Below are 144,179 nucleotides of genomic sequence, written 5' to 3'. Positions count from 1 at the left end.
TTCTCCCTTCCTTGCCATTTTCCCGCTTTTCATTATCCCCTGCATTATTGAAACTTGTCCTTAAAATTTTGTATACGTGCTTGACCAAATCTACTAGGAATCACAAATAGATATCGTTAAATTTGAATTCTAAAGTCTGATCCTGGGTGACCTCTTTACTCTAAGCCATTTTTTTTCAATTATGCCAGATTGGGAGAGGGGGCAATATTTGTTTCCTCTAATTACACGAGTAATGTATTCTTTATAGAAAATGAGCAAAGCCTGGAAATGTATTTTTAAAAACAAAAAACAGAAAAACAACCCAGAATCTTAACACTCAGAGATAATCACTGGTATCACCCTGACATGTCCACCGCCCTGACTCTGGTCCCCGCTGCCATCATCCTGGACTATCACAGCAGCTTTCTGGGCCACCCTGTTTCACCTTGTCTTCCTGTCAGATCTCCTTCAAACAAGCCAAGCAGCTCCTGTCTCTTTTGCCTTCCTTTATAGAAATGTCTTTGCCCAGAGAGACATATGTGTCCCTCCCTAAGTTCCTTCAGGTCTCTGTTTAAATATCCCCTTATCAGAGAGACCATCCCTAACTAGCCCATCTTAAAACAGCACCCTACTCCCACCCTACTCAGCACTCTCTGTCCTCTCTCCTGCTTTATTTGACTTCTGAGGACTTGGTACTCTCTGATGTGTGTGCATGTGTGTGTGTTTATTTATTAGGTAATGGTCTGGCTTCTCCAGAGAGTGGACGCTCTATGCGAGCAGGAACTTGGTTTTTGTCTACTGCCATTTTCAGAGCATAGAACATAGTACCAGGCAAGTGGCCGGGCCTCCATAAATATTTGTTAAATAAATAAATAAGGGAATGAATAGATCTGTTGACATTTGTATCACAAGGACTTCTTTCAAAATGTGTTGCCATTTCAGTTCTCCTTGACTGGTTTCAAGCACGCCTTGAAATTGGGGCTTGATTTGCTCAGCCTTCAGAGTTAGGTGCTCCAACCTGCAAATGGGCCCATTTCCACACGGGCTATTACAAACAGAGTTGACCTTTTGTACATGTCTTAATGCAAACATTCATTGTTCTATGCATCTCACTGTCAGAAGCAAGGCTCAGTAGCTTTCCAACGGAAAGAATCAAAGTAATCGGCAATCAACATGGCAGTACCCAAAGTCTGGAAGATTTGCCTCTGGGTCATCAAGGGTGATAGTTTCTTTTCTACTCTTTTCATTTCTTTTCCAGAACTCCGGAGCGGCCCAGAGCTTTCATTCATCCTCGTGCACAATCCCAGCTCATAGCCACTTCATTTTAAAACTAATATTTAAAGCGAATATTCCCCACTGATAAAAACTATAATGATGATGATGATGACGATGATGATAGATGAAATTACGCTATTTATCCGACCATTTAAACCCCCCGATGGATGCAGCTTTTTCAGGCGGCAACACTACTGAACATCGCTTACTGTACAGTATGCCAGGTGCTAAGGGAAATAATAAAGGTTTGTGTTATAAAGTCATTACCTTGGCTGTGGCAAACACTCAATAAATATGTGTTGAGTGATTCATTATTGAGCCCTTTAGTTTCTGTATTCACACTCTGTTCAGTTCTCCTTCTGTTAATTTTTAGGCTAAATCCAAGGCATATTTTATAGAAACTTTTATTGCAAACCAATGAACATAACTATTGGCACAAATTAGGAATGAAAGAGAACCCAGATAATATAAGAAGTGTAGTAATATTTCATTTGAAAGCATAAAATAACTGGGAAAATGGTTCGCTCTCACCAGAAAGAACCTTTTGGGGTGGCAACCACCCAAGGGCGGTAAAAAGTTATCGGCTCCCCTTGTTCCGTCAAATTCTGTAATTCAGACTCAACTTACTTAGACCATGTGATAATTCAAACAAGCCTGAGTTGAATTGAATTCTTGCCTGACATATATTTTCATGAGTTTTGTGAGGAGACAAATGCTTTAAACAAGAGTTGAAGCGAATAGTTAACCTACTTAAGGGAACGTGGCAGACGGTGCTGGCTTCCTACCCAGTGCGCATTCTTTTATTCCTCGTTACTAACAGAGCCCAGATTCTGTTTAGGGCAGTGGTTCAGCCCAGGAAAAGCATTCACTTTCCCAGAATCTTTGCAGCTCCATGTGGTGGTATCACCCAGCATGGGACAACAAAATAAAGTGGAAGGGGATAAGGTTGTTTTCCTACCAGAGTCAGCCGGCAGGTGTCTTGGTATCTTTTGCCCTCACCTCTTCTCCCTTTTTCTCAGGCTCGAAGGTAAATGCACTCCCTGGAGGTCGAAGGAGTCACCTTGCAACCATGAGGTTGAAAACCACGTGCTCAGAATCGTGGGATAGGGAGCTAGAAAAAGCCTGTGCCCTCGGTGGCTTCTCTGAGTGGCTACACCAGCCCTGAACTACCACTTTAGCTGTAATTGAAGCCACCATACCTGGTTTCTGTTACATGCAGCCTAACCCAATCCTAACTGATGAAGAAAATTTCCGAAGGCCCCATGAACGTGCAATTTGAGACAGATACGACAGGTGCACCATCAATGATTTTTATTTTTTATCTGGTTGTATGTTTTAGCCTTTGCCACTCTATTAGCCTGGTTCCGAGCACTACAATGCACTGTTAAATTTTGTGTCTTAAAAATAATGTATAATTTTAAAATGTTTCACTGACAAAGCCCACGTTAGTATGATTGTAGAACTTTCATCTCAGAATTGAAGGATACTTTTTTAGTTATCTGTGAAAATCTCTGATGCAGGCAACCGAAGAAAGAGGCATATATCTTAGTGTGTATGATTTCATAGTCAGAGAAACCAGACTTGAACCCTGCCTCCACCCCCTACAAGCTTTATGACCCTGGACACATTACTTAACCTCTCTTCTTTCTGCCTGCCATCCCGTAAATCCTGTGCTACTACATTCATCCCAGGCTCTGCCACACCATGCTGAAATCACTAATTTACTTGCCTTTCTCCTTAACTGTACTGGGAACATTTTGAAATTAGGGACAGTGTCTTAAATGACTCTCTTCCCCCCAGTATCTAGCCTCGTGCCTGCCACCTAGAAGGATATTCAACAAGGAACTGGTGAATGCATAAGTAAACTACTCTGAAACCATAACTGACCCATCAGCTTTCCAAATATATTTCCCTACAAAGGGAGTATAGAAAACATAGACTTTGAAGATAGGAGAGATAGCTGGAAAGTGGCCATCATGAGCAGTCAGAAGGAATATCCCACCAGAAAGTATTACACCAACCCAGTGTGGTAATGGCATCTCGAATGCAAAGGCAGTGTGCCTTCTCAGTCTGTCTTTTACTGCTTCTTAGTGCAACACGTGGGAATTTCAGCAGCTACTCAATGGAATTCAAAGTCAGTTTGAAACAAAATTATCCCCTGGACCTAGAGTCCATCACATTCCTTAGACTTGGCTCCCTTCCTTCCCGTCTGTGGAGGACTCTCTGTACCTTGAACTGGATGGTGTGTAGGAGGGTAGAAGCCCCTTCTGCACACATGTAACTGCGGTGATACATCGTGGATCTGTGCTCTGTGTGCCCCTGGGCCTTCAGATGGCAAGTGGTGCAGGCGTCCTGGCCAAGTAAGCGGACGGCTTCTCTGAAACAAGAATCCACATGCTGCCATGAGTCAGAAAATCCACAACACAGATGGAACACCCACTTTATTTGAAAACAAATAAACAAAACCCCAAACTCCTCCAGGAACTGTGCAGGGGAGAGCCCTCCAATCAATGATACCCAAGGTTGTGATTGAGAGCTTTTTATATCAGGCACTCTGCAAATCACGTCCCGGGTCCTATTTCACGGCACCCTTAGGAGATGGGTGCTGCTCGTATCTCCATTCACAGATGAGGAAACTGAGGCCGAGGAAGACGAAGCAATCTGTCAGAGATTGTTCAGCTAGAGAATGATGTAACCTTTGGCCTGTGATGCCAAAGTCCATGCCTTTAAAAGCATTCTGATAAACTACCTCAGTGAGCTAATGTCTAATGGGAAACATACTCACCTATACGCATACACAGATGCATATCCACTCATATATACACAGGTACTCACATACACTCACATATTCACATACCCATGTTCATACACATGGACATACTCACACACACATACACACACACACACACACACACACACACAGAGCAGTCAGCCTAGGGCTACCCTTCACCTTCCCCCTTGCTCCACATAAAGGCCCTTGGAATTAGCCATGGACTCTTCCTTACAGGAAATACAATGTGTTTAAAGTTTCTGCAAAGAGCAGAGGCCTGAAACCACTTTTCAGAACAGGGCGTGATGCTCTTATGTGAGGCTTTTGAAATGATCAATTAGGATACCTTATTCTTGACCTCTTGAAAACACTTCTTGCTCCAAGGAAGTTACTTGCCTTTGGTTGGTTTTGTTAAAAGTCAAAAGGATGAATGCAGAGACCTGACCTTCTATTTCAGGCTTTAAAAAGAAAATCCCATCTCATCTTGTGGGATTTTTTTTCCCCCATCTTTTTGATACAAAGAAAACTGACTCTTTTTGTTACATATGATGTCACAAGACGGTGAGAAGATCATCCTCAGAGAGCTTCTATTTGAAGTGGTTCAATTAAAAGATGAGTTGCATTCTCAATACAGTTTTCCAGGTTCTGAGATATTTTCCACTTTTTTTTCTTTCCCACAGCCAACACAAGGAAAATGGCCTGTGGGTCAGGTAATGTAAGCAACAGACCACGAGGTGATTGCCAAAAATGTAACTACCCCATTGGCTCCAAGGGAAAATATTCATTAAAGTGACACATGTTAATAGTATTGAATTCAAAACACTTGTTTGGACATCCAGATGTCGGAAAGTGCCATATCCTGATTAGCTGAAATACTCTCAGTTCTTTCAGATCTTCCTTCCTTATTTTGATTGCAAGTCGAGTTTCAGGGAAATTCTTTCCCACTACTGTCTACTGATCACACCGCTCAAGCATTTCAAAATCTCACTTGTTTCCTATAAGAAGAAATGGAAAGCACAACCACAAATATTTGTGTAAATGTCACCATGTATTATTGGAAGCTTTGTTCAGGCAGTTGGAGAATTATTGCAACAAGTTCCCCTAACTGGACTCCTTTCAAACACTTCCTACACGGAACACGCACACCCGGACACACCCACAAGCTCAGTCCATCTCTCTCTCGGTTTTTCTAAAGTGGTAATTATTTTCACTTCTTTTCCTTTCTATCTGCAGCCTTCAGATAGACGGTACATGCTCATCACGAATAATTTCAAGCCAATAGGAAGAGTTAAGGCCAGAGAGCTGCTCTCTTCCACGAAGGCAGAAAACAAAATCCAGAGAAAGAGAGAAAAAGCACCCCTGGAAGACCGCCAGCCCATCATTCACCAAAAAGGAAGAGTGAGGCAGCAAGATTCAGCTTTAACTCTTTCCTGGAATGCTCTGAAGCAGCTGCCCAGAGTTTCATTTTTACTGAATTAGATCATAAATGGGACCCAGTTTGCTGTTCAGTCATTTGTCACCAAATAGCAAGAATGTGGTGTCCTAACATGGAAAGAATGTCATGCCCTAAACATTTATTTCTGGCCTCGTCTTTCCCAGCCTTGAGATCAAAACTTCAGCTAAAAGATAAGCATAGGTCATGGACCCCTTCCGCTCCCCACTCTTCACTTCCCCTGACGGATCGCACCCAGCTCGCCCAGCCTGGCACATCCGTCTCCTTCATATTTTCGCCTGGCTGGGGCTGCCATGACCTTTAACCTCAGTTATGTTTATCCAAGAAGTCTCCCTCGCATTTTCTCACACCCATTCATCCCCCTGCTAGAACCAGGATGCCTCTTGCTGGTTTCCCTTGTCTTGCAGGTGTTTCTAGGAAAACGATTCTGTCTTTCATTAACTGAATAAATAGTGGTCATTTCTTCAAGTCTATCACTCATGCATGGCTCTTTCTATATGTGGTGTCTGTCTATTGGGAGTATATGTGGGAGGGAAGAGGGATCCAGTGGATTTTCCAAGCCTGCAGGTGCTGGACCGGATTGTCCTTGGGCAATATTACAAAATGCTGGAATTGGCCTCACTTCCATAAGACCTGAGCAGGCAGGGTGATTCATCACATCAAAATTAACAGTTTCTGGTTCAATAGTCAAACGCTTTGGTCCCTGCATAGTCCATTCTGTATCAAGGGGTGTGTACTTTCTTATAAAGAGAAAAATCTAGATTGGCAGTTTCTCCACATTCTTTTAATACTGTGTCTGTCTTTCCATGCCCAGTACTAGAATTTGCCACATGGTGATACGGAATTCAGTGAATTTACTTGATATAAGATTTTTCCAAACTTAAAAAAAAAAAAAAAACAACGGGCAAAATCCTTAATGACGGAAAGGAAAACATTGGCCAAGCATTTGGATCCAAAGCAAGGGTTAATATTTGTATTTGTCTTCACATCTTAGTTGTGTGCATTGCTTTGCTCAAACTACTTGTGCAGATGTGTCACTTTATATAAGAGCCATGATAGCCAAATATAGAAATGCCCTTAGAAAGAGGTAGGTACAGGGCCTAGGATTCAACTGTCTAGGATCAAATCCCAACTACACTTCTTAATAATAGTGTGACTTTGGGCAAGTTATTGAACTTTCTAAACCTCAATTTCTGAAAAGCAGGGGATAATGATAGTACCTGACCTCCTAGGGTGACTGAAAGATTTCAATGAGATATTTCATATAAAGCTCTTAGCTCAGTACCTGGCACAAGAGAAAAGATTTATAAATGTTAATTACTATGAATGGTACTCTAGCAAATCCTATTTTAAGAAACCAATGGCAGCTTACTAGTTCATTCATTTATAACCTTCTAAGGAATCATTTTGTGAAGGAAAAACTGTTTTGCAAAGTGAAAAATTATGCTCTAATTAATTGTGGCCTACATATAGATGGGGTCAGGGGGTAAAAGATACTTACATCAATTTCATTAACAAGTTTTTTTTTTTACACACAAAGATATTTACACACAGAAACATATCTATGCCTATATTACATACCTACATAAGTATGGTGTGCATGTGTGTGTGTATATACATATATATTTCTTTTCCTTTCTCTGAATTAAATGTCAGTGCTCCACGAATTGGAGGAACTATTGAAGACACACACCAAGGTTTTCTTCTTCTCTAAGCATCCCAAGAGGAAAAAAATCACGTAATAGCCAACAGCTTCCTGTACTGCCACACCCCAGGCTCCTTTCAGAGAACAAGGTTTAGTGACTTATCTGTGTCATCAATGTACTCCATCTACAATCTCAGTCTGTAACTGCCTCAGCAGATCTGGTCATCGTAAGCACAAGCCTCCTAAGGTTACCAGCAGGGCTGTGCAGAGTTCCAGCCTCCCCTGAATGCTCAGAACATAAGTCCTCACTTGTGTTGACTTGAACTGATTCACATAGACCGGGACTTACTTCCTTACTGAGTAGCAGACCTTCAAAGGATTGAATGAGAGGCTCTCTCTCTCTCGTAGAGGCAGGAAAAACTAAGTGCTTTTGAGCACTTTTAAGCTCCTGGGTCATGCAATGTCTCCACAAACATCTTAACACCCTCCATTTCTCGATTCCACTCTATTCTAATTAACTTCTATCAAACTGTGTTCTAGGGGGGAGATTTTCTCTTTTCAAAAAAAAAAAAAATGGAGAAACCAAAACCATAGAAAGAACAACATGATATTTCACCTAATATACCTTAACCTCTTTGGCAGGATTATGGCGCAGCCATTCCGGATGATAAAGTTGCTATCCTGTTTGGGTCTTGCTTTTAATTTTTTTTTAATTTTTATTTTATATTGGAGTTTAGTTGATTAACAATGTTGTGTTAGTTTCAGGTGTACAGCAAAGTGATTCAGATTTACACATACATGTATCTATTCTTTTTCAAATTCTTTTCCCATTTAGGTTATCATAGAATACTGAGCAGAGTTCCCTGTGCTATGTAGTAGGTCCTTGTTGGTTATCAATTTTAAATATATTAATGTGTATATGTCAGTCCCAAACTCCTAATTTATCCCTCCCCCCACCTGTCCCCTTTGGTAACCATAAGTTTGTTTTTGAAGTCTGTGAGTCTGTTTCTGTTTTGTAAATAAGTTCATTTGTATCAGTTTGTAGATTCCACGAAGAAGTGATATCATATGGTATTTGTCTTTCTCTGTCTGACTTACTTCACTTAGTATGATAACCTCTAGGTCCATCCATGTTGCCTCAAATGGCATTATTTCATTCTTTTATATGGCAGAGTAGTATTCCACTGAATATATGCACCACATCTTCTTTATCCATTCATCTGTCGATGGATATTTAGGTTGCTTCCATGTCTTGGCTATTGTAAATGGTGCTGCTATGAACATAGATGTGCGTGTGTATTTTTGAATTAGTGTTTTCTCTGGATATATGCCCAGGAGTGGAATTGCTAGATCATATGGTAACTCTATTTTTAATTTTTTTTTTTATATACATTTATTTATTTATTTTTGGCTGTGTTGGGTCTTCGTTTCTGTACGAGGGCTTTCTCCAGCTGTGGCGAGCGGGGGCCACTCTTCATCGCGGTGCGCGGGCCTCTCACTGTCGCGGCCTCTCCTCTTGCGGAGCACAGGCTCCAGACGCGCAGGCTCAGCAGCTGTGGCTCACGGACCTAGTTGCTCCGCGGCATGTGGGATCATCCCAGACCAGGGCTCGAACCCGTGTCCCCTGCATTGGCAGGCAGATTCTCAACCACTGTGCCACCAGGGAAGCCCCCTAGTTTTAATTTTTTTAAGGAATGAGTCTTGCTTTTATTTTGTCATACTTTTAGCTTTTTGTTTGTTTGTTTAAACCTACAAAACTACAGCCACCATGTTGCTTCTCCTGTGACTTCCTCACACACCTAGTAATTCTCCTAACTTACCTGGGTCTAACTTTGACCACTCAGTTCACATTTTCTTATCAGAACATCTCCCCAGGGCTTCCCTGGTGGTGCAGTGGTTGGGAGTCTGCCTGCCAATGCAGGGGACACGGGTTCGAGCCCTGGGCTGGGAAGATCCCACATGCCGCAGAGCAACTAGGCCCGTGCGCCACAACTACTGAGCCTGCGCGTCTGGAGCCTGTGCTCCACAACAAGAGAGGCCACGATAGTGAGAGGCCTGCGCACCGCGATGAAGAGTGGCCCCCACTTGCCGCAACTAGAGAAAGCCCTCGTACAGAAACGAAGACCCAACACAGCCATAAATAAATAAATAAATAAATATTTTTTTAAAAAAACAAACAAAAGAAAACAAAACAAAACAAAAATCTCCCCAAGAAAAATCGCTCAAGATGAAATGGATAATAATTTTTAAAGTATTCATAAAGGATCTGTCATTGGGATTTAGGGGTGGAAATCAGTTTCAGTTGACATACATTATACACTCAAACCTGGGTAGATTCCGTCGCATCTGTGAGTATTCTGTCCAGGAACGACCCAAGTTGCCTTTAGGCAGGACTTGATGGGAGGATGACGAGAACTGTAGTAGTTGTCCTGCACCCTCCAATTCAGGATCCACTTCAGCTTCAGGAGAAAGAGGAGAGGATGCAAGAGGAATGGAAGGGAAAGAGAAGGGAGAGGAAGATGGGAGGAGAAGTAGCTCTCTCATCTGTACTAACAAACAAAATGAAAGATCCTGAAAGAACTGAAGCCCTGCCTACCTCCAACTTCAAATCCCATCCAAAGCAGTTCCCACCTGCACCCAAGATCATCCACTTTGCGTTACTGAGCACACTCACCCGTTGCCTGATCTGGCCGACATTGGCTAAAACAAAGAATGTTTCATTCCAAATATAAATTTGTTCATCCTTTGAATAAAATCGTTCTCATTCTTTAAGTTCAGTAGGTTACAATCACCTTCACGGTCTCTTTAGCTTTCCTTCCCATGGATGATGGCTCGGGTCTTAGAAATAACAACTAAAAGCCCTCAGGTCTTGTTATTTTGGCCCATAGCAACAGCAATCCCCTAGTTTGTTTAAGGGTGGGAAAGGCTTGGGAAAGGAGAAGAGAAAGCAGAAACCTGCTGGGCATTATTCTAATCAGGGTTCTCTGCTTGGCAGCAGGCACAGACCAGCTCCTGTTTTGCAGAGCAGCTCTCCCCAGGGTGCCAGAGAGAAGAATAGCAAGGCAGAGCAGGTGCCGGCCTTTCCCGGATCACCATGCAGGAGGGCTTTCATTTACTTTGGGGAGGAAAGTCAATGAACCCGCAGTACCTCCAAACCAGGCTGAGGGTAGCAACCTGAGAAAAAGCTCTGAGAAACAGAATCATCTTGGTCTAGAGACTAGAATGGCTGTTTAGTCAGCGGGCTGGGCTGAGAAATGTCTTTCCCTCCCTCAGCCAACCTACATGTTTGGAGGCATGTCTCCAAATGGATGACATCAAAGAGCAGAGATATGGACACGGAAATTGATATCCATCAAGCACAGTATAGCAGGCAATCAATGGCTCCACAGAGGACCTGGTTCTCCTCCGTGCCACAAAGGAGCAACCTGCGGTGAAATCTCCTTTCTCTAAGATGGGAAAAGAGCCTCATCGCATGAAAACACAGACTGAGGTTTTCAAGGCACTTTCCTTTTTCTTTTTGGTCAAAAAGTCTATTCTTGCTAGAAAGAGGAAACTACATCCTTTACTAAGGATCCTGAAAAGTAGTACGATGGCGTGGAATAAAGTGGAAAGAGCACATGGAATGGGAATCAGGAGACCCGGAGTCTTGTCCTCACCTCAGAAGACACATGATCCAACTGTTGCGGGAAGGGGAACCCCTTCCAGGGCCCGAGAGTGGGCTCTTGTCTAACACTCAGAAATGAATTGCATGAGGAGACACATGTGCTGACAAAGCAAAAGACTTTATGCCCGGGTGGAGAGCAGCTGAGTAAGGGAACCCAGGAGAACTGCTCTGCCATGTGGCTCGCAGTCTCAGGTTTTATGGTGATGGGGTTAGTTTCCGGGTTGCCCCTGGCTAATCATCTTGCTTGGCCCATATTCGGTCTGACTCGGGGTCCTTCCTGGTGGCGTGTGCTTCTCTCAGCCAAGATGGATTCCAGCGTGAAGGATTCTGAGAGGTTGGTAGGACATATTATGGGTTGACGTCTCCTCCCTCCTTTTGGCCCCTCCCAAGTTCTTCCAGTTAGTTTTACAAGACATATTTTGGGCTGGCATCTCCCCCCTCTTTTTTTTTTTTTTTTAATATTTATTTATTTATTTATTTGGTTGCCCTGGGTCTTAGTTGCAGCAGGCGGGCACCTTTAGTTGTGGCTCGAGGGTTCCGTAGTTGTGGCATGCAAACTCTCAGTTGAGACATACATGCGGGATCTAGTTCCCTGGCCAGGGATCGAACCTGGGCCCCCTGCAATGGGAGCTCAGAGTCTTAACCACTGCGTCACCAGGGAAGCCCCTTCTCCCTCTTTTTGATTCCTCCCAAATTCTCCGGGTTAGTTTTCGACCATAGCACTATGTTCCTTATCGGGACCTCCTGCTGCGAGACGGCTCACACAAGTGGTTACCATCGTGCCTGGCGAAGGCAGGCCGTTTTGGTCAACGGTTCCTTAAGACAACCTCAACAGGTCTCAGTTTTCTCATCAACAAAATATGAGGATTAGACTAAATTATCCCCAAGTCTCCTGCCATTGTGAAAGTCTGTGACTTATGAGACTTTGTTATCAGATATTGGTCCCTTCCTGCAATGGGGCTGTGCTGGACTTCACACTTGTATGAACAGATGTGGGTCCAAATTCTATGAAGTTTCTCTCCTTCATCTGTAGCAACAGTTAATGCGATAAAACAAACAAACAAATGGAAATGAAAATTTAATTAACTGCCATTAGTTAATAGCTGTTAGTCTGACTGAACTGTTCATGTTTTAACAAAATGATAGTCTGAGAGGAAAAAAATTAAGAATACCATATGCGTAAAATTGAACAGAATGCATTAAACAAATAAATCTCATAATTAATAGCATACAGAGGCAAATAATTAGTAAAATGTAGAATAAGGGTGGCAAGATTGCTAGCATTTGATATTAGATTTATGGGCAATGTGGAGAGAAGAAAGATATAAATGAATTAGAAAACATCTAGAAAATCTTGCGTACAAAGAAGCTATTAATTAGCTGTAGTAACTATGAGGGGTACCTGGTATAAAAACCAGTTTTGTGGACTTAATACCTTCTTATTGATAACCATATCATGGTTATACTATGATAGAGGATTAGAGAAAAAAATAGTCACTTTCCCTCCATCTGAGAAGCCAGGCCAAACTCAATGAGAGAGAAACCGTAGTGGTCCATTGGACTGCACAAAAATATAGGGTGGAAAGTTGCCCATTCGAAGCTCACCTCTTCCGACACCTGCCTTGTTCTCTGCTGCATCCCCAGAACTTATCACAATGCTGGCACATGGAGCAGACTCAGCAAAAATTATTGACTACATTTGCACACTAAACAAGACTGTAATCACCCCTTTATATTTTTCATCTTTATCAGTTATTCAAACACTGTGAATCAATCACTCCACTAGTTGCTGGCCATCAAATGTATTCTGAGCAGACGTGTTTCCTCTTTAGGGAGAGCTCACTCTAGCAAGGGAGATAGACGTTAACCAGATAACCACATAAAAATGTCACATGTAGTCATAAATGACAATATATACCATAAAGGAAGAGGTAGAGCAATGAGAAGAGAGGCCCCAACTTGGTCCTGGTCAAGGGTGAGAAGGCCTGTCCCAGAAGCTTCCTAGAACAATGACTTTGGACTAATATCTGAAAGAGGAGTAGCAGTCAATCAGGCAAAGATGGGGAAAGAGCAATTTAGACACAGGGAATAGCATGAGGTAGAACAAAATTTCTTTTAGAAGAAATTTTGAAAGAAAATCATGGTAGCCAGAGCACAGAAAGTGAGGAGAAGCAAGAAGAACAGGAGATGTTGGCAGCGGCTGCATCCTGCAGGTCCTTAGATGCCATATTAAGAATTACCATCTGAGGGGACTTCCTTGGTGGCGCAGTGGTTGAGAATCCGCCTGCCAATGCAGGGGACACAGGTTCGAGCCCTGGTCTGGGAAGATCCCACATGCCACGGAGCAACTGAGCCCGTGCACCACAACTACTGAAGCCCACATGCCTGTGCTCCACAACAAGAGAAGCCACGGCAATGAGAAGCCCACACACAGAAATGAAGAGTAGCCCCCGCTCGCCACAACTAGAGAAAGCTTCGCAGCAATGAAGACCCAATGCAGCCATAAATAAATAAATAAAACAAATAAATTTATAGGAAAAAAAAAAGAATTACCATCTGGAAGAGCCCATTACTGAGCAGATATTTGGCGTAGGGCACTCTTCTATGAGCTGAGCATACCAAGAAGGTAAGGCTCAATCCTTCTCCTCAAAAAAAAAGAACTCTAGTTCGTGAAAATAGGAATTTTTTTACATGATTTTTTTAAAACAGAAGGTAACAAGTAGTTTCTGCTGGGGACCCATAGAGTGGGTCCCAGGCATTCGAAGAATGGAGCGTTCACTCAACTGGGGAAGTTGGGAGAGCTCGGAAGCCATCCCAGAAGAGGAAGACCTTGACCCGGACAGTGAAAAGTGAGACCAATTCCATAGAGGTTCCAAGAACGAAGACCAGGGGGAGAAATGTGCAAAGATGCTTGGGGAGTCATCTGAAGATGCTTCTGACATGATCCACCTGATGGTGTAAAGTCAAATGAAGAGGAGCATCAGACAAATCATCATATACACACCTACACAAAATGTCTGTGTGACTGATTTCAACTGAGTTTTTTCCTGAATTCCATCAAAGCAGAGAGTAGATGACACACACCAATTTATTTGTTTTCAGTACGTATCCCACAAAGATTAATTCAGCAAGAACACAGTCTACATGTAAATTTTTCCATCTGCAACAGAAGGAAAATACATCTGCTCATAGCAACTTACCCAAGATTCAAAAGAATGAACCAGTGAAGGAAGGAAGTATACTTAGTCACTTGTATCATATCCCTTGGGATAAAATCAATGCTCATCCCTACACTTAACATATGTTGTTTGTCTTTGAAACCAGCTTTGGTAATTTTCTCACCACAATACCATGTTAATGAGTGTGTTTCTAGAAGATTTTAAGTACTTCACACACTTATTAACTTATTTTATCTTCACACCTACACTATGTGGTTAGTTCTGGTGTTTTCTCCATTTCACAGTTGACAAAACCACAGCACAGAGACTTAACCCAGGCTGCAGCTGATCAGGGCAGGAATTGGGACTTGAACCCAGGACATCTGACTCTAGAGCTACACTCTTACCTTTACATTATACTGCCTCCCTAATGTACGTAAGCTGGAGTAGGCAACATTTTTCTAGAAAGACAAGAAATATTTTCAGCTTTGCAGGCCATATACCTCCTCTGTCTCTATTTTTCCACTGTTGAAATGTGAAACCAGCCACAGATAATAGGTAAACAAGTGAGCATGGCTGGAGTGGGCTCATGGCAGGTTTGACCCACCCCTGACATAAGCCGTCATCGCAAATAAAAAGAGAATTGTTTTTCATATATGTACATAGTATGAAAGGGATTTTGCTTATTGGTGTTATCAGGCATCATTTGTACTTATTCCTTTATTTATTCAACAAATCTGAGGCCGTACTCTGTGCTAGGCACTTTTTTAGATACTAAAGAGACATGAGTGAACCAGATAGTTTCTGTTCTCCTGGAGCTACATTATGGTGGAAGAGACAGAAGACAATAAACAATAGAGATATGCTAGATGTCTAATAGAATATCAGAAAAACAAAGCAGGACATGGGGATAAAGACAGACCGTGGCTGGTACTGCAGAGAGCATGGTCAGAGAAAGTCTCTCTGATGGGGAGATGTGTGTAGAAGTGGTGCTTGAAGTCTAGGGGCTGGGGGAGATCACCCAGAAAGTATGTACAGTTTGAGAAGATAAGAGGTCCAAGGACTGAGCCCTGCAGTATTCCAACATTTTGAAGCTAATAGGTGAAGTTTCCAGCAAATACTGAGAAGCGGCGGCCAGTAGGGTAAGGGGAGCATGAGACAGTGATGTCAGGAAGCCAAGTTAGGGAGCATTTCGAGAAAGAGAGTGAAACCAGCTGTGACAAATGCTGCTAACACTTACATGGAAGAGGTCTAAGAGGTGCCCATCAGTTTGGGGGTGAGCATGTCCTTCGTGATTGACAAGAGCATTTTCAGAAGAGGGAAGAAAACTTGACTGGTGAAATTTCAAGAGCTAATGAAGGAAGGAAAGGAAGATTGTGAGTGGAAAAACTCCTGCTGGGAATTTTGCTCTAAGGAAAAGAACTAGAACGGGTGGATAACAGATAGTGTGGCATAGAGGAATGATGTTTATTTCTTAAGTAAGAAGACATAACACAAGATGATTTCATACTAATAGAAATAATATAGTAGAGAAGGAAAAATTGATGAAGTGAGACAAAGAATAAATATACCATGTTTGAAATTGATATCCATCTGTAGAAGGGGCATTAGTACACTTTAGGTGTTATTTATAATGTTGATCTCCACCTGGACAAGGTACATTAGGTACAATTTAGGTATCATTCCCATGTAACAGCTCAGTGGATGAAACATAGAAGCAGGATTGATATCCAACCAATACCTCCCAGTACAAACATAGAAGTTGTCTGTGGTCACTATCTCTTCTGATTGTTAGATGCAATTCCAGTTGGTAAATATTTTGATGATCATCCTTACTCAGAATTCTTCATGAGAGTCATAACTTTTACACATAATCATTGTATACATAATCAAAATTTCCTAAGAATCTTTGCTGTTCTATAGACATCAACAGCAAAACCATAAAAAACACATTAGGTTCAGAACACTAGGCATAGCTTAGTGATGTTCTGATTCTTGGTTGCTTTTAGCTAAAACACATCCCTTTCTCACTCTACTACATTGTGGGTAGTCATTCAGAATGGCTGGGTGTGAGCATTTTTAGAAATCTTAGGTCACTCCAAGTAGGATGATATCTCATACCCAAACCGCTGTGTTTGTGGGTTTGCTTAACTAATCTCTGGGTGATGTAGGCGCAGAGCAAATAAGCTTTTGCCCATGAAAGGACTGACTGAGAGCCTGAACGTGCCTAGCCACAGTGAGGATTTCTGCAGAGTTCATGATATTGGACCTGCTGGAAGAGCAGCCGTCACTCGCTGCATTCCTGAGATGCACAAATGCCTTTGGAGGAAAGGTAACTTGTTTGAAGGAAATTCTAGAATCATTTTCAAATTCCCAGGTCTAGAGACAAAATCAAAAATTAATTAGACAGCATCCTCATAATCCTGTGAAGAGCACATAGGAATAATGCCAAACTTCCTTTAAGATGTTTTCCATTCAGCATTTTCTCATTTCATTTTATGCAACAGAACGTATACAGATTTAGTGTAAGAAGGGGGGACATTGGAGTAGATTCCTGAGCTCTGTAAAGGCAGTCACCTTGACATTTGTGTATCCCACCAGATGGCACCAGGCAGGTGTTTGATGAATGGATGGATGAATGAATGAATGAATGATTGGATGGATGAGAAAACATACCTGAGGAATCATATGTGATCTCTCACACACTGATTCTGTGGTTTCTACCCCATGATTTATTCATCTTTCCCTTGTTTCTCAGACCTAAGTAATTGAAGTCCAATTTCTCAGGCCAGATTTAGTGAACAAAGCCTATAATTATATCTGAAATGTTTATAACCTACTACCAGAGATGTATTTGGGGTATTCTTATTGTGCTGCTGATTTTTTGTTTTGTTTCTTTTCCTTCTTTTTTAAAATAACAGATCTATACTTGCTTAGCCATCAGACCATTCATTCATTCAGCACACTGCTGTGATCTAGATAAGTATCCTAAATGCAGGCGATACCAAGTGAAAGAAAGCGCCAGACATCTCTGAACACATGGACTGCAGAATGAGGCCATGACAAAGCACAGGGTTATTTTAGTAACAGTTCACTTCTTCATCACCACCCTCTTTGATGTCGCTAACATTCATCTTTGAATCATCCAGGTCAAGTCATTGTCTGAATCCTGACTCCTACTTGTTCAACCTTGGAAATATCTCCTCTGTGCTCATCAGCAAAAGAACTGACCAGTAGCTGTAGCATCATTATACAACCCTCATGAGGGCAAGACCCAAGGCTCCTTCATTTTCTCCAGGCTTTACACTAAGACGATAACTGCATGCTGTCTTGGAAAGATTTCTGGTCCTGGTTGCTCATAAAGTCAGGACCTCTCAAAAGTTCAATTTCCTTGAATATAAAATAAGGTAATTGGAGCTAATCCTCTTAAGATCTCTTCTAAGATCCAATGACTGGGATTATTTAATACTAAAGAAATGTTCATTACTCAGCTAGAAGGAATCTGGCACCTAAAAGTATATTCTGAAGGAAGTGTAGTTTAATAGTGAAATTTGACCGCTGAAGTACCCTGAAGAATCAGGGACAGGCTTTTAGATACAAATATCCACTTTAACACAATGACATAAATTTAAGAGCTCTTAAAGAGTAGCAACTAAATCAAAAGGAAACTTGCACCCAATTTCCCAAGCCAGATACAAACAAGTACTTAAATCTGGTCAGAGACGTTTTGTTTTCATCTGATCTTCCTGTTCTGGGAAAGTCAAGGCAGAACGTTGTAGCCAATGAGGCCTGGACTCCTCAGAGCATAAAAACTTGCCCTCCTGGTCCTGCTCTAACAGAAAGGGCTGGTGACATCAGGCACCTCCCTGGCCCTCTTTTCTTCTCCATGAAATTAAAAGGTCAAACCCAGTGACTGCAAAAATCCCACACAATTCTATCGTAACATGGTTTTATGAAGCCTGTAACATTAACATGTCTATGTACTTCAGAAAATATCCTACTATTTCAGAAGTCCTATACGGCATCAGTTTAGCAACATGAGACACTCCATAACCCAGAAACCTGTCATTCTAATTTCAGCCTAAATGACAACAAACTCATAGTTTCCTGTACTCAAGGAAAATAAGGAGGCACAGATCAATTCATTTGGAAATTAAGCACCTATGTATGCATGGAACTTGCTAGACACTATATGGGACACAGATAAATATATCACAGACTCCGTGCTCAGGAAACACGAGAGATATATACAAGATACACACAATTCATTCATTCCTTTACAATTCTTTGGGCCCAACAGTAACAGTGCCAGACACTTCCTGTTCCAGGCTAAAAAACTGAAACTGATTTTGACAGACAGTGTTGTGGATATGCATCAGAGCAAGGCATGCCTTTGAGGAAAATTGTTTGGCCGCTGCTATCATTATGGTGTAAGTCGGAAAAGACAGATAAGAGACAGAGATAAGAGGTTGTTGCCAGAGAATCCTTGAGGCATAACGGTGTTTGTTACATAATTATTTATACTAAGTAGAAAGTAAGAAATCACGGCAAGGACTAATCATAGAGGTAGGTTGGAATAGTCCATAATCATTCAAATACATTTGACAGTGAAACTGCTGTGTTTGACACTACAATGGTAGATACATATCATTATAAATTTGTCCAAACCCGTGGAATGTACGATACTAGCATTGAACCCCAATATAAACTATGGGCTTCGTGTGATTATAATATGTCAAAGTAGGAGCATCAAATGTACCCAGTGTACCAGTCTGGCGGGAGATGTTGATAATAGGGGTGGCCGTGCATGTGTGGGTACAGGGGATCTACAGGAAACCTCTGTACCTTCGGCTCAGTTTTGCTATGAACCTAAAACTGCTCTAAAAATAATAAAGTCTATTAAAAAATACATTTGCCAGGAGTTTGTAATAACTTGAGGAAAATGCTTATTTTATTAAGTTAAATGAAAAACGTTATAAGATAAAAAAAGATATAAGTATACATATATACCCATATATGTATGGATGGATATGAATATATGTATACCTCTAAAATACACATGGAACAGTAGCTAAAATAAAGCATATACCTACTTCTAATTAGGGACATTATAGGTGATATTCTTTCTGCTGTTCTCTTTATTTTCCATAATTTCTACAATGAGTATATAATGATATTATAATTAGCAAGAGATAATATTTTTCAAAGATGTTCAGGTAAGAGGTGATGGTGACTTGTGCTCTAGTATCAGCAATGGGAATGGAAAAGCAGGAACTCGGTGACATTATGTGGAAGATTCACTTTGGAATCCAAAGACTCTTCAACTTCTTTCTCCATTTTGACCAATAACATCGATCGTCTCTGACACCAAACGTTTCAAATTCCATATGTGAGGAGCTATGTAGAATCGTGTTCAAGAGCACCAGCCCTGGAGTCAGAGAGCTTGGGTTTGAGTTCTGTTCTGCCACTGACTAGCTTGGTGATCTTGGGCAAGCCGCTCTCTAAGCCTCAGTTTCCCCATCTTTAAAATGGAATTAATAATACCAAGTTCCTAAGACTGGTGAAAGGATTCAATGAGGTCATACATTTAACCATTTAGTAAACTGCTTTACACATAGCAAGGACTCAGTAGAGGCTAATTACTATTTTTATGATTATTATTTGTCTTGTCCACCCTCTCAGTAAAGATCAAGAGGAAAGGGGAGCTAAGAAGTGAGTTTCCTCAGCCTCTGGATCTTTGGAGATACAGAGGCAGCAACAGGCACATGGAACCAGAAAAAACCACTCCCCGGCAGAGTGGCATTTGTGGGCACACCCCACAACTGAAGCCTGTCCCCAACATGGATCCAATTACCCTCTTCTCTTCTTGGCCAGAGTCTTGACTGGACTTTGACTCTATCACACCTCCTGAAACACGGTGATCGTGCTGCTCCCCACCTCACCAAACCATCCTTCTCCATTATAAACTAACTGTGATTTCCGTGTCCATATACATAGTACTGGCCCGCGACCCTTGGACCCTGTTACCACTCAGCCTGATACCACAAGGTATTACTAGCATGTGTGATGCTTGCCATGAAATGGCAGAGCTGCATCATTGCTTTAGAGAACTTCCAGAAGATGCCAAAAGGAAGCACAATGCCTTCCTCTTGGGACCATCTTTCGTGACAACGTGTGCTTCAGGAATTAAAATAGCAGCTTTGTTTATTGTAGACTAAAAACTCGCCAAAAGGAAGTAGTGCCTTTGTACTGTGACTTTCTGTGACTTTTCTGGATCATGAAATGTTCTTCATTACTCATGACTACAAAACAGAGGCATTTCTGTGGTTAGTGTTGAAGAATTATGCAGCTATCATCCAAAGTATATTATTGACCTTCATTTTCCCTAAGGAGCAAGTCCACTACTTTTCATCTGCTGTTTCAAATTCTTCTCTTCCACTATCTTATCCGTCCACCCTTGCTCCTCTCCACGTTAACATATATTGTAGAGACAGAAATATCACATACCCTATCAAATAGGATATCAAATAAGAACATAAATTCATGGAAAAGTGTTTAAATAGATGCTCATATTTGTATATAAACACATGTAGGCAAATATTCAGACTTCATATAGCTTTATGGCTAAATGCTGATTCTCTAAGTCAATAGATAAAGAAACTTATAGATAGAGAAAACAGAAAACCTATTGTTACTGTACCAATGGTACAGTAGCAGAGAGGCAGTTGTAGAGCCAAGAACAGAGTACAGGAGCCCTCTCTGCTTATTCTATTTAATTATATCTCCACATTATCCCTTTCAAAGCAAAGACAACACCCAACCTTTCTTGGAAATCATCACATTTTTCAGGCTATGTTTCTTTTGAAGTTGTTCGGAGACAATAACATCATTAAAATTTGAGGCAAGGGACAGACACAATGTCTATCTGGTTGCTATTAGTGTATTGGAGACGCCAAATGAAATGCTTCTTTCCATTTAGCAATGAGAGATGTTGATCAAACAATACCCAGCCAACCTCAAAATTGGATGTACCCAGACGACTGCACTCAAGCATTAGAATTTGAGGGTCTGTGGGTAAAACTTGACTAAGTGTGGTATTGACCTTAGGATAGCCATAGAGGACTTACTGTGCTAAGTAGCCCTACATATGTATGACAGAAAATTCGTACATTGTGTTTATGGCATGCTAGAGACAGCACTCCACATGACATTACCAAACTCAGGATCTAAAGCAACTTTGAGCCAATGCCCTAAAGCTTCAGAGTTCGTGGTCATCTTTTTATTTTACTTTTTATTTTTTAAAATTTTTATTGGAGGATAGTTGATTTACAATGTTGAGTTAGTTTCATATATACATACATATATTCACTCTTTTTTAAGATTCCTTTCCCACATAGGCCATTACAGAGTATTGAGTAGAGTTCCCTGTGCTATGCAGTAGGTCCTTATTAGTTATCAGAGTTCGTGGTAATCTATTGAATAATTCATCTCACAGCCACTCTTGTGCTCCATTTTGTAAACTGGAGAATATACTCCAGGCACGAAAATATGGGAAAACATTCAGATATGAATTACTGAAATAACTACAAGGAAATCTCACTGCACACACACAAGTTATGTTGACATGGAAGAATATCTCCCCATCAGTCTGAGTAAACTATTACATAACAGCTAAGCTATAATAAAATCCTGATTCCAAATCAAATAAGTCTCCCAGACTTCTAAAATGAGTCACCAACAGCTTTATAAACATACAAAATACTTGACAAGGAAGTCTCTGATAATTTTTTAGTAATTATGTCTGCAAATTGTTCTTTGCTGACATCACCATCAGAAATGGTTTCCCATAAGTTTGCATTGCCTCTTCACATCTGTTCATCAATCATTAATGCTTTGAATATTTCTATCATTATTAGGTAATTCACAGGGTTTACAGGATTCCACAGGACTCTTCTTGGTGGAATTTTTAATTAGTGGAATCAGTATGATCAAAGCTGGTATAATCATGGTCTCATGTTCCTTGCAGTGTTTTTTAGGGCAGCTTCACAATATTGACATACTTTTATCCTAAGATCAGATTTCACAAACAAAGATGACACAGCTTCTAAACATCTCAAAAAAATGCAAGGAAGAAAGAAAAGGGCAGGGTTGGAGGGGGGTCACTGAATTGACATATTTTGTGTTAAAAGACATTTCAAAACACTGGCGTCATCTCTCTTTGTGTTGGACGTGAGATTTAAAGTTCTGCTCTGACATGTGATTCACAAACCAGCCCTGAGCCAAATATGAGTGTCAGATACTGGGTTCCGCATACTGTATTGTCTGGCAGTGAAAACAGGAGAGAATCAGAGCTATGAAAAACAGCACTGCTGCTTTAGAATAAAGAAAAAGCAGTCACAGCCTGGGCACATGGATTTATCCTGGGAAGGAGGGCAACGTGGCAGAAAATTTCAGTCTAAGACCCAGGAAAGTACTTGGGAACAAGAGGACTCCTTGGTCTAAACTAGGCCATTATAATGGATGTGACCCAGAATAAACTAAGTCCTTGATCTCTCTGTAACTGTACTCATCCAGTGATAAACACTGGTTCCCTGGAAGCCTGAGAAAGTACAATATTTAGAGGAGTTCAAAATGTGTCTAAATGGAATTTGGATTTCTCCCTAGATGACCTGTGTGGCTGGCATGCCAGAAACTTGCCACTGGAATGCCACTGGAATGAAGATGGTTGAACAAGCAAAGGAATAAGCACAGTACTTCCTGTTGAAAACAAAATTGCTATCTTCATCAGGCCTGAAACCTTCAGTTTAATATTTAGAATAAACACATGGGAAAGATGTTTTCTATGGGAAAATGGAAGTTCTGAGGATAGGTTTTAGCTTAATACCAAAGAAAAGCTTTTTGTCATTAAAGTTATCCAACATAGTAATGGATTGACTAGCAAAGCAGTATTTCAGAACAAGAAGCACTCCAGGAGAAGTTGCATGTAAGTGTCATATAAGTGATTCATTCATTAACTGATTCATTTATGGCACAGTATTTATGGAGTGTCCATGAAGCATAAAGTGCTGATAATGCAGAGATTAATAAGATGTAGCCCCTGACGTCCAGGAGTTCATAGAAGAGTGGGTGAGCCACTCCCCAAAACAGAAAATTAAAACACAATATAGTCAGTGATGAGCTGATAATATGGCCCTGCTTTGGACCACACATAGGACCTCACTTTAGAAGGAGCTGGACAAATATATATCCTTCCACTGGGCCTCTGATGGGTTGTTTTTCTGTGCTTCCAAACAAACAAACCTTTTGATCCATTGATCGTGTTACTGGGAAAAAAAAAAAAAATGATGTCTAGAGGGAAGAGATATGGGAACATACGTATATGTATAACTGATTCACTTTGTTATAAAGCAGAAACTAACACAGCATTGTAAAGCAATTATACTTCAATAAAGATGTTAAAAAAAAAAATGTTGCCTAGCCCTTTAATTTAAAGAGAAGCAACAAGTTGGAATAATAGGAGAAGAGTAGAACAAGCCGTGCTGCCAAAAAAAGTGAATCAGTAGGGGGAAAAGATAAAGGAAAAAGAAAGTAACATTAGCAGACCCTTGGAAATCATGCTTTCTACGCAAAAAGCTTGTTCTCTCTCTTCCTCTGATCCAAGAAGTAAATATTTTCTCATCACTCTAATAACAAGATCCTTTTGACTTCAGAAACTTGCACTGATAGGGAAATTCACACACACACACATACACACACACACACACTCACACATACATACGAGCCTGTTTCAATAAGCTAACCGTAACAACGATTTAAAAAGTGAGTCATATAACCTATGCCAAGCATGTCTGAAATGAATTTTCAGATCTAAAGAATAGAAAAAATATTAACAGGAAAGAATTAATGCTGAAAAAGAATGAAGACCAACTACTTAATTTATACAAGATCCCTGGGATGAGGAAACCAAAAGATGAGAGCCATGAAGCATTGCCAATTATTTTGGAGAGCTATGAGGGACAGGAAAGGTGACAGAAGCCTGGAGAGAGAAAAATGTAGCTCTGCATCAGGCTCACCGTGGGTTCGCTGAATTAAGCAAGAAGTATTAACTTATTTCCTGTTCTGACAGCTGAGAACTTGACTGTCTGGGAAGGACATTGGGCAAGGTGAATCATGATGTCCTGGTGGGGATGACGAAGAAATGTGGACTGAAATGACCAGTTAGTTGGTGACTTTATAACTGTTCAAATGACTGTGACATATATGGGGTGACTACGGACAGCACTTAGCCTGGGAGGACGATTCTCACAGCAAGCCATAAATGCCCTGTCCAAGTTAACGCATTTATCACCAAATTAAATGACAATGCTGATAGTCAGCTGATGCCATAATTAGGTAACATGAAACTGAGAGGGATACCTGATTAGTTAGTTGTGAGAATTCTGTTCCAAAAGAAACTGGGTCGATCTGAAACGATGAGTCAACTAGCAAGGGCATAATAACTCTAAATAGAAAATTCTGTACCTGATCTAAAAAAATCCAGTTTCAAAAATGGAGAAATGTGGTTTAAGAAGAGAAAACTTGAGCATAACCAGGGTTACATCATGATAATACTGTCACTACTGAAAGTCAATGTGAAATTTCAGTAGTATTCAAAGTAGGATTGAGACAGTAGAACCAGGAGTAAGGGGAGAAATTGAAAATATGCAGATGTCAGTGCAACACAAAGAAGAACTTTCTGATCCCTAGGGCTGTTAAAAAGTGTAATGGGTTTCTAGAGGAGGGTCAGAGGGTATTGAAGATAATTTTCCTTTGTGACTACATACATCTGTGCTGTTCAATACAGTAGCCACGAACGACATGTGACTATTGAGTACTTGAAGTGTGGCTAGTCCAAATTAAGATGTGCTTTAATTGTAAAATACCCTGAACTTTCAAGACTTGGTATGAAAAAAAAAAGAATGTAAAATATCTCATTAATAACTTTATAATGATTACATGTTGAAGGCATAATGTTTTGGACCTATTGAGTTAAAACAATGTTAAAATTAATTTCACCTGTTTCTTTTTACTGTTTTAGTGTGATCATTAGAAAATTTAAAATTACATATGTGGCTTTATTTTTAGCTCACAGTCTATTGCTAGTGGACAGCACTGATGTATTAACAGTGGCTGGACAACCATGTAGAGGATGGAGGGAGTTTACACACTGCGTAAGGACTGGTCCCCATCTCTAAGTCCTTCAGACTCTGAATTTTATGCTGTAGGTTAAAGAACCACCAATAGAAACTGAAAAGTAGTTAAAACTTCACTGTTAAATTGCAAACGCTTTTTCTAGCAACAACCATTTGTTGACTTAAGAGTCCTGCTTAGGTTAAGACCATTTGTGGAAGAAGCTAAATGGCAGTGACTCATCACACAAGTGTCTTTGAATTCTTGGCATTTTCTAATGGGGCCATCACGTTGATCAACCATCATGTTGATAACTGTAGTCATAGAATCTTAGACTAACAAATCATGATCTTTTAAAATGGGCCTTTATAATCATCATATTCAAGAATTTTCTAATTTTTATTTCCTACAGCATCTTATAGATAGGATGTTTAGGAGTTTAAGTACATAAATGAAATAAAGAACTTCAGAAAAGAGCAAAATAACTCAGGCTGGAGTCTTTACTCTGTGCATTAAAGAAAATTGAGGGCAGTGAGTACAATCTATATTCATAAACTGCTGTATAATGGGTGCTCTTTGTGTTTCAAGCTTGAACTGTTTGTCTCCTTAACTAGACTATTATGACTTTGAAATCTGTATGCAAGTCCCTTCTATGAAGTATGAGCTTTGTACAAGAGATCTGGGAGGCACTAGCTAGATGCTTGCTGCATGTAGAGATTACAGCAAGCTCACTATTTTGGAGAGACTAGTTCATTTTCAGACAGGAGTGGAATTTCCCGATAAGCCCAGGAAGCAATATAGAAACTGATTTGATTTCAGATCAGTATACATTCTAACTGCCAACTTCCTCCTTCCAGAATCAATAAACCCTTCAAGGAGTTTTTAATCTAGCTAAGGAACTCATCATCATGGATTACAGGATATTAGAGCTGGAAGAGCTGACCCTGAAACCTACAACTCCTGACTCCAGTCCTGACTTCTTAAAGTTCACCTGTATCTTACTACCTAGGCATCGTGTATGATTGTAAGGCCTTAGCATTTTAAGGTAGGAGAGTAGTGCTGGTTAGTTTCAGTGATAAACCTAGACTTGAAATGCTCTGCTCTTCAGTGACCTTAGTCACTGATGATCTAAAAATTCTGACAAAATTTTAGAATCCCAAAGTTCTGCAGAGACTGCTTATGTAATTGCTATTCATCTTGTTTTATAGGTACTTGGCTTAATAGGAAGCTAACGATGGGCATTTAAAAGTCAAATGACAAGAGTCATTAAGAATAACCAAGAAGGATGATGTAAAGGCATCTCCATTTCAGGCTGGAGAGAGCACAGGAATTTTCTACCTCCTGGATCATAGATAAAAATAGCTGCTGTCTACTGGTGCCAGGTACTTTACATGATTCTCTCATTGACTCCTCACAGCCACTATATGAGATGGGTGCCATGTTATTCCATGTAATGCGTGAGGAATCCAAGGCAAGGAGAGGTTTTGTTACTTGTCAGATGTTACAGTCGGTCATGGGGGCTGGAACCGCATCCTACAGCTGACCTGATACCCAAGCCTGCTGTCTGTGCTGACTGGGGTTAGAGACTGCCCCTCCCACCAAGGAGCTGAGATCATCTCAGATGAGCCCCTGCTTGGATCTTAGTAAACTGTAAAGAGTTGTTTCCTCTGAGAGAACAGGAGCGAGGGAAGGGGAGCTGTCAAGACGCAGCTTGGACCCTCGGGGAACGCTATGCCTAGAAAGTTCTCAATGATAGAGGATCTTGCTCCGAAGAATCGCAGAGACCTCATGGCTCTAGCCCTCACTCAGTAAGGCAACTTAAAACAAACAGACAATCACCTAAAATTAAGGCTAAGAAATATTAGCAGCACAATATCAGTAACAGTTTACACCCTAAACCCCAAAGGAAAGAGGTGAACCAATATCTCATTTTTCCCATTGAAATTTGTCTCTTCTGTACCCTTAATCATTACATTGCTCCAGTGGAACCTTGTACAGATTAAAACCCCTTATGGACTTGCTACCCTTGTTTTCTGATCCAAATTCAGCCATAAAACAAAGGACTCTGGTCACAATCAGAGGGAAACAAAAATGCCTGTAAACTCATTACCAATTAACTATCAAGTCCTTATCCTGTAACAATGTTGGGTCAGAAATGTTATCTTTGGGTAAGAGAAACCAAGCAAAACACGATGGAGGCATTTCTCTCAGAGACCAGCAGGAAGTATTTCAGGAAGGTGGGATGACCCCTCGTGGTGTAAACAGGATGAAGGAGGACAGAGGAAGAAGACAGGGCAAACACTGAGTCCTCTCAGAAGAAAGTTTGAGAAAGAATGTGACATAGCTAAAGGGACCAAAGAACAACAGGAGCTGGGCTAAGGAAAGGTCAGGAGCAGAGAATCTCAGCCGTGCACTTCCCCTCGTTTCAATATCTGACCACATGTAGAAGTAAACAACAGCTGGGAAAGAAGGGAAAGAAAAAAAAGAAGAGACACATTATTCAGGTGCTATGAAGTGTGAGGGCAAGTCGGATACACAGGAAAGTGGCATCTGATGTCAACGAGAGGACAACACGTCAGTGGGAAGCCCTTCAAGCAAGAGGACAGCCAAGTGTCACATTAGAAAACATCTGTAGACAGTTACAAAGCCAAAAGGATGTTGACTATTTTGTGTGGAACCCAGTTGTAGGCACCACGATGGGAAAAGTGCCAGGAAAAGAAGCAGAAGGGAAGGAAGGAAAGTCCAGGAGGATAAATGGCAGAAAGGCTGAATGACCAGATGGTAGGAAGCAAAGAAAACATACACCCTGACTTTGAAGAGTTTATCTTTGCCCAGCCTTCATGACCTGGCTTATGGGCAACCAGCGGATAATTGGAGTTGTAAGAAATGCGAAGTTGTCTCCCATGGCTAAATCAGCCATTGGTTGAAAAGAGAGAAGGTGAGAGTGTGTGTTAGTCCACTCAAATTCATCTTCAGCAGTAAAATATTAACGCAAATCACAGGGTCTAGAAGAGGACAATTTGGATAAGAATAGAAACTTGCTTGAAAAGCAGGGCAGTCAATGACAAGTACAATGCAAGTGACAGATATTAATTATCTAATTCAACTGAGTTAAATGTTGTGTTTGCCCTCACCATTAAGGAAGAGCAATCGACCAATGAAGCCAGTTGGTAAAAAAAAGTACAACTTGGAAAAAGAAAACAACATATTTAATACTGTGTAAAAGGGAATGGCCTCATTAAGTGTGCATCAAAATGATGCATAATCAGTACCATTATTATTTATTAATAACAGCGGTATGGAACCCAATTTCACAGTGGCTGAGGTCAGCCTCAAATGGGTGACTCACACACATGGCTGATCTACATAAATAGCATGTGCTAAGATTACCATCTGGTATAACAATCTACATCACAAGACTCCACATTTCCTGTTACCCAGGGTAAGTAAATTTCAAGCATGAGGGAAAATTTTAGCAAGTTTCTCCAAGTACCTTTACTGAGAGACTAATGTGGCTTACACAGAGAGGAGGGGAAGGGAAATTATGAGGTAAAGGTTATTCTCTCTTTCATCTGCCCCCAACTTCCCCTTCCCAGGAGAAGAGAGACACCACCTTTGCTCTTCTGGCTCCTATCATTTAGAAAATCAAATTTGCCTAATTAATCTCTAACAAAGGCACTCCAGACATACCTTGAGACAAATATTTGAAATGTTAAAAACGGGCAGTGCATATTTGAAAAATCTTTTTCCCTTCCTTTCTTTTCCTATTCTTTTTTCTTTTTTTTTTCTTTTTTCTTGAATGAAGATATTAACGTGTATCATGGACCTATGCAAGGGAAGCTGTAGCCCCCAAAGATGACTTTGGTATTTTGTATTTCCAATAAAGACATCCACATCTGAAATTGTGCTCAGACGAAACAAATTTTGATTCATTTTAAAGATTTTCCTACTCGTAAAGATGTTATTACTGCTATAGCTAGAACTGCGTTGTTTTCTATCAGAGGCAAGTGAAGAAGCTCCTACTTTCACACCTACACACATGATGCCTCCTGGTGCATTATTACAATACCCATCTCTTTTTCTGAGAACCACCCCCAGGGTCTACCAGTCACAGAAGCCCTCAGAGGGACTTTTAGAGCTTGGGATAAGCCAGCATCTCTACTCCTGGTTTGATTCTTCAGATTCTCTTTTATTATTTAATTTTCTTTTTTTTTTTCTTCAAATTTTCACAAATTTGGAACTTTGCAATTCAGATTATAAAATTCAGATTATAATTCATCTCGGTAACAGAATTCTCTCCCTCGCTTTTTGCCATCTGTAAGAGACATTGTGTTATACAAATTAAAAGTATAAACAGAGATTTAATATAACCGTGAGGAAAAGCAAACAAATAGTTTACAGCAACCTTTGCTTGAGAGCAAGGACTATGCTTGTTATCAATAATAGAAATCCCTTTGCACAATACTTTATAGCAGGGATCAACAAGCTTTTTCCGTGCAAATCAGATAGTAAATATTTTAAGCCTTTGTGGGCCAAGAGGCAAAAGAGAGGATATTATGCTGGTATTTATATAACCAAAGAGAAGACAAATTTCCATAAAATCTTTATTGATGAAATTCAAAATGTAATAATAATAATTGGGTGCAATTCTATTGTAATACAGACCTACTAACAAGAAAAAAGGAATTCTTGGGTGTGGAGAGTGGTAACATTTTTCATAGCTGGGGTTCACAGTTAGCGGTCCCTATTAACAAATTGATACACACATTCATTGACACCATTCTTTGCTCACTGGCTCTGCAGAAACAGGCAACAGACTGAATCCGACCTATAGTGTGCCAACCTCAGCTTGTATTCTTGGGTGCTTTTCAAGCAAAGTGCTCTCACATCTACTATCGCATTTGTGCTTCACAATAATTCTATGAGAAATCTAGTTTGGTACATTATCCCCATATTATGGATGAAGTTCCCAAAACTTCCACAAGTAAAGTGGCTTCCTGAGGGAATACAGCTGGTAAATGCTGGAACCAGGACTTAAGCTTGTACCTCCTAACCTCTTACACATTCCAATTTAAGGCATATGCTAAGTCTTTGCTTCCTCTGATTTACCAAGGAAAATAGTCAAATTAAACTCTAATAATATTCCAAGATAACATTGATATTACCCAAAAGATTTTTGTAATTCCATTTTTGAGGTGTCTATCAGAATATCTTCAATGGTGGTCCATCTCTTTCCTTAGACAATAGATTTGGCTTTTGCGAAGAGCCCCAAATCATTTGATGCCAAGTCTCATAACATGAGCTCCATTTGAGACACAAAGTTTGGATATAATGTAATGAGACTTTTTCTCTGGATTGACCTCATAAAGCCAATTCTGAAGATAATGTTCAAGCAGAAACACCTACCTCTGCCTGAAAAAAGCAAAGGAATCTTCATTGGGTAAATGAATAGCCTCCCAGTTGACCAATCTTCATACAATTTTAGAATTAGAAGAGACTTTTGTGATATTTTTTTCTAATTTTTCTTATTTACAGAAGATGAAGAAGGAAACAGACTCAGAAAGATTTATTTGAAGAATAGCATTTATTTGAATTGTAAAATCTAATATTTGGTTTTAAAACCCCTCTCTCAGAAGTAATGACAGTTGAATGAATTTCTCTCCAGTATACATCTTATAAATAAAACTAGATATTACAGTTTAGTGACATTAAACTAGCAAGAATAAGATATCTACCCTAAAATGACTTGGAGTTTTGGCCTTTTTAGGGCAAGTTACTAGTTCAGATAACTTCTCAAAATCTCTGCCAGTCCTCAAACCCCATAATACTATGGAAAATTATATTGAGTCAAAGTCAAGTTTTGTAGGTAGTAGTAACCATTAATTGAATACTTCCTGTATGCCTTGCAGAGTACTGAGCTCTTGGCTCATATAATCTTCACAACACTCCTATATTGTAGTTAGTATTATCCCCATTTATAGATGAAGAAATTTGCTTAGAGAGATTTGCCTACTATTGTATTTATAGCTAGAGAAAGATATTGGATTCTAACCTTATCAGTTAGTTGGGGCTCAGTCAGAGAAGCAAAATCACCAGGAGCCATATATACTTGACCTTACATGATTATAGGAACTGGCTGAACCGTTTACATACAGTTGGGCTTGAAGTCAGAAGGGCAGGCTTTCAGGAAAGAAAAGAGGGACATGGAGTAAGGGAGAGCAAGGACAAACTACATCCATGAGGATAAGCTGGAATCTATTCGGATGAACTGGAGCCAATGCTAGCCTCTCACTGCCTCCAAGACTCCAACTCCAATGATGCATATAACCTGCACAAGAGCTGGTGCATTTTGCCACAAAACTGCATGCAAACCTGTCAGGTTCTCACTTCCAGCTTAATGAAACCATTGCTATATCCACTCTCTTGGAGACTAAGACCTCTAGACCAGCAGAGCAGGGACGGGTAGCAAAAATTCCACTAGTTTATCACTAAGGATGATAATAAGAGAAACCATTTGCATTTCCACCTCTTGATTCCTAGAATGTAAATCCTACCTATGGGAGAGAGAGTACCATATATTACTCACTGATTTAGAGAAGATAATGCATCTTGGAGGCTATTCCTTCAGTCTTCCATGCTGTGTACATCCGGTTGGCACTGAAACCAGTCTCAAAAGGTCATTCTACTCTTTTACTATCAGGCCACCTTCTTCAGAGTGGTAGGGAACCTAGTAAGACCAGTGAGTTACATGAGTGTGAGCCCACTGCTGCACTTAATTTCTTGTGAAATGAGGTCTTCTGTCAAAAGCAGTGTCGTATGGTGATCATGGCATCTGTAAGTCTGTAGAAGGTAGTATTGGCAGAAGCACTGAAGGAAGTTAAGGTAAATCTACTTCTAGAGTAAACATCTATTCCAATGAGAACAAAGTGCTGGTGCTGTCCCTTACGTGATAGAATTGGCCCAATGGAATCAACCTGCCACCAGGTGCCTGGTTAAGCCCATCAGGGAGTGGTGCCATATTGGGAGCTCATTGTCATTCTCTGCTGTTGGTAGGACATATCTTCAGCAGTGGCTGAAGCCAAATCAGCCTTAGTGAAGAGGAGTTTGTGTTGTTGAGTCCATTCGTAACCTCCATTCATACTTCTCTGCCCACTTTGTTCATAGAGCCAATTGGGCAAGGATAGGGTATCTACTGGTATCCATAAGACAGGCTATTTGTACACCTGATAATTGAGCCTTTTCTGTTTAGGTTGCCCTTTGATGCATATTCACAGAGGTCCACCCACAATCAGAGGATGCCTGATTGACACTCTTGGAGATAATGACCTGTGACCAGTAACTTCCCAAGACCTCTTTGTCACTAATTTTCCAATTGAGCCCCTTCCAAGTTCCTGACCATCTAGGCAAACCAATAGCCACAGCCCATGAATTGTTGTATAACCATATCTCTTACCTTCTCTCTTTCTAAGCAAGTGTACTTGAACAACCAAGTACACTGCTAGAAGTTCTTTTCCTTACCACTGCCTTTAGGGCCACCCCAGAGTAGGGCTATAGGGGTAGCACCAGCATATTGCCAAAAACTATCCATAAACCAGACCTAAATGATTCCTTCCTCAGTCAACTGATAATAGGGAACCCCCATGGGGCCATATGTTTGTTCGAGAAGGAAAAAGGCATATAGCAGAAAGATGTCCCATGAGCATCAGTACATTTGCACATGCAACTTACATTTGCCTTCAGGACCTGCTTTAACCTAATCTCATTTATACTGTTTCCATCTAACAATGGAATGCTTCCATGCACAATCAACGTTATGACCCAAATATGTGTGTCTCCATAACCCATGACCTTAACTACTATATGTACTGCTGTTGGAGTTCATAACAAACAAGAACCATTATATTTGGTACAGAAAGAAACGTCAGGTAACGATCGTTATTTACAACATCACCGCAGACATTTATTATGTTAACACTGATGATTTCCGATATAAAGCAGATATAATGGAAGAGCTAAACCCAAGCAACCCTGAGAAAATGATAATGGAGGATGCCTGATTTACACTCCTGGAGATAATGATCTCTGACCAGTAACTATACAGGAGAAAAGATCTCCAAAATTATATATAATTTAAACCCTAAATATCTTTTTAAGTAAATAGGTGCTTCTCAAACTTTTTCTGTTAATGATGCATTCCCATTGCAAAGGAACAAAGAATCCAACCTCTTCTTAACTCTTTAGTTTTCTTCTCAGGCTTTCTAAAATACAACATTATACAAACTAGGGTAATTACTCAAAAATATAACATTTTTCCACCATCAACCTTAAAATATTTTGCATCATATTTTGACAAATGTAATCAACCATACCTATCTGATATGCTTGATTGCCCTTTTAAGAGGTTCTAATTTGATTCAGACCGATCTGATTCCTGAATCTCTGAAGAAGGAGAAAGTAAAAGCAAAGAGAAGCATTTCCTTTGTAAAGCATGAGGGAAAAGAAGAACTTATCTGAGGAAACAGAGTGCAAACAGGACATTGTAAAAGCACAGTTTTGATGTTAATGTTACTACTTCACCCATCATGGACCAAAGGAAGATTCCATATAAGCTAAAACATGGTGCACCTATGAATAAAGGGATGTTAGGTATGTCGACATTTCACAAAGATGGACTGATTTTCTTCCAAAGAGCTCTCCATGTATTGCATTTACAGAGATTACAATATTAAAAGTAGAATGAGACACCCTTAGAAATTTGAGCAAGGATTTGCCTTCTAGTCTTTGGGTGACTTTGACTCTCCAGGCTTCACAATGGTGGCTGAGGCCAGCAACTCTTAGCACGACTACCTTGCTTTTGGCACCCTGGGAATTCTCTAGTTTTTCCTGGGGTGATTGTCCCACCCTGGTTACTCTTTGACATAAACGAGCAATGAAGTTGCAAATGCAGTCATTGTCAAGGCTTTAAAAAATAAGGGAAGTGGTGACAAGGATAATCCAAGAACTACAGTTACTGTCAAATGCAAGGATAATCTAAGAATTGCAGTTAAGCCAAAGAGCATTAATGCTTGGCTTTGGAACTGATCGTGAAATTTAGGAAGCCTTCTTGTTGAACTCTAACAAATACTAAAATGACTCTATGCCCTGGGGATATCCACCAACTCCTAGTTCTGGGAGGCCGGCCTGCACTTAACATTTTTCTTCAGTTGAGATCCAAAGTGGACAATCCACACAGATTAATAGAGAATTGATTTAAAACGCTGGGTGATGAGGAATGCCAGTGGGGTAAGGAGAGGGAAAAAGAGATGGAGCAAGAAGGAGACATAAAGCACATATAGGCAGGTGCACGGTGCCTCCAATCAGATCTGTAATTCTATCCCCCGTACTGAAGAAGATGCTTACAACAGTCATGGGTCACAACACAAGCTCCTTTATTCCCACGGCAAATAGCATTTGAAAATGATGGTCCGTGCAATTAAGGTTTGTTGGGAACTTCTTTTTTTCTTTTCACATATGGCAATATTTATCTTCAAAGTTTTCCTCTTTGGCTCACAGGCTCCTTTGTGAGGCAGCTGGTCTTGTGTAGCCTAATTGTGAGATGATATGTTGTGTGATTCAGTAGCATTGTTTATTTGTACAGTGGTTTGGTGGAATTTATAAACTGCATAATATTGTTCTAGACTGTTTTCTTTTTATTAAGGAGCCACATTTTCTCCAGCATTCATGACCGGGTCTGTAATTAGGTAGAGCGTTCAAGATATTTTCATCCCAACTTCCTCTGTTAATTAATGACATTAAACCAGAAACTCTTGCATTTAAATGAAAAGATGGGAGCAGAACATGGAAAGAGAACTCAAGTGATGAATCAAGTTGAAATCCATCTTTGTTTTGCATACAAGAGCTTGTTAACAATTACTCAGATGTAACTAATACAAGCTGTAAGTTGTGTCTAATTAGTCCTAGCTGTTCTCAGGAAAATCAAGACAAATCACGGAGTCTTTTAGAAAAGCTCCCTTTTGCTATTCTTTGTCTGTCCCTGAGAAACCCTCAGTAAATTGTCCCAGTGACTTGTCACACGTTCTTTAATGATGAAATATTTCCAGTACTGCCAGGCCTATAAAAAGTTCTAAGAGCAATTTTACTTTCCCATCTCGTTTCCTTCATTAAAAAGAAGCTGCATGTGGGTTTGTCTGTTTGTTTGTTTGTTTTTCCAATAAGAATATTTCTAAATAAAGTATGAATGGAATTTTCAAGGGACTTTGGAAGTGAAAAAAGGATAATTCCAGGATCTGAGATGGGCTGTGAAACCTGACAATGGTAAGATATGTTCAAGCTGAACAGAAAGGCTTGAGGCAGAATAGGGTGTCACAGGGGGAAACGGGGTTAGATGATCAGTCAAGCAGTTTCCAACATGGCATTGCTTTGGTGAATGAGTCACAGACCAGAGTCTGGCCCTTTGCCTTGTCAGTCCTATAACTGGAATTAATCGAGAATCTCAGATGTAGTCAGAATCTTGAGGAGAGATTCACACACTAAGTTCACAGGAGAGTAATGTGTAAACGCAAAGGTCAATTTACCAATTTCTTATGGGGGGATATCTATGTCAGGGTGCTGAATGCTTGCCCCTCCCATCTAAGACATCCCTTTCCATGTACTGAGTAGCCAGGAAGCTGGGTTATTCATCTGAATGTTGCTTGGTTGGCGTGGAACTGAAACCCATGGGTGGGGAATGCCTTGAGGATCATGTCATCTAAGCAAAGATAAGGTTCAATGAAATTCCCATCATCTCACAGGGAACAACACTCTACAGAGATCTATGTGTCCCAAATGCAGTCACTTCAGTCCACTCAATAAGACTTAACATAAATCATTAATTCTCTTGCCCCTTTTCTTCTGTGCTGCATGTCTTTAAAGGTGTTAAGATTGTTAACCAATTATTGAATGGCTGTTTCTGTGGACGCCAGAAGATATGCTGTCCACTTCCATTATATGCTTACTTAATTTCTTTGAATCTCTAAGACCATCCTTTTTTACCCCACCGCTAAGTCTCTTGGGGAACCCTTGCTTTCACTCCGATGTATCATCTTCAAACTTCAGGATTCAATCGTTCACGGAAGATATATTTATTTATCAGGAGCGTACTGAATAAAAGCTAAGTCCAGAGTGTTAAGTTGGGTACAGTTAAAGGCACAAAAAGAAGAGGAGATAAACCCTGCCATCGGGGAAACCTCAAATCCAATTAGGGAGATAAGCTATAGATAAATTCAGAAGAGCAACGCCATGCAGAACACAGCTTAGTACCAAACACACAGCGGAGTTCGAAGAAGGGAGAAAATAGGATGGTCCAGAGAAAGTTTAATGGAAGAAGTGGAATTGAGGAGGAAAATCCATAAATTCCATCCTAGGTTAAGACGGGCTTTCTCAGTCTAGGCACTAATGACATTGTTGTGGAGGCCTTTTCCATGCATTGTAGGGCGTCCAGCAGCATCCCTGGCCTCTATCCACCACACCAGTAATGTCCCCCTCTAAGTGTGACAACCAAAAATATCTCCAGACATTGTCATATATCCCCTGCGGGGAGGCGGGGCAAAATCACCCCTGTTGGAACGCCTGGCGTGAAGGTAGCCAGTCATCTAAGTGAATTATTCAATTGACCCTTAGAGATGGGGGACCAGTGCCCAGGAGAGAAGTTAGGGCTAAAGATTCAGAGCGGAGAGCTAGCATCACAAAGGTGTGAATCTATAATATCGGGGGAGCAGGAAGAGTGGGGAGAATCTAAGAGAAGAGGTGGGCCTGAGACTGGATCGAGCATAAAACACAACAGGAGTTAGGAAATTTACTTTTTGCACTTAAACTGATGTTTTGAAAACGCTTAAAACGTTCCTGCCATTATTCTGAATTGGTGAGTTTTTTTTTTTTTTTTGATATACGATTCTCCTTCGAAAAGACTCCAGGACTTCCCTGGTGGCGCAGTGGTTAAGAATCCGCCTGCCAATGCAGGGGACACGGGTTCGAGCCCTGGTCCAGGAAGATCCCACATGCCGCGGAGCAACTAAGCCCGTGCGCCACAACTACTGAGCCTGCGCTCTAGAGCCCCACGAGCCACAACTACTGAGCCCACGTGCCACAGCTACTGAAGCCTGCGCACCTAGAGCCCGTGCTCCTCAAGAAGAGAAGCCACCGCAATGAGAAGCCCAGGCACCGCAGCAGAGTAGACTGCAACTAGAGAAAGCCCGCGCGCAGCAACGCAGACCCAACACAGCCAAAAATAAATATATAAAATAAATAAATTTATTAAAAATAAAAAGAAAAGACCCCATATAAAGGGAGAGGTTGGCTACGTACAACTAATTATCTCAGAAGACATCTAAATACCCTATAGGAACAAATATGATTATAGGCCTGACACCAGAACAAGATGTTTTTCAGGACAGAGAGCTCCCTTTTTACTATATACGACTTTGCTTGAGAACTTGGCACCTAAACTGAGTGCCAAAATATATAATTAGGACAGAACACATTTCAAAATGACACTCAGCATAAACAACGTCATCACAATCCACCCTATAATCTCTTTCCAGGGCACTTTTTTCCAGGGCTGCACATGAGCAGAAGTCTTCAGCATCATGAATAGCCACTAGCTTTCCCAAAATGCCTGATGTCACAAGCCAACTTGGAGTAAGAAATTGTTATCTCGGCCCAACTTGTGACTTTGCTGGGGACCCTGGAGGGGAATCAAGGAGAGACCCACTGGCAAAGGGGCACGTGATACTCTAGTAGACCTGCCAATATTCCATGTCGCTTTCAGCAGGCTCATTGTCTCCCGGATTCATTTCGTAATCATTCTAGCAGGAAGTAAGAAGGCCCAGTGAGTCATGCAGAAATACATCCTTAAAAAAAAAAAAAAAAATATATCCAACTTGTTCAGATGTACACCGTTTTAAAATTGTGCTTGTTTTGAATTCACCAAAAAGCAGGTACTGTGGGGAAATATGGTTGGGTGTTGGGCAGAAGGGATCCATTAGCCTAGAAGGTGGTGAACAGGAGAATAAAGGGACATGGGAGAGAGCAGTCCCTTCAGAGAGGAACCTGGGATCTACCAGAGACCTTTACCAGCCTCGATGAGTTCGTTTCAATTCTTTTTATTTCACTCTTCGCCTGGACTCCAGCGCGTCAGGAGCAGCGGTGCAGAAACAATGCTGATTCAGAAAGGCTGTTTGCCAGAAACAGAAAGACAGAAAGGATGCAGTGTGGAGAGGGCAACCTGGACATGGCAAGGCCTGTTATCCCTGCACGCAGGGGAGATCATCAGAATCTCCTGAATCAAAAAAATCAGAGTGGAAAGCAGCCTTAAAAAAAAAAAAAAATTTTTTTTTTTTTTGAAGGGCTGACTTTCCTCTGATATCCAGAGTTTTCTGGTTAGGCTTCAACTGGAAATGCCACAGTGGGGTGATGGGGAGGAGGGCAGGGGAACTGTTCTCACACAACTCCTCTTTCCCCTCCACTCTCAGATAAAACCGTTTCGAGGCAATGATTCTCTTAAGCTATACGCAAATGTTAAGGATAATTTTTATTTTGTCAAAATGCATTCATTCGTCTCTTCCTTTGAATCCTCTCCTTGCCCAGCCATTGCTATGAGTTTCCTTTCAAAAAAAGAAGAAATCACTCACGTTATGACATACACTAGAATAGCTCCAAGTCCTATTCTTAGATTGATATATAAGGAATTTACTCACCACTCCCTTCAGGATTAAGGAGCATTAACCTTTGGAACACAGTCTCCATATGCATGTCAGGGTATTTTTAAGAATGGGAAAACCCAGGATACAGATAAACAACAAGGGTTCCAAAGGGGATTATTTTTAGACCTGAGATTCGGAAGTATATAAAGCTACAGATACCAAAATGGTTCTCATCCTAGTGGACGTGCCCCTCCCATCACCTCCACAGACCGCTGTCCCCTTGCTCTGTTGCATTTGTGTGCACACACACACAAAAACACACACGAGCACACACACACACCTCAGACCCCTTCATAAAATCCTACTGCCACAATCCCTAATTTTGATCATAACCCAAACCATGATGAGGAGTAGAAATATTTAACTGTTTGCTGCAGATAAAAGACCATTCTTGCTGAGGCTTCCCCCTCAAAACTGTAATTAAAAAAATGCCTGGGTTGTGGTAAGTGTGTCTATAAGCATTTGAATATTAGTGATTTCTCCAAACCACTCTTGAACTCTGTGGCTGTCATGGGAAAATGCTGTGAATGTTACCCTTCTTGCAGTTACTACCAACCACCAGTCTCTGAAAAATGGAAAAGGATGAAAAAAAGCCTCCTCACATGATACAGCATATCGAATCTGCAATGGAAAAGAAAGTAATAACACTTGAAAGTTTACCACACTTGGGCTGATCTAGAGCAGTCTTTTGGCGTTCCGCACAGGGCATGCAGAATTGCACGCTTATTCCCGAGCTGTGACTCTATCTGAAATATGGAGTACCCTTGAACGGATCTTTGGTTTTCCACTAATCTAGAACACGTGGCATCCCCTAAAGGACGAGTGGGATCTGAGGGTAATGGAACTGTTTGCTCTTATCCTTTTGGAAAGAGCAGCAGCTGTATGGTTCTCGCACCTGGAGAGAATCAATTTCTCTAGCTGGTTTTACCCAAATTGTCTGAGTCTGTCTATGTTCCAGAGGAGTATCATTACGCTAATGATTTGTAAACTCTTAGTCAACAGATACAATGTCTGAGATTTGTTTCAAAATAATCCAGTGACAGGAAGAGGGAAATGAGAAGAGATGTAGATAAAACAGAGCTGAATAAAGGGTACAGGAGGGGGTTTATTCTACTATTCTTGCTAGTTTTGTGCGTGTTTGACATTTTCTATAATACAAAGCTTTTTAAAGTTTTATGCAGTCATTCATTTATTTTCCATCTCAACTCTTTGAGTGACCCTTTCAAAAAAAGCACAGTTTCCCAGTTTAATTCACACAGTTAAAGCATACAGTCGGTGACCTAGTTGGGGGGAGCATTATAAAACAATGTAAACAATAAGACAGTGAGGGCCCCAAATCCTGATTTCACTACTTACTAACAGAGAGACTTCAGGGAAAATGTCTTAACGTCCCTGAACTCCGTAATTTTACTTTTAAAATTGAGGGCAATAATATCTACTTTATCAGAATTGTTGTGAAGTTCAAAAAAGTTAATATATCCAAAAGGGTCCTGACACTACAGGTGATTAATACATGTTAGTTTTATTTTTCAACAAAACCACTGATGGAATATCAAATGCTGAGTTTATTTCAGACTCCAAAGAAATAGGCCAAGTATTCGTTTAGGCATGTATTCGACCTACATATACCAAGCAACTTTTGTGTGATTTGAACTGTGCTGGGCACAGCACAGAATTAATACATGATCATTGCTTTAGAGGATTCTGTAGCCTAGTGGTAGGCAAAGGTATAAATTTCTATCACCAGTTGGGGAAAAGCCACAACAGGGGTATCTATGCAGAACTCTTGGAACCCTGGACAGGACACTAAGAACTCAGCCCAGAAGGGGTCATGGAGTGGTTAATCAAGCACTCAAATAGGGCATGCTACTGACCACTAAGCCCTGTTTCCCGGCCTCCCAGGGAATCCATCCAAGCTCCCAGCCAATCCATTGCCTCTCCTGGCGATATCCTAGGTAACCAACCGACAGCCACGGAAACGGAGCATACACAGTGGAAGGAAACCAGAACAAATAACCTCTGGCATTTCCACTCATTTCAGGACAGTCCATCTGAATTGTTAATAAACAGAGAACCGAACTGCTGGAAGGAATAGAGCAGATTGGAGGGTCCAGCTTGTGGGGCTGGGACGAGGGTTTGATAGGGGGAGATATAATGGGAACACGAGTATTTGAGAGGTTGTGAGGGGTCAGTGGCGGAGCCCCAAGGCCATCAGAAGGCAGTCTCACACGCAGGCTTTGCCTTTGGTCAGGGGACAAAGAAGACTTGAAAACTGAAAAAGAGAGAAATAGCTGGGGTGGTGGTGCACAGAAAGAGGCAATGTCCAAATAACTTGCCCCCTCCTATTTTCTATTGGCACTATAAATACCATTCTAAAACGTTACCGTAACTTAATGAGTCTCTTTTAGGAAGCGTTGGGTAGTGAGTCATCTCAAAACTATGCATGAGGCTGAACACCCTGCTGGGATTCTGTGAAGCTTCTCAACTGGCTATTACTGGGTCTGGTTTGGAATCCCATTTCTGTGGCGAGGAAGGAGCTGAGCTACGTACAGACAAGGTCACCTTGGCTGCCAAGGTCTCAGCAACTACATTTATTCCCATCTTGCCCGGGGGACTTCCAGGAGAAGGGGAGCTCATCAGAAAGCTGGATGGCAGGGATGTGCTTTTAAAGGAGAAGGTGGGGCTAATTTTAATGAATAAAATGTTTTCAGAACAAGACCCTTTGCAGATGACAGGAAATAGACAAAAGGGAAATAGACTGAAGGCTCAAAGCAAGGGACTCAGGGCGACTGGACCAAATCTCTTGGATCCCCTTTCCTCTGGGGTCAGTGCTGCCGGGCTGGCCGAGCCGCCATTTTGGCCACCTGCCTAAGGACACCCCACAGATGTTCCTTTAGGCCCGGTCCCCTCCGTCTCATGGCCCTTCAGAAAGTCAGCAGCCAAAACCAAGGCCCACATCAGACAACAAACCTAGCAAAATCGTTGCATTACCTTATCAGGTGAGGGCCTGAGTTTGTATTTCATCCTCACCGAACTCTGTAAAGTAGGCAATGTTTACTAGCGTTGTTGTTAATATTATTTAATGATTTTGCCTTTTGAATAAAAATTATTTGTACCATAGTAATACATGTTTACTACATGATGATTATAAGGCAAAAATAAAAAATAAGTCAGAGAAATAAGAACTATGATCCACCCCTTGGACATAAGAACTGCTAGCATTTGGATACATTTCTCTGCTGAATTACATGGAGCTTAAAGGAAGAGACTTGGAGAGAGTTGTCTGCTTTTATATGAGTTCCTCCATTTGAGACCTGTATGACTTTCTTTTTATTGAAGTATAGTTGCTGTGTAATATTATATAAATTACAGGTGTACAATATAGTGATTCACAATTTTTAAAGGCTATACTCTATTTATAGTTATCATAAAATATTGGCTATATTCCCCATGTTATACAATATGTCCTTGTAGTTTATTTTATACCTAATAGTTTGTACCTCTTAACCCCCTACCCCTGTATTGCCCCTCCCCGCTTCCCTCTCCCCACGGGTAACCACTAGTTTGTTCTCTAGATCTGTGAGTCTGATCTTTTTTTGTTATATTCACTAGTTTTTGTATTTTTAAAATCCCACATATAAGTGATATCAAACAGTATTTGTCTTTCTCTGTCTGACTTATTTCACTTAGCATAATGCCCTCCAAGTCCATCCACATTGCTGCAAATGGCAAAATTTCATTCTTTTTTATGGCTGAGTAGTATACCATTTTATACACATACCGCATCTTTATCCGTTCATCTGTGGACGGACACTTAGGTTGCTTCCATATTTGGCTATTGTGAATAATGCTGCTATGAACCTTGGGATGTGTGTATCTTCGAATTAGTGTTTTTGGTTTTTTTTTGAATATATACCCAGGAGTGGAATTGCTGGGTCACACAGTGACCTATGTGACTTTGGCCAATCTATTTAACCTCACATCAACCCACGCGCCTTATCTGGAAGATGGGGACTATAACGAAACCAATCTCATGATTGGTCAGGGGACAAAGAACCAATCTCATGAGGTCATTGTAAAAACAAATCTGCAGAAAGGATGTGTCACAGCAAAAAGAGAGATAACAGAGGGAGCTCAGCAGCAGAGAGCAGGAGAGGAGAAGGAGGGGGAAATTATACCTGGCAACTTAAGCTAAGGAAGCTCCTATGATTGATTATAAAATTTAGCTCTGAGTTCACTGGCAGCCAGAATAAAAATAGGTCATTGATACATTGTATTCTCTCGCAATCTCATAAAAGAAAGCTTCCTATTACATCAGGAAAGACATATTCTATTAGCAGTTGACTCTAAGAGGAATTATTGTATGGTCTTTTCTATACAGGACTATAAAGAACATATTAGGGGCTATATTTTAAATATTTTCTAAAAACACAGATATTTCTCAGGCAACCACCTCTCACCTTCTCTTGAGGCTCTCCAACTGCATGATCATTTGCTTTTAAAACTGGATAATACTTGTAAAAACAAACATAAATCATCCCACATACAACAGATTGCCCTTAATATAATAGCTTCTACTTGCTGTATCTTAACTCCATGTGGCTTAATGTCGTATTTCACTTTACAGCTATAGATAATTCCTACTTACACTCTTTCTTGATAGAGATGTGAAAGAACAAAATTCAACCGAGTAAATGTTAAAGATCTTAATTGGCCTTATTCAGTGATTCATAAATCATACAGCATCCAATTGGGCAGCAGATAGAAAGGAGCTCCGAAGAGTTGTACAATTTGAGAAGGTTTTATAAACCAAAGTGAGCAGGAACAAGGAAGTTATTTTGGGCAAAAGCAGACTGGTTACTGAAAGGTTACTTTCCTCATATGGAGTGAAGGGAAATCTTGGCGCTCTGTCAGGTAACTTGTGCTGAGCAAGCAAACACTGATGGGTTGACCTACACCTTCCTTTACTGGGAGAGCTGAGTATAGAAACTTAGCTAAGTTTTAGTTTGTTGACGTGGAGCTTAGCATGAGAGATTTCATCTTGAGCCCAGCAGAGATAGTACATGAATTCATTCTCCTTGAGAAGAGAACATGAATTAAAAGTAAGTGCCAGCATAGTATGTTGATTATGGTATCAAAAAACAATATGTTTTTACAAAGCTTGAGAAAATGAATGAGAAAGACAAGATGGCACCGAGTTTATTAAACATACTTGAGAATCATTGAAAGCTCCTCATAAGCTGTTTACATACCTCAAACTGACAACGGCTAAAAAGAGCTCTTCTGTGTCTTATCTATTCATCCTTAAGTCTCCCAAAGTCTCTATTACATAGCACTTTCTTTATCCTAGAGTCAGTGCTCTTTGACCTCTTGAAAACATTAATATTGCATTTATTTATTTATTTATTTATGGCTGTGTTGGGTCTTCGTTTCTGTGCGAGGGCTTTCTCTAGTTGTGGCAAGCGGGGGCCACTCTTCATCGCGGTGCGCGGGCCTCTCACTATCGTGGCCTCTCTTGTTGTGGAGCACAGGCTCCAGACACGCAGGCTCAGTAGTTGTGGCTCACGGGCCCAGTTGCTCCGCGGCATGTGGGATCTTCCCAGACCAGGGCTCGAACCCGTGTCCCCTGCCTTGGCAGGCAGATTCTCAACCACTGCACCACCAGGGAAGCCCTAATATTGCATTTTTAAGTGATTTCTCATATTTCGATTTTCTTTGAACTCAGATGGCTCAATTAATACATTCCTACAATTTAAAGCGGCATGGATTAACCATAAAAATAGGTCAGTGATCAGAATCAGTCCCCTAGAACTGTAGACATTTCCAAAACCAACAGGCGTCCTTTTTGAACAGCTAGTTTATTTTGCAAAAGATCACAGAAACCTCAAGATAGCATTTTCTTTGTGTGAAAGAAAGATTTGAGTAAGAGTTGACAAGATTCGTATTTAGGAATTGACGTCACAACTTTACCAAGAGTGACGTCGGTTTACTTCATCATTTGTGCACTTCCCAGCTTTTCTGATGGTGATCGGTGGTCCTGGGGCGGGGTAGGTGGAGGGGGGGGGGAAGGAGATTCTTTTCATACCACCTGCAGTGTACCTCCACGGGGTGAGGGCCACTTTCAGGCTGACTGTGATGGCATCGGAGGTGACAAAGTGTAAAACTACTCTACTCATCTGAAAGGGTCACAGAGCTTTGCATGTCTCAGGTGGGACATGTCCAAGCATTCCCTATCACTTTAGCAATATCCCCCTAACTATCCCCAACACACCTAGCCTTGGGGATATTTAGGCAGGAGAAAGGGTGAAATAACAGAAAAGCCCAGCATACAAACTGAGGAAGAAATTTCTGCTCTAAGGTTCCATGGCTGACTCCAACTGGTTTCCTTTATTGGTAAAGTTTTTCTGTGTGGGTTTTCCTTCTGGTCTACTGAGGGCTTGACCAATAGCCCATGGAATGTGTCAGCTCTAATTGCCTGTGTGGATTGGCACAAGTCATGCTTCAAAATTGGAATGTTGTCACATATAGTCCTCCGAAGGGATAAATGTGGCCTGGAGAATGTTTCACCCAAACATTCATTAAAAGCAATTGCATTCTGCTATGGTGAGGAGCAGACAACCTTCACAGAACCGCTGAGCCAATTCCCAGGATGCTGAAGGGGCTCAACACATGTCAGGGCAGTGCTACCTCACCCGGCCCCTACAGAACAGATTTCCTCCTCCCTCCAAGGACAGGGACGATGACCAATTGCACCCGGGGGGGTACCCTGGCACTGGAGTCAGGGCAGCTTTCCAAAAGAAGTGGGTAATTGGAGAGTTGTGAAGACAGACAGGGGATCTACAGACCTGGGCTCGCTTTGGGGGTGAGCCTCCTAATTGATGATCTCTTTACACGAGTGTTGCCTGATGGGCAGCTAATAGCTGTCAAGCGAGCCTCGTTGGAACAGGTTTGAAGAAAGCAAGGAAGCGGTCTTCGGGGGAGTTTTGCCATGAAGAAAGATGCCATGAGGTAAGGACATAATGCGATTAGGGAGACAAAGAAAGGACACCAAAATCTTGAGCACCTATTATGTGCCAGGCCCCGTGAGTTGGCATTTTTATCCGTTTTATCTCAGGACTCTTAAGGTCAAGCACTCACATTCTCCTGCAGAGTCTGTTTTCTTTAGAAATAAATTGTGTCAACCTGGTTCCCGTGAACCAATTAAGTAGTAAATATTGGGTCACACAGACAAATCAGTTCTTTGCTTCTCCACTCCATTTCCCTCTGCACCTGGCAGACAGGTGCTAGAAGAGGAAAACAGAGGCTTGAACCAAATACTATAATATAGTTGGGAAAGCATTCATTATATGCCAGAAGTCCAGATAATGTTCCTCTTGCCTCAGAAACAATCCTCATTAAAGGCACATAGGCAGACACCAAAGCATTGTTGGAAAACAAAACAAAACACAAACCAAAAACTAGTTATGTTAGCTACCTATGATGAATCAACTAGTTGACTGATTTAATTTTTGGAAAAATTAGCAAAATTGAGTTGCACTTTTTATCATGAGAGATTGAGTTGATTGGAGACCAATATCAAAGCCGGAACTCTGTATCAGTTGGGGAGACCCAATCAAGAGCTGCCATCAAGGAAGGACTCTCTACCAGAGACACTCTCAAGAAAGTTCCCATAGAAAAACTCAGGCCCACAGGAAATGTCTAGTTGAGGTGATGGATCACAGACCGCCCCACTTGCCAAACTTCCATTTCAACCTCCTGCAGCACCATCATGTGAAGAAACAATTCTCCTTTTTGTCCTGGGAAATGACAAACTGTGGTCTTCTAAACATTTCATGTTTGATATTTGACATTTTCCCAAGAGACCCAACCCTATCCTCACCACGCAATGGACTGGAGATAAAGATGCTTGTTTTTTTAGAGACAGGCAACACTGCTTTTGGAGAGCTAGACAGAACCACAAGCATCTCCTAACAGAGAATGGAGCCGAGACAATCAGATCCCTGGAGATGTGAGTGGGAATCAATTACCACATGACATTATCAATACTCATCTTCTGACTGATAGCTTTTCAGATAGTTACAGTGTCTGGAAACTCTCTCATTGAACTGGTCCTATTTTTATGAACATTTTCTCATAAGTTTATACCCATTTGTTTAGGCAGTACTGTTGACGATTGAACAATGCAGGAGTTAGGGGCGTCAACCCGCCCCACAACTGAAAATCCCCGTATAATATATAAGGTCGATATATAAAATAAACAACCAACCAGGACTGTATAGCACAGGGAACTATAGTCACTGTTTTGTAATAACCTGTAAGGGAAAAGAATCTGAAAAAGAATAGATATATATGTGTGTATAACTGAATCACTTTACTGTACACCTGAAACTAACAAAACATTGTAAATTAACTGTACTTCGATAAAACAAACAAAAAACTTTACATTTGGCCCTCCCCTATCCATGGATTCAGCCGACAGCAAATCGAATGGTACTGTAGTATTTACTAGTGAAAAAAAATCCACGTATAAGCCCCTGTTGTTCAAGGGTCAACTGTAATTGACAAATGCTAGCTTGGGACTGCATCAGATTTCCTTAGAAGAGATTTCCCTTTTTTACTACAAAATCCCCTTGTCATCTCAAAAATGACCCGATTTAGTAGGCCTGGGAAGGAGATAGGAATCTCTAATTTTTAAATCCCTCCAGATGACTCTGCTGTGTAACCCGGTTTGGGACCACTGAGGGTAGACAGAGAGCCCATCCATAAGAGAATGTGAACTTTTCTCCACCCTGCAACTGTAGACTTTTCGAAATGTTTCACAAAGGAGACTGGGTAACAGAGTTTGGTCTAAATTGGCCCAAATCTTTCTCTATTATTGGCAGAAATATCTAGCCATTAGCTGATGGGTGAAGCCCACTTTTTATACAATTTATTATTTCCTTTAACTTCCCCAGGGATAATTATTCATTCTCCTTTGCACTTCTGATTTAAACTGTCAAGGGTTAAATTGTGTTCCTCCCAAAAGAAATATCGGAGTCCTAACTCCCAGAACCTCAGAATGTGACCTTATTTGGAGACAGGGTTTTTACATCAGTAATTAAGTTAAAATGAAGTAATTAGGGTGGGCCCTAATCCAATATGACTGGTATCCTTGTTAAAAGGGGAAGTTTGGATGCAGAGATAGACATATCTCTGAGGAAAGATGATGTGAGGAAGCACAGGGAGAAGACAGCCATCCATAAACAAAAAAGAGAGGCCTGGAATAGATTCTTCCATCACAATCTTCAGAAAGAACCAACCCTGCGGACACCTTGACTTTGAACTTCTAGCCTCCAGAACTGTGAGACAATAAATTTACGTTGTGACGCCACCCAGTTTGTGATGCTTTGCTTCAGCAGACCTACTAAACTGATACATAAACATTAGTCAGTATTTAGTGGCCCAGCCTCCATCTACCTTCCTAATAAACCTGCCTTTTCCCCTGTGTAACGATGTTTCCCCAGTGTAAGCAGCCGTGCTGGAAGGATAACTTCCTGTTGCTGCACCCACCATGGAAGCCAAGGGAACAAGATTCTGCCTCTATAAACCCATGTTCTAAGCATAGGAATTGGCACATGACCTAAGCTCAGACAACTGGATGCTTTCTTCTGGAACTTTCCATCTTGAGTGAGGGAGGCACAGATGGAGGAAGCATCAGGCCATTCTCACAGCCTCCACAGCAGCGGTGGTGGCTGGCTCAGCAGTGCCCCAATGGCAATTCCTGCAATAGGAGGTTTGTTCCTCCTCCCTGTCTCTGGTCCCTCCAGGGTTTCCTTGATCCCTGCTAATCCTCAAGTCTGGTCTCCCTGAATCCTATTGATTCTGTGAGCGTCATATAAATGTATCAATAGACAATCTTTTTTATTTAATTTTTAAAAAATTTTATTATTTAGTTTTGGCTGTGTTGGGTCTTCATTGCTGCGCACAGGCTTTCTCTAGCTGAGGTGAGCAGGGGCTACTCTTTGTTGTGGTGCGTGGGCTTCTCACTGTCATGGCTTCTCTTGTTATGGAGCCCAGGCTCTAGGCACGCAGGCTTCAGTAGTTGTGACACTCAGGCTCAGTAGTTGTGGCACATGGGCTCAGTAGTTGTGGCTCGTGGTCTCTAGAGCGCAGGCTCAGTAGTTGGGTGCGCAGCCTGAGTTGCTCCGCGGCATGTGGGATGTTCCCAGACCAGGGCTTGAACACGTGCCTCCTGCATTGGCAGGCGGATTCTTAACCACTGCGCCACCAGGGAAGTCCTAGACAATCTTTTTTGACCTACAATAAACCAATTTCATTTGGTCTGACCTAATAATTTTACTAGACTTATTTTCTGTTGTTTGTTACTAAGAATCTTGGTACATTTCCAATGTGCTTCACACATGTATTATTATAACCCATTAGTATCATTTCCATGTGTTTGTCTTCTCAAAACCACTATAATCCCAATACCTGTAGAGTGCCTATCACATCATGGGTGCTAAATAAATATTTGATAATTAATTGCTTTTGACTTCCAGATTGTATTTTACATATTTATATATCTGGCTCTTTCAGAAGACTGTGAAAACTTTGTGGCCAGAGACTGTGGATTTCTTATCTCTGCATCTCCAGAAATTTATACAGATCCTTGTAATATTAAAAGTTGCTGAGTGACTGAACACACAAAGTTATTTTTTGAGAGAAAGGAGTCCATGTAGACCATCTAATTAAATTTTCTTATTTCACAGGGGCTCTTAGTTTAATTAGTAAAAGTCATGCAGCTAACTTCTTAATTACAAAGTCAAAAATAACCATGGTTTCAGTTATCATTGCTGTATAACCAATCACCCCAAATCAGTGGCTTAAAATAGCAATAATTATTCTTACTATTACCTTTTGTGGTTCTGGACATTAATTGGACTTAGCTAAGAAATTCTCTTTTTTTAAAGTTTATTTATTTATTTATTTATTTATTTATTTTGGCTGTGCCAGGATGTGGGATCTAGTTCCCTGACCAGGGATCGAACCCAGTCGATTCCTTACCCACTGGACCACCAGGGAAGTCCCTTAGCTAAGCAATTCTTGCTTGAGGTTCTTTGTGAAGAATGTCAGTGGCTGCAACTAGAGCCCTTTGATGCCTTCTTAATCCACAAGTTGGACAGTTGATATATTGACTGTCAGCTGGGATCTTGGCTGAGGCTGTTGGCCAGAAACTTTTAATGTGGTCTCTCCATGTTGCTTGGGTTTCCTCACAGCATGGCAGCTGGTTTCCAAGAACAAGTATCCCAAGAGAACAAGGCAAAAGCTCTGCCTTTTATGACCTATCCTTGGATATCAAATAACAGCACTCCCACTGTAGTCCTAAGCCCAGGCAGATCCAAGGGGACAAGACATAGACCCCACAAGTAATGGAAGGAGTATAAGTTTCATGCTGTAAGATGGGCGTGTGGGATGGGATACACTGTGGCAGTCACTTTTGAAAAATATTATATAATTTGCCAGAGGAGTCTGCCCTCTGACTACAATAGATCATATCCTTCCCACATGTCACATACACTTAACTCCTCCTTCCAAACCTCAATGTCCCATGCCATAAACTCGAAGTCCAGGATCTTGTCATCTGAATAAGATCTAGATATAGTGAGGCTTAGGTGAAATTCCTCAGGTGCACCACCCCAAGTACTGCTTCCCTTGATCTGGAGACAAATGAACTAAGTGTTTGCCCCTTCCATATGCCCAATATGGAACAGAAAGAATGTTTTATTTCCTCAAAGAAAATAAGAGTTTCACAAGTAAATAAGAAAGCGGAGGTTGGAGGCAACTTGATTAGGGTTTAGAAGATGAGAAGGGGACCAAAGTCCCGTAACCTTGATCATGTTTGAGGAACATCCATGTCCCAGTTCCCTAGACAGCAAGCCTCATAGGGCAGTCAAACATGGGACCTGAGCTGTGGAACACAATGACTGAAGGAGGTGTTTGAAAGGATGAACCTAAGGCAGCATCAGAGAGCTTTATGAACTCAGCTAAAATCAAGAAAAACAGGCAAGAGTACCCAACCTCGCTGAGAAAGGCTCAATCAACCAGAGGAGACAAAGGCATTAGGATGAGGAGAACGTAAAGCACATCTTCCTGACAAGAGGGCGGCTACAGCAAGTCCTCCGACATTAGTAGCACATGAAGCAGGCACACATGGTGTGTTGGCCATGACATCAATCCTCACCGTCCCCCGGCCCTGTCCTGCAACATAGGAAGGCTAACTCTTGCATGTCACGACTCCTAGGCTCCCATCTCACCTGGCTTCCCACTGGGTTTACCCAGTGAAGACCTGGGCTGAACACTGAGGACAACAGGAAGAAAGAAACTTGGGAACTTCTCTCTTTCTTCGCCTCAGGCAATATTTCCAGCAAAGGTCACATGTCCTTCAAGGTGCCGGTTCCCTACAGACAGGGCCCCTCTGACACCAGCCCCTGGGCTCTGGAAACACTGCTTCTTCTCTCGTCCCTCTGGCTTGGGTGTGGTTACCAGCTCCTTGTTGTTACTAATCTTAGGGTTGCCTTGAAGTCCTCTATGTGGTTTCTCAGCCCTTGCATCACCTGGGTAACCAGTTCTGTGCATAAAATTCCTCTTTCAAACACTAGTGGTTTTTATTTTCCTGTTTAGACCCCATCTGATATGAAGCAATGTCCAAGATTCGATGGGTTATGATATACCCCCAAGACCAGTGAGAAAAGCACCACAGGCCAAATATATACCTTCTTGACTACTGTATATAAAATAGATAACTAATAAGGACCTACTGTATTGCACAGGGAACTCTTCTCAATACTCTGTAATGACCTATATGGGAAAAGAATTTTAAAAAGTGTGGATATATGTATACATACGACTGATTCACTTTGCTGTACAGCAGAAATTAACACAACATTTTAAATCAACTATACTCAAATAAAAATTAATATATATATATACACATATAAATATATGTAGTCCCCATAGGGTAAGGAAGACTCTCCTAGGGCCCACATGCTACCCAAGCAACAGAGAAAAGGAAAAGGAGTGGGCAGAACAAATCCAGAACTGACTGAGAGGTTAGCCAAAAGAGACAGCTTTTAAACTGAAGTGACATAGTTATCTTGGCTTGGCAGGCTTAATTGTTCTGCTACCCAAATGAAACTAGAGGTTCAGAAGTCAAGTGGGTTCAGTCATAGAAACATAAAAGTCCTTTCTGCATATCGAAATACCCAGTCTTAAAATGCCTATCCACCATGTGAAGGGTTTTAAATTTGTCGTCTATGCAATGGGAATGGTCTAAAGGAATTCACACAGGGACTGACATATTTATCATTGCTGGAGAAAGATTCTCTTGCTAAACTGTGGAGATGTTATTGGAGGGAACAAGGTAAGAGGGAGAGAGATCTGTTAGTCTTTTCAGAACAGCTTAAATTTAGGAGTCCAGAAGTGGCCTTCCTTAAATGTTTGAGCAATATCTGGTTGATATTGCTGGTTAAAGTTGAGGAGGACAACTTTATATACCCTCCAATAGAGTTTCCTATTGTCACCGGAAGTCAAGTTCAGCTTCTCCTCACTTGAAAACCAATACTTGAGAGACAGTGTTGATTGGAAAGGAAAAGATGCCTTATTCAGGAGGCTGGCAACCTGGGGAGAAGCCAGACCCGTGTCCAAAAGCCAACTCCGAAGATTCTGCTTGACCATGGACGTTTTTGAAGGGAGAATCATTTGGGGAGGGGGTCTGTTATCTTCCACTGTGTGCAGATTTTCTCTTGATTGGCCGGTAGTGAGGTAAGAGGGTGGTGTTCCAGGAATCATGTGTTCAGCCTGAAGTTACCATCCTCCCCCCATTCCTCACCCCCGGGGTGGAGGAGGGCCTTAGTTCCTGCAGAAGAACTCAAATATATTGTTATGCATATCCCTTGAGGAGGAACCAGGACCCTGCCCCAAGGCTGCACTATTATCTCTTGACTGCTCCACCTTTGTTTCTGCATCCCCTCTCTTCCCTGATAAGCAGTTGTTTGAATCCGCCCTTTGGAACCCAGGTAAGGTCAAGGAGGCTGAACGAAGCCCATTTCCTGCAAACAAGAAACGGGGGACCCAGAAAAGATTTGTACCTGGGAGAGCCCCACAGGGTCCTGCTCTGTTTCACTAGAAGCCTACTCTCTCCAGAGACCTAAGATTCCTAAGCACACTGAGGGTGAAATGACCTTCCAATATATGCAGTCATGATTGGAGCCTTAGAATAGACACAAATTAATGCAGAACTTGCTTTAAGAGACTCTCAGGTTGAGGTGATGAGTGCTTTTGGAGATATCCTCACTTCTGCTACTGTGTTACTTCAGAAACCCATTACAGTTACTCACACTACATTTCTGCAAATGTGTTCATCATGGTTTACTGTCTTGTGAAATACTTGATAACTACCAAATGCTGCAGAAGTTTTGATCTAGATCAGAGTTTTTTAATCTCCACAGCACTGACATTTTTTGGCTAGATAATTCTTTACAGAAGGAGACTGTCCTGTGCATTGTGGGATGTTTAGCTGCATCCCCGGCCTCTACCTCCTAGATGCCAACAGCACTTCCTGAGCTGTGACAACCAGAAACGTCTCCAGACTTTGTCAAATATGTCCCACAGGGGAAGAGGGATGAGGCAAAATAGCTCCTGGTTCAGAATCGTTGGTTTAGATGGAACAAGTTAGCCATGGGAGATAAACCAAGATACACACACTTAGTAAGTTGTAGTGATGATTTTGTTGATGATGATATTGCTGGCAACAAAACGAAGGATAAGTATAATTGGGTCCACTGTTTCTTTCACTCTAAACTGTGAGCTCCTGGGGTGCAGAACTAGTTACTGTTCACTGGTAAGAAGGATTACAGGTGGTGGAATATGCATCTGAAGCCCTCTTTGCTGAGCCTCCACCTGCAGAAGCAACATGGTTCCGGTCTTTCTCCATCATGAAGAGCAGTTCAACAATTCCTTTGTGTGAACTGCAGAGTTAGTCTCTCTCTCACAAGGGGGTTATAGACCAGCCGCCTCTCGGATTGGCAAACGAAAGGCTTTGCTCTAGTGGAGAAAGTATTGGGGGAAGCAGGGCTTCTTCCTTTTCCATTACCTCTAAAATCAGCCAAAGAAGTGCCTGCTGATTCTGCCTCCACCAGTGATGGTCAACCAAGTCTCAGCACCCGCAGCAAGGAAGGTGCAGCGAGAGAATGGGTTACAGCGTCTTCTTTAGGGTTTCACTGGGGTGAAATCCCCCCCACACCCACCCAGAGCATCACTTCCCGAAGGCAGAGACTGAGGCTGTTTTGTTCACTTTTGTGAACCTAGAACCTAAAACCTGAAACAAAATCTGTTACATAGGATATGTTCAGTAATTATTTGTTGAATGAATTATAGTGGAGAGATGTTTTATGCTCACAGGTGCAATCATAGAAAAACACACGAGGGCATCCGATCAATCAGAAAAAAGGAATTTACAAAGGACTTTGTAGATCACTTAATCTAACCCTTTTGTTTTATTGAAGGAGACACTGAAAATGATTTCTCTGCGTCCCAGATAGTGTCAGTGGCAGAGTTGGGACTATAATGCCATCTCATGCCTTTCTTTGATTTTTGCCATGAGCTGAGCTGTATAGTAGGGGCTGAGAATACAAGATAAATGAGGATGGGTACAGAATAGGAAACATAGGATTGGGATGGCTCACGGTTCTGAGGGAGACCCCTGGGGGTCGATGTGACCATCCTAAACACCCATCACGGTGGGGCAGGGACAGAGCACAAAGAACCACTTCTTCCAGTCACATCATTTATGCAACCAGCTCCTTGGCTTTCCAAGACGCCTGTTGAAAGACAATGGCACAGTGGGACTCTTCCTTTGAATCTTTTGCTTGAGCTTAAGCCGGTTGACCAGTTGTTTTATATTTCTCACTATATTTGTTTAGTTGCTTTGGTGTTTTATGCAAACATCATGCTCTTGACTCAGTGGGCGATGCACATAAAGTTGGTGCTCAGAATAACCCACTCCCTTTCCTGTCCCCCTCCTTGTGTCCCCTCCCCACTTCCCCTTCCATTGTGTCCTGAGTGTTCATTGGTCTCACTGTTCCAAATCCTGGAACAAGGGGAAATAAATAAAAATTGATCCTAGCACCCTTGGTTGGAATTGTTTCCTGCACTACACCCCTGAGGATATTAAAATAAAAATTTTAAAAATCTATCTATCTACCTATCTATCTCATCTCTTCGGGTAAAATTCTACAGGAATAATTCCTTATGGTTGACTGTATTCAGGGGTTTGCCAGACATCCCTGGACCTCCTCTAGGTCACCATGCCACCTTCTCTGTGTGTTTCACCTTTGTAGGAATCTGAATGTAGCCAGTGGCTTTTGGGGACACCAGGATGTGAGCAAGGGGAAGATGTACATGTATGGTGATGTGAAATCTGATATTTCATGAAATGAAAAACGACCACTTGATTGAAAGTTCTCCTCAGTTTTCTGTACTGTTTAACTTAATTTTGTTTCAAAGGAAGAAATTAATGTTACACCCATGTTTGAGGACAAGCCAAGCTACATGACTTCACATTGCCTTCAGAGCTGGATGGGATTGCATAAGTTCTTTACTTGTTTGCTCCCAACATCCTGAGATTGGGGATTTTCTATATGAATCAGAATGGAGATTTGGGCCTGAGGAGAGTGTTTCCATCTCTAGAGTTGGCTAGACCTTTATGATGTCACCTGAGTCATACATCTGTGTTCTTTCAGTTCGGTTGGCATCTACGGGAGATAAAATCCCACTTTGGGGGAAAAGCCTGAGAGATTGTACTGGGCCTTTTTGGGGACCACTAATTTCTTGCTTTGCTGATTAATTATGTCTGTTCTCTTAGGCTGAATGATTTTCCTAGTTTTGATCACAGAGCACTGTCTCCCTCAGTACATTCTGTTCTTTTTACTAGGTCTCTGCCCAATTACAGGAATACACTCATCTCTTCTCCAAATAGCCTTTACTTGCTGAAATAAAGAAACCAACTACAAAGTGTTTCAGGGAAATAAAGACAAAATCACAATCATCACAACTGGGGAGGAGGGGCAGGGGACCAGAGAAATGCTTTCCTTTAAAAAAAGTAATTGAAAAGCATTCTTTCTGCAACTTCAGGTGAAGTTATTCATATTTACTGACACAATTGCCTAATATTTATATTAACAATGTCTCCAGTCTCATAGGGTGTTTCAAAAGAGGTATAAAAATAACATCGCCTCTACTGCTTCTGACTCAGAATGTTAGAAAAACCAAGGTCATTTTTTCCTTTGTTCAGCACATAAGATGTGATTTAGAAGATTATCAATAAAGAGATGGGCTATAGTTTTTGCTAGAATTACAAGCTGACCATCTGATAGTAACAAAGGTATGTGTTAGCTTAAGCCCAGAGGCCAGTTTGCAGTGAAGCTCTTTTTTTTTTTTTTATTGATTGATTTCAAGTGGCACTAATATTACTGGGGTCCTATGCTATTCAACTCCAATCCACATTACATAGAAATTCAGAAAGGCTCTAGGTTTCCGGGTTGGGAGGAAGTGGGGCTTTATTTTATTTATTTATTTATTTATTTATTTTTGGCTGTGTTGAGTCTTTGCTTCTGTGCGAGGGCTTTCTCTAGTTGCGGCAAGCGGGGGCCACTCTTCATCGCGGTGCGCGGGCCTCTCACTATCGCGGCCTCTCTTGTTGCAGAGCACAGGCTCCAGACGCGCAGGCTCAGTAGTTGTGGCTCACGGGCCTAGTTGCTCTGCGGCATGTGGAATCTTCCCAGACCAGGGCTCGAACCCGTGTCCCCTGCATTGGCAGGCAGATTCTCAACCACTGCGCCACCAGGGAAGCCCTGCAGTAAAGCTCTTAAAGCTCAAAATATCCCACCTTCTCACTTTTATGGGCCCTCTCTAAGGCTCTGAATCTAATTTTGTATTTGTAATTTTGATTCTTTAAAACAAAAAACAAAACCTCCCTTATATAAGCTTCCGGAACACAAAGCCTGGATCCACCTTTCTAAGACCTGTTAGTAAAGAGAGCACAGCTTATTTACAGATAGAAAAGCAGTGTCTTCTCAGGACCAGTGACTTGAAAGAGCACAGTGAGTATTCTGGCTTTTTTCCCCCCTTCAACACAGTAGAAAATGTTGTCACAGGTGCATAAATGAAGATTTCTATGGACTGAAAAGATTTGTACGATAGTCCAGCTACCCTAGAAATAGGTTGTACTGTCTCAGTAGTGCTTTGCTGATAAGTAACCATAAATTTTATCAAGAGCTTTGCCAGTGGAGCTTGTAGAATGTATGTATTTTCATTACCACATCTGTCAATCAGCTCCAACTGTTAGGATGAACCCTAAAGAATTGTCAACTTTCAACAAATCACGACCTACAAGAACAATTTCGTAGAGTTTGACTCAATATTGTTCAATCATAGGTTAATTACAAAAACAAAAGCTGGTAATACAAACAAAACAAAACAAAAGCTGGAATCTAGGACTTCCTGCAGGGGGCGGGCTAAGGGAATAGTTTAGCCCTTAAACAGAACTGCTTTCGAATTCTACACCAGAGCTGTCTAACAGAAGTAGAAAGAACTTCTGGCTCCACATGTAAGGAGCTTAGGAGTCACCACTCTGTCCTAACAACTAGTAACAAGCTGAAAAGACTGAAAAAATATCAACAAATCTTCCTGGATCCACAGAGAGGGGAGGACACAGGGCAAACCACTGTCCCCAAGGTTGAAGAGACGGATGGATAAATAGAGGTCATCACCACTTATCAGAGCAGGGACTTATAAGCAGAAACTGCTGTGTGTGATATGATTTATATAAAATTCAAGAACAAATTAATATATTATTTGTGAATACATACATATTAAAATATAAGCAATAAAGATAAAATCCAACTTCAAGATGGTCATCTGCACATGTATTTTTGTAACTTGCTTTTTTCACTCAACATCATATTTTTGAGATGTATATATGTTGATACATTTAAATCTAATTCATTTTCTTTTAATTACTAGACAACATTTCATTGTATGAATGGACTATGCTTTATCCATCACATTATTGATAGACAAAAAAAAAGAAAGAAACCACTGCAGGAACTAGTGCCGGGATAGGAAAAGCTGAATGGTAATTTACGAATTGCTGGAGGCTCAGTGTGGACACCTCTGAGAGTTAAAAACTCTGGGGGACCCACCCATAGCCTCCTCCCAACCCCTACATACACACACAGTATTGTGAGATTCACCTCCAGGAGATCCACCAGATTCCCACAGTAAATACCAGAGAAAAATCTAGGACTTCCTGCAGGGGGTGGGGCAAAGGAATCATTCTGCAATACACCAGAGCATTCTGTTCTTATCAAGCCCTCTGGGGAAACCAGTTAAGCAGAGGCCAACCTGCTGCAGTATTATCAGAGACTAACGAACTGCTGACCTTGAGGAAGGGAAATATCCAACTCTGCAACGTACTAGCCATCCTGCCCCAGCTAAGGAGGGAGAAGAAATCTGAGCACCGCCTGTGAGTGTCACAATCCAGAGGCCCAGGTTCACTGGAAGACTAAGACCTTATCATAGACCTATAGACTGCTTCCCCACCCACTTCACCACCATGTTTCTAAGGCCTATTCGCAGCAGTTCCTTTTACCCAGAACATCATGTCCAGCTATAAGAAAAACTTACAAGGCATACCAATAGGCGAAAAACACAATTTGAAAGGACAGAGCAAGCACCAGAACCACACATGGCAGGGATGTTGGAATTACCAGACCTGGAATTGAAAACAACTGTGATTAATACGCTAAGGGTTCTAATAGACAAAGTAGACAGCACACAAGAATAGATGGGCAATGTAATCAGAGAGATGGGGAAATTCTAAGAAAGAACTGAAAAAACAATTCTAGAGAAATAGAGTAGGGTAGGAATACGAGCCCCATATGTACTTTTTTAAAAATTAATTAATTTATTTATTTATTTATTTATTTTTGGCTGTGTTGGGTCTTCGTTTCTGTGCGAGGGCTTTCTCCAGTTGCGGCAAGTGGGGGCCACACTTCATCGCGGTGCGCGGGCCTCTCACTATCATGGCCTCTCGTTGCGGAGCACAGGCTCCAGACGCGCAGGCTCAGTAGTTGTGGCTCACGGGCCCAGTTGCTCCGCGGCATGTGGGATCTTCCCAGACCAGGGCTCGAACCCGTGTCCCCTGCATTGGCAGGCAGATTCTCAACCACTGTGCCACCAGGGAAGCCCCCCATATGTACTTTTAAATTTTCTAGTAATTGTATTAAAAGAGTAAAAAAGAAACAGGTGAAATAATTTCAATAATATACTTTATTTAATCCCATATATTCAAAATAGTATTATTTAGACATGTAATCACTATAAAAAAGTAATGAGACATTAGATACTCTTTCTCTTTTGTACTAAATCTTCAAAATATGGTTTGGATATTACACCTTGGAATGTCTCAGTTAAGATTCGCCATATTTCAGTGGCTTGAAGGCCACGCAAGTAGCTAGTGTACTGAACAATGAAGTTCTCGACCTTCCTCTTACAAACTGGGTGATCTTGGACATGTAATTTAACCATTCCGAGTCTGCTCATTTCCCTGTAAAATGGAGTTCTATCAAGAAAGCCTACATCGTAGGGTGACATGTGAGGTTAAGTAGGATAACAGAGAACAGTAGCTGGTGGTTGCTCAACAAACGGGGGGGGGGGGGGGGGGCGTGGTCTCAGTATCATCATCTTAGAAAATGGGACCGTCAACTAACCGCCTTGTCTCCGTTACGTTGAATTTCATCGGTGGGCTGGAAGCAAAGCTTCACCTGAACATTTCCCCATGATTTTAAACAGTTTCTGGTCAGTCATGTAACCAGAAAGTTAAGAAACAAGAGTGACAGAATATTCTCAGGAATAACTGATGGCCTGATTCATTGATGAGATTAGGGTCTGGAGGTTACACATTCAGTATCAAGAGGAAGGGGTGTGGCCCCTGGTTACAGCCTGAATAGACGTTAAAGAGCTGTTAAGACTACGATTTACTGACCATCATCTACAGGCCAAACACCAAAGTACTTTTCCTAGGTCCATTTACTTAACAATAGCAAGGGCACAAAAACAAACACACAAAGCCCCATAAAGCAGGTAAATCTCATCCTTATTTTAAAGATAAGGAAACGGAGGCTCAGAGTGGCTGACAAATTTACCAAGTTGATACAGCTCTTAGGTGACTCTTTTCATGACCCTATGATATCCTCTTATTCTCACACTTCAAATAAAGGTGATGGGGGCTGGGGTGATAGGCCTGGTATTGGCCCTCTGCAGAGAAGCACGAACGAATTGTTTTCAAGTGAAACACTTCCTCTGTCTATAAAAGATGAGTATAAAAGATGAAACACAGAGTGTAGAAAAGGGAACCGTTTTCTGTTCTACCTAGACGTTTGAATGGACGGTTTGTTTCTAGGTGATGTTTAGACAACAGGCACAAACTCGTTCTTTCATTAGATAAAGCAGGACAGCCAGATGGAGCCACAACGACTTTTTTTATTACTTTGATTTATTGAGAGACTGGCAACTCACTTGCAAAGTCTGGTTTTGCAGGGAACAGCCAAGGAAGTTTGCGGGAAAAGGGGTTTTTTGGTGCAGCGGTAGGGGAGAAATAGAGAAGTAGCTGCTCTCAAAGACCAATCCCAAAAAGCACGTGGCTCTTGTTATATCTGGCTGGCTCAGCAACTATCCAAGTTATGGGGCTACAGGGGATACTGTCTAGACCAGTCCTTTTGGCCCTGGGGTTGGCAGAACATAGGATCAGAAAGCCAAAGCATGGTCCAAACATCTCTCTGCATTTCTTTTCTGGTAGACAGTCAAGCTGGATGGAAACTAAATCTCCAACAATTACCAAATAGCAATAAACAAGGGAATAAAAAGACTGCACAGGGCTTTCTTCAGGCCTTGATAGATACATCCTGGCTCTTGAACTCTAAAGCATGACATCTCTGGACTGAATCTCTCTAAGGAAAAAAAAAAAACAAGCACAATCTTAAAGCTGGTATGACTTTTCTAGCTTGAGATCATGCTCCCTGAATCACAAGTGTTCTCTGGTCTCCAGGATGATACCAGGACAGGAAAAACACATTGACATATAATTGAAATAATTTATTTACCACTAGAGCACCACAAAAACAGACATACATTGTGTTAAAATACAGCGTAATCAGTCATCAAAATACAAAACAGCTATTCTTATGTTCCATTTTAAAAAAAAAAAAAATCATGCCAACCATAAAATCGTATTGCTGTTTATCACAGAGAAACTGCAGGCCAACCCCACCCCCCACATACTAACATTTTCCCCACTCCCTCCCATCTCCCTCCCCTCTCATAGCAATATTTACTTATGGGAAATAAAGGCCTTATAGAACCCCCAAACTAAAAAAAAAAAAAAAAAAAAAAGATTCAAGAGATCTTAAAATAGAGCATTTAAAATATTATCAGTGCATTCATGAGGAAAGACAAAATAATACAAAACAAAATGTCATTCTATCTGAGAGGAAAATACCTGCAGAAATAAAAGTGATTTACATAGAACGGATAGAAAAGTGGAAGAGAAAAAAAAAAAAAAATCAACACACTCCAATCTGGGATTGGGTTACATCCAACCCAAGGGTTGTTTGGTATTGTGGCAACCTATCTCTTGCTTTTCCAGTTTTCAAACAAATCCAATTTGTCATTTTAATAATGGTCAGGAAATTCCAAAAAAGAAGAACACTATATCAAACAAACAACTTCACTCTGGATTCACACGTCATTGTGCTGCTCTTCAGGTAAAACTGCAAATATTCCATTGACTTACTATTAATTGTTATCCTAAAGCTAAATAAGAGACAACTGACAGACTGACATATCCTACAACCCCTGACATAAGGTTACCTCCTCTGCAAAAATGTGGCAAATCATGTATTTCAGCAAGGTAAATTCTAACCTCTGATTTGATAACTCTCATTCAGAGGAAAGAAAGGATTTTTTGATCATGGGAGAATTTGCCTAGCGCCTTCTCAACCTTCAAAGAACATCTATAAAAACCTTAACTTCAGTGAAATAAACTAAATGACTTAGGTTGACCTGGGCTTTTTTTCTTCCTTAAAAAAAAAAAAAATCAACTAAAATGTAAATCTTTCCATTTCTCCCTGAACACTAAAAGGTCGATTAAAGAAAAAGCTGTTTCCTATGAACTGTCTGCTCTTTTATAACAGTAGAATTCCGTGAAAATACTGATTAAACCAAGTTAGAGAAACCTTTCTTAACCCAGTCACCAAGATTCTGAGTTCCAGTCAGATCCTTAAGCCCTTGCTAAAACTAAAACATTTCACCTCAATTATCTATGTATCTATAATCCCCAATTTCCCTAAAATAGAAGATTGTTAATGTCTGAATTGATTAGTAATGATGCTTAGAAAAGGAAGGAAAACTACGTCTTTTTATAAAAGAAAAAAAAAAGGACAAGTGGACTCAGGTAGCTTATGTCATAATAATGGACAATGCAAAAGCACAGGTGGAACAAATACTATCAAACATGTATTTGTAGTGCAAGTCAAAATACAGGGGCTTTACTCAAAAGTACTGGCCAGATAAAGGAAACACACAATTCCGAACAATCATTAAAAAGCACCCAAATTTAAGTCCAATCTAAATCAGAGTTGACATGATTACAGAACATTAAAAATATGGTAAAAATTTATACATTACAGATAAAGTAGTTAATGTTTTGATTTCATCGTTTGCAAAAGAGATCTGCAGATGTGTTTCCAATTATACTGGCTTCTATACCCATCTATTGTAGTAATATAGGTATGGTTACATACACCGAAATGAAGGAAAAATCTAGAGCATAGCTATACAGCAATACTTTAAGGTCTGAAGTTTGACCAGTACATATCAAAACATTTCAACATTTCACTGGTTGACTAAACTGACAAAGAACCATTTACAATTAAAAAGGAAAAAAAAAAAAATCTTACAGACTTATTCTGACCGAAAGTTTCCTTTATTAACAGGCTTTTCAGTTTTGAACCTTACAAGAAGCTTCCTCCGGCAGTTGGTAGAGAGCATGTGTTTTCAGGGTCTTTTCTTCATGCAGACTTGCTCGGTCATATAATAGGTCACTTGCATTTTTCATCCCGTTAATATGACCTCTCTTTTTTGCTGGCTCGTTTGAGTTCAAGTTCCTTAAGCCATCCATGAGTTTCTGGCAAAGTATTTGGTCTCCACTTTATACACCTGTTTTATTTTCCAAGGGCAATGAAATGTTCATTATATAGTAACACACAATAAATAACTCACTGTTAACTCTAAGAGTAAGAATGGGAAGGATGCTTATTGCATAGCAATACAGAAAAATCAAGTGAGGCGTGGGATAAAAACGTATGTACAGCAACTCCACTTAACGGGATTTTCCTGTTTTTTTTTTTCTTTCACATAATTAACACTAACAAATTCTTCCAGTGTTTATTTTTTTTTCTCAAGAAAAAAAGGTTTTGCTTCTTGTCTCTCTCACTTACAGAGTAGGTAAAATATAGAATAAAGACTTCAACTTTTTTTTTGTTTGTTTCAGATGCCAGTTTTAACAAACAGAACACAAACTTCCGAAGTGTTTGAACTAGTACCGCTTTTTCAAATTTTTTTTAAACACTGATGAAGCAAGGCTCTCTCGTGTTTTCCTGTTACAAACATTGCCTTTGTCACCACCATCATCATCATCATCATCATCATCATCACTGTGTGATTATCGTCTTGTCACTTTTCCAAGAATCTTAGCTGCATTTGCAAGACTTTACGATCATATTAGAAAGCTGTTCAATCTTGGGTGTTTTGCCGATGTAGTAGAGAATGGTGAGTGGTTCTAAATCCTGGGACACGCAGCAAGGGGAAGCAGATGCTTCTGGATTTATGGTATTATATAAGCTGAGAACCTGAAAGGACACAGGAGAAGAAAGAAAACATAGGAAAAGACCAAAAACACCAGGCAATTATTTTTTAATAGAACCATCGCACATGGTTATCTTATCAGTCACAGCACTGAGTAGGCAATTTAGATTATTTGGGGCTTACATTTTCCTTTACTTATTCTCCAATTATAGTCAAATGGGTAGGCGTCCTGAGGAATCCCTGAATTCACCATTTTCCTACAGAATCCTTTTCTCATACATTGTAAACAAATAATTCTGTAAAAGTCAGATTAGGCAAAATTGCTCATTCAACAGATTTTCCAGTTTTTCCAAGGAGTCTTTACTTTGATCACTGCTATGCTGCCCATACTTCCCAGGCCCTCAGAAAACTTGGTCCAAATACCAAACTTGGTATTTCGCCTTGTGTCTACACTTCTTTGTAACTGAAGTTGTTTCGTGAGTAGTTTCAATCCCCAGCTAGATGAAGAGTTCCCTTGAGGTCAGGGACTCTACACACCTCTTTTTTTTAACCTTACAGCCCTAGTGAGTCTTCTCTGGACAAAACCAAAACAAGACTCACATGCTAGTTGAAGAAATGAGTACATGGATAAACAGGAGAATAACATTTTTTTATTAAAACTCTCATCAGAGCTTTAGTCTACCCTTAGGTAGAGCAAAAGACACCTGTCTGCAATGTGAAATCTTCCTAGGCTAAGTGTCTTCTCAGGCCAATTTAATGTCACCTAAATTTTCATTTAAAATAAAAAAAGATCAAAGTCTTTTCATTTTTCATTGCTTCGTAAATACGATCATGCTAAGAACGACCTCGGAAGTAATCTATATTCTTAATTATTCACTTTGTTACATTTTTCTTAAAATAATAATAATAATCAACCCTCCATTTAGCTTTCCAGGTGGTAAGTGGTAGTGGCTAAGTTGGAGGAGTGAATAGGCAGTCTTAGAATGAAAAGAAAGTTCTATGGTTAGTGTTATACCTTTAACCCCATCCTATATCAAAGGGGTATGTGACTTCTACCAACGGAAGTATGGAGCTTCCCCAGTGATGATAAAGAGACATTTCCAAGGATGCTGTTAATGTGTTAATCAAACAGCGAGTGACCTTTTCCTCGAGATTCACTGCAATGTTTTCAGCCTAAGACAGAAGATCTGTTCAGCACAGCAACACTGACTACTTTATTAAGCTACCTCTGGTTTTTTGGGTAACTGTCCAAACCACATATTTGTGATCATGACAGTGATTCTTCCTCTCTCCTTGAAAAACAAGCATGGTCTCAGCCTTCACACACTCCCTCTGTGTATCAGGGAGGAGAATTATGTTTCTACTTGGCAACTGGGTCCTGCCCACATTACAGCTACTGTTGCCACAGCCCAGCTGAAGCAGCCTGGCCAGAGAGCTCAGACCAAGGGACAGGCATGAGCAAGCTTCCCTCACGTGGCCAAGCACGTGGTCAGCCCAGAGAGCCCGAATCTCCAGGGATGTCAGGAAAACAGCTGAAGGAAGGGGAGGCATATTTGTCAATTGAAAGTGTAGCATATGTAAGCGTTTATCAATAAATAGACTTCACACTCCACCAACACGAGATTTTTTCAGCTGAATTCAAGAGGAATTTTAGAATACAGATTACCTAAAATAATTGATATCCCCCAAACTCTTGAGTTCAGCTGAACGCATTATGTGACCTTTTTGGCAGGAGATTCATTTTCCTATCCTGCTGTGAAGGCAATTTTTCTAATGTTTCTTTAATAAGGAGATTTACAGAGGCATAACCGCGATGTGTAGTCACATTTCAGGAATTAAACTCTACGACGAAGTGAACGAAGGCCTGGTTATAAAACAAGGAGGCTGCGTTCCAAGCTCTGGTTTGTTACCAGCTGTTTGCTCTTGGGCAAGTCATCTACTTGATCTAGACTTCAATTTCTTTAAAAAAATGAAGGGTTTGAAGAAGAGAGCCTATTATTTTTTTGTATTTTATTTTATTATTATTTCATTTTATTCTATATTTTTATTGAAGTATAGTTGATTTACAATGTTGTGTTAGTTTCAGGTGTACAGCAAAGTGATTCAGTTATGTGTGTGTGTGTGTGTATATATATATATATATATATATATTCTTTTTCAGATTCTTTTCCCTTATACGTTGTTACAAAATATTGAGTATAGTTCTCTGTGCTATACAGTAGGTCCTTGTTGTTTATTTATTTTATACATAGTACTACAGGATGGGACAAGATAACTTATGAAGTCCTTTCCATCTCTAAAAATCCTACACGACTAGGCACCAGGAAGAAGCATTTGGACAAATATCATTATTACATAGAAAAAGTCTTTGCTAATCTGGGCTGGGAACCCATGGCATCCAATCTAGGACCTGCCTTCTGAATTAGCCTTCATTCCTCATTGAAGTAACTTAACAAAATATTCAGATTCTCATTTACTTTGGGTTATATTCAAAAAGACTGGGAGATACTGATTTTCAAATCACTGTTCCATATATCATCTTTATGTTCTTCACGTCCACTCTCGAGTTGGACATTATTATTTCAAAAATAATTTTTAATACAGACATTCCTTTTTACTGATAAGAAAACTGAGGTTCGGAGAAGTTAAATGATTTTATAACTGCCATACACTAGTGAATCACTCTGCCAAAGCATCTACTGAAGTCCTCTATGTTCTTTCAAATATGACAGTCCCTGATGGAGGTGATAACGGATCCTTTTTTTAGCTGGAGACCTGGGTCCCTGCACATCTTAACAGCACATGACACTGAGTGATATATTGATCCTACCTATTTATGCTTACAGCTGTTAAGAATATAAAACAAAGAAAAAATTAAACTGTCCTCAAGTTGCTTGTAATCTAATTGGGAAGGCCAGACCTACTGTCCAAACTCATCAGTGTTACTTTCTGAGTTCACCTACAGCTTACATTTTTTTCTCATCGTTCCAAAGGGTGTCTCCAGCACCCATTTACATGTGATGACCAAAGGGCACCAGGCTATTTAGAATTCATGTGGAAATACTATCAGCAGGTACATATTAGCAGCACAAGAATAGAAGAGACAAGTGAGGCCCATACTTACCCTACTGTGCTGAGTGTCTGAGCTCCACAGATACGGGCACGCTCCAGCACAGAAGTTGGCATTGTACCCTTTAGGCTCATGTATCCATTTCCACCCAAGATCCCTCTTGAAATCAATGTAAAGTGGGCGTAGGCAACAATTATCCTGCACATTTCTGATAAAAGAAAAAGCAATGGAGATTTTAAAGCTGATTTCACCCCAATCCCCCCGCCCCTCATCCCAAACCAGGAAAATGACTCGTTCATTTATTCAACAAATATGTATGAGCAAATACCACGGGCCAGGTTTTAATGGTTGAACTGCAATCTCAAGACACTGTCATGATGAAGTGTGATGGTGATTCGCTGGACTCCCTTGCGAGTTCTATGCCCCAACTCGTTTACCTGGGACCTCAAAAATCAAACCCTTCCCTTGAATGATGAGATATGGCAGATGGAGACCAAGCCCCTTCCAACCTACAGTGCACAGTTTTGCCATCCAGCCTCTATTGCCTTTTCAAATGCAAAATGGATGAAGTACAATAGCTATTTACAGAGAACAATCTAAGGCATTTTCCTTTGAGAAGAAATCCTTTCTTTCATTTCCTGTTCCTGGATCTAGGAATGAACCAGGGATCAAGAAACACGGAGTCTTGCTTAGAGCAACCACTGGCTCTGGCAACCAAAAAACACCCTTTTTCTTGTGAACTCAGACACTTTGAGCACTTTATCAGTGAGGACCCCTCACCACCCCACAGCTCCTACCATGCTTGCTAAGAAACCACAGAAAAGGGGAACTCCCCGGTGGTCCAGTGGTTAGGACTCCGTGCTCCCAATGCAGGGGGCACGGGTTCAATCCCTGGTCAGGGAACTAAGATCCCCGCAAGCCACTAAGGCCCCCGCAAGCTGCACCTGTGGCACGGCCAAAAGAAAAAAGAAAAAGAAAAAAATACAGAAGAACATTCACACTTTCCCTCCATGAATTCATGTGGAAATGGGAGATACATTTATGTTACCCTCCCTTCTCATATTCTCTAGTAAAAGGCACGACAAATAGCATCCTTCTTCTGTCTCTCTCACCACTGTTACTGTGAAGAAGGTTTGACCATGGGTACCTTGCAGGGAGAGTGAAGGCTTCTACAGGTGGTGAGTCTCCCCAGTTAGGGACCCCCATCCTGCACCTCAAAGAAACCTAACTTTGCTCTGGGGAGCAGACAGCTCCTTTTCTTCTTCAGCCTCAAAGTGCTTCGGAGGGATCTGGGGAAAAAGTTCAGGGGGCTAGTTTTCTCCCTTCACAGTAGATTCATTGCTAAAGAACTGATGAATACAGCATAGAAATAACTGTTTAAACCTCCGGAAAGGATGATGTTACGAAATACTATGGCTCTACTTTTCTAGTCCTGGTTTTACGCAATGAGTTGCAGTTCAAGTCCATTTTTAGTTAAAAAAAAAAAAAAGGGGGGGGCATAGGCAGTACAAAAGTTAAACAAACACAGTTACTTTCTGTTTTCTTTTTATTTCCTTTACCTAAAGCAATAGGCTGCATCCAAAGCACGCTTCTTCCGCCGGTTGGACTGTTGTGACTCAAGTCTGTAGGAGGGTAACAACATTAGCAGGAGATGTGGGGTCTTCCCACTGTTTTTTTTCCTAGTGGACTTTATTGTTTTCTGATCACCACTGGTATATGTGGAGGTGCCATCAATACCTTGAAAAAATGCATTCGGGTAATAAACATTTAGCTTCACCTTCATCAAATAGAATCAGCCATATCTTTTTTTTTTTTTTCCTTTTCTATTGTCACAAAAAGCAGTGATGACCACATAGCAGCAGCAGCTGGCTCACTCCCCGCGGCAATGGATAGGACTAGTGCAGGTGACAAGGAACACGGCTAAACGGGGCTCTTGTCAGAAGGCAGTTCCGTGTCCAAGGCAGGGCCTGTTGGTTACGAAAGTCACTACAGAAGAAGTCTTTGACCTCTGGTCCAAGGGCAATCTCGACTATTTGTTTTAGTCAGTCCTCAGTGTGGGCTGTGCTCAACCCCTCAATGACTGATGACATGGCCATAGGACGTGTCACCTGCTGGTCCCCTCTCTTCCTAGGACTGCTCAAGTCAAAGGCTTCCCTGATGAACCTAAACTGACACTTACACTAAACAGCAGTGAATGAGGTTCAAGTGAAACAGAAGTCACCCACCCTTACCTAATGCTATTTTGGGAAGCTGTGAAGAAAGGGTTTTTTCATTGATTTTATGACATCCTCCACGCCTTCCTGATTCCATCTGAGATGGAGAGACTCGAGCTCCCCAAAGCGCACTCAGGAGACTGACAGCTTAAGCATTTAATCTCCATACTCTCGAGAATCATGACTAGGTTAGAGACTGAAATAAACCTCTAGACCGCTGGGAGGATTCTTCCATGAGCAAGGCCCACTGGAGCCTTCTGCCAATGGATGGAGGTCCCAGGTGGGGTGAGTTAGGAAAGGGCCATTAGCTCCCTAACCTGGTGGTGTGGAGCCAGTGCTGCACCCGCAATTGGTCCAGACTCCCCCCTCAACTGTCGTCCTCCAACGACTTGTTATCTAACGTAAGACATGACTTGAACCCTTGGCATCTCCTCATCCTCTTTGACTTTTGGCTAATTCACTAAAAGGTGAGCAAGACTAGGGGGGCAACTAAAACCTTGTTATGTGTTTATAAACTATTGTGAAAGTCTGATAAGGAAGCCACTTGGAATATTGGGCACCAGCTAGAAGAGGGGGTGTGTTCTGGTACAGGTCAGGTTAGTTACAGAGGCTGTGGTGGGAGAGGACGTCCTCTGTGAGATACAGTGGTGGCTTCCTGACGACGTTGGGTTTGGGGGGGATAATCAATGGATGTCCTTGAATGCATGTGATCTTCTTCTTCTATAATATTAGCATAGATGGAATGTTGGTTTGCTCAAGTGAAGAATAAAGGGCTTAACAGGCTATTTAAGAGTCTGGAAGGTTGGTAAGTCTGTCAGTTAGTACTGCCAAGTCATCACGGGGCATCGAACAGCGTAAACTGGGAAGGAATCCCTTTCTTCCAATCCTTTCTGCCTTCATATATCTTTCCCCAACCATATCTTTGCCCAGACAAATGAAACTCCCTGGGCCTCACCCAGCAATCTCATTTTCACATGCAAACTGACCTCATCCCCCCAGGAGATTATCAACAGAGGCCCTTCCCTCCCCCCACCTCATACGCCCAAGTTTCAGTTACCTGCAAATCGCGCTTCTAGTTCTTCACTTTTGTTGGGGATGATGTAATTATTCGATGGTACAAAGGTGCAGCAGGGACAGTGTAAACTTATTTTAAATCCCAGATTCCTGTCTGGAAAACATTAAGTCAAGGAGGTCATTTGTCTATGCATCTACTACCCCTCAATCTGCAATCGACTTGCAATAACTTAGGGTCACTGAACATCGAAGGAGGAGAACAGAGGGCGGTGGTCACCTTTATGGTGGAGCCATTCGTGAACAGCATCAGTGACATCGAAGGAGAGCCATTCGCCTTCCGCTCTGGTTTTCACGACTTTGCTGTCGATGTAGCGCTGGGTTGGAGATGTTAAATCTTTGGATTTGAGAATCTAGAGGAGGAAAGGGCAAGTGAAAAAAGCTCAGCTGGCATACTGACAGCATGACTAAACCCAAACCATTAACAGTACTCCAGTTCATTATCTAAATTTAGTCCCACTCCAGTCCCTCCATGTACTGTCATCTCACTAGCATGTCCACATGCGTAAAAACATAACACCAGGCCATCTGCCATGAAAAACAGAGCTACTAAATCAGCTGTGTGTTATGATAAAGGTGACAGCAACCATAAAGCCAAGTGTCTCGAAGAAAGTGACAGTAATTATTTTCCTCTGCTGACATAAGCTTTGCAAGATTTCAGCCATAAATTCTACGCTATTAAGTTAACGGTTTTGTTGTCCTGCTTCCCTGCTTACTTCATTTGGGGAGCTGGGATGTGGGGAGGGGCTGGAGGATGGGTCCAGGTCAGAGGATCCAGGCTCACCCTCAGAAGGCTCTGAATTATAAATCTTCTTCTAATAGAGAGAGAAAGGTCCTAACCTTGGTTCCTAGATCCACCGCCATTAAAATATGCGGCACGCCTCAGCTTTTGAGGTAGGTCTCTAGCTGGGATTTTTACCCTCCCGGTGACTTGTTTCGATTTATAAAGATATTCCATATCCCACAGACGAAGAACAAATTTGGGCAGGAGCAGTCTGGCACAGTGTGGAGGGAGAGTTTGAAAGGAAATCAGCCTGAACGCTGAGAATTTAGACGGTTGCATTTATTTCAAATAAGTTAAGAGTAACTGCAGTATGTTCTTAGGTTTCTATAGGAAGTGAACATTTTAGGTTGTTTTTTTTTTTTTTTTAATTCTGTCTGTCTTTAAATGATACTGTTTTATGAACCCGTCAAACCACGACCCTAAGTCTCCAAGAACTATATTAAATCCCTACCCAAACCTGTATCCTGCCTTTCCTCAGTACTTACGGGCTCAAGCCCTGTTGTTTTATACTTCCTTTCCTGAGATTGAGTCTAACCGTTCTGTGGTCATTTCATATATACATGTTTGGTCTCTCCAACAAGTTCATAAACTCTCCCAAGGCAGGGATCATGTCTTCAATTTGATATCATTTCAAAGCACAGCACTCGATTTAATCAATGTCTATTAAATGACTACCTGCGTATCTAGAAGACTGATTTATTCTCCTTTAAACCTTGTAAAATAAAAAAAAGCATAATCTTCCTGCTGATTTTACAATGCACTTTCCTTCCATGTGTGCACATCATTTGCTTCAAGTAGTTTGACAACAAATCCTTCCTGGAACATCTGGCATTATAGTGGACTCTTTTTTTTTTTTCTTCTGGATTGAGTAAGTATAGAAAAGGGGAAAAAAAATCATACAATTGGACTTCAGGTGCCCTCATGAATTTTAGACCAACCCTACCCTACAAACCTGCCCCTAAGGTCCAGCAAAGCCCACGAGGGAAGACAGTCTAGAGGCAATCATGATGCTACCATAGGCAAGAGATGCCCTTTGTGAATCAATGCCTTAAGGGCTGGGCACATGAGCTCTGAGCTTGGAGCATACTATTGCATTTAATTTAGTCCTGAAAACATTCTTGTCAGGTAGATGAAGGAAAGTGAGACTCAGAGAGGTTAAGTAACTTGTCCAAAGCTTCACAGTGAATGAGTGATTTAAAGCAACCCCAGGTCATTTTTCCTCCTTCAATGCTGGATTTTTGAAGACCAAAAGAGTTGTGGGAGTCAGGGCTGGATTATGGTCCACCCCACCCCTGCCCAGATGCCAGAGAACACTCAACGATAGAGGCAAACATTTCTAATAAGCTTATAGTAAATGTTGGTACAAGATGAAAATATCCCACGTGGAACACATACACAGTTAATGTTGATAAAAACCTATAATTTTCCATATATAACCTAACAGTGGTCAGTCCTCTGGAAATGAAACCTTGCCTTGAATACATTCCTAGTTGGGCAACTAAGACACCCCTTTATCCAATTCAGAATAAACAGTAAAATTCACCTAACACAGGATAACAATGGTGAAACAATAGTTGAGAAGAAGTTTCAGGCATTTCCATCTGCCTCGTTGGCTAAAGACTAGTAACATTACCCAAACTCACTTTTCTGTCTTTAAATTTCTTCCCCTAGATGACTTTCTATAATGATGCATTATTTCATAATGCTTTGTGTATTTATTTGCTTTGCTCCCAATTAGCATGGTGTATATCTTACTCATCTTCATATCCCTAACATACAGACACACTGTCTAGAATGAAACATTGCTTTCATTGTTGAATTAATTACATATGATAAATATATATCTATATCATATATAAAATATCTACAATATCTATGAGATACATGTGTATATATCTCATATCTTAAGACACCATATATACACACATGCCTATATACATGTATGTATACACATGTATGTGTATACACCATCTCACTAAAAACAAAGAACTTTATTTTTAAAGTCGTGACCACATTGACCAAGTGGGCAGAAAAAAATACACACTGGCAAATCTATGGAAATTTTTCATCTCATACAGAAGAAGTAAATCTAGATTATCTGGCTTTAAAAGCAGATGAAGGGGGAGCAAAGAGATTCTGAATTTTTTTTCTTTTTAAATCTCCTTAGAAGTTAAGTGCTTCCTCAGCCACAGAACACTGGTAGGTTCTGACACTGGACAACTTCATAGTCTCACACCGGTGAAAGGTCCTCCATATCTTTTTACTAGCTCAAGAACAGGCCAGTTGAAACCACCCAAGAAAGATAGCTAGTGAGCTACATAATTCTGAAACAGAGAAGTGACTTTGGTCTTGTGGGTTTGTTGTCTTGAACTTTATGGCCAAGTAGTTCTTAAACCCACTTGTTGCAATTTAACTCCATTCTTTCTTATCCAGCCCTCAGTGGAAACAGGAAACAGCTGCTTTCCATCACTCATAGAATATCCCTCATATTCTTGGAGACTGTTATTAAGTCCCCCTCAGCATGCTCAGTCTCCCTCTCTAAGCTAAATAAACCCAGTTCCTTTAGCCCATATTTAGAGGGGCAATTTCCCAAACCTTTAATCATTTGGGTCGCCAACAAGGATGGACGCTGCTGTATAAAAGTTCTCCTCCTACAGCTTGGTGATTTCATTTCGGAACTGGCTAGAAAACCTTCTAATCACATCCCAAAGTCTTGAATCTTAACCTGAAAGGTATTTTCTTTCTAAGAATAGGCACGATCTCCCTATTCTTTGTTTATCTTCCATTTATCACCCACGCCAAGTGAAGCTGTAAGGGAAGGAAATTAACCTACGGCTCTTATCGATTAGAACTTTCTTAAATCCAAGAGTTGATACAAAAATGACCACCTTGGTCAACTTCCCATTCTATTTTAGCCTTTGCTGTGTGCCTTTCTCCAGTCTCCCAACAACAAGTGTATTGAATGTTAACAGTCCTGGATGTGCAGCTGTTTTGTTTTGTTTTTTTCTAGAGCCACAGTCATTTCTAAATTCCTTTATACATCTTATCATGACAAAGGTAATTTAATTGAATGGTAAAAGCTCTCTTAACTGGCCTCCATTTGACTGGACAGATTAACCAATATTCTCCATTTGTTCTGTAATAGGTATTGGCTGATGCCCATAGCACCCTGGGGTTTATTGCCAGAAAGCTACTCTCTAGTATGTTCCAAGGACTTCTGGTCTTAGCAGTTGAGTTGCATGCTTAGCAAGTATCAATTGTATATGTTTCTAAACCTGTTTATGATAGTTGGACTTGATATTGTATTTTTTTGACCACGCAGCATGCGGGATCTTAGTTCCCCTACCAGGGATCGGACCCGCGCCCCCCGCATTGGAAGTGCGGAGTCTTAACCACTGGACCACCAGGGAATCCATGATATTGTAATTATACAAGTTAATTAGATGGTCTAGAAACTGATGAAATATAGGACCAAATGTGAAGAGAGCTGTTGCTTCTGTGAGAACCAAGCTGAATGCCTTAGAAAGTCTTCATAAAGACAAATTGCTTAAAAAAAATTTTTTTTTGAAAAACTGTTTGGTGGGTCCTCAAAAAAGGTAAACATGAAATTACCATATGATCTAGCAATTCTACTGCTAGGTATATACCCAAAAGAATTGAAAATAGGGACTCAAACAGATACTTGTACACCAATGTTCATAGCAGCATTAATCACAATAGCTGAATGATGAAAACAATCCAAGTATCCATCAACAGATATATGGATAAACGAAATGGAGTATATACATACAATAGAATATTATGCAGCCATGAAAAGTAATGAAATGCTGACATATTACAGCATGGATGAATCTTGAAAACTTTATGCCAAGTAAAATAAGCCAGACACAAAAGTACAAATATTGTACGATTTCACTTATATGAGATAACTAGAATAGGCAAATTCATGAAGGTATAAAGTAGAATTAGAGGTTCCCAGGGGCTGGGGGTAGTGGGAATGGGGAGTTGTTTTTTTTATGGGCACAGAGTTTCCGTTTAGGATAATGAAAAATTTCTGGAAATGGATAGCAGTGATGGTTGTACAACACTGTAAATTTACTTGATGCCTCTGAATAGTATACTTTAAAAAATGGTTAAGGTAAATTTTGTTATGTATATTTTACCACAATGTATTTTCTTTTCTAATTTTAGATATGGGAGAGACAACTATCAAAGAAGGAAATAATATGTTAAAAATCTAGAAGGATCCTGCACTCGGCTTGCTTAGCAATTGTCCTGAAACGTCTCTCTCTTCTTCAAAGAAACTAAAAACTAGAAAGTATTAATGATGTACTATGGATGTGGTTTAGGCAAAAAATAAGACATGGATTGGCAATAGGCAGAGCCACAGTCAATGAAAAGTCCTCGGTATTTTATAAAAAACTCAGCATTTAAATTGTGTTTGTGTGTGTGTGTTGTACACATATATACACATACATATGTTTTAAATTAAAATATAAAGTTTGCCCCCCAACTCATGTTTTTATAATTCCCTGCTTTAACTGACTTTTTTGTCTTTAAATAACAGAACAACAACTGTTCCTGATTGAATTAGAAGAGAGCTTCTAATATATTAAAAATGAGATTTAGCTGTCTCTTGCTTACCTACCACCCACAGCCATGCTTGAATGGTACCTTCATTACGTTATTGATATATACACATTATCTGTAATATGTGTAAAATACCTACATATCGCCTTTGGCAAAGCTCTCAGTTCTTCCCTGAATTACAAAACTCCCTACACAAAAGGATCCATTCATCTCTCTGCCACTGGAAACCAGCCAGTCAGGGAGTGGAGAGAGGCAAAAGTCACTGATGTTACCCAATAGTTTAGGGCCAAAAGGAAGAAAAAAAAAAAAGAAACAGAACTCTAGATGCAAAATTATAGCCAGAGGAGAGCTTAGTCTTAAAGGAATAATGCTATAAATCAACTCAGGATTTGGCTCAGACCTCGTGAAAGACACCTCTTCCATTCCTATGAGACATCGCAAAAAGGTATAAGAAAGCATTGGGGATTCGATTTTACTTTCCATATTCAGACATCAACAGATCTACAGAAGGACCCAGGGGCCCATTCAACCAGACTTCTAATGGAAAGAGAAATTTAACAATAGGGCTGGAGAGAAAAACTGACACCAGGTTAACAAGTGTGGGCCCATCTTGTTCCTTTTAAATGTTTTTAACGTACTTAATGTTTAAATATATTTCAGTGTTTAAAATGTTTGCAGTGGTGTGCACGGAGTGATGAGGAAATGCTGAATTAAACGTTCACTCCGCTGGCTCTGAGCACCATTCTCTTAGATCTGCCTCATCTCACGCACTAACGTCTGTGTCATGAAACACTGGTGTCAGAGAGGCCCTTAGGGGCCATCTCTCCAAACCAAAACAATTCATCCTCTAACATCTCTGGCTTTATCTGAAGACCTCTCACGACAGTGAACTTGCTACTTGTTGAGAAAGATCATCCCACTTTGGGCCAACTGGTAGGTTGAAATTTTTCTTTATCTTGGATTTAAACTTTCCATCAACTCGTCTTAGTTAATAATAGTACCATTGCCTCATCTTCATACAATGATGTTAGCTTTTCAAAAATGTGAAACATTTTCACATTTTTCAGTCTTCACAAAACCTTGTGAGGTAGACATCCTAGCCCTTGTTATCTGAATACTACAACAGGAGGAGAAGAAGCCTGAAGGACTTACCTGGGTTACCAAAGCCCTGTAGGAAAAGCCTGGAAACATCTTGCCCTGTTCATACCAGTTGAGGGGGCTTTTGAACATTGTACGTATTTTGCTCTCTGGAACAAGATGAAAAATTCTCTTTCTTCTCTATGTCAGCCCCCCATCACAGGAGATGGCTTCCCCCAACATCTTCCTTCAAGACAAAGTTTGTGGTGCTTTCCACCCTTGTCAAGCCCCTTTTCAATGTCCCTCTTAAAATCAGTTCCTCAACAAATTCCAGGTACAGTCTAGCGGAATATGGCGAATACACAGAATATGCCAAATGGGGAGGGGGGAGCCTCATGCTTCCCTTGTTCTGGTCACTATTTTTAATGCAAACTATTTATTTTTGGCAGGAGCCACATCACACCATTGATTCCAAACTTTTTGTAAAATAAAACCTTTGTTCTTACACAAATCATTAAGTCAGATTTTCTACCCCAAGTCCTTTCTTGGGAAGGACATGGACTAAAGACAAAGAAATGAAGGAAGGCAAAGAGAGAAGGAAGGTTGGTTTTTCTAACCAGTGGTTCTCCAACTTTAGCCTGCATTAGACACATCTGGAGGGCTTACTGAAACATCTATAGAGTTTCTGATTTAATAGGGGTGAGGCTGGGGCCCAAGAATTTGCATTTCTAACATGTTCCTAGGTGATGCACAAGCTGCTGGTCCAAGGGCCACTAGGAGAACTACTGTTCTAGTCTATATTGACGCAATTCATTTTTGAACCTAAATGAAAATTCCACATATATCTCCATTAACTTTGAACTTCTTATCTGAGCTGGGTTTTTAGCATTTTAGAATCTCTCTGAACCTTGTTTGCTCTTCAACATCTAAACTATCCTCGTCATAGTACCAGCTACTGTGCATGCAATGTCTTCATCAGCTTGACGATAACAGTATTAAACTGTATAGAGCCAAAGCCATAACCTGGTGCTGTATCCATAGTTACTTCTTTTCTGGTTGGCCTTGTTTTCTTTAATCAACACCCTGTCTTGTGTTGTATACAGCAGAACAAAGTAGAACTTCACTAGTGTATGTAAGGTGTGAGGCCCAGTTTAAGCCAGAATCCTGCCCATCTTTGCCGATTCATTCCATACCCTCTGTGGTTCCTCAGGTTTCTTTGAAGAACCCATGGCGCTTGCCAAGTGCCTTTGGAAATCATTAGTGTAGGGGAAAGGCTCATAGGCTTTGAAGTCAGGCAAACACAAACCATCACTTCCTTAGTATGATAATCTCTAAGTCCATCCATGTTGCTGCAAATGGCATTATTTCATTCTTTTTTATGGCTGAGTAGTATTCCATTGTGTATATGTACCACATCTTCTTTATCCATTCATCTGTCAGTGCTAACTTAGGTTGCTTCCGTGTCTTGGCTATTGTAAATAGTGCCGCTATGAACACTGAGGTGCATGTATCTTTTCCAATTAGAGTTTTCTCCATATATATGCCCAGGAGTGGGATTGCAGGATCATATGGTAGCTCTATTTTTAGTTTTTTAAGGAACCTCCATACTATTCTCCATAGTGGCTGTACCAATTTACATTCCCACCAACAGTGTAGGAGGGTTCCCTTTTCTCTACACCCTCTCCAGCATTTGTTATTTGTAGACTTCTTAATGATGGCCATTCTGACTGCTGTGAGGTGATACCTCACTGTAGTTCTGATTTGCATTTCTCTAATAATTAGGGGTGTTGAGCATCTTTCCATGTGCACATGCCTGTCTTCTTAGGACACTGACCATATAGGATTAGAGGCCTACCTTACTCCATGGTGTAACCTCATGTTAATTTAACTAATTACATCTGCAACGAGCCTGTTTCCAAATAAGGTCACGTTATGGGATGCTGAAGGTCAGGACATCCACATATCTTTTTTGAAGGGACACAATTCAACCTATAACAGTAGGTGTTCACGCATTTCTGTGGGTTGTGTATGTTCTGATGCTTGATCTGACGGGGAAGTTCTTCAAAGCAAAAAACACTCCTTTCTTGTTCTTCCACAGAGTTTTTTCCACCGTAGTTTACACGGTCCATCCTTGGTAAATTCTTATTGACTAACAGACTTCATTAGAAAGACATATATGATCAAGTGACATACAAGCCCCTGAACAATCAGTCATTTATAGTGATAGAAACTACTTCTCAGAATTTTACACATACACATGGACATACACCTCACAGAGACTTCATAGATAAACAGACAGACAGACATCTATATCTGTATATCCATATCTGTATCTATCTATCTATGATGACAAAGAATCACCTGACAATGTAAACAATTTTAGACATATTTTACCCTTTCTACTTAACATATTTTGTTTTGGGAATGAAAATGACGAGAAAAAGCAAGAAAGTAGAATTTCCAAGTACTAGAAAGTGGGGTCTTAGAATCAGAACTGGGTAAACAGCTTCTCTTCCACTGAGGCATAAACATAGCCCTTTGTCCCTGTTTAATTGCAGCCTCCTTGAACAGCGCTGGGTCACCTTGGGCGTGTCTAACAAACTGACACACTGCATGATTATCCTTCGGAAAGTGGCCTAACAGACCCAGCTCTTATCCTACTTCTCCCATCACCACGTCCTGTAATTACCGTGGCTCCTTTGTGACTGCATCCCTCTAAGAGGTCGTAAGGAATGCATACTTCACAAGAGCTTCACAAGAGCCTGCAGAACACACACCTATGGAATACACATCAGCTTCAAAAGAAAGACTCACGTTAAAAATACAGTCTCTTCGGAGCCGAGATATCTACATTATTATGTCCCGATATTAACTCTTTCTCGTTACAGTACAACGTAATGCACATTGGTATGTTTCTGTATTACACAGATCCATGTGCAGTAAAAGTATGGCATACAGAGGTCTTTAATGACCTTTATGGAAATGACACCACCAAGCTACATGCACACACTTACACACATACACACACACACAAACACATATACACACACATACATACACACATACACACAGGAAAGCCTCTCCTCTGTGATGAAAACACTTCATAATTCCCTATTTTTTCCTTCACCTTTTTCATTCTCCACACACGGACCTCTGTGCTGACTGCACATGTGCATAAACAAGCAAATGCATCTCTACGGGTCTGAGGGATGAAGGAGTCCTTTGTGTAAACGAAAGTCTCTGTGATGCTGCAGCTCGACCTCATTCACAAGAGCATGAGATATAAATCACACAGCAGAGAAGACGATTCAGTCAGACACAAGTCACATCCGCACAGGCAAGGAAAGAGGCATGTGCCATACAACAGTCAATGATGGAATCTGATGAGAAATGAAGTCAAGACCACAGGTCAAGTCAGTCCTTGGGACCAAACCGCACAGCTCAGTCCTAAGGATGTTAATAATTACCCAGTTGTTTCCTACCACGGGGGGAATGAGTGTCCCCAACAAAACTTCGAGCTGCCATATCTTCTGATTTTCTCATTTGATATCCCCTTCCAATTCTGCTCTGACTAAACACAGACACACACATACTTCGGGAACACACTTCCACCCCCCTTTTCCTTCTTCCTGGCCCCCAACAACCCATATGACCTGTACTGTAATTCAAGTCCCTGCTTACCTTCAGCTGAGCCCTTTAATTTAGAGGGTGTGATTCTAAAGTAATGAATCTAAAAAAATAAAGAGCATGGTTTTTCTACCGTGTTTACGGGTTATCCAAGAGTATCAGTTTCATTACCGTGTTATATATATATGTATTTTTCCTACATGGTTATTATTCACTTAACCAGAAGTAGCTCTGAATAAGTAACAGAAAATGGGTAGCTATCAACATTTCTTTCTTCATTAATAGCTACAGAGGTATCTTTAAAACAAATCTAGCAGAATTTCCAAATCCAAATAATTGATGTTTCTCAAGAGTCCCCTGATGATGGTACACGCTTCTTTCCACAATGTTCCTTGTACTTAACTCTTTTTTAAAACATTTTTATTGGAGTATAGTTGATTTATAATGTTGTGTTAGTTGCAGGTGTACAACAAAGTGATGCAGCTATACATATATATAATCCTTGTACTTAAATCTTATTTTGAAATGTTTCTTCAATGTATTCAAAGACATTTATTGAACATCATCTATGCACCAGGTGCTGTTCTGGGAGATTATCTCTAGAGGTGGAGACAAGACCATAAACAAGATGAAGATGGAGAAGATCAAGTATAGCATGTGACAAGAGTATGGAGGAGAAACGTGGAGAACAGGGACGGGAACCGTTGGGAAGAGGGACCCTGAGATGTCGGATGTCAGGTTGGCTAGGAAGGTCTCTGAGCAGGTGACATTCGAGGAAAGATCTGAAGGGATGAAGAGAGGGAGGCTTCTGGAGAATGGCGAAGAGCACCGCAGGCAGAGGGAATAGCAGCCGCAGGCTTTAGGAGGCGTGAGCCCAGGGTGAGGAACAGCAAAGAGGCCAGGATGGGGGAGCCCCCTGAGCGGGGGAAGTCACGGCTGGGGGGGCGAGTGAGCAATAGGCCAGGGAAAGCCTCAGAAGGCACAAGAAGGCCTTCAGCTCCTACGCGGAGTGAGGTAAGAAGCCACGACGGGGCTCTGACCAGGGGATTTGGATTGGACCAACCTCTCGGCAGAGATCGCCCTCACTGCTGTGTTGCAAACAGCCTCGAAGGTGGCCAGGGTGCAAAAAGCGAGAAGAGGCCACTGCAAAAGCCCAAGCACGAGACAAGAACCCCTGGGACCAGGGTAGTAGCAGCAGAGATGTGAGAAGTGGTTGGATTTCGGCTCCATCTTTTAAAAACTGCCATTAAATAGGAAAATCAACTTAATTACTTTCTATGTTCCTCTTATTTAGAACTTTGGCAGTTTTAAAAAACCAATAGTACCTTTCAAAAAAATCCAGATTTGTCCCCGTTGGAGGAATTCTCAATTATGTATTTGTAGGCTGTGAACACAGTTCTAGAACCCAAAGTTCCCCCAAGATATTCTGATTACTGTTGCTATCAGGAAATAAACACATATCCTCCCTTGGAACAACTTTTGCCCTGGTGGAGTTATAGAAAAGTCGACAGACATTTACGAGATGGAAATAAAACTATTGAAATCAATCCAGGAAGCAGGTATCAAGCCTAATCGTGTGGTGGTGAGGCAGGGAGAGGTAGTTATGTGGCCGGGGATGAGGTAAAAAGACATCCCCACTGGGGTCAGTCACTCTGTAATGGTTTCTTCAAAAAGAAAAGCAAGGCACATCACAGCCCCCAACTCATCACAGCTGCCCTTGGAGTTTTTATAAAGCAAACACCCAGAATGCTAACACCATAGCTCTTTCCATAATCCTGCTCTCAGATGACACCTCATCCAATCAGAGATGAATGGCATCATCCAACCAGAGGCGACTGACATCATCACGGAGTAGTTTTACAACCACAAACCCACTCTAGGGGAAGTATAAACCATGTTCTAGATGACCAGCAAAACCCTGGTGAAAATAATCCACTCCTGACGCAGCCAACGTGCCAGACACTTTACAGCTGTGTTCTCCTCACAGCAACTCATTAGACAAGAACTGTCAACCTCCAGTGGATGAAGAAAATCTGAGGCTCAGAGAGATGAGTGACTTGTAAGACCAGAAAGCTACTAAATAAAAAAGGTGAAAGGTGAACCCAGGGCTGACTGGCTGCAATGTTCCTCTTGTTTCCTCCCCAGAGCTACTCACCAGCAATTGAATGAGACCACCACACACAGAGTGAGTTGAAAATATTATCTAAGGAAGTCCTGAAGCTAACTTCTGGGGCAGCCACTGCAAACCCAGGACCCACAGCACTAGGGGCTAAGGTGAGTTTTCATTACTAAGAGATTTGGAGCAGATCGTAAATTTAAGAGATTGTTTCTGATAAAAGTTCAAAGTCAATGCTTTGGAAACAATAATAATAATAATAGTAACCATTGAGTCGACTAATATCGTGCTAGGAGTTTCCATGCATTCTCTCCATGTCTTACAAAATGCTTGCCAAGTAGGTGCTTTTATCCACATTTTACTGATACAGAAATCATCTCGGTGATGTGACTTCCTCAGACTCCCCAAGGGGGAAAGCCACACCTGGAACTCACACTAGCCCAACTCCAAAGCCTGGGCTCCTCTCACCAGTAGGGCAAAGCAGTCAACAGCATGGCCTTTGGGGCCAGACTGCCTGCGTTAGAATCCTGGCTCTGCCTCTTCCAAGCTGTGTGGCCTGGGCAAGTTTCTCAAACTCTCCGTGCCTCAGTTTCCTCATTTGTAAAATGAAGATAATAATAGTAACCACCTCATAAGGTTATTATAAGGATTAAATGAATCAATCTTTATAACGCACTTAAAATAGTGCCCAGCAGACAGTAAGTACAGCATGGGTTAGCGATAATTCTCAACACGGCTACTGAGCCACACTACGCAAAAGAACAGAGAATTATTAGTTACCGTTGCACGATTATTAATATTTCTTTGAATACAGTGGGGAAGGACTACTGTTCACACCATTGTTGGGGTCCTGTCTGCTCACAGGGTTCGTAGGCTTCGGGTAACGTCATAACCTAATGCAAATGATAACCATCCAATTTCCTTACGAGGCGAGCATGTCATTCGATCAGTTTGCAAAAACCTGAGATATTAATAGTCTTGTACAAACAAAGTGTTTATTATACCTCACGGCTTTTTTTAAAGTGGGTTACTATACCTCGTGTGTCTCCAACGTGGCGCCAGAGTTAGGATCAGTATTAAGGGGATTGTACGTTGTAAAATTCTGGACAACAGGAGCACAGTATAAATTTTTTTTTCAGTAGCACTTTTTGCAAGTCAAATTTAACAGACAGTCGGGTTTCTTGGCTGACCTCTTTATATTTTACACACCCTTGGGCAATATGAGAAATGAAAGCTGAACTCTGTGTGTGTGCACGCATGCACGTGTACAATGGCACATATACGCACGTGTATGCGCATCTGTTTGGGATTAGGAAAAGGTTAAATTTCATTAACCCCACTAGTGCTGTGGTCCTTGCAATGACAGGAACCTCACCCTTCATTTTGCAGCTTTAGAGTCCCTTAAAAAGCAGGCCAGGGCTTCCCTGGTGGTGTAGTGTTTAAGAATCCGCCTGCCAATGCAGAGGACACGGGTTCGAGCCCTGGTCCGGGAAGATCCCACATGCCGCGGAGCAATTAAGCCCGTGCGCCACAACTACTGAGCCTGCGCTCTAGAGCCCGTGAGCAACAACTACTGAGCCCGCGTGCCACAACTACTGAATCCCATGTGCCTAGAGCCCGTGCTCCACAACAAGAGAAGCCACCGCAATGAGAAGCCCACGTACCTCAACAAAGAGTAGCCCCCGCTCGCCGCAACTAGAGAAAGCCGTGCACAGCAACAGAGACCCAGTGCAGCCATAAATAAATAAATAAATAAATAAATAAATAAATAAATAAATAAATAATAAATAAAAAGCAGGCCAAGGCCATCTACCTTGAATTATCACTGTAAAGCCTTAGGGATGTGCATCGTTTAAAATCTTTCGCGGAGATGAGATGCAATGTCCATTAAAAGTAGCTGGGGATTCGCTCCTCCCCACTAAAATCTTTGTTTACTTATTTTGCTCCGTAAACATCAATTCACTCTTTCACCCTCAAATCTGAAAAGTCATTTTATATGGACTATACAGTTTGAAGCCAAAGATAAATGGATATAAATGACTTAGGATTTAGCCGCTGTTTTGTATAGCCTTGCAAGGGATCTCTAAAGATGAGATTTCATCACATTTGACAAACCCATTACTGTACAAATGCAAATCCAACTAGGCATTAAAATCCAAGGATTGGGAATTCCCTGGTGGTCCAGTGGTTAGGACTCCGCACTTGCACGGCAGGGGCACGGGTTTGATCCCTGGTCGGGGAACTAAGATCCCGCATGCCGCACAGCACAGTCAAAATAAATAAATACATCAATCAATCAATCAATCAATCCCAAGGATTAAAGAAAGAGGTCAGAAAAAGCAGGAGGACAGATTTTATTTTACTTTTGTTCATCACAGGTCTGACAGAGTATTCTGTAGAGGGGGGAGTTCCTTTGTTAAGGCAAAGGTGACTTCAACTGAAGCTGGACACATCCTACCTCTACAAAAATTAACACCACCATTGCCCCTCTTAAGGCCATGGTCGGGAAATCTAAGGTGCCTTGGAAATCCACCGAGCTTGTTTCATCCCAGCACCTTTATCCTCTACTGATTAATAGGGAACTACCAGCAGACTGTATTCTACCAAGATCTGACACCAACATTTGTGGCCTCACACCAGCCCCATGTGAGAAGGTGACATTTTTCTCCTGATGTATGATGTATGATGTATGAACCCAGTATATTGCATGGCCTCCCAGGGAGTTCTTTTGCATGGTTTTTTCAGTGGTCTCAAGCTAATAAATTAATCTAATGATAACCTGGCAACTGCCTTTGGCAGGTAATTCTGTAGAGAGCTCTTCCTCTTGGAGGAATCAAAGACTTAGAAGTCAAAATCTAAGAGATGATGAGGAAGGAAGGGAACTAACCTAGGTTGACTGCCAACTCTCCATCCGACAGTTATATACACTGTTTTATTTCACCCTTACAATAAACAGCAAGTGAATTGGAATTATTAAAAAAAAAAAACTTGGATCACAATGCCCATACCAGTGAACACTACACCATGCTGTCTCATTAAGGGTGACTAGTGAACGAGTGAATAAAAGAAAATGCTGTGCATAGTAATTAACCAAACCTGCTCCTATCTCAATCTGATGCATTCAGATATTCCTGCTATAAATATTGTTGGGCTCAAAGAAATCTCTTGAGTCAGGCATGTGGTGTATTGGAATTATCTGCCTGTCCACCCAAGGAGTCCAAACCAGATGGCAGGCTGCCCCCAAATTCTCACAGCTCCCTTTCTGGAAGGAATGAGTTCTGAGGCATTCCTCTGGATTCTCCAAATTTTGTTCTAGGAGTCCCTCGGGTATACCTCTATTAGTGGAAAGACGGTACTGTTGAGACACCATTTACACGTCTGTTCCTCCACCAGACCCTGAGCAACTGGAAGGCAGAGTCTGAGTCTGATTTATCTGTAGATGGCTGGCACCAGTTCTGGTGCCAACGCGAGGAGGAGCTCACTTGGAGTTTGCTCACTACGACTCCATATAGTGGGTTAGTGTGGCAGATTAAAGATGGCTGCAACTTCTTTGACACTCCTCCCATCAAGAGTTGGGGTCTATTTCCTTTCCCTTTGAATCTGGGCTGGGCTGTAGGTCATTTGATCAATAGAATAAGGTGAAAACGATGCTCTGCTAGTTCTGGGCCTTGTTTTTAAGCAGACTGGCAGCTTCTGCCTTGGACACTTGGCCCCTTGAGCCTCATGTAAAAAGCCTGACTACTCTTCTGGGAAGACTGCGTGGATACATCCTGAAACCATTTAGAGAGGAGGAGGCGCTCAGTCATCCCATCCAGGCTCCAAGCTTACGAGCAAACTCATCACAGATCCTCCAGACCAGACCAGCTGCTACCTGAATACCATCAAGTGACCCCAGTCAAAGTCACATGGAGCAGAACAGCCCAGCCAAGTCTTGCCCAAGCTTCTGACCCTCAAAAATCGATAAAATAATTGATATTTGAGGCGATGAAATTTGGGGGCAGTTTGTTATACAGTGACTAGATCATCGAAACATTACAAAGGTACAAATCTTATTATCCTAGAGGTGGTAAAGTTTTAAATGAACAGTAAAGAGATCCACAGACAGAGAAAACAAATTTTTGGTTACCAAAGGGGAAAGGGAGGGGGGGAGGAATAAATCAGGAGTTTGGGATTAACACATACACACTACTATATATAAAATAGATAACCAACAAGGACCTACTGTATAGCACAGGGAACTATACTTGATATTTTGTAATAAGCTATAAGAGAAAAGAGTCTGAAAAAGTATATATATATATAAAAAAGTATATATATATATATATATATAACTGAATCACTTTGCTGTACACCAGAAACTAACACAACATTGTAAATCAACTATACTTCAATTAAAAAAAAAAAAAAGAAATGGGAAATAAGTGTGAAAAGGGCGTAAGTTGGTGACAGGAAGCTAGACATAGCTGGGATTTCCAAGGCCCTCTGAGGTCAGCACCCCTAAACATAAGTATTTTTTGGTGGTCTCACGTGGCCACGAGGTCATGGGCACCCTTACATAAGTTATTAATCTCTTGGTGCTTCATTTCTTTGCTTGTGAAATTGGGGACTTAGCCCCCTCCAAGATGGCAGATACCCTTGCTCTTGTTGGTGATATTCAATTGAAGAAGATTCCCCTCTCCTATTTTTTTTCCCTCTCATAACTCTGGGCATGATTTTAATCATAAATACAAGCACAACTTAATCAGAGAAAGATGTATTCCATTCTCCAAATGGGCTGAGAGCTCTACTAAATATTAGTAGGTTCAAAAGCATTCCCAGAGCACTGGAGCTTTATCGGAGCATATTTCAATAAAGGCTGCCTTTGTCGTAAATCTCTAAAAATATGGTAAGGGTTACTCCTATTTGGAAAAATGTTCAGTTTTCCTCTTTTTTGCCCTCTTTCCCTTCATATCAGAAGGCTTTATCCCTTTTGCATTCCCTCCGATACTGGTGTACATCTGAAGTCATACTATGATCACACCAGTATACGCTCTTTAGAGCCTGTTAACATAACAGAAGTCAGAGGTAGCAGGAGGACAGTGTGGTTTTATATTACCACCATTCATCACAGCTCTGACAGACTATTCTGTAGAGGGGAGAAGAGTGAGAGTCGCCTTGCCAAACTAAACATGATTTCCACAGAAGCTCGGGTATCCTGACTCTCCCAGGCAGGGAGAAATCAACAGATGCACAGCCCTGGACAAAACTAACTCTGAACTCACTCCCGGAAATGCTATCTTAGGTCTTTCTAGCCTGGGATTCGGACTCTAGAAAGAGGACCCATATACATTTTATGGGACAGAATGACCCCCAAAACTTGGGATATGCCTTAAATCTGTGATTCCCAATGGAGAATGGAGAATGATCATATCTGAATCATGAGGAGAGCTTTTCGAAACCACGTCTGTCCAGAGGCAAATCTTTTCCTCTCCAGGGAGAATCAGAATCTCCAGGAAAGGGACTGTGGACAGGCCTTGTAGAAGCTCCCCCAGGGCATTTAGAGGTACGGAAGCACCTCCTGCACCCACGTGTGAGCTCACGCGCATGCGCACGCACACACACACACACACACACACACTCCCCCTGCTTAAAATCGATGTCCTGAGGAATCCTAATAGATCATCCATACAATCATCTAAACACCCTGAAAACCTATGCCTAGTCATCCTATCTCTCTTCCTCTAGGAAGTAGATTGTCAACCGTGTGTCCAGTAATACAGTAGTCAAAGGGAATCTAGAAACTTCAGAGGCTTTGTTCTTCTGAATAGTTGAGCTCTCCACATAGCTACAGAGCTGCCCATTTAAGCACTGAGTATTTTATTTTTCAAAATAACATTTCAGCAATTTTGCAGAGAAAACTCTCTAGTACTTTACGGCACGTGTTCAGTTACCTGAATATAATTTAGCCTCACCTGCATAATTGCAAGCCATTATTATAAGCATCAATTTCTGTCCTGGGACTTGAAGAGGGAGTTTATCACTGAAGGCCACAAAGACTTCCAAATGCATGGAAGGCAAGTGGCAAGTTGGAGAAGAACAAGCAAAAAATGGGACTCCAAATAAAAAGGCCACAAGCAGATGTCAGAATCCAGATAGGGTGCCACAGAGATAAAGACTGGGTTAACTACAAACAGGATAAGATTTAGGAAAATTGTCCATACAGGCACTGCATTCTATGACTTGATCTTCTGGGCTGGCATCACTGGGGTGCACAGGCAAACATCTCAAGTCTAAAGGGTCATCTCCTCCTGTCAGAGTGTCTTCCCCCAGCACTCCTTCTAATCCAATGCTTCGAATTTCTTGTGGTCCCAGAGAGGACCAAAGGCTGCCTTTCCGGTGAGTCAGCTGTGTGTGTGTGTGCGCTGTGTCTTCTGTGAGGGTGCTCAGGGATCTCTCTGACTTACTACCTGGACTTTGGCTGTGTTTCAGGAGGTTAGATTGCCGCATAGCTGAGCTCCAGATAGATAAGGAGATGTTATTCTTCCTTATTTTCCTCTAAAACTACCTCTTTCCTGGATCCCGTGTTCAGTGTCACTGAACAAGCCCGAGGTCATGTTCTCCAGACGATGAGCTTCTGTTTGGGGCTGTATCTTTTCCAACTGGGGGGCTTTAATTGGAGCAGAGTCTGCTGCTTGTGTCATGGGGTGGCCAGTGCTGCAATAACCTCTGGGAAGGTACACATTCACTGAGGACTCACTGAGGTCCTCTAAATTACCAGCCTCCAGGGACAGATCCCCTCCCGGAGATGAGATGGCCTCTGGGAGGAAGACAAACCATCAGTAACCCGCTATCAGAGGCCACTCCTCGGAGCAAGGTCAGGAGCCAAAGAATAACGGTGATTTAGCAGCTTACGTTACAGGCAACAAAACCTAACAGACCTTGCCTTCAATTAACTGAAGTCGCGTAATTGAAACAGGGCCAGAGAGAACAATCTATCTGCACAGAGAGGCATGTACGAGAGACTTAATTGAAAAAGAAGAAACAAGAGGACAGGGAATCATGTTTTTGTTTTTATTTTTCAAATCACCTTGCAATATCTCTGGCTACCTTTGATCAAGCTGCTTTTTCAGAGAACTCAGTCTTTGCTTTCCCTCCTAATACCACTCCACCCTCTGGCCGGCCTAGTTTCTCTTATTTTTCTTCTATTCCAGCTGATATTGAGGCAAAGAGGTAGGGAAGGATTTGCTACAAACAGCAAATGTGGTGAGGAGTGAGTGCTTGAGAATCAGAGCTGGACCTGTATCCCAGCCCCGCCTCCTCCTAGCTGTGTGACCCTGGCCAAGTGACTTAATTTCTCTGTGACTCAGCATCTTTCTCTGTAAAAAGGAGAAAGAATCCAGTAATAGAAAGAATATTTGAAATGAGTGAAGGTGGTCTAAAGGTACGAACTTCCAGTTGTAAGATGAATAAGTTCTGGGGATGTAATGTACAATATGGTGACGATAGTTTGTAATAGTGTATTAAATATTTGAAATAAGAGAGTAAATCTTAGAAGTTCTTACCACAAAGGGAAAAAAAATGTGACTATGTGAAGTGGTACATGTTAACTAAACTTATTGTGGTGATCATTTTGCAATATATACATATATCAAAACCTTATTCAAGGTTGTACACCTTGAACTAATACAACGTTATACATCTGTTATATGTCAATAAATGAAAAAAAGAGATACCTCATCATGCAAACTTCACAGGAGAGCTGTGTATACAAATGGAGGCAATACTTATAAAGGGCTTAGCAGAGGGGCTGGTACACAGAAAGTCGACCCTGTCTGATACTCTTAGAACGCACATTAAGATTTTAAGGTCTCCACAGAGAGGTCCCTGAGGATCTAAGTAAGAACTACTTTTCATGAACACACATGTAAACTGGTACTTGAAAACTTTCAACAACTTCAAACTCATTCTCTGAGATTCCATGTACAATGCTTATTTGTGTGGGAATTTTTCCATTTTCCCAATAAATGCAAAGAAAAGTCTTATCCAGATTACCAAAACTTCCAAATGCTTACAATCCAGGACAATTAGAGGTCTCCACATGCAGATGTCAATTCCTTTCATTCCCTCAAGTAAGCACGCTTTTTAGTCATATTGTCTCACATGCCTCCTCCTTAACATTGGGGTTCTTGGGTCTGTTCTTATTCAGTCTCCCTCTACATATCTTCCCGGGAGGGCAACACTCCGCCCTAGTCTCTCCTCACCTCCTGGCACTGACTACCATCTCTTTGGTACCCTCAACAGGCCCCTTCAAAGGAGACCCTGTTTTGGTACAAGTGGCTCCTTCTGTCAAGAATGACCATCCCTCATCCTGTTTTAACAGATGCTTCTTGAGACCCCACCCAAACGTCAAGTCCCTGGTGAGATCTTTCCAACTCTGCCCTCTACAGACACTGTTCATATGACACTATGACATATTCACTATGACCTGATCTGCCTCCCTTGCCCAGCTCAGGGCTTTCAGAGCAGTGCTTTCATGTGTATCAGATCCCCTAAAGATCTTGATAAAAATCTAGATTCTGATCTACATTCTGTGCATTCTGATTTGGTAAGTCTGGGCTGGGGCCTGAGAGTCTGCATTTCTCCCAGCTCCTAGGTAATGCTGATGCTACTGCCCAATAACCCACGTGAGTAATAAGCTGTTAAGAACATCTCTCACATCTCAGTAACTTGGTATCATCATCATCATATCATCACCATCATTATTACCATCACCATCATCATCATCATATCATCACCATCATCATCATCATCATCATCATATCATAACTACCATCATCATCATCATCATCATCATATCATAACCATCATCATCATCATCATCATCATATCACCACCATCATCATCATCATCACCATCACCATCATCATCATCATCATATCATCATCATCACCAGCATCATCATCATCATCATCATATCATCAGCACATCATCATCATCATATCACCATCATCATCATCATCATCATCACATCATCATCATCATATCATCACATCATCATTATCGTATCATCACCATCATCATCACATCATCATCATATCACCACCATCATCATCATCATCACCATCACCATCATCATCATCATCACCATCACCATCATCATCATCACCACCACCATCATCATCATCATCACCATCACCATCACCATCATCATCATCATCGTATCATCACCACCATCATCATCATCATCATCATCATCATCATCACCACCATCATCATCTTTTGACGCAGCTGCCTAGCAACTGTACTTAGGGAGATGAGATGTCAGGGCTGCCTGAAATCATGGTGGACAGTGGTGACCAGAGGATGTGCATCTGGTGTGGGATGGACTAGAAAGTGCGGGTAGAATCAGAGAGGAAAAGGAGGCAGGATGAGGTTAGTGAAGAGACAGGAGGTAGCAAAAAGAGGAAGAAAAGAGAGTGAAAAAGATGGAGAGAGAGACAACAGGAAGGAAGTGACGAGGGAAGAAAAGGAGAAAGGGATGGCCATCGAATGAGAAAAGAAAGGTAGCTGACTTCCCTCCTTGGGGTGGGACTGGTCCTACATCATCTGACTTTACAGAGTAGGGGGTGGACTTCTGGACTTGAACCCTCCCGAGGGTGGGCACTCTAGCCATTCATGCCCAGAGCTTCCCCCCTTCACTCTAAATGTTCTGCCTTCCTGAGCAAGTGAGGAATGAACTGTCACTGTGAGAGAAATAATAAATGAGGGTCTATGTCACGATGATGAGTGTAGAAAACGGCGTATCTCAGTTCAGAAAATCTCAGTCTGTAGGAAGTCCTTTATCCTAAGACTTCAAACTGATTGTCCATTCAAACAACCCAAACAAAAGTTACCTGATACAGTTCGATCCGTTGTTCAGGCACTCTGGCTTTCGGGTTCTGTAAACGAAAGACTCTGAACTCTGCCTTCACCAAATTGGAAGCATTCTTCTCCATGGCAGAGACGTCAAATCGGACAATTCTGAAGTAGGGTCTGTAGAAAGTGGGCGGGATGGCATCTGTAAAAAGTTAGGGCAATCATTCAAAATGATAAAAATCCATTGTTGTCTCACAAAAGACCACGCAGCATGAGATAGTCTTAAGAAACCATACGGGAAATATCTACAGAATGATTTCGTTTCCAATGGCCAATTTAATATCATTAACAATTGAACCAGAAAAAAAAATATAAACATCTGCATTTGGTTACAGGAGCAACCGATTAATAGGGATTAACAAACCACTTCCAACTCCATTTGAGGCTATAAAGTTAACCCTCTCCTTTGAAAGCTGACAGAGTGGTGGAAAACCCTAGATGGTTATAAATTGGAACAAGTTCATGACAGTCGATGCCTGGAGAGAGCCGTCGGGCTTGCGTACACTTTCATCAGTTGTGCCAGGAAAAGAGCTCCTAATGGCAAGCAGTTTGCCCATGTATTTTTTTTCCTTGAAATTTTGGCACTCAAACACTCTGTTCTCTCCAGCTTCATGGACTGCATCTTTTTTGGCTTTGATAATTTGGTCTTTCACACACATAGGACCAAATACACCCTCTAGACAAGTTAGGGTGAGGACATTTGAATAAAAATACACAGATACTGGCTATACCAGTCCAGTCTTAAAATTCTTTATTCGGCATAAATGTCCATTGGTGGGAGGGAATCCTAGCTAATGAAGAGAAAAAAAAATCAACCCAAATGCCTTCTGTTCTGAGCCATGAAAAATACAGAGCTGCAGAAAGCCCACAGCAATTTCAAGTTCATGGGCTGCTAGAATTTTGCTGTTATGTTGTAGTAACCTGTCATTGCCTTCAAATATGCAACTTGAGGTTACCCCCAAACCAAAGCAAGTCCAAATTCTATCCCCATACTTCATATACAACACCGATTTATTAAGCACCTACACTGGGCAGGCCACCTGTTACAGGTACGTTCCTACAGTATAGAATAGGTATATTTCTACAATACTCTTCCAAAATCTCCTGCAAACTTACTTTCATTATTCTGGAATGTTCCATCCAACTCTGGTGGCTCCATGATTTTCTACCCCCTCCTCAATTGTGTCACTTCATTGCAACATAATCATTCATTTTTTTATGGCTTCTTACAAATGTTTTTATTACTTCATTATTATATTTGCTTATTTTGTTTTCCCCATGAAATTTTAAGAATCTTGAGGACTAACCATATTTTCCAGGTCTTTCTTTTTCCCCATCTACCTAGGACAGGGTTCTGCACACATGGAGTTCACCAAATAGCCACTGTTTACGAAGTTGGTCATCAACAGGAGTCTTGAAAGACTCAGGCATCTGGCTATTGGCAAGACTAGCTTCTTATTAAATAAATGAACCATCCTGGTGATCTTAAAATAGAAATAAATACCTTTTGTGATTTCCTGGGAAATCCATGCCCTGACAATTACACTGAAAAAAAAAAAAAAATGCTAGGAACACACCAACATTTCCTCATCTTAAGAGCTCTGAACTTTTTTCCCTCATAGAGGCTTTTCCCCATCCCTTTCCCATGTCCTGTGCCTGCTGGAAAGCAGCTCATGGGGAAGTGGTGAATTTCAAACCATGCTCTGCTCGATGACTGCTTCACAAAGGACTGTGTGAATTGAGGCTTTGTAGCTCAGAAGCCTCAGAAACAAAAACAAACAAGCAAGCAAACAAAACCCCCCAAATCTAAAGCACCCACGTTTCAGAGAAAAGAAGGTATTCATGTGGACACGGGGATGGCCCGCTGCATCACTACCGTGAAATACTTGGTGGACAGTTTCAGGCAGACAAACATTCACCCAGCCAGGAGGTTTGGGGAGCCCGCTAGCTTAGCAATTTGCAAAGGTAGCTGCAGGAACAAACTGACTTTTCTCTCCGCTGGAACGTGCCCAGCCCAGGTGATTGGACAGGCTTGTCCCATCCTGATCAGCTCAGCTGAAAACAGTCTGGGGGCCCAGGTAGAGAGGCCTGGGGAGGGCTGGGGCCAGGCCTCCTGGCTTCACACACTCTCTAGTTTGGCCAGAACCTTCCACAGGCCTAGTGGCTGCATTCAAGTTCGCATGGCCCCCCCATTAGACAGCAGAAGCTTCAAACATGCTTTGAAAGAGCATCCTGAAAGCGCAAAGCTGCTTCAGTGCATTTCCTGTCATTAGCAAGAGTAAACATCTCATTGGTTTTCTCCCTCTTATTGGAACCCCCTTCAGGCCTGTGTTACTTCCACAGACACCCATCATTCACACCCGCCAACCCCAACCTTATCCTTCCATCAAGTTTGTAAATAAGTGCTCTTGAGATTTATTTTGATTCTCTTTTGTGTTTATTAAACTTTGAACAATTTTTTTCCCTTTCTGGTCCTCTGCCCATAAACACACTTTCTTTTTATGGCCGCTTTGGACCAGGAGGTCAATTTTGTTTCTCCTTCTTCTAAGCAAATCATCCAATGATCCTGTCCTAGGCTTTCGAGCTTTGAAGGGGTGTTTGCAAATATTTACAGGAATCGCTTGATAGTTAAGTACGTTGTTCTGCTCTGCTCCCTATACCCTGGCAAACAGCCCTCCTCCCCTCTGGCCATTATAACCATTTTGGCTGTTTCAACTGCCTGATAATACAAATCCACAGTTTTGGTTCTTGCTTTATAAGTCGAAGCAGTTAACACAGGAGGTGAAATGGCAGCTGAACATTCCCCACCAGCGCGTCCGCTTTGGTCTTGTGACCACAGTGAAGGGACCAGGCCAGCAGGACACAGCAGCTTTTCCCACACCCCTGCTCCAGCACCCGAGAGTGGGGAGCTCATTGGATAAAGACTGGTAACTAAAGAACTGACTACCACTTCTAAGGGTCAGCCCCAGCTGTCCCTGGCTGCCCTCTGCTATGGGTCACCAGTCCCCTGCCTGGCTGAGGAACTTGAGCGACTTGCCAAATATCCTTACATTTGGGGGAAAAAATAAAAATCACAGCAAAGTGCTGGGGCCTAGCCTGTGCCCCTGCCCTTACCTCATAAAGGCTCTTGGACGCCTGGTGCAAAGAGCTCAACGTGGCCCCTCTACACCCAGCCTGGATGCTGAGGCTTGTTTCCTGGGCTCGGGGGGGCTGGGTAGGTAGTTAACGGCTTGGGCAGCCCTAATGCACCCATCTAGCCTTGGAGGGACGTAGCTTTTTTCTCCACCTTCTCCAAGAACTCATTTCCCCCTTTGGAATGGGACATCTCTCTAAAGGCCTCTGGAATTGCGATCCAGTTCCTACCCCACTGCCAGGTAGTCGGGGACTTGTGTTTGACCTTTGCCAACTTGCCCACGCTCACGCTAGTTGGCGCTCTCCTCTCGATGTCTGACCCACTCTTTTCGGTCCGATCAGATGCACCTTCCTCTAGCCCTGTGGATTTCAGACCACCAGGCCTGCTCTGCTCCTCCCCTCCCCTGCCGCCCTCTGTCCCCTGTGCCTTCCTCTCGTGGAAAAGCTTGCACATGGGAGATTCCAGAATGCCATCCAGTGAGTGGTATTCCCCTCTCCTCAACCCTGGCCACACATCCCTGTTAAATCCCACTTGGGGGGACAGACAGAGGAAAAAAAGAAAAGGAGGAAATCTAGCTACTGATTTACAGAGTAATCATGTACAGGATGCTTAAACCTGTGATAGCATAGGATCACAAGATACTTTTATAAGCATTCTAGGTTGACTTGTCGTCTGTTCCAAATTATTGATTAGCTCATTTGTAAATCATCTTCTCCTTGTGTTAGCACCCTGCGGTCAGGAATCTTCACTTAGAGTTCTTTGGTTCCCCATGGCCCAGGGATGGCTTCATGGGCATGTGACCAGGGTGGTGGCACCGGGTCCCAAGCTCAGAAAAGCCTCACACTGGAGTTTGATGCTCTGTGGTCACCATCTCGAGACCCTTAATCATTTCACCTTTGAATTTAGGCTTCGTACGTGAAGTCTGATGGGATAACGGAGCACGTGCTGGCGCGTGGGGCCTCACTCATGTGCTGGGCCACGCTCCCGTCACCTCCAGGCCTCCCCGGGATTGGCGCTCAGCCCCCTGCCCCTCGCCCCCAGGACAGCCTGAACATCTCTGGGCAGGGCATAGGGGCTGCTGTTTCAGCTGAGGCTGGCAGCATATTCAGAGGCAGCCCAGTGGGAGAAAGTAGCTAGTCCTTCCACAGTCACATACAGTTATAGGATCCGAATGCAGTGGGACCTTTAAGACCATTTGAATTTTAACCCCAAATCAAAAAGTCCTAGCTATGGGGCAACAGGGACATCAGTGGGCTTTTCTGAGGCTGTTTCTTCATCTATATAAGGAAGTAAATAATTTCCTAGCTCATATGTATTGACTCAGGTTGTCAGTTCACACAAGCGAGCAGACAGAACATTCAAGCACTGGGTCTCGCACAAATTTCCCCTCAAGAACGTCCCTTCCTATCCCCCTTTCCATCCTGCAACAAAGATGCTAAATGGTTCTTGGGCCTTCCTTGAATGTCCCACTGAGAGAGAACACTCTCTTACCACCTAACTTAATTAGAAGAGAAGGGGCAGAAGCAGCTAAGTGTCCTGGGACAGTTTATAAATGACTCTGAACAAAAACCAAAGAAAGGTCTTACAGCATCACCAATACGTGAGGACCTCTGACAGAAAGTGTAGATTTGTAGCCTGAAAGAAATACTCCAAGGATGTCCAGAGCTCAGCCTTTAGGGAGGCAAGGCTTCGACCATCTATCCTGAATCTGGTAGCAGGTTGAGCTAGATGGCCACCCAGCTCACTTGCAGCTCTGCCATTTCATCATTCTCATTTTGATATTCTCCAGGGATGGAGCCTCCAAAAAGTATTTTTTCTCCCCTAAATTTTACATTAGATGACTGTCCCTCACCACCTGCTTTAGAGGCACATGGGGGCTTATGAATATGCTTATTACCTGCCTCTATCCCAGACCTACTGTGTGAATCCCAGGTGATTCTGTTTTACATCCAGATTTGATAACATCTGCCCTAGACAATGTCTAGCCATAATGAACTTGGCCCAGGCTTCCCTTCCCTTCAGTGTTATGAACTGGTTAGGGATGAATAAAATATGTCTATCCCACCGTCCCCACCCTAAAAAGAATGGCCTGGTCTCACTGCAGCCTCAGAATTTACTTCACAATCCCCTCCCATTTTCTAATAGTTTTATATGCTTCATGTCTGCTAAGAAGGTGTTTTTAATCCCCATTTCACAGATTCAGAAATCAAGAGCAAGGAGAGTGAAATAACTCCTGGCTAAGGGCAAGGTGAAGCTGGCCTGTCAATCAAAAGCTCTGGCTTTTCACCACAATATCCTGCCTTCCGTGCAAAAGAGTCCCCTGAGTCGAAGACATGAATCCCACCCCAGGCAGAAAGACCAACACCCTCACTGGAGCACTACTGCAAAAACGGGCACAAAGAAGTAGCTCCTGCATAACTAGAGATCTGTTTGACCTTGCAGTAAAGCTCCAGAAACTTTAATGCAAGGCCCAGTATTTTCACTGATACTCCTTAAAAGAATGGCTCTGGTTTGGAGATCCGGGGCTTGTTCAGGCGGAAGTTCCCCCCAAGAGGCACTTTGCTAATACTAGGACTGCCCAGGACCTTTTGGACGCCCATCCAAGATGTGCCTGGTGCCTCTATCCTCAGTAGCATTCACTGGCTCTCATCCTCAAGCTCCTCAAACAAACAGAACAAACTCTTCATTCCCCTTTCCAGAAATGACTGCACTTTCCCTACAGCTCTGCAGTAATTGGCGTGGACTTTTGACAGTGCTTAACGGGTGTAGTGGCCCCTCATTCCTGACATCCCCAGCTTTGAGGGAAGTAGTTTGGGGTTCATTAGATATTCCCCAGAGAGCAGCAAGACAAGCAACCTGCCACATGATTGGAGGGCAAGAAATGAGCTGCTATTTGTATGTGCGCGGACACAGCCCACAAGAAACCAAGACAATTGTGTTTGGGGGTTTCCTCAAATTTGTCTTGGCACACGGGAGATAGATTGGATTTCACTACCCCATCCCAAACACTGCTGACATTCAAGTCACAGCAATTTAACACAAAGTGACTGAGGAATAAACAGCGAGCCCATCACCAGTGGTTTCTGATGTTCTTCCCCGGCCATCCCTCCTATTAAATGTAACCCAGCACTGGAGCATCTGTGATGGAAAGTGGGTGTCTCCGAGCAGGGGACAGACCTAATGTGCTGCTGGCGGTTGGGAGTCACTGTGTCAGCATCAGCTTATGTGACTTGGCCTTCATCTAGCTGCTATTTGAGACTGTGCACACTGTCAGCAGGACCGTTTTGGCCCCTTCTTACACAAAACCAAAAAAGAAAAAGTAAATTCACAGTGATGCTGGCCCACAGTGGTTGGTTTTCTTCAACTATGACAGACACGGTGTTTCTAGTGTCTACTCCAAAGTTGCCATCACCTTCATAAAAACCCCACTTATGTGGAGGCGCCTATTTTGTTTTGATTCTCCTACGTTTCTCATCGTGCTCAGGACTGTGTATGGAGAGGGCACCCAGACCCACTTTTGCGGGCAGGTGGACCACGAATGGGACATATTCCTTTGGAATGACGTCGCAGTGGGAGGCTGTCCTCTTGGTTGGAGTAGGTGATTGAAGCCACGCTTCTCTGCCATTGTCTCATTCTTTAAAGCACATACAACTCTCTTGGTTTTTTTTTTTTTTCCTCTCTCTCTCCTTACTTTCTCTCCTTCCTTTGTTCCATTTTCTTTCTCTCTTTTCTTACTTCTCTTCAATCTGTGCTTCTTTTTCTCTAAAAAAAGCGGGGGGGTGGAGGGGGAACTTCCCTGGTGGCACAGTGGTTAAGAATCCACCTGCCGATGCAGGGGACACAGGTTTGAGCCCTAGCCTGGGAAGATCCCACATGCCGCGGAGCAACTAAGCCCGTGCACCACAACTACTGAGCCTGCGCTCTACAGCCCGTGAGCCACAACTACTGAGCCTTTGAGCCACAGCTACTGAGCCCATGAGCCACAACTACTGAAGCTGCGCACGTAGAGCCCGTGCTCCACAACAAGAGAAGCCACTGCAATGAGAAGCCCGCGCACCACAAGGAAGAGTAGCCCCTGCTCACCACAACTAGAGAAAGCCCACACGCAGCAACAAAGACCCAACACAGCCAAAAATAAATAAATTAAATAAATAAATTTTTTTACATGTTAAAAAAGGGGGGAGGGGGCAAAATCGCCATGATTTTGGTCCACTAATGGCATTTAAAGAGGCCAATGACCTCATGACATACTTATCCACACAGCTATTCTAGAACCCAGCAAAGGCTCCCAACAAGGTCAACAGAAAGAAGGCAATATGCATCGATTCCACTAACAACAAGTTAAACTTGGAAATGTAGGATCTCGCCCTTAATCTCTTAATGGATGAGAAGCACCCTTTATTTTTAATCTCTTTCTACAGATTGAGAAACGAGTAAAATCTTGCCAGACTTACACCAAACATTGCCAAAATAAAGATGAAAATGTACCCTCTCGGAAATTCTTGCTCACTGCTGCAGAGAGCCTTCTTAGCCCAGAACAGACACATTTCAACATTCTCCTTTCCAGAAACTACTGCATGTTCCCTGCAGCTCCATGATGATTGGTGTGGACTGTCTGACATGCTTAATGGGTGTAGTGGCTCCTTGTTAGCCTGAAAATCTTTCTAAAATTATAGCAGTGATGCACGTAATGGTGATTGCGTGTCTTGTACCGGGAGCTCGTCTCTGTGTTGTCTGTAAGCTTCTTGCTTGTGGCCTAACTTCTTTGTCAGGCAATCGCCTAATTACTTTGAGGCACTGTGCTGCTTTCCTGCTCTGCCCTGAAGCTAAACTAATAAGCAACAGGGCACACCCTGCTAGGATTGCAAGCTATTTACCAACTTCACCAAGTGGGACAGGCTGTTATTGCTAATGTATTAAATTTATGACTTGGGAGTGAGTAAATGTGAAGAGGAAGAGATGGTCTGGATTATCTAGTTTGAAAAGGAAAGCAAATACAGCTAATCTTCATTCTCTCTGAAACTCTTCATTGCACTTAGAAATGAGAACACATAAAGGGTTTGCCTGGCACCTATTATGTGCTCTCTCAGTGTTACTGGTATCGAATTCCTCTTACTGCAGTTTTCTCTACAAGACAAGACAAGACAGTCTCTCCCAGAACTCCTTCAGTGACGGAGAACTCAAACTTAGGCAGATGACCTACTGCAGTCTCTGACAGCTCCGACTGTACAGAGTTCTTCCCCATCTTGGGCTGAGATCTTCTTACCTACAAGGTCTGCCCACTGGGTCTGGTTCTGCCACACAAGATGATTTACCCCCTTTCCACTTGACCCTACTCAGAAATTGTGAAGCCAAATCTCACGTCTCCCTGCCCCCATCTCTTTTCTTTTCTAAGCAAACAAACATTCCTATTTCCTTTTCTTGTTTTTCGTGAGAGCCTTTTACCTTCATGGATGGTATCCTCTTTGCTCCAATTTTAAAATCAGACCCTTAAATCTGAACATAATTCTCAAGGCAGAATAGAGTAGAACTATCACCTTCCTCATTGTGGAACTTATACTTTTATTAATACATCCCAACTGTGAATGATTCTCATTCATTCTCATTCTCTCTCTCCCTCCTGACTGCCCCCACCACACACATTCTCTCTCTCTTTTTACCTTTGTACTCGTATCATATTTTCTATGTTTTGAATGCATAATAAATGAGAAGTCTTCCGTCTTTTCCACACAACCTGTTTTACAGATGTCATTATCTTATGTTTTATACCCTGAGGCTTTTTTGTGTGCAAATTTTACAATATACCCCTATCCAATATGTACTTATTTGATTTGACTCCTCATTTCAAATATGCTGAGATGGATTTGATGTCTGATTTGGTGAATCTGAGCATTCATTTGTTAAATAACATTGCAGAGGACAGAGTCTTAAAATCAGAAATGTTCTTTATGCTGAATGCCAGTCCTGAACCTCAGCTAGAAAGATGGTAGGGAGTAAGAATTGCTTGAAAGGAATTTTTAGTTATCAGATATCTTTATTAGCATTTCAGTAGATGGTCACTCAGTACCTTAAAAAGAATACTAGAGTTTCAAAAGATGGTGCTTTCTTAGGGTTAGTAGATGTGTTCACTAAGGGTGTGGTCTCTTCCTCCATCCTGTTTGTACTGGCAACACAGCTATGGGCAATTAAGATATGGGAACATACAGGAATTATAGGAATCCAGATGAACTGTGGCATGACCGAGTTCTGGAATGGAGCCACAGGTGTTATGCTTGTTTTAAGAATTCATGTTCATTTGGGTGCTAAGCTGCTTTCTGTTCAAGGTCGGGACACCACTTGCGAGAGGAGAAAAAACAGTCTTTAAAGTAACAATCTCCACAGCAAAACTAGACCATGGCTAAGTACTTTGAAATGTTTGAGTGTATCTTATTTATATTTAATTATCTGAGAGCAAGCCCTACCCTTTAGTTTCAATCTCATGACTTTGGTGTATAACATGCACAAATTTTCCTCTGCTCTTAGGGCCACTGGGAGAGAAAACTGACTAAATAGTAGCAGCCAGGACATCCAAAGAGTGAGTCCAACTGGTCCCAAGTTACTTTACACCCCAGCAAAGGAAGAAGGCACTGTCATTTTTGAAAATGGAAGGAGAATTCTTAAGAAAAAAAAAAAAAAGAGTTTCTCCTCTTTGGGGAAGCTTCAGCTCTGTCTTACAGCTCTCTCTCTCTCTCTACTATCTTTTGAAGGCTTCAGGATCCTTAGTGGCAGGGGTCAAAACTCAGGTGCTTTCTGAAGCTTTCCCCACTCTCTTTTCTCACTGGCGGTTGTGTAGATGGCACAGGACAAATGCCTTTATTTAGTTACAAGCCAATGGCTCTCCTACGCTTCTTAAAAAGCATTTACTAAGTCCCCTTTAAAGAGGAGCTCTTTGAATAAGCCAGTACTTCTTAAATATGTTAGGGTGAAAGCAAATAGAACTCCCAGGGCACCATAGTGATATATACACACATGCATAACCAGAATTAAAAAAGCAGCAAACTAAGGTAGAGAGATGGAACCTTTCTACAACACCAGTGTGGGGTTTACCTGCATGTACTCAGGGAATACTGCAGGTACGCCCTAAAATCAGGGGAATAACCTTCACCAGGTTGGGGTGCATCTGTTATGTCCTTGACACACCATATTCCATTTCTTGTCATATTACATTTGTTTCTTTAGACTATTTTTAAAGCCTAGACAACACATCAGAAAGATTTCCCCATGTCAGAAAAGTGGGAAAATAGTCAGTTCCATAATCTCATCTGAATAAATTAACTGAGCTTTTGTGTGTGCAAGGGAAGGAAGGTTACCAATGAAGAACATTGTACAACAGAGCACCCATGAGACACAGTCCTGAGGACAGTTGCTGCCAGAGGAGGTTTGACAAGGGAAACTCGGTAACTCCTCTCAATTCCTTTCAAGGGTTCTTAGACACCCCAAGAATTCTCCTTAGCAGGGAGCAAGCCCTGTGGCTGCCTGGCTATTGCACCAGACTGGAGATCCCTGAGAGCCAGGAAGAGATCTGCGCACGTCTGTTTCACCCATCAGAGAGCTCCTTTTTAGACCCTCCTGACCAGGCCACCCATTGGACCGACACTTGTAGGAGCGACCCTGGGAACACTGGCTCTATACTGGAGAGAGAAGCCTTTGTAAGTCTCACAAGTACAGGAGCTGAATCATTCATCTTCTCTCTCTCCAAGGCCTCCTAGTACATAGTAAGTGCTCAATAACTATCACAAAGGAAAAGGAGATTAATTCTTTTCTCAAACAGCTAAATCATATGATGAGGACCAGTGTAAATCACAAGCCCTGACATCTTCCTAGGATTTTAATGCCTCACAATGTACTTTCACATACATTACTTCATCTGAGCCTGGTAACTCCTAGGTAGTGTTATCTCCATTCTACTGTTGAGGAAACCATAGTTCAGAAGCCAAATGGTTTTATTTAAATGAGTCTGGGGACTTCTTAGTGCTAACCTCTGACACCAGGCTCGGGACCTGCCCTTCCTGTAAGATATAAAGCAGCTGACAGAGCAAGCAGCACAATCTCTTAGACTGTGCATTCTCAAGTGAAGCCTGGGAAGACCAATTCTGAGACCTTCGTAGTATTCTGACTTGAAGAGATACAGCAACGCTAAAATAAACACTCTGTCTTTTCCACTGGCTCTGATGCTCTGGTGAGAGCGCTTTTCACTGTTATTGTGAATAGCTATTCTAGTGCCAAGGGCAGAAGCATCTTCCTCTAAATGCCCAGCAGCCTCAGAAGGGACGGCGCTTAGAAGGGACCAAGATGGAGAAGTGATTTATGCTCAGGCAGCTACCTTGGGGATCACGACATTCAGTGACCTTCCCTGGAACTGGTACTTTGGGAATGACGCCAAGAGAGATTCAAGAGAGAAGGAGGGAGCAGATTCCCCCATGTTTCAGCGGGAGATTAAGATGTCTTCAGGCCATCTCTTTCTTCCACGGTGGGTAAGGGGGAGACTGGACCACAGGCAGCCACAGCAGTGGGCATAAGAAAGACTCAGAGGGGCTTCCCTGGCAGTCAAGGGGTTAGGACTCCAGGTTTCCACTGCAGGGGGCATGGGTTCGATCCCTGGTCGGGGAACTAAGATCCCCTAAGCCGCGTGGCTCAGCCAAAAATAAAAATTACAAAAGCAATTAAAAAAAAAAAGAAGAAGAAGAAGAAAGACTCAGAGATGTTTTTTGACCATCAGCCTCAATGACAAAATCACTTTTTGGTGTATAAAGCGAGTCCACAATTGCCCAGAAGTTTACTGCACTTTTAAAATTTTCCCTCTGGATGTAGGGGATCAGCTGTGACCTCTCCTCCCTCAAGATGGCTTCACAGAAGTCATTCTGCCTTGAACAGGCAATCAGTGCAGCCCAAACACAGATGGACTTTTACAAATGCCAGATGACCACTTTGCTTCCTTTTTTTTGAAACCAACTGATTATACATTAATTACTCCTTGTTCATTGTAAGAAGGAAGCTGAGGGGCTCTCAGAGGCAAATATGTGTTCTCCATAGCTCTACTATAATCATACACATGTCTAAGCTCATGTCCATGGCTCTGTGGGTGCCTGGGATCCTCCACTACAGCTTCTAATCTTGCAGAGGACAGACACATGGCCTTGCTCTTGGTGGGCCTCCGGGGCTGCTTTGTTTCCATGAAGGGTAACACCGATGGGGAGAATGACGGGGGTTGGTGGTGCACATACAGACACACGAACTTCGCAGCACGTTCAGCAACATAAAATATCCCAGAGAAGGATCCCAGAATCCTAAAAGCATTTTACGAGTCTAATATATAGAGACACAGCACAGAGTCAGTCCTTTTTCCCCAGCCTTCAATCAAACCAGCTTTTCTCACAAGTCTAGTGTGAATGAAGGGAAGTGAAAAGTGCAAGTGGCAACAGGTCTTGGATGGTGGCCATTTGGACTGTGGAGGGATTTAAAACGTACCATATGGATCTATTTCTGCTTTGCAAATAAGTTCATCTGTACCACTTTTCTAGATTCCACATATAAGTGATACTATACAATGTTGGTCTTTCTATTTCTGACTTACTTCACTCTGTATGACAAGCTTTAGGTCCATCCACATCTCTGCAAATGACTCAATTTCATTCCTTTTTATGGCTGAGTAATATTCCATTGTATATATGTACCACATTTTCTTTATCCATTCCTCTGTTGAGGGGCATTTAGATTGCTTCCATGTCCTGGCTATTGTAAATAGTGCTGCAATGAACATCAGCGTACATGCATCCTTTTGAATTATGGTTTTCTCCGGATATACGCCCAGGAGTGGGATTACTGGGTCATATGATAGCTCTATTTTTAGTTTTCTAAGGAACCTCCATAATGTTCTCCACAGTGGCTGCACCAACTTACATTCCCACCAACAGTGTAGGAGGGTTCCCTTTCTCCACACCCTCTCCAGCATTTATTGTTTGTAGATTTTTTATCATGGCCATTCTGACCAGCATGAGGCGATACCTCACTGTTGTTTTGATTTGCAAAAGGAGTAGGTATATGTATCTGTATAACTGATTCACTTTGCTGGACAGCACAAACTAATACAACATTGTAAAGCAACTATACTCTAATCAAAAAAAATTAGAAGATTAAAAGGCAAAAAATAAAAAATAAAATAAAATGCACAATATGGGAGGGGCTTTTCAGATGTGAGCCTGAAGAGGGCAGGGCGGTACGATCTCTTGGTACATCTCACTATGGGGCAGCAGCAACCTCTCCAGGACTCAGTTTCCTCGTGTCTAGGAGGATGTTGGGCTTGGACTAGACTCTAAGGCTGGGAGAGTCACTGGCTACTCTTGAGGTTACGGGGATTCAAGATTAAAAAGCTTGGCCTGCCCTTTCTAGCAACACAGACACCATGGTACAAAGCAAGCCCACTTTTATTCTCAGCCATCCTTTTCTCTCTCATAAACTCTAACCTGTGAAAAGTCTTGACAATTTTCAAATAAAGAGACAACTTCAAGACGTATCTTGCTTTGCCCCCTGTGACCCCAACCTACATTTCTAGCTTCATGGGCACGTCACCATCTCTGCTGCCGTGTCCCCTCCCCCCCGACACCCGCCACAGTGGACCCTCCCCGAAGCCCTAAATGCACCATATGACTTCCAATCTCCAAACATGCCAAGTGCTGACATACCACCACGCCCATGCCACGTGAATCCTTCACCTAGAAACTGCTTCTTTACATTTGGCAAATTCTACTCATTCTTGAAGGTCCAGCCCAGTTTCCCCTCTTATCAGAAGAATTTCCAGCTCTTCCAGGGCAGAAGCAATCTCTCCCTTCTTTGGGCCAGACAACACTTAGCCTATTGTGTCTGATAGCTCTCTCTTTAGATGTTTACCTGACAGATGACAGCATGAGAGCAAGGACTCAGATTCATTTACCTTTAATGTGTGATAATACCACCTCTTGCCTCTAAGAATCGCTACAAGGGTTAACTAAGGCAATGACTATGAACACAGTGAGTGCTCAAGAAATGTAAGCTTATATTATTAACAGACCACAGAGCGTAAAAGACGAAAGGCTGCACCCTACTCTCAGAGCCCCATGCCAGGAAGACTCTCCTAACCGGGAACAAAGAAAAGGTCACATATGTCCAAACAGCAGCGGTAGCTGAAACCCTGTGGATGGCAGGAATTTTCTCTGCCTTTAAGAGAATGCTGTTTGCAGCAACATGAATAGACCTAGAGATTATCATACTAAGTGAAGGAAACCAGACAAAGACAAACATCGTATGATATCCCTTATATGTGGAATCTAAAAAAAATGATACAAATGAAATTATTTACAAAACAGAAACAGACTCACAGACTTCGAACACAAACTTATGGTTACCAAAGGGGAAAGGTGGTCAGAGAGGGGTAAATTAGGAGTTCGGGATTAACATATGCACACTAACTGTATATAAAATAGATAATCAACAAGGACCTACTGTAGAGCACAGGGAACTTTCCATCCAGTGGGTGGAGAGTTCCAGAAGAACAGCCAAAGCTCAGTAAATGATGAGCCTTCTAAGTGTCAGAACCATACACAAAAGGAGTCAGGAACTTCCCTGGCAACAGCCAGAATCTTAGGACAAGATTCAAGGAGAGATAACAGAACCAGATGACCTTTGAAATGTGAACACCCTGACAACGTGTGACACTGTGCTGAGGCTTATTAGACAAGTCTGGTTCTAGCCCTTTGAATCTTCAACTTTCCTCAGAGAGGAAAGATGGGGAAGGAACCAGATAGCACTGAGGGTTCAGAGGCTGAGCTTCCAAAAAGCCTCATTGAGGTTTTGAAGGCGAGATATGAGGTCTATGTGTCTGCTCCTTCTCCTCGGCTCGTTGTAAGTCAAGCATGCGTTTTGTGTGTGATTTTCTAGCTCTTGATCCAATATTGTCTGTTGCAGCTAAGCGAGGAGACTGGTCTTCGTCTTGACATGTGGTTGTGCTAGAACCCTTCTGTAAAAAACTCCCAAATCTCACGGTTAAAGGGATGAAGGGTTTACACACAGGACTATCACTTCTTGGTAAGAATTCCTGTTTACCTCTGAAGCTGTGTTGTCTTGAACCTCTCTGTGCCTTGGGAGCTGGTGACCACTTTACAGGGCTCTGGTCAGGCTCAAATATGATGATGTATGTGAACGGACTTTGTTAAATGCAAAGTGATTCATAAGTGCAAGGTGGCATGACTGTATTTACATTTATTCTTTTTTAATATCTTTTAAAATTGAAGTATAATTGACCTACAATTTTATATTAGTTGCAAGTGTACAACATAGTGATTCACCATTTTTATACATTGCAAAATAATCACCATGGTAAGTCTCATTACCACCTGTCACCACACAAAGTTGTAATATAATTGACAATATTCCCTATGCTGTAAATTATATCCCATGACTTATTTATTTTATAACTGGTAGTCTGTACCTCTTGGTCTTCCTCACCTATTTCACTCATCTCCCCACCCTTCTCCCCCCTGGCAACCACCTGTTTGTTCTCTGAATCTATGAGTCAGCTTCTGTTTTGTTGTTTGCTCATTTGTTTTGTTTTTTAGTGAAATCATATGGTATTTGTCTTTGTCTGTCTGACTTATTTCACTTAGCATAATACGCTCTAGGTCCATCCATGTCGTCACAAATGGCAGGATTTCATTCTTTTGATGGCTGAGTAACATTCCATTGCATATATACCACATCATCTTTTTCTGTTCGCCTGTCAATAAACAACTAGGTTGCCTCCTTCTCTTGGCTATGGTGAATAATGCTACAATAAACATAGGGGTGCATATATTTTTTCAAATTAATGTCTTTGTTTTCTTCAGCTAAATACCCAGAAGTGAAGTTGCTGGATTATACAGTAGTTTTATTTTTAATTTTTTGAGGAATCTCCATACTGTTTTCTATACTGACTGCACCAATTTACATTCCCATCACCAGTGCACAAGGGTTCCCTTTTCTCCACATCCTCGTCGACACTTGTCATTTGCTGTCTTTTTGATGACAGCCATTCTGACACTGTCACTGAAGAAGAATGTACTATCCACGCTTCCCCAGAGATCCCTCAAAGACAACAGGCATTTGCTGACACAAGCGCATCTAATCCCCCGGAGACAACTTTTGAGGTTGATCTCCGACTTTGCAGATAAGGACACTGAGGCTCAGAGTTAGTGATCAGAAAACACTGGTAAGGGCTTCCCTGGTGGCGCAGTGGTTGAGAATCTGCCTGCCAATGCAGGGGACACGGGTTCGAGCCCTGGTCTGGGAAGATCCCACATGCCGCGGAGCAACTGGGCCCGTGAGCCACAATTACTGAGCCTGCGCGTCTGGAGCCTGTGCTCCGCAACGGGAGAGGCCGCAATAATGAGAAGCCCGTGCACCGCGATGAAGAGTGGCCCCCACTTGCTGCAACTAGAGAAAGCCCTCGCACAGAAACGAAGACCCAGCACAGCCATAAATAAAAAAATAAATAAATAAAATTAAAAAAATAAGAAAACACTGGTAAGTGGATGATCAAACCCAAACCCTGACTCCCAACAGGTGTTCTTCCCACTCATCACATCGCCTCAGACTTGGGAAGGGTCCACTCAGGTTACAGTGCACAGAATCTGAGCCACTCTCGGGGGGCTGTGAGATCACGGTGTCATCAGTCCTATGAGCCACACCTGCCCGAGACCTCGACATGCACATGGGCAGCCTCCGAAGCACCTGTAGCCAACCCTCTTCTGTTTCCCTGGCTTCCCTGAACCCCCTGCAGGTCATCCTCCAGGCTGAGTTTCAACCAACAGATCTGAGTTTTGCCTTCTGTCCCTTTGTGGCCAGACCCTAGGCACGTGAAGGACTGTCCACAGCCCCGAGCTTAAGGAAGAATGAGGTGAAGCAAATGCATGGTAAATCCACTGCCTGGGAAGTATGCCTCTCAATATGTGACATGCCAATAATAACAGCAGCAACTCAGAGTCCTACCTGCATTATCTCATTTAAGCCTCACAAAGACTCGACAAGGTAGACACTCTTTTCATTCCCATTCTGCAGACGAGGAGACTGAGGCTTAGGAGGATTACATAATTTATCTAAGGTCACATAGCCAGTAAGTGGTGGCGCCAGAGTGAAAGTGACTTATCAATACAATAGACTACTTTTAGTACTTCACTTCATAACGTAAGATAAACCCATTTATACACAATCATGTTTATAACACAGAGCAGAGTATTTAACATACTTGCTTTTCTCAGCTTGGCAAATAGACCACACACCTGCTAATGCCTTTTCCATGTCAAGTTGTCCTGACTCTATTCCAACATACATAGCAATTTAAATTATCTACGTGAAAAAGATGATAACTTCTAACCCTATAAAATAATAAATGACAATACACTGTCACTAAAAATAAGACACATACCCAATGCATTCAAAACACGTATGCTACGTAATTCCTTTTTGTTTTTTTTCATTTTTTAAAAATGAATCAAGATGTTCTGGAGGGGGGGGGGAAAAACCCTGTGAATTACTTTCTATTATTTAAATAAACCTTAAATAAACTTTCCCTATATCTCATCTCTACAGAACGGTCACCCCACCACAAAATCGCCATGCATGACAAACTGTGAGGCCAAAATGAAGGAAAGGGTGGAGGAAAGACATTCTTGTGTCATTTCACAATTTTTGGGAGGCTCCAGAATGTGGTACTTTTTGGTCAGTGTGTGTTTACGCTCTACCTTTTTAGGTTGGGAAATCCAAAGGCAACATTTCTTACTTGAAAATGTGTTTCATGGAAAGTTCTTCAGAAGTTTGTGGTTAATCTTGTTGCAACTTCTAACTCCTTGAAACCTTGAAACCTGACTCATAGGACATATCACCAAATCTGGCGAATCCTCTGACAGGTAGCTGTGTTAAAATTCTTTGGTAAAAAACTACCCGACATCATGGTTAAAGGGATAAACCGTTTATCCAAGGGCTGCCACTTCTTAGTAAGAATTCCTACCTCCTCTAAAGCCAATAGGAGCATGTGTGACACTGAAAGCCTGTGACTCCCTCCCCACCCCCATGTCACTTGCTTTCCCATCAAACAGAAAAGGGACCTCTGAAGGGCAAAAGAGCAATCCTGTTACTACATTTCAAAATGTTCTTGTGTTTTTCTTAATGTAGATTCATATTTACAATAGATGATACGCTTTTTTAAAAAGGCACATGCTTTCCCGCCTTGCAGTTTCAACTTTCCTAAAAGATCACTTACAAATCCTAGGAGGATTATACAGCCACAAAACAGCAGTTCGATATCCTGTCTAAATGTGGGTGCATTTGTGCTGTTAGGCTTCCCGTTAAACCCTCTGTTTAGATCATAAATCCAGCTCCACAGCTCTCCTGTAATATCCCAGGGCAGAATCCCCAAGTTTAAGGCTCTATCACATAGTTTTCTTTCCTCCTGACTGGGAATTGCCTTTCCTTTTGCATTTTATTTCTCCTTGAAACTTTTCCTAACCATGTAGTGTTTGATTAAAAAACCCAGTTAGGGGAGGGGAAAGGGTAAGCTGGGATGAAGTGACAGAGTGGCATGGACATATATACACTACCAAACATAAAATAGCTAGCTAGTGGGAAGCAGCCGCATAGCACAAAGAAATCAGCTCGGTGCTTTGTGATGACCTAGAGGGGTGGGATAGGGAGGGTGGGAGGGAGGGAGATGCAAGAGGGAAGAGATATGGGAACACATGTGTATGTATAACTGATTCACTTTGTTATAAAGCAGAAACTAACACACCACTGTAAAGCAATTATATTCCAATAAAGATGTTAAAAAAAAAAACAAAAAAAAACCCCAGTTATTTCCAAGAAGACTCTAAAAACAATTTACAGTAGGCTTGTGTCATATGACAACCTCCTCGCCCCCATAACTATTTATTTGCAAAAACTGAGATGAGGGATCAAGAGAGAAAGAGCACATCATAGCTCCATATACCACCAGAGCTTGGAAAGGAAAGCCCGTTAAAGACCTGTGCTCCTGAGGAAACTAGAGATGGTATTTGAAGATGATCTTAGCATTATATTGGGAGCAGGAGTTGGGAACTTTCATCCTCCTTTTCTTAATCCTGACTCCTTTGCCTAAACACTGGCTGTTTCACTGCAGGCAAGTTACTCCACTCTCTTCTGCTTCAAGATTGTGTCGAAGGTGTATTTTTGTCAAAACTCATCAAGTTGCACACTTAAGATCTGTGCATTTTGCTGTATATAAACAGTACTTCCATTAAGAATGGGGGGCTTCCCTGGTGGCGCAGTGGTTGAGAATCTGCCTGCCAATGCAGGGGACACGGGTTTGAGCTCTGGTCTGGGAAGATCCCACGTGCCGCGGAGCAATTAGGCCCGTGAGCCACAACTACTGAGCCTGCGCGTCTGGAGCCTGTGCTCCGCAACAAGAGAGGCCGAGATAGTGAGAGGCCCGCGCACTGCGATGAAGAGTGGCCCCCACTTGCCGCAACTAGAGAAAGCCCTCGCACAGAAATGAAGACCCAACACAGCCATAAATAATAAATAAATAAATAAATAAATAAATAAAATTAAAAAAAAAAAAAAAAGAATGGGGAGTGCTTGCTTCGGCAGCACATATACTAAAATTGGAATATGATACAGAGAAGACTAGCATGGTCCCTGTGCAAGGATGACACGCAAATTCGTGAAGCGTTCCGTATTTTTGGGTGGGAGAGGGTTGGATTAGGAGTTTGGGATTAGTAGACGCAAACTATTATACATGAAATGGATAAACAACAAGGTCCTACTGTATAGCACAGGGAACTAAATTCAGTATCCTATAATAAACCATAATGGAAAAGAATATGAAAACGAATATATATGTATAACTGAATCACTTTGCTGTACACCAGAGACTAACACAACGTTGTATATCAACTATACTTCAATTAAAAAAAAAAAGGAATGGGGGGGAGAAAAAGAAATTAGAAGGATGAAAATGCATATAAATATTTAAAAAATAATATCATTATGTAAGGTCCTACAAAGAAATACTAGAGGCAAGAGGGAAGAGATATGCGAACATATGTATAACTGATTCACTTTGTTATAAAGCAGAAACTAACACACCATTGTAAAGCAATTATACTCCAATAAAGATGTTTAAAAAAAAAAAAAAGAAATACTAGTCCCAGGCAGTTGTACAAAGGAATCTCACTAGACTTTTAGGAAACATATCATTCCAATCTATGCAAACTATCCCAGAGAAGGAAATGGGGAGATACCCCAACTCACTTACACAGGCAGTATAACCTTGATACCAAAACCAAATCAGAAAAGGGAATGTATAGACCAAATCCACTCATGGAACAAAACCCACTCAACAAAACAGTAGCATAACCAAGGTCTGTTGTATTCATACTCCCCCCCAAATAAGAAATTGAAATGATGGAAAATCATCCTTTGGATTCAGTTCCTGTGACCAAATGTCCAACACAGGACACAGTGGCACTGTGAAGCCAGCAGAGAAAAACTCTGAACTTCCGCAGAGAAAAGAACCTGCCTACCTACTTCAATGTAGAAGTGAAACCAAGGCCTTAAAACTAGTCCCTTCATTGGTTTCACGAGAGCCGGCGCCTCGGTGAATCAGGGGCCCGGCCCCGAGTCTGGACGTGGATCTTGGAGCAACTTTCTCTATGCTGGGCTGACTGTTCTTCCACTGAGAACACTCACCAAAGAGCTTCATTTCACACCTTTGCTTTTATAATTTTCCACCTTCGGCTAAAAATACTGCTTTTGGGGTGAGATTCAACCAAAGCATCATCCCCCAAAGCAAAGGGAGTAGTAGAGAATGAGGGCTCTTGCAAGGTGCCCCCGGCAAGCTGGCTCTTCCGTTTCTATCTCCAGCCTCATTGGAAGACAGCCCTGAGCCCTTCGGGTGCGGCCAGGGGGCTGCTTCCAATGCTCTGGCTTCATTTTCACACGAATGCTCCACCAAAAAAAAAAAAAGAACAAAATTATAGCTGTGTCGAGGGTCCCGGTGGCAGCCCCCATCCGGGAAGGGCAGAAAGAACTAGAGGCAGTTTTCACCATCTCCTTTCCCTGACCTTGGGGATCCTGTCACTATTTACTCATCGGATGAAGTGATGATGAAAGTGAAGTATGGTTCATTACACATGTGCTGATCTGGCAACCGCTGATCTCTTCGACTTGAAAATAATTCTCACCTGCTCCAGCCTACGACTGCCCCACTGTGTGTGCATGGACACACACACACAATAACAATATATCATTTACTAGCTCTGCTTATTGACACGCAGGGTTCAGTTCAGACTGTCTGGAACTCGGCCTCCAGGCCCTTCTCAAAATTTAGGAACCCCACAGAGAGCTGTCCTTGTCCAGAGTTTCAGGATGGGGTTTTGTTTGTAATCTTGGCACTGGCGCCTGATGAAGAAGACATCGTGCTGTAACACGAGGAGATTTAAGGTTTGGGACTCAGCAGACCCAGATTCTGATTTGGCTTTGCCACGTAAAAGCTGGCCCTGGGCACATCTCTTAACCTTTCTAGGCCTCAGTTTCCTCATCTGTAAAATGTGAGGAACACCTTCCTGGCAGGGAGGTTGGGAAGGTCAGAGGAAATGAGAATCAAGAGAGGCTACAGGGAACGATTCAGCCCCACGTGGCCACCATCATCCTTTGCTCTAAACCAGCTTTACTAAAGTAAAAGTAAAGATAGACCTTGGAACAGAGCTAGCTATGTGGCAATCCAGTTAATTCTCGAAACCGCACTTTGCCCGTCTCTAAAATGGGGGACAAGACAGCATCTATCGCCTAGAGATGTAAGGATAAACTAGGACTGTGAAAGCAAAAGCACTCAGCGCTGTGAGTTTGATGGGTACCCCAACGGCGTAGCTTCTGTTATTTTTTCCTGGAGTCCCAGTTGCCAGCAAAAGGCAGACCTCTGTTCATCTGCCCAGCTCCCTGGTCATTCAGGGATGCCTCTGCACACGGACCTCCCTTCCCAGCAGCCGCAGACACCCCTACTCCGGGCAGCTCTGCTCTCCATCTCCAGATGAAGCGAAAATCTGGTAAATATTACACGTCCAAGGTAACAGGTCTGGAATCCTCGGCATCCCAGGCGGGGCACAGTTGCTTTTTGGCAGCCAGACACATATAGGCTGCAGCCCAGGGCCAAGCTACATCTGGCTGCTTTGTGCAATTCAAATAAAGATATTAAAAATCCTCCAACTCTCTAAACGTGTGTACTGTTTGCTCATCAAAGGGGTTCGTTTAAGAAAGTCACCTGAAGGGAACCTGGCGTGTTGACTGCTCTTTTCAGTTTAGACCCGAAGGAACACTGTGTGTATACGTACCGCATAGGTTTCTCATACGTAAATGGTTTCTATATTTTACGCCAGGTGGACTCTACTTTCAGAGTGCCCTGCCTTTCCCCAAACAAACAGGCCTAAGCAGTTTTCATTCTGGAGTTATGCCCTTAACCATTACACCACGTTGCTGCTTCTGTGTCACGTGATCGCTCAAACTTCAATTCATGCGAGCGAGTCATGATGACAGTGGCAAATATGGGAGGTGGGGTGCCTTGGCTCTTCCACCTATTAGCTATTGATCTTGGGAGTGATTTAATCTATCTCTGTGCCTTGGTTTCCTCCTATGGGAAATGGAAAAAAATAATAATGCCTATCCATTATTGCCAGGATCAAATGAGTCAATATCCCTAAATGCTTAGGAGGGTACCTGGGGTAGAGGAAGCACTACATCAGTGTAAGTAATAAATGTTTTTATTATAAATATTATTCTTGTCGCTGTTGTCATTGTTGTCATGGACCAAACACCAAGTGTGAATAAAAGAAACTAGATACAGGTCCTTAGCAAAGGGTAACTGGTTCCCCCAGTAAGTAAAATAAGTGTAGTTAGACATATTTAGGTCCACCTTTCTCTCTATTAACTAGAAGCAAGTAGTGGAAAGTGGTAAAATTAGATTATATCACAGCCAGTGACTTAAACTTTGGCCTTCACTGATTCAGAGGTCAGGACTGAACTTCCCTCGGTTAAGAACACAAAAAGGACACCGTTTTCAACTGGCTTCATCTCACTCTCCAAATATCTAACCTCAGAGCTTTTAAATAAAACCTCCTCCCAAATGGCAACTTTGAGAAAAAATATCAAAGCAGACTTTGAGCGGGAACAAAGAAAGGGGCACCATTTTCCTAAGAATAAAGAAAACGGAGCACATTCTCTTGGTTTGCTTTGACAATTAAAGGTGATCGGGAGGCCCGATTTCCCCTGTGGGTGATGGAAGGTCAAGGACTTCCGGGATGACAGCTCGAGTCTGCTGGCAGACACCCTTCTTGCTTCGCTGGCCTGGGAATGCACTGCTCCAGCAGGTAACGAACGGCCAAGTCCAAACAGCAAGCCGGCGACAGATGTCTCTGTCCTTTGCACACCTGTCTGGCTCCCACCCTCCTTTCCTCCCCTCCCCTCTGCATTCACAACCCTTGCTGCTGCCTCAGGCCCCTTGTGTGTAACAGCAAGAAGGAAAAAACACTACAAGATACAGAAGGAATTAAAACGAAGGAGGTGATGGCCAGGGTGGGCCTCAAGATTCACTTTACAGAGGATACAGGAGGAGGCCAGTTGTATCAGTAAGAGAAAGGACAAGATTTCTTACTCAGTAAGGCCTTCTGGGACCTCAGGCCGCATCCTCTGGAGACATCTATTCTGTGTACCCATGACCCTGGGCAGAGTTCCTCTCTGGCCACAGTCACCCAAGGCACAGGACAGTACGGGGCTCCCTGGGGGTCAGGAGTGGGGCAAGCTAGACAACACGAGGGGCAGGCAAGCGGCACAAGAGTGGGCCTTTCTGTTCTTTGTACTTGAAGAGGCGTAAGCCTCTCTCAATACAGAGTCTATAGGGGGCGGGGGAGGGAGCAGTAGACTGAAAGAATCACAGTGCTGATTGGGGGTGGGGTTGGTCGGCAGGGATGTCCTTGTGGTTAACCACATTTTACTGGGCTTTTTTATTGATTGCAGTTGTATTGAAAGAGACATGACTCAGACATACCATATCCGAAGCCACGTAAAGCACTGGGCTCTAATGGAATTTCAATGTATGAAAACGTCAAGAACTGTACTCTGAAATGTGAAAAGCTTTGCTGTCAACACAGACATCCCTTGCTTCTGTCCTTTAACAGCTGAAGGAGATGCTGACTGTCCTATTTCCCTTTTCATACCGAGGCTCTGGCTATTCACTGCTCAGGTACACATAATCATTCTATGTACGATAGGGATCGATGTTTTAAAAAGCTGGCTTTGTTACCCAGTCACCTTGTCTTTGTGTTACCACTGGCCTTGGCTTGTAAATATCATTCAGCAACTTTTTAATGGTTCTGCTTTGTGTAGGGCAGTGGGTGTATCAATTTGTGTTCACAAATAGGCTATAAGCTGCTTGAGGGCAGGGATAATATAAGGATAACAATAAAAAGAAGAATGACAAAAGTAACACTACAAGTTTTGAGGGGCATGCCATCTGTCACATAGGCACCGTGATTGTCCCATTTTGGTGGAAGCTAAAAAACCGAGGCTTAAAGAGGGCGTGTGCCCTGTCCAATGTTACATAACTAGAAATAGGGCGCCTCCACTTACACCTACGTTATGTGATCCCAGGGCCTTCCTCTGGGCTGTCTGTGCTGCCTCTTCTGGGGGGATCCACCCCTACTCTCCTCATTTTTATCCACCCGTGTGATTCAGGCAGCAAGCCCTTGAGGCAGTACGTGCTCAGTGAATATTTACTGAATTAAATTGAATAAAACAGTATTTTCCACATCATTGTTTTCAGGGACAATCCAGGAAGGGATTAAAGTGAAATAACAAGGGAGAGAGAGGTACCACTTAGTTGTAGAAATAGTTACTAACACACAGAGTTCTTTTAGGCAGGTTCTGAAAGTTTTGAGCCGTCCTGATAAGACAAAGGATATCATTCTGCCTTATTTCCTTGTACCAATGTTTAACTGATATCTTCAGTATTATTTTCCTCTGACAGAAATTGGTACCACTTTAAATTTTTTCTTAGGCTTTAAAAAAATATATCACTTGCTTTTCTCAATGTATAACTCGATATTAAAAACATGAGTTGGAATTTCTGGTTTTCCTATAGTTCTCAGAATACAAAAGCAAGAAAGAGTCTTCACTGATCACCTTGAAATAAGTGAATGAATGAATGAATGAATAAAAAATATATTCATTCCCTACCACATGCAAGGCATTTTTATGTGTTAATTTCTTTTTTTTTAAAGTACCATTAACAAGCGTATTTTTAAAAATCAATTCTCATTTTAGAGAAAAGAAAAATGAGGTTCAGAGAGGGTAACTGGCTTGCCCAATATTTCCCAGTCAGCATTTTACCCAGGATTCTCCTTTATGCAAAACCTGTATTTTCTTTCTATTATATCACAGACTAAGTGTCACCCTCAAGAGTCATCTTTGGCTCATGTATGAGTCACTTTCTTGGCTTATCAGTGGTAGGCTGGGATCAAAAAACCAAAGGTTGACATCCTCACAAAGTTGAAAGGAAGGGACCACCGTCTGTTATAACAAAGCAAAAGAAACAGAGAGGCCCATTATATGAACTCGTCTGTCTAGACAGATGACTAAACAGGGGTCCCCCCAGGGTTAGACTTAAATTTCCTCTGTTCAGCCTGTTGGATATTTAGCAAAAAAAAAAAAAAAAAGTGCTTAAAGGCTGTAGTACTAATCCAAGCCCTCCTACACTACCCAGAGAGTAGTTTAAAAGTTGTTTCAGTGCAGCCTGCATGTGTTAAAGTTTCAAGCAGAAATTGGATTGAAACAAGAAGAACCCTAAAAATACTTGTGCTGTCCGGCTGAGGACCCAAGAACACAGGCCCAACTGTCCCACTATAACTCCAGGGACAGCAGTTCGAACTCACAGAGGGAGCAAGGGTTGATCCAGGTGTCCCCGCGGGACCATCCACAACAAGAATGCATCAAATATAGTCTTGGCTTTCATATGGGCGGGCAAGTAGCTTCACTCCTGTTCTTTCTGTGCCCCCGGGGACTCTGAATTTTTCCTAACTTATAACATGAAAAATGCTACTGACAGTAAAGAAGAAGTCAGTATCCCTTCATGCAGGCTGAGAGATATAAACAGAGGTTGGTGATAATAAGATGTTTCTAATCCTATTGATATTGCTTTGCTTAGAGTACAAAAACTTCCCCCAGGTAGGAATTAGGAGCTGGCTAACAGACCAAGTGGCCCCATGGAGAAACTGGGAGCAGACCAGTGGACTAAGGCATCGCTCATTTCCCAAGAAGTCCTTAGCAATATGCAAGGTGCTATTTCTCTTACGGTCCATATTTGCAAAATTCACTCACTCCCACATTTAACAAATATTTATTGGCTGCCTTGATCTGCAACATTCCTTCATATGTATGGGGATACATACGAAGGCCTGGAACTGGAGATGGAATTTCTAGGGCCTTGGCCTGGAACTGTTCTGATCTTTTAATAGGCATTAAAGGATTAATGCAGTAGTCTGAGCAAGAACTCAGATTTACTAGCCAAAAAAAAAAAAACAACCAAAAAACAGTTGTTCCTATCTAGGGAGAAAGAAAAACACCAGGATTTTACACTGCACGGTCCAGTGATTATCCAGTGTGGACCAGAGAATCACATAAGGATGCACCCTATTTCATACACGTTCATATAAGAAGCAACCATTTCTGTTCTTGAAACTGGGAACCCAGATAATAAAGATGAGCTAAACTCAGAAGCCACTGCCTAATTCCAACACCTGTGTTCAAGCCCTTGGGTTCTGCTGCCTGCTTTGAATTTCCATAGGTTTTTAGGAGAGAAATACTGGATTTAAAAGAAAAAAAGAAAGCATCCAAACATATCTTTTTTCTTTTTTCAGAAAAGAATGATCTCTTTAAAATACAGAAACATATTATTCTCACTCAGTGAATTCTCCTTTTCTGACACCTCATCCCCTCGCCCCAAATATTCTTGTGTATATACTTAAGTTTATCGTCTTAGGGGAGCGATTAGTTGGAGCTTTGGAACCAGACAGACCAAGTTCAAGTTCTGGCTCTGCCACTTATTAGCTGTGTGACTGTGGGGAAATTACATGATGTCTGTAAGTCTTGGTTTCCTTATCTGTAAAACTGAGAATAACAGTAGTGTTTATCCTATAGGGCTAATAGAGAAAGATTAGTGCATTGCCGAACGTAAGTATTCAGTAACTAATGGCTATCAGTATCATTATTATTCATCTTATTATTACTAAAGCCAGAATCTACCCTTTTTATCTATCAGTACCCCCAAGCAGGTATATGCCTTTCCTTCATGCAGAAGTTCGCTCATATTAGAACATGGATAGCTAGACAGAAAATCATAGTAGTAAAAGTTATGTAAACCCCCAAAACAGAGGTTCTCAGACCTGGCTGCACATTAGAATGCCCTGGGAAGCTTTTTAAAACTAAAGATGCCAGATCCCACCCCAGACCAACTGACTCAGAATTCCTGGAGGTGGACCTCAGCCTGAATGTATGTTAAATATCTCCCAGGTGATTCTCATGCCCAGTGAGGTTAAGAATCCCAGCACTAGAACACCCAAGTAGAGACCACAGCCCTGAAGGTCAACGCTTCCAATAAAGGATCTGAGTGCTTTGATATCTGAAGCCCAAGTTCAAGTCTTTGCCATGGTCCCAGCATACCTGTGGGTGAGCTGGTCTTGGTGCTTCCCCTGTTTAGTTTCTGAAAACCAGTCTGCTCTCTCCCTAACAATAACACTTGAGTAAACCATCCCTGAAGCCACAGTGGCCGCAGTTCCCGCAGGGAGCTGCCCTCCCGCTCTCCTGCCTACACACAATGGACGAGGTAAGTAGCAGCCTTGAGAAAACAAGCAACGCAGACCAGGAAAACAGAGAAGCAACCCCTGCCGTGCCTGCGAACACAGACGACGAATCAGCTCCGCTTCAGAGCAAAGATACAATCCAACTGAAGATTAGAAAAATGTGGTCTGACCGTTTGGATTTCACAAGGATCCAAAACCAATTTTAAAGTCCAGTCGGTGGACAAAGTTCACATTCAGCAAAACAGCTCCAGTGGTTGCATCATCCACACAACAGGGCAATTCAGAAATACAGATGTCCAGCCAGGGGCAAAACAATGCTTTCCTTTTTTTCTGCTCTTTCCCACCGCTGACCCCAAGAGCAGGATGGAAAAGCTCAGCATCTGCTGCTACTAAGAATAGGCTGCGGAGATGACGATGAACTTGAAAGCACGGAGTTACCCAGCATGCTCAGGGGGCGCTCAGAGGGTATCGATGGCTGCCCCTGGGTTGAGAGTGGTACAGAAGATGCCTCAAGCCAGGCGGGGTCATTCTCCGGTTTTCTCACTGGACACAGCAAGAAGGAGCCTGAATCTAAGGCATCGACCCGATAGGTCACTGTCAGGAGACTAAGGTTCAGGTTAGACAGAATTCTAGGGAACCACATGGTACACGATGTTTAAATCAATTGGCGTGGAACTCACACAAGAGAGAGAAGAAACGGGAAAGTCATGGTCCCTCTAGCAAACAGTTAAGCATCTTCAAACTTATAGTCTCATGGAAACTTAGCCTGGATCCTTACTGTGAAGAACATTTACCAGATATTGCTGGGCATGTGAGGACCACAGTGGCAACCTGAGACCCTAAGGCTAAGGGATCTGAGTACATGCTTTGGAGGTAAGCCTGAGCTTCCCTGACATACATAAATTTCGCATAACACATCAGGACTTGCTTCCTAAACCTAGTACTACCAACTGTGCCTCTGACACCAGATAAACTTGTCTCGGTCGGAGGAACAAGTCACACATAAAAATGGAGGAGAAGGACATTGATGTCTGTCTTATAAAGCCAATCTACTAATTATTCAGTAAATACCCATTATAAAGCTCCTCATAATTCAACAGATAAAGCAATAGTGTGGCTCCAGCCAAGCTATACCCACAACATAGACAGTTTTTAACATGGGTGAAATCTTTGTCTTTCCCCAACTCCTCCACCTACACTGTGGTAGACCGTACCATTTTGGTCCAAATGTGGTCTGTCCCTCTCCCCTGGGCCCACGGCCACATGGACCCTTTCTTGTGTCTCTTCCTGTCCTACTGAAATCAGGCTTGGCCAATGGAATGGGGTGGGGATAACTGTCACATCTCCTGAGGTCCAGCCAGGAGGTCAGCATGCCCGGGTTAGATGCTGCTCCCTCAGCCTGTGGCCTGCAATGAAGATGTCACGGAGCAGACCTACAGCCAACCCACAAATCCCCAGCATATGAGTGAGGGATCAATCGTTGTGATATGCATTTGAGATGAAGAAGAAAAGCTCTAGTGACTTTCAGCTTGTAAAATAATGTTATATTCCAGAGTCCCATTACACAACAGCACATCGTGGTGTAATGGATTTTATACACCATGGGTCCATTGTGTCTCCTGAATGTAACAATTTTGAATAACAAATACTTGATATAATGATCTTGCCCTGTTCTCCAGCCTCAGTATTTCACAGCGGGTCTCCTGTAGGAATACATCCAATTTCTCAAAGACTACACTAAGTTCTTCTGCTGTCTCATGATTCATCAAGACGGTAGTCATGCGAGCTCACAGAGGAAGAAAACGACATGAAAGGGCAAATCTTCTCCTTCCAGAAAACTGAAGCAGCTTCCTAGGGCTACTGGATGACTGCCAAACGATCATCCCAAAGGCCAACTTTTCAAGCAGCAAATACCACCTTTCCCAAGAAGGCTTCCTTGACCTCTCTCAAGCAAGTTCAGCAATTCTTCTGCCCTCTCAGACCCTCACTAATAATCAATCACATGGTGTTAGCTTCTCGGTTTGGTTTGGTTGGTTGGCCTGCCTGAGCTCCTCAGTAAGGTGTAGTTCTCCTGAAGTCGGGGGCTATGCTCTATTCCTCCATCCAATGGCGACTTCACCCAGTACCTGCATGCACTATAGACTCGGTAGACATGTCTTATACAGATGGATGAAGGAGTCAAATCGACATCCCAGTGTAAAGTCTTGCTGTTGAAGACTTAAAAATAAGAATTCAAAGTCTCATCCAAGAGAAATGCTTTTTGACTGATAAGGGACATAGTCTTACAAATTCCCTGGCTTATGACCTCATTTCAAAGTTTAGGCAAAGGCATAAGGCACAGCTGGACAGGTCCAAAGACCCTTCCAAGCCCAACTTTTCACTTCACACAGGGAGAGAGAGTTTGTCATTCTCCGAGGCCAACCGCGGTCACCTATGAGTTTAGTGCCTTGTGTCCCCGGTCACTGAATCAAGGGTGGCCGTGACTAGGCAGTACAGCAAATACAGCCTCCAACAGCTGCCATTCTACACTTGTCAGCACAAGATGGGAGACCCAAGAGGCTATTTTCATACACAGAAGGGGGTAAAGATAGCTTCTTTCCCGAAAGGAAGGGGGTGGGTTGCCAATAACTCAAGAGTATTCATTTAAAACAATAAAAAATTAAAAAAAGAACAACCAAAAACCATATTCTACATACAGAAACCACTTGTAGCCTGCCTATCACATTATCTGCTAAAGAAAGAACTCAGCACAAGGGAGGTCTGGTTGAAGTTCTTGGTGCAGCTTCACCACAACATAGACAGTTTTTAACATGGGTGAAATCTTTGTCTTTCCCCAACAGAAATGCAGCTGTGAAGTGCCTTTCCCATGCATTGCCAAGTCCAACTCACTGGGCTTCGTACTCCTCCTTGGTCACCTATTCTCAATTGCACTATTCTCAATTTAACCACAGGAACCCCTGGGCTAGAACCACCCTTCTCCCCATTTTATGCAGAGGAAAAGCCCCAGGCTTTACAGTGGCCTCCAAGGCCCTACCTGACCCATCATTAACTCTCTAATCTCATCTCCTAGGATACTTTTGATCATCCTTGAGTGTGGAAGGAACGGTACCCACTGCTCCCTCTGCCAGAAATGCTCTTCTCCACATTGTCTCAGGCTGTCCTACGCCCTCCTTCCAGTCTCTGTTTCCATGTCACCCTCTCAATGAGCCCTTCCACGCCCAGCCTACTTCAAATCGCAACTCACCTCCCCATTCCCCCAACGCTGCTTTTCTCCCCTATCGCATTGATCAAATTCTACAATTCTTATCTCGTCTTTTGAACTAATTGTCTATCTACTTTCTCCAAAATGTGAAGCTCTCCCAGGGCAAAGTTTTCTGCTGTTTTATTCACTGATGACATCACTAGTGCCTAGATGGAGGCCTATTACATAGCGTACAATGAACGCTGTGGAGTGAAAGGCAGTATCTTAAGAATGCCTTGTCTTTACCTCTGTCTTCCCACAATCTCTGCATGCATTTGCCGTTTATCTTAAAACTCGATCTATATTTGTAGTGCATGTAGAGACCTTTTAATGGAAGGCTTGCTGGGAAGTAGAATGAATATGACCAGTCATTCTTTTCCTACTTCAATAGAAAAATGCTTTTTTCCCATTGTTTATAAGAGTTCTTATAATATTAATATTTTAAACTTCATGTTTTCTAGTGGTTACTAAGCGTGACCAGTATAATCCTAGGGTGGCTATAAAGTAACCACTGTAGTTAGTGCCTCTTCCTCTGGTGTTAGCTGACTGTTACATTTACCCTTCACCACACAGCAAACAACCTACTTCTCAAACTGGTAGAAATAACAGAGAAATCACTTGGGGCACAAGGACACTTTCTGGGCATGTTTATAAAAAAAAGAATAATAATTTTTTTTTTGGTTTAGTGATACAGACCATGTAGAAGAACTGGCTGCTTCTTTAGTTGGATGGTCAAAAACGCTACATAATATCCACACTGTATGGCTGGAATCAAAATACTGGATGGTTCCAAAACAACATCAAAATAACAGGAGGTCTAGGGTTGCACAAAGAAAATACCAAGTAATTTATCATTAACTTTTTCTTTTTAATATCTGGGTCAGATTTTCACCTGCTCGAATACCTCTGGTTGAAAAAAAAAAAAAACCCACTATTTGGAAAGAGAAAACTGCAGTTACTTGTGGCTGAGTTTGGCTGAGAGAGTAGAGTTTACATTCCATTGTTGGCGAGATCCTTACCCCATGGAATGTCTCAGAACAGGATTCAGGCCAGGAAGAGGTCAGCAGTGCTTTGACCAAACACTACCTCAGCGAATTAAACATTATACATTGACTAAGACATTATAAATTATGCATCACTTACACATTATACATTAGTTTCAAAACTCCCCTTCCCAATCCACACTTGAATGGAGGCGTTCACGCCCGTACATAACATCCCAACTAGGCGTCCACCCGCCATGTGATCACTTGCTTGCACATTCAGGGCCTCCTCTGTGGTGAATGGTGAGCAGGGGTTGTGTGTGAGAAGTGTAATTAGCCCCAGGTCCCCCTTGATATCTGCTTGCGTTTGGGGACGTGGAGAGCACAGGGTGAAAACTCAGCCATGCTGTGGATTCAGGGTCTCACACTTGCAGGACCAGCTGATCAAACAGAGGCCCCACTGGATCTGCATCCTTCAAGCTGAAGGACTTCGAGTAAACAGACCAGCAGAATGAGAGCATCCTCACCTTAGTGAGGCCGGGCTCACCTGTGCCGCCTCTTAAAGGTACAGACTCTTCAGCTCCACCCACCCCAGTGATTCTGACTCCGCAGGCCTGAGATAGGTCAGGGAATCTGCTTTTGATGGCCCTTCGGGACATACACACGCAGGCCACACTTTGAGAAGCCCATCTTTATATCTGAACCAAGCTGACAAAACGCATCGCGCTCAGTAAATACTTGAAGAACGAAGCTGAATTTCCCTTCATGACTTCTAACCCATTTCTTCACAGAGAGACCGTCTCGACTGCTTATCTTCTGGATTCTTCTATTGCAGGAGAAAAACCTTCAGGCAGGCTCACCTCATCCTAACCTACCTTTTTGGGGAGAGTGAACTTAAAGGGAGAAAACTTACGCAGCGGCCACATGGGCTGTGAGGAGCAGGGACTGTTTCTTCCTCCAGGGGGTTTGATGTAAAGCTGATGAAGCAGCAGCTCGGCCAGTCCAAGCATGGGTGTCAGGACACATAGCGATAACTACACCCAGGTTAGAGACGGAGGGAGGAAAGCCAGAGGCGCCACGGGCCAGCACTCCCTGCGGCCACTCCCAACATCTCCTTGGAATGGAGAGGCGGTTCACCCAAGGTGACAGGGACGGCCCTCGAGCCCTTGGCACGAGCCAGGCTCCACTTAACGAGTGTTCAGAATCACAGTCAGCATGGAGAAATTCACCCTGACCCTGGACGCCTGCCCCTTGGCATCCGCTCACTTACATTTTTACTCAATTACTATTTCTAAGAACAGAGACAAAAAAAAAAAAAAAAAAAAAAATGCAGAGCCCCACCGCTCAGCAGTCTTGAATGGAAGGTCTGGAAGGGTCCGCAGGGTTTCCTCCCAGGAGGGAAGCTGGGTGGGGAGGGAGAGGCTCCCACCATAGGGAATCTGTGCGTCTCTCTCCCCCATCCTGGCCACACCCTCCGAGACACTCCTGATTTTCCCAGACTCAGGAGGGGCAGGGTGGGTTTCCAGTGTTTTTTCACCAAAGAAAGAGGGAAGCCTGCAGCGATTAAATGACCGAAAATAACCCCGAGGGAGAAGGCGTGTCTGAGGCCAAAAGCTAGGGTAGGCCTCTCCACTTGTTTCCTATGGGAAGAAAACATGAAAAGGAAATGAATCCAAAGTGGTAGGTAAGAGAATTATAAAATGAATGGGATGGGATTCCAAAGGGAAAGCAAAAGGAAGGGCAAAAAAATTAAAAATAAAATAAAAAAAGTTTGGGGTCTGTGTGGTGGAGGGCACCAGGGCCAGACCTGAATTCAGATTTTGGCTCTGCCCCTTTTGCTAGCTCAATGACCAAGGACAAGGTATTCACCTCTCCAAGCCACAGTTTCCTGTGGGGAAAAATGGGGATGTCACACTTGCCCTCCCCACCTGCCCACCCAGGATGACGTGCCTTAAATACCAGGGACGTAGTGGGTAGTCAACAAATGTTTTCCTTCTCTCATCCCTTTCCCTTGTCTTTTCCAAAAAGCTGGTGAGACCAAAAAAAAAAAAAAAAAAAAAAAAAAAAAAAAAAATCAGACAATTAACTCCTTGGTTTAGACAGTGAAATAAAATACACATTTAGAGATGGAAAACCAAATATAATCTGCCTCAAAAAAGGGAACTTTAAAAGCATGGATCAAGCCATTCACTCTTTATTCACATGGCAGCTTCTAGCCACTCTGAGGCCTTTTGTACTAAAATAAATGTATATTCTCAATAGAATCAGTTTTTGTTTTTCTTTCTTTTTTTTTTTTAGGAAAGCCCAGCTTAGGCCACTGTAAATAAACTATTTCATTTCTTGATTCCTTGATTCCTAAGAAGCAAGGTTAGGCAATGGTAAAGTCCACAGTAGGATAACCCAGTGAGTCAGACATCTACTGGGGTAATAAAAACATTTCTCTTGTCCTTATTTGGGACCTCCACCTGCATTTAGAATCAATATAATCCACGCTTCGTCAGGGCCTCAAAAGTGCAGCGGGAACCAATGCCAGGGTGGCGAGTCCATTTCCTCCCTTCTTGAATGGACCAGGGTACAACCTGGGCCAGAGTTCTTGAGTGTCAGGATCATCTAAGACCTATTCTTTGCTGTGGTCTCATGGCCCAGCATATAATAAAAGATGGCACTCAATCAAAGCTGGCTAAATTTATTAATGTTCCAAATCAGAAAGGGGTGAGACCTCCGGCTTCGGTGGCCCCCAAACTAACACGTGGCCCTAGCTCCAGGGAGTCTGCACTTGTTCTGAGGGTCAGGGTGAAGTGGCAAGCTCCCAGGTTCAGTCAACTGAAGCCTTGACCATGACCACCGCATTCTCTCATGCAACCCATTAATGGCAACATAAAGGTCACAATGATCAGCATATGTTTCCCACAGGCCTCCCTCTAGAACTTCAAAGGAGAGAAAATCTCCTTCTTCCCTTTCAGTTCAGTACCAGAAACATTCATTGAGCCACTGCTATGTGCCAGAAACAAGAACATAGATTCAAACAAGACACCAAAAAAGGACCCTTGACATTCTGGCCATACCATTCAACCCTCCAGAGAGTATCCACCCAGGGGGTCAAGAGATCAATCTGTCCAATCACTCGGTAACCCCTGGATCACACACATCTCATAGACCCACAATCCATTCTTCCCCATACTGCAATCAAGTCATCATATCACTTCAAAGCATTCATGAGTCTTTCTCATAGAAACTCTGACTATAAAACTGGGGGCACCTGTGTGACTGTCCAGCTACAAGGCTGCACTTCGGCATTCTATTTTGCCTCTGACAAGCTCCCCCCAGGAGGCAAACACTACAGACGGGCCAGCTATCACTACGGCAAATGAGGTATATAAAGCAGACGAGTGTACTCACCAAGGTACCCACAGAGCACCTGGGGCTGTCTGGAGCACAAGCTGCCCACTGAGCCAGAGGGTGTTGTAACAACTGGGCAGACAGCTAGGAGTTTTAAAAAGTACAGTCATTAGCTATTTTACTGAGGAGAAGCCTTGTACAGAGCTATACAAAGATTCAACGCAGAAGAGGGACTCAATGAACGTACTTATCATTCCCCCAGAAATAGAAGGTCCCCCCTACTCAGGGCCAGGGGACTAGGCAGGAGGGATCTCTGGGGGATTGTGGATTCTCGCCCCAGATCTTTTGGCATCCCTTAACCAGCAGTCAGGCTCCTGAATCCAGCGTTCCCTTTAACACATTCTAGTGTTAGAATAGCAATGTACAATTTATATAATGAAATGGTAAAAATATATACCTTGACTTATATTAAAGATGAATAAGAAAGGCCTTGACCTCTTTGACAAAAGACAGACTCCCTATTAAGAGTAAAACTCTGATTTTTGTTTGGTTGGCCTCGATTTCAGTTTTCTTAAAACCATCTGTCATCATTTCTAACCTGCACATGAAAACTCCTTCTCCAGTGATCAAAAATTCAAGTGTATATTGCTTTGGGGCTGCTTAGCTGCAGTTTAAAAATCTACGGCTCCTTGGAATGTATTAAAATATCTTCCGTGATAGTTTTGACATCCTGAAATTCTGAACTTTGCTTTTTTTAAAGTAAAGGTAGCAACTAGATCTTGTATATTGCCCACCATATTCTTGCAAACAAAAATACACCAAAAAATACCTCCAACTAAAAACACTGCTGAGTGTTCAAAGGCTATCCTATCTGTGATAGAGGCGATAATAAATATCAGATTTTTGCATGAGAAGATGTAGATGGACACCCTGCTCTGTCATTAGTTTCCTGGGAATCTCTGGACAAGTGCCTTGATGCACCCAAGCCTCTGCTGCTATAAAATGAAACTGACATCATGCTATCCCTGAGGGTTTTTGAAAGACTGAAGTGAGATATTTAAAAGAAACTGAGAAATAAAAGGTGCTCAAGGGATGTAATAATATTAGTTATCTAACTCATTTGATAAACTCCTGACGGCCTTCTAGGTCTGCATGAATAAATATACTTAAAATCCATGCACCTTCCATTCACCTAGGGCATGTCTTCTAGAAGTAGCATGGCCACTATTTATACCTGACTTGAAAACTTCTTTGGACAAAAGACAAAAAGGTCTTGTGGATTCCCTCCCACCCCATACGCACCTCACTCCCTTTTTTTTTTTTTTTTTTTTTTGCCAGATTTGTACTTTTATCTCTCAATTTTAAAACAGATAAGGAAGACTTTTTCCATGCCCTGTAGCTTACCATCTCCAACATTCAGCCCACTAACAAGATCCCAGGGACCTATATTCACACTTGTGTGGATTCCACCTTCCAGTCAAAACCCTCTTTAACTGAGATGTGGGACCTGCATGGCCTGAATGGCCTGGAAGACGAAGGCCCAACACCCAGGTCTTGGTAACACGCTGCTATCATGTTGCCACCATATGCTGTTACCAGCTGACATCTGCTCACACATGTTCTCACCAATAAGCAACCATGTTGTTTATTTTTAGAGCCCTCTCCACAGCCTCACAGAGAGAAAGTTCCCTCCCATCACCCGTCAGCAAAGACAGGAAGCTACAGACTGGGTATAAACTGTTTGTCACAAGATCAGCAAGGCACACAACGTCTTCTCATTCAGATCTGACCTCTAAAAAGAGATGCTGAAAAGTTATCTTCAATAAAAATCTCAAGGAACGGAACCAGAGACAGGCAGGGTACGCAAAAAGCATCGCTTGGTTAGCAATGCTTTCTCTTCAGACTAGGGCCCTGTGCATTTCTTGGGGGGATTTCACTCCTTTTCCTGGGAAACAGCACCTTCTTCAGGCCAGTGGGTGTTGTGGTGCCAAAGAGGGATGCTTCTATTACCGGAATCCAGATCCCTGAAATCGCCCCAGGTCACTGGGGTCAAACGAAGTCTGTGGGGAAACAAGGCAAGCTAACTGTCATCATTTGTCCTTTCCAACTTGCAGTCCTCAAGTATGCACCTTTGGTTTACTCTCTCTCCGCCATCAAGCTACAGCATTAAAATGCTTTCTTTCCTCCCCTTCCTTTTTCTGTTTGTTTGTTTGTTTGGTTGGTTGGTTTTTAAGCAGGGCCAAAGCACAAGCTGCTCTGGTGCTGATCCAGTGCCTCTGAAGTTAAGCCCATGAACTGGGTGGAGAGATAAATGATGCGAATAGGGATGATTTAGGCCAAAGAAAGTAACTGTTAGTTTTCGTAAAAATCAACTTTCAACATCTATGTGTTTGAAGTGGCACTGTGGTATGCATAAACTTTTTCAGATCAGTAAGGTTTGGCGTCCATGTGAAATGCTTTTTAAAAGATGAAACCCTATGAAAAATCTGAGACATGAATAGTCCTAGAGAAATAAAAATGTTTAGAATTACCTGGGCACTCAGTCATGAATAATGGGGTACTCGTATGGCTCACGTAAGTCAAAAGAGAAAAACAGTCCTGGAATTAAAATTTTGCATGGGGCATTTACAAAATAACTAAGAAACAATGAAGCTAATTATAAAAGTGTTGGGACTCATTTTTGCCTGTGATGACACAGCTAAGAAATAAAGCAACAAAACCCAAATACACAGTGTTTCCAGAGTGAGTTTCTGAACTACCTGCTTGGGAATCACCTGGCCTTCTTGTCAAGAGGCAGTTATCTGGAGCTCCCCTCAAAACTACGGGATAATAATCTTGGGAATTCCCTGGCGGTCCAGTGGTTAGGACTCCGCGCTCTCACCGCCGAGGGCCCGGGTTCAATCCCTGGTCGGGGAACAAAGGTCCCGCAAGCAGCGCAGCGCGGCCAAGCAAAACAAAACAAACAAACAAAAACTACTGAATAATAATCTGGATGGAGGGTAGCAGGCAAAGATTTGGGAATCTGCACATAGCACTCCAGGTGATTCTTTTGCTTGGTAAAATTCAAGAAACACTGGTGTAGGCTTTTGTGACTTAGAGGTTAGAAAGGCCTTTTACAAAAAGCTCGTTTGACCTCAACACAACCCAACCAGGTGGATCACAGAGAAACCTTTCTCTCCTAAGAGCTGTCTGTTCTGAGTAACGGTTTTATGTAGCGTGAAAGCGTCTCTCAGTCAGAGAGAAAGCCATTCTTAACGCAATGATATCTTAAGCAGAATTAAATGTCGTTAAAAATGCTGCAGTAAACTCCACATCAAATTAGCCCTCCCCCTCAATCCCTCCCCAGCGCTCCACCCAAACATCCTCCAAGCAAACATCTCTCCGATAACAGCAATTCTGGAAGTGGGTACTGTCATTTCCTCCCAGCAGTAGACGACAGTGAGTTTCTACTCCACTTAGAGAATCCCCAGTAAATGTTACTGAGAAAGTGCAAACCGCTGAGCCCCAGTGTTTAATGACTCGGGGTCAGCTTGGCTCAAGACCCTCTTTCTAGAATCCTGGTACAATTGCCAAAGAATGAATGAAATTAGACATGACCTTATACACAGAGTTTCATTATTGATGGTGATGTTTTCTGACAGTGGAATTCTTCTGAAATATTTCTCTCTACAAGACAAACCAGCACCTGACACCTAATTCCATGGAGGAGAAAAGCAAAAGTTGAGTAGGTGAAACAACGGCCGCTTAGGAGTGGGTTCACAGATGTGACCAGTGAACTCTACTAACACACTTAACAACCTAAGGCTTGATACTCCAGGGAGGTACAAATGAATGACTAAGTTACTATTCAGATCAAAATGACTGTGTAATAGACATATCTAAGGGTGAGAACTGCTGCCTTAGAACCTGAGGTGACAACCATAATTAATTCTCCTTTGGTTCTGCCCGGCTATTTCCGGGTAAAAGCTCTTACCTCTGTTTCTCTCTCCTTAACTTCCAGAGCCCCAGATGCTAAGGTGTGAACTTGGATGTAGAAACACTTCCCCAACAGAAAACCCTGACAGACCTCCAAGTGGGCAGTTCCTTTACCAAATCACCCATCTTCTACAAAGAAATGTCCTCAGTCTGTGATTTTCCTCTTTTTTTCTCCTTCTAAAGTCGAATCAGAATAAGTCATCCACCTTCCCTGCCCCCCTTTGCCAGCCCCCTTTTCGGCCTGTCTCAGCCAGCAACTGAGTTATAGGAGTTTATTATAAAGCAAGAAGAAGCAACTTCAATGGCATGGTCATTAAGTTGTCAAAGCAGAGTGAAAATGAGATTAAGTCAATGGATAGGGAAATAAATGACCCTATAAGAATAAAAACCCCCAGTGGAAGGAATGACAAAGTGACTGCTACGTGTGGTCTAGAGAGAATAATCCCTGATGAATTTGATCTAAGAAGTGCTGAATTCCCAATACTGAAGTGACTCCAAAACTTAAAAATTACCTTTCCCAGAAAATTCCCATTTATGGGCAGTAATATATTTTAGCGCTCTTAAAATGCATTAAAAAATATGGTCTTCTCTTTTAGATAGTGCTTCCCCTGAGATCTGCAAAGACCAGTGGACTTCTGATCGTTTCAATGTCTTTCTCGAAACCGAACTGTGCATTCTCGTTCACAAGCTGAAGTAACAAATAAGGATTCTTACAACAGCCTAAAGTTATGAATGAGCAGTTATTTGTGAACTAGCTTGTCAAGACAGATGTGGTATTTGTCAGTGTGGTGTGGGTTAGATAGCAAAAGCCAAAGGGACGGAGCGCCAAGGTCAAAGTCACAACATTTTTCTTTTCCTTCCTTGAGACTGAAAAGATGCTACAGCACTTCCTGAAACAAACATCTCCAAAAAAGCAGCCTTACTCTCCAACAGCTGCCCCATGACTCTCCTTTCAGAAACACCACGTCTCTCCCTCAGGAACGTCCTGCTTCCTAATTACTGACACGGAGGCCGCGAGGAAGGCCCGAAGGGAGAGTGGCAGTCTCTCTGTGGACAGAGATGTGTGCAACACGCCAGTGTGAGAGCAAACAGCTGCCTGGGGAGGTTGGAAATGCATTTGAACTATTTTCAGAAGGTCTGGGCTTTGTAACATCCAGAAAGCATTTTCCATTTGCTTTAAGTTCCTCAAGTTGTTGTGATTAAAGGAACATCTAAGCCCCACATTTTTGACTTATCAGGCAGAACCAAATCCAAGGGCTCATTTTTGAGAATGAAGGGATGGGGGCTGGTCCACACAGAAGAGCTTTCTGGGCACCAGCAGGCTTTCCCTCCTTCTAACAAGACGCTAAATCCAGTAAACTCGATTCCTCTTGGACGGCAACGTCTTCTCATACCAACGAAATGGTTTTACTCGGTAGCCCCAGGAAAGCCAGAATGCTACCCCACGCGGAGAACATTTTGCTCTGCTAGCAGCTACCCTGGGCCGAGGACGGCCTCTCCTCTCTGACATCACCTCCTAAGTGTTCATTTCCTCCTCAAACCCTTTGTGGTGACTTCTCACCACCCTCTCCCCTTCCTCCCGCCCATCCTCCTCTGGGAGACTTCTACCCCCCAATGGCATTTTGCTGCTAGAAGTCTGTTTTTAAATGAGTCGCCTGACAGCGAAGAAACTGCTGTGGCTGGTGCCAGGTCATGGAGATGCAGAGAGGTCCAAACGTCCTGGCTTCCTTCTCCACAGAGCCTCTCCCCAGGGGAGCGGGTGAGACAGGGGGCCTGGGAGGAGGGGCCGCGTCAGCCCAGAGGCACGTTGCCCACAAGTCCCTTCTGCGTGTTCGCCTTTTCTGAGCAATACCCTCCCCCCCATCCTTTGTTGGATTTCAGCCTCTAAGGCCCAGAAAGATAAAGAGGTGAGTGCTATGTGACTCATACGTGTACTCAGAGAGAGCCGTTAAAATAATTTTCAACATTTTTTCCCTAGAAATGTAAAGTCCCTTTGAAACAACTGGTAACATCTTGAGATGTCAAAACAAAACAAAACAAAAAAAATCAAAACCGGATATTAACGCACTGAGCATACACAGCAAGACACTCCAGCCGGGAGGAATCCGTGATGCGGACCGCCTGCTTCTGGTGCCAGAGGTGGCGATTACCAGTCGGAGGCTCTTAAAGTTTACTAAATAGAAACGTTTTCTGAGGGCAGATATCATGCTCCCACTTAATTTTATTTTCGATGTTCTTCTAGGCAGCACTCTGCTACATGCACGGGGACCGCTATTCTCCCAATCCACAAACATTTATGTGACTTCACTGATTTTGCATAGTTTTCATATTTTCATACTTCTAAAATCCCGATGCCCTCTTAGGATCAATGGCACGTTACAATTAATTGGCAGTGATATTTCTTTTTAAGTGGCATATAAAATAATGGTGCACTGTAAAATCAGCAGCGTTTGAGATTCAGTGAATGATAGCTGCCGCGTAAAGCAAGCCTATTAAGTGCCAGAAGCAGCTGCACTTGGCCTTTCTTTGCATGTCACCATCCATCCTCTACAACCCTAGGGGGCAGATATCATCTTCTTCATCGTTACAAGTGAACAAACTGAGATCAGCTTAAGTGCAGGGGCTTCCGCCTGGTCACCAAGCCAGTGATGGCAGAGCTAAGATCTGAATTCAGCAGGAAGCAACTTAAATGTCAACGGGGCAGATTTAATAACTTGCACTGAGACAGCCAAGTTGCTAATCCAAACAGGACCACATTTTAACAACTGCCATTGGCCTGGGGCAGGACTTCTTGTCTTCGATGCTCCCTCCTCCCTTTCAGCCTCTGAGATTCCTCTGGTGCCATTCCCTTTTATTTATTCTCTTTCTTTTACTTCTTGGGGCTGTCTGGCTCTCAAGTCTGTGCTCACTGTACAACACCGTCCTGCCTTCCTCAATAAATTAATTTTCTGCGAGAGACAAGACGAATCACCTATCAATCAAATTTATAAACATTTTGTGAAGAAAATGGTTGCAGTTCACGATCAAGACCAGGAGACTTGAGAAATCACAATTTTTGTATCAACCAAGTGCAGAGATAAAAGTGGAAGACTGTGTTGGAGGCAAGATGAGAGACCCAGGGTGGTAGGAAAGGCTTCAGAAGTAGATTTCCTTCTGGAGGGAAAGAATGCAGAGCTTCTGTGAATGTAATTCCTGCCAGGTGAGGAGAGTCACCACCCTTTCATGGAGGGACTGTATCATTTTGCAAGAGGGCAGGAAAAGTCATGCTCTCCATTTCCTGGTCTCTATTTGGGGCCTCTATTACTTGTGGTACCTAAAAGTCTGACTTCCAGGAAGACATCGCTGATAGAAATAGTTATAGCCATGTCCTCATATGTCACAGGGAAAATACCAGTCTGGACCGTATAGGGTCACTTTTGAGTGTGAAATAAGTGCACGCATGTAAAATATTTAAAACTATGCTTGGCACGTAGTATGTACCCGATGAGGGTTAGCTTGCTTTCATCATCATCATTATCGCCATCATTTTCATTTTTATCTGCAAAACTGGAAACAGGAAATGAATGGTTCTGAGAAGCCTGTGTTGCCTTCAGCACAGGGACAAGATCCATCAAGAACATTGTCCCCAGTAATGGAGGTGAGTAGATTTCTGTCTCTCCGTATCTCCTGGTCCTAATGCTTTGAACTCTTGATCCTTCTTCTGGTAACTCAATCTTATTCTCTAAAGGGAAACGCTCATTCCTTTATTAAGCAATGACTGAGCAACAACAACGTGCTGTAAGAACAGAGATAAGTCAGAGTGGGTTCCTGTTCTGAGGCAGTTTACAAACCGATGAAGAAGACAGGTCAGGACACAGCACGATTTTACCTACAGCCAAAGAAAAGAGGCTGAGATAGAGATGAATGTCAGTATTGTGAGAGTGCAGAGGAAGAGCCACCTAAATAGGACAAAGAACATCAACGAAGGTTTCATAAGGAGATGGTACTAACTAAACCTCGAAGGACATTTAAAGGTGTTAAAAGATGGAGCTCTAAGTGGAAGAAATGACATAAACAAAGGGCTGGAGGCACAGAAAATAAAGGGCCCATTTGGGTAAAGGCAAAGAGGGTGATCTGGCTGGAGTGTAGTTTTCTTGGGGGGGGGATTTAGTTGGGGGGGCTGCTGAGCAAGGAGGAGGAGCCTGACCCTGAAAGGTCTTGGATATTATCTAAGACATCTGAGGTCTTAGCTACGAGGCCTAAGTTCTCAAGGCCTCCCTATATGAGGATTAGATAGTGCTGGGCTTGCTGGATTACCAGCCCTGCCAGTCTCTGTTCCCAGCCCCTTAGGCGGCAAAGGTCACCTAAGGACCAATCCGAGTGAGCCAGGGAAACAGATCCACTGAGTGGAACTTACTAGGAAATGAATGACATGTTGGTCCCGAGACATCCCGGGCTGGTGGGAGTGGTCCCCAGAGCATCCCTTTTAATCATACTGGAATATCTCTAAAATATCTCCTTTTAATATCTCATAATCAATGGCACATTATAGTCAATGGTCAGTGATATTTCTTTCTTTGTGGCACATAAAATAACAGTGCACCTTAAAATCAATGGTGTCTGAGAATCAATGGTTAATAGCTGGCATGCAAAGAAGGTCTACTAAGTGCCAGAAGCAGAGCTCAGGACTTCTTCACACAGGTCATGGTCAGTCCTTTGCAACCCTAGGAAGCCAGCATCTTCTTCATCTTTACAAGTGAAGAAACGGAGCCATGGTTGAATGAAGTTCTCCACCCTACACACAGATATTCCAGAAGAGAGAAGGACAAGGAGGCAATTTAGAGCCTGTGGGGAAGAGGTCAAGGGGGAGGGCTGATGCAGAGTCAAGGCCACCAAGCCAATCCGGAAGCAAGGTGGTGGTCACAGTGCAGTATAGTTCTAACCTATCGGAGGCTAGAAAAGAAACAAAGCCAGTGACAACCACAAAAACCCACTTGTGACTGCAGCATGAGGCGAATTTCTCCCAAACACAGGATGGAAACAAGCTTTTCAGTCTAAACAAACCCATCAGAGAATCCCTAGCATGTGATTAAATTGAAACTACCTGGAGAACACTGAATTCCTAGGTTAAAAAGTATCTTTGTTTAAAGACTATTAAAAACCCAAAGCACACCATATGGTTTCAAAATGACAATGGAAACGTTTGTTTATCTCGGCCAGAGGCACATTTCATCAAGCTGTTCAGAATCTGCAAAGTGGATCCACCCTTCGGCAGTCGGGCTGCCTAAGGAGAGCGAGCACATCTGGCAAATCCACATCCTCTCTCCAGGATCCCTCAGGACCGGAAATGCTACATCAAGAGAGCTGACAGGGCTGTTTCCAAAGCTCTTCCCTGCAGGCTCTTTGCTCCTGGCTCACCTTAATACTGAACCTGTAAAGGGCTGGGGGTGGCGGCGGGGAGGGAGGAGTCCCCCCAGAATCCCACCTCGGTGGTCAGCTTGTACGTCTCTCCCAGGGCCAGGCTCTTCCACTCTATTTTCCCTACCCTTCTAAAGATGCAGCTTGAAGTGTGTTGTAATCTCTGGGCAAAGGCCTAGGAGTCGTGACCTCCTTTGTTCTAACCCAGATTTGATATGGGATCAACAGTGAGTCATTAGCCCTTTTCTCACATCTCAGTTTCCTCTAGGAAACAGGATCTGTCATTCTTTCATATCTTTTTATATGAAAGATGCTGTGACTGGGTTACATCAGCATCTCTTCACCAGGGAGAAGGCATCGTTCAAAAAAGTGCAGCTCCTTGAGTAGACCCCAGGGGTCGCTGTGGAGACACAGAAGGCTCCCGGAGCCTCTGCCAGGTCAGCTGGTCCCCATCTACCCCTCCAGCTTCACAAAGCCCAGCCTCCATCCAGTGGGGACTCCTCAGGAGAGAAGACCGGCCTCCCTTGGCAACAAAGACGGCCCAACTGCTTCAGTTATAACCAGTATATCTCTTTGAGGAGTTTTCCTAGACTTTGAAAAGTAAAAGAAAGGAAAGAGAGAAAATCCTGGAAGAGAACGTAGCCTAAAGTTAAATGAGACCACAATTAGGCACTAGAGTTAGTACAAGCAATGATGCAATACAAGTGGGGGAATTAAAGTTGGGTCTGCTGTGTATTAATAACTCAATCATTGGGGAAGTCTAGGGAAGGGGTTCAAATCTGTCTCTCTCTCTGTCCCTTTTTCTCACACATCCACAGAGAACCCCTCTCTGTCTCTCTCTCTCTCTCTCTGTCTCTCTCTCTCTGTGTGTCTCTCTTTCTCACACATCCACAGAGAATCTGAAAAATAAAATCCCTATCACTTTGCTGTGTACCTGAAACTAACACAATATTGTAAATCAACTATAGTTCAATTTAAGAAACAGAAAAAAAAAAAAAATCCCTGAACATCAAGCAAAAATAGTACTATGTTCCAGCAACTGCTAATATTTTCCTTCATCGGGCAATTTGGCTGATAGTCCAGCAATGTGTACACAGAAAGATATATCCATGAATAGAATGTTAAGTTGCATGCCCCCCAAACCATAGTGCGATTGATATTCTTTCTATCTTCCTCAATTTCACTTGGAAAATTACAGGGGAAATAGAAAAAGAGATTGCTTGGTATTAAATGCTTAGCATTTATGTGAAACAATTACAAAGGAAACCTCACCGTAATGTCTCAGGCTGTATATTTTAGTTTATCTAATTCAATATGATAGAATAAACCAACATGATTATTTACTTTCTTCCATTGCCGAGCTTGGAGATTCCACTCTTCCTTAACATGAGCTGCTTATTTTCCTTGCAAGGAAAATCCACGATAATCCCTCACTTCTTTTTTCTCTGTCCTGACTAACATCACATTGCTGCTGACTGAAGTTACAGATGGGTGGAGCGACACCCTTACTTAGGCTAAATGAATGGGAACTTTTGATGCCTCTAATTTAGGCCCTTTAAGATCATAATAATAAAGTATACACCATACCAAAGAGTCAAATTCATAGTCCCACTTGCTTAAGAAAACTTTCTGATTATCTTTCTATTCCATGTTAATGTCCTTTTGATGATAAAGATGTTTTACTTTCAGATTATTACTTTGGAAATGGTACTACTAGCAGAATTCAGCAATTGCAAATAAATCCCAGGGTTACCGGCTTTCTCCACGTGGGGATTACCGACATTTGGAGCTGGATAATTCTTTGATGTATGGGGGTGGCGGTGGAAAAGGGACCTTTCCTGTGCATTCTAGAACGCTGAGCAACGTCCCTGGCCCTTCCACTCCCAGTCATGACAACCCAGAAAGTCTCCAGACATTGCCAAATGTTCCCTGAGGGTGTGGGCGGGGGAAGGGACAAAATCACCACAGTTAGAACCACAACACGTGCCTGATCTGTTACATGGAAAAGAGAGGGGAAAGAAAGAAAATAAACCTTTTTGTCTCTTCCTTTTTTTTTTTTTTTTTTTGACTGTCGAAGGGTCTACATATTTTAATTGTTAATCATTTGGATTCTTACTCTGTTATGTGGAATCACTCTTTCTAAATTTCTAAAGCCCTGTACAGTGTCTTTTGAATAGATGTGCTTGAAGTTCAAGTGGATTGTCAAAAGGACGAGAAGTCCACTAATTCCCACTGGGTAAAGTATGGGTAAACCTTAGCATAACTCCACTTTGAGCCTTAAACTAACAGCATGTGAAAAGATCAATACGAATAAATTCAAAACTAATCAGATCCCTTCTTCAAATGTTGACACAGTATTATTTATATCCCATAAATACCTTCTTGACTAAAATTCATCCTAGGAGATTGGCACCTGGCCAGTTCTATTCATATTTACTGTATTTATATAGTATGCTGGGCCAAGGATAATATTTAAGACAAAATATGCCTGAAGGCATATACAATATCTCTTATATTTTTACTTTTAAAACTCCGCATTGCTAAAAACATTTCGTCTGAACTGTATAAAATGTCCTGCAAAGGGCTACCAACAATCTGTAATGATATATAGCTCGTTGAGTATGATTAGAACATATTTGTAATATTTGAGCTGAAGTCACTCCCTGAAAGCTAATAAGTTGGTGGTAAAAAATGAACCAGTGATCTTTCCCATGCCTTCATCTCTGGGGCTTATGACCCGCTGCGGATTCCCTTCAAGAAATGACAGGCACACTTCCTCCCCACCATCACTTCAGGGAGGATCGAGTTAAAAGTTAGGCGGAAAGGTCCTAAAGAGGGAAAGCTGGTATATAAGCCAATGCTGTCCTTTCAGTTTGCCCTTTAAAAATATGGTGGAGTGATTTTTTTTTTTTCTTTTCTTCCTTTTTTTTGGAAGGGTTCACTATATTCCAGTATAACTAGAAAGTACTGGAAAATCAGTTAACCTACTTTCTATAAAATTATCCACAGTCCTAGCACAGTAGTATCAAATCTGCTATTAATAAGGCTTTCTGCTCCTAAACTTCCTTTAAGGCTTTAAGAAGCCTGTACTCTTTGTAGGAAGACTGATAGTTTATATTTTACCCTGCACTCATCGGAGGCTTTCATTTCTTTGGTAGCTGGGAGAGGAAGCAGAAGGGAATCCACACACCCACCTGAGATGCCAACCTCTGAAACCCTAATAATTTGAGAATTTTTTCCGATTTGGTGATGATGATAATCTTGCGTGGGATCACCTCAGTTCTTTAGACTGAAGAGTGCTTGAAAGGACAAAGAATGAACACCCTCTTGGGTAATTTGCTCTCTCCACACCTATCTCATGAAGGGATCAGACCTCCTCCTCTCTGTTATGAAAGTGCCAGCAATTCATGAGAGCTGTTGCAGGTAAACATTGAAGGCTTGGCTTGTTCTGGTTCTACATAACATAACTGCCCCGCCTGCCCAAATTCCAGGAGAACGGTTGCACGTGCTAGAGAAAGCAAACTGACTCAACTCCCTGTTGGGTCTCAATGATTTTGGACAAATTACAATGAACTTTCTTTCCTAATTATCTCCTTGGCTCCACCCCAGGTAGAAAGCTTTCCTTCACTCCCCGGGGGGGAATCACCAGGGTGGAGTGTATTTATCACCACTGTTGTGGATGGTGATGTAATTACAATAATAAAATCATCCCGCTTGCCAGGATCTCCTGCTTCAGCTCTGCTCTTCAACAAGAAGAGATGATGCTGCAGCAAAACAGAGGTCGCCAGGAAGCCTGGGGTTGGATACTTCAGCTGACAATCTGAGACCATCAAATACAAGGCATGGCAAGTCCCGGAACTACGACTTGTCAAACTAAATATAAATATTCAAAAAGAAAAGCACCACCCTGCAATTAGAACCTCTAGGATAAAATTACCAAGATGGCCATATTATCTCTGTAGGCAAGACACAGAGACGTTGTGAAGGCAGCCAGGGAGTATATAGGGCATGGAAAGGGGAGGAGAGAGATGGGCAACCAATGAAAAGTGTACGACTTGGGATTTGGAATAGGCAAATGTTGGAGCTCTTTTTTTTTTCTTTTTCTTCTTCCTGGTATTTAACCCTCTCAGACATCAATATATGCTTCTTCTTCTTTTCTTTTTTTTAAAGAACTTGGAAATCATTCTAAGCTAACTGCCCTCTTCCCTTCCCCTCAAAGAACTCTTAACAATAAATCATTCACTCCCGTTGCTACTGTATGCCAGCTGGTTTTGAGGACACTGCCCTCAGAGAAGCCAGTTTAAAAAAAAAAAAAAAAATCGGCTGTCTTCTACGCTGAGATTTAGGAATGCAACGAAGTGACTGCAGGAAGCCTATGAAAGGGCAGGGAACACCGGGCTCAAGAGTGAGAAAGATAAACGATAAACGCATAAGAAAAAGGATCTGCTACACCGGCGATTTTAAGAAGGCAGGTTTGAGTGAATTCTGAAAAAAATAACGTGAAGGAAAAACCCTTTTAAACGTAGTCAGCAACGAAGCTGTCCTTTCTACCATTCCAGGTGAAATCAAAAGGGGACGTGGTTACAAGATCTCGCCTTGGGGGGAATGTAAACACCTCGCCGAGGCAGTAGATTCAAGAATTAAGGGGTTGGAGGTAGGTTTTTGGAGGGGTCTCCAGATCGGGTTTCGTCTTGGCGATGCTGACATTTTTCGGGGAGTTAGAGACAATAGGGAAGGCTTGGGGAATCAGCTGATAGGTCGGCACGGAAAGGGGCGCCTTCCGGAGAGGCTAGTTTTGAGCCACTTTTTTTTTTTTTTTTAACCCCTCGTGCACCAGTTCGGCGGGCTTCAGGCCAATCGGAGCAAAGAAAACAAACCCACCAAGGTTTCCCGGTTTAACGCGGCCCCAGGGAGCGCCTCCAAGTTTGACAGAGGAGGGCTGACTCCTAGCCGGTGGCCGAGTCGAGAATTCCAGGGAAGAGAAAAAAAGAGAAAAACGCCTTATAAAAGACGGGGGCGTTGGGGGAAGGGAGAAATGGAGAAAATTAAAAGTCGCAAGTCCACGTTTTAAAGCCTAACGTCCTCAAGCACACAACTGGCAAGGAGGTGGGTGGGACGGAGGACAGGAGCAGGGGAAGGAGCGAGCTGGGACCCGGAGAGGGCAGGGCGATCCCTGGAGTGGCTGCGGTTCTGGAAGCCTCGGGCAGCGCTAAGCCCCGGGGAGTGGAAGCGGGGAGCGGTACTTACTTTCCGAGGGGAAGAAGGGCGGCATGTCTATTTTGTAAACCTCCTTGGCGTAGTACTCCTCGTCGCTCCGCTCGCGCTCGCAGGCGGCCGCCCTCCGGCTCGCCTTCTCCTGGAGCAAGTCCCTTGTGCTGTTGTAGATGGAAATCACCTCCGGGGGGACCTCCTCGGGTTCGGGGTAGTCTTCTGGGGGGCTGGTGAGTTTCAGCTTGCTCAGGATCTGTCCGCGGATCGCCTCGATCCTCTTGCGCATGAACTGGTCCATGTCGAGCGTGCTGCAGGTAGACAGGCTGAGCGCGACCGTGACCAGATGCAGAAGCAGAAAAGCGCTCAGCACACAGTAGTGCATTTTTTTTTTTTAAGGTGGAAAAAAATTTTTTTTAAAAAGTAAAAAAGTAAGAAAAATAAAAAGAAACCAACAACTCTCAAAGTACAGATCAGGTAGATTTTTTTTTTTTTTAATGCGAAACTTTTGCAAACAATCGGGAGTCAATGTCCGAGAGAAAAAGCTATCTTGCTTGAATTCTTTTAAAAAGAAAAGGCAAGTCGTTCCCCAAGTGGAAATATTAATACACGACGGGCAAGGGGGAAGCTTCACTTGGGGGAGTCAGCAGAAGTTTTCTTGGAGCGACGAGATGGGGGGGAAAAAAAAGAGACGAGTGGCTATTAGGCAGAAATAAATTGAGGAGGAGGAAACGGAGTTCAGTGTGTCAGTTTCGGGTGCGGAGTGGCGGATCCGAACTCGGCTCCTCCGGCCAAAAGGGAAGAGATGAAAAGGTCCCGGGGCTGGCAGCGGGCGCGCCGGCGGGAGGGGCGCGGGCAGCGCTGTCAGGGGGGCGGCCGAGGCCGGCCGGCTCCAATTTATATATTTAAAGAAGGAGCGGCGCGGCCCTGCCTTCCACTACGGCGCTGAGAGCAGGAGCAGCAGCAGCTCCGGAGCGGAGGAGCGCACACGTGTGTGAGTGTGTGTGTGAGTGTGCGCGCGCGCGCCCGTGTGCGCGCGCTGGGAGCGAGCCCGGCCCGCGGCGGGGAGACGGGAGCGCTTCGCGCTGCGCCCGGGGCTCGGCCGGGTCCGGCGGGGGCCGCGGAGGCCGCGGAGGGAGGCGGCGAGGATCCTGCTCCCGGAGCTGCGCGCGGGGGCCGACACCCCGGCCGGCGCGCCGACCCGCCCGGTCACTCCACGTTGCCGCCGCCGCCGCCGCTGGCGAACGCGTCCGGCCTCCAGCTCCCTCCTTCCGCTCCTCCTTCTCCTCTCGCTCCAAACGCCAACCCGGCAACAGACGAGCGGCGGCCGCCGCCGTGGCTTTCGCCCCCAGCGGACCGCAGCGGCAGCCCCGGGACGCGCCGACAGGGGAGTTTTATTCCTAGGGGCTTGCGAAGGGGTTCCCTTGGACTCCCACCCTTGCCCACCCACTCCTGGTTTCTCTCCCACTTGGGCTTTCTCGCTGAGGGTAGGAGGCACTTGGCAGCCTGCAGTAGATCCTCTCCTTTCTCCTTTCTGCGGCCAGGCAGCCCCTCGGTTTGCCCCCGAATGGCTCCCTAGACCGTTATCCTAGGTTCTCCATCCCTCTCGCCAGGCCTCCTCCACTTGCGCTCTCGCTCTTCCCTGTGTGTCTCTCTCTCTGCCTCTCTCCCGGTCTCTCTCTATCTCTCCGGCTGCCTCTGCCTGCCTTTCTCTCCCTCCCTC

The 144,179-nt window shown here is 42.5% G+C and overlaps 1 protein-coding gene across 3 annotated transcripts; it reads right to left on the bottom strand.

Moving 5' to 3' along the window:
- Positions 1–58,849: 58,849 nt before the first annotated feature.
- Positions 58,850–142,843, bottom strand: TGFB2 (transforming growth factor beta 2). 3 transcript variants are annotated; one of them, XM_082395048.1, is made up of 8 exons: positions 142,496–142,843; positions 127,937–128,020; positions 92,233–92,396; positions 70,387–70,519; positions 70,153–70,263; positions 68,442–68,619; positions 66,937–67,090; positions 58,850–63,856 (listed from the first exon to the last, which is right to left on the bottom strand). In XM_082395048.1, the coding sequence occupies exons 1-8, from the start codon at positions 142,839–142,841 to the stop codon at positions 63,698–63,700; spliced, it is 1,329 nt and encodes a 442-aa protein (XP_082251174.1). In that variant the 5' UTR covers positions 142,842–142,843; the 3' UTR covers positions 58,850–63,697. The 3 variants fall into 3 exon arrangements, with proteins under 3 accessions (XP_082251174.1, XP_082251175.1, XP_082251176.1); XM_082395050.1 differs by having other exon boundaries at positions 63,691–63,856; positions 68,442–68,504; XM_082395049.1 differs by lacking the exon at positions 127,937–128,020.
- Positions 142,844–144,179: the final 1,336 nt, after the last annotated feature.

The sequence above is a fragment of the Balaenoptera borealis genome, assembly GCF_965194805.1.
Source record: "Balaenoptera borealis genome assembly, chromosome: 1".
Classification (NCBI taxonomy): Eukaryota; Metazoa; Chordata; class Mammalia; order Artiodactyla; family Balaenopteridae; genus Balaenoptera; species Balaenoptera borealis.
Note: the sequence above shows the minus strand (reverse complement) of the source record. Positions and strands in the feature narration are given on the sequence as shown.

Coding starts and splice junctions, on each gene's coding strand:
- TGFB2 (XM_082395048.1), bottom strand. CDS start 142,841: ATGCACTACTGTGTGCTGAGCGCTTTTCTGCTTCTGCATCTGGTCACG. Junction 70,264..70,386: donor CGAATGGCTCCACCATAAAG/GTGACCACCGCC, acceptor AATGTTTTCCAG/ACAGGAATCTGGGATTTAAA. Junction 63,857..66,936: donor CAGACACTCAGCACAGTAGG/GTAAGTATGGGC, acceptor GTGTCCTTTCAG/GTTCTCAGCTTATATAATAC.